General features: G+C 52.1%; 2 protein-coding genes across 6 annotated transcripts; one reads left to right on the forward strand and one right to left on the reverse strand.

The window, feature by feature from the left end:
- Positions 1-1361: 1361 nt before the first annotated feature.
- On the forward strand, positions 1362-5359 carry PSMG4 (proteasome assembly chaperone 4). Its single transcript, XM_049765091.1, has 3 exons — positions 1362-1527; positions 2651-2726; positions 5158-5359. The coding sequence occupies exons 1-3, from the start codon at positions 1366-1368 to the stop codon at positions 5277-5279; spliced, it is 360 nt and encodes a 119-aa protein (XP_049621048.1). The 5' UTR covers positions 1362-1365; the 3' UTR covers positions 5280-5359.
- A 1163-nt stretch (positions 5360-6522) lies between these two features.
- SLC22A23 (solute carrier family 22 member 23) lies at positions 6523-86319 on the reverse strand. Of its 5 annotated transcripts, none has more exons than XM_049764955.1 (11): positions 85694-86319; positions 56649-56752; positions 52477-52631; positions 19435-19603; positions 18091-18218; positions 16644-16746; positions 16065-16297; positions 14679-14711; positions 14555-14578; positions 13893-14016; positions 6523-8978 (listed from the first exon to the last, which is right to left on the reverse strand). In XM_049764955.1, the coding sequence occupies exons 1-11, from the start codon at positions 86291-86293 to the stop codon at positions 8621-8623; spliced, it is 2031 nt and encodes a 676-aa protein (XP_049620912.1). In that variant the 5' UTR covers positions 86294-86319; the 3' UTR covers positions 6523-8620. The 5 variants fall into 5 exon arrangements, with proteins under 5 accessions (XP_049620912.1, XP_049620911.1, XP_049620914.1 ...); XM_049764954.1 differs by having other exon boundaries at positions 18091-18221; XM_049764957.1 differs by lacking the exon at positions 14555-14578.
- Positions 86320-141531: the final 55212 nt, after the last annotated feature.

Raw genomic sequence — 141531 nt, forward strand, 5'->3', positions numbered from 1 at the left:
TTGAGAGAGTGTGGGGTGCTCAGTTGCAGGGTTCGAAGGGATCCCACACATGCAGAAAGAATACTCACCGTCCTAGAGGCCCTGCTCTCTCTCCTGGGCCCCAGAGACCTGGTGTTTTGTTTGTTTGTTTGTTTGTTTGTCAGCCTCCCGAAATCCAAATTCCTGGTTCCTGCTGTGGGGTGGCTGTCCCCTGCGCTCTGCTGCCTGTGTGGGGTGAGAGGGCAGCTGGCCTCAGCCAGGCTGGGGAGGCTCCTCTGGGGCGGCTGGCTCTTAGTGTCTGTGTGCCTGTCTCTGTCTCTGTCTGTTTCTGTCTCTCTTTATCTCGGTCTGTCTCTCTTTCCCTGTCACTGTCTCTCTGCCTCTCTCTGTCTCTCTCTCCCTGTCACTGTCTCTCTGTCTCTTTCTCCCTGTCGCTGTCTCTCTGCCTCTCTTTGTCTCTCTCTCCCTGTCACTGTCTCTCTGCCTCTCTCTGTCACTGTCTCTCTGTCTCTCTCTCCCTGTCACTGTCTCTCTGCCTCTCTCTGTCACTGTCTCTCTGTCTCTCTCTCCCTGTCACTGCCTCTCTGCCTCTCTCTGTCTCTCTGTCTCTCTCCCTGTCGCTGTCTCTCTGCCTCTCTCTGTCTCTCTCTCCCTGTCACTGTCTCTCTCTCTGTCTCTGTCTCTCTGTCTCTCTCTCCCTGTCACTGTCTCTCTCTCTGTCTCTGTCTCTCTGTCTCTCTCTCCGTCACTGTCTCTCTCTCTGTCTCTGTCTCTCTGTCTCTCTCTGTCTCTGTCTCTGTCTGTCTCTGTCTGTTTCTGTCTCTCTTTATCTCTGTCTGTCTCCCTGTCTCTCTCCCTGTCACTGTCTCTCTGCCTCTCTCTGTCTCTGTCTCTCTTTTTCTTTCGCTCTCTCTGCCACCTGGTGGCTGCCTGCAGAATCGTACCCTCTGGTTTCAGTGAACTCTGAAAACCACGCCCACTTAAACCACGCCCCATGCAGCCCCGCCCACCGGCCGTAGCTACACACTTCATTGACCCCGTCCAGTGTCATTCCTCCGGAAGCCCCGCCTACATCCGGGAGACGCTCCTCAAGCTCCCCTCGGCTCGGCCTTGCCCACACACTCCTTGGCTTCACCCGAGCTCTGAAAGACCCGCCCACTTTAAAGTTCCGCCCCCATACAGCCCCGCCCAGACCCTCTCTACACATTTCATTGGTCGGGTCCAGTGTTATTCCTCGGAAAACCCCGCCCACTTCCGGAGTCCTTACCACAAGCCCCGCCCCGGCTCTTCGCGAGCGTTCTCCCATTGATCCGTGCCGCTGCCACTCACCGTGCTTTTCCGCCCTTACAACCCGCCCGCGTCCACCCGTCCTGCGCGGGGCTCGGCATGGACGGCGAGGCGGCGCCCGTGTCGCTGCACAACTTCAGCGCGCGGCTGTGGGAGCGGCCGGTGCACTTCCACGTCATGCGGCTCACCGGCTCGCTCTTCCTCTGGGTGGGCGCCGCGCCGCAGCTGCGCAACCTCGCCGTGGCCGTGTGCAGCCGCTACGTGAGTCGGGGCGCGGGGGCCCGGGATCGGGGGGCGCAGGGGGACATGGGGGACATGGGGGGGCATTGCAGAACAGGGGGTCACTGGGGGAATGGGGGCCGTGGGGAGCCTTGGGGAACACAGCAAACACAGATCACACAGGGGAAATGGGGGGACACGGGACAGCAGAACACGAGGTTACACTGGGGGGACGGGGGGACATGGGGGACCATTGGACACTGTGAAACACGGGGTCACACAGGGGAATGGGGTGACATGGGGGACCATTGGGACACAGCGGAGCACAGGGTCACACTGGGTGGTAGGGGGAGACGGGGTAACATGGGAGTCCCTGGGGGACACAACGGAACACGGGGTCACACTGGAGGAATGGGGTGACATGAGGGGCCATGGGGGGACACAGGGCTCAAATATGGGGAGACAGGGAGAGGGAGACACAGAGGGATCCGAGGGGCCATGGGGGACACTGGGGTGTGGGCAAGCCCAGGCCCCAGGGTTTGAGTGTGTTTTAGGCGAGAGAAGTAGGTGGGGGCCTGGTATTGAGCTCAGTTTTCGGGGCGCCACTTCTAGGGCTGAGCTTGTGCTCTCGAGACCCCCATGGACGTTGGTATCCACAGACACTTCACTGGGTCATGGTGTCCACAATAAGCAGAAAGGCCAAATGGAGCTGGGTCCAGGGACCAGGCCTTTGGGGGGGCCCTCACCTGGGGGACACCTCGTCTCACGCTCGGCAGCAGGCCCATCCCGTGTGCAGAATCCCCTGACCTACAGGTTGTGATGCAAGATTGGGGAACTTCTCCTGGGCACTTGGCCAGCTTGGGGCCACCAGGATCGCTCGCAGTGCCCCCCTGGGACCTTGCAGGGCCTCTGCCTGCCTGCTCGGGCCCTTAGGCTGTGCCTCCCCAGTTGGTGAGGGGCTGGGCACTGCCCTTCCTTCGTGTTTCACTGCAGGTCTCTGCTGCCCCTGCTGCCCACCGTTGCCAGGCAGGGTAGAGCAACTGGGGCTACGCTGGGAGCCTCAGGGACCCCGAGGGCTTGTCCCCAGAGCTCTGATGAACCCCTAGTGTGGCCTCCTAGGGTCCTGAGGGAGGCCCCCCTCACGCCCTGCTCTGTCTGCTCTCAGGACTCCATCCCGGTGGCCACCTCACTCTTTGGAGACGCTTCTGACACAGCCTCGGCGAGCCTGGCACAGCGCTTAGGTATGTGCCCACACGTCCCAGATACCCAGAGGTGTGTCTGAGCAGCCGCCCCAACTTCAGACACGGCCTTGTCTTCTTAGTAGTGGGGTGCAGGGGGAGCACCCCATTTCAGGATATGTAGGGGTGTTCCATCCTTGCCTCACTGACTTTGGTCCCAGGTGCAGTGACAACCCAGCTCTGACAGTTCTCCTGTCAACTGGTCATGGGTCCTGCTGTGTCAGTCCGTAGGGGGAAGGACTGGGTGGGTTGAGGTGGGTGGGTTGAGGTAGAGGGTTCGAGGACAGGGTGGAGACTGCAAAGGCAGGGTTTTGGGAGCCTTCCTGGGCTTTTTTTCTTCTGCCTGAAAGCAGAGAAATTGGACTCCTAAGTGAACTGGCTGTGATTTTCAATTTATAGAAAAGTTTGTTTTAGGGGCCAGAGAGATAGCATGGAGGTTGGGCATTTGCCTAGCATAGCGGTGATCCCGTTTGCCTAGCAAGCAGCCGGACGGTGGTTTGAATCCCAACATCCCATAGGGTCCCCCGGGCACCATCAGGAGTGATTCCGGAGTACAGAGCCAGGAGTAAGCTCTGAGCACCGCTGAGGATGTTCCTGAAACCAAAAAATAAAAATCAAACAAAAACAAATTCCACTGGGTTTCCTTCCCCAGGAAAAGAAGCCTGGTGGCCCGTGGGACTCCCGATTTCCTGCCCATCCTTGGCCCTGGCTGTCTGTCTGGGGACTTGTGGCAGGGAAGTCATGTGGGAGACAGGTTCAGTATCCCCAAAACAGCCCTCAGGGGGGGCATGCAGGCTGAATCTGGGGTTCTGTGCGCATCTTTAGTGACACTGCATCTCCCAATCTGCCTCAGGCTTCACCGCAGGGCCAAGCTTGTTTGTGCCCTTCTCCCAACTCCTCACCAAGGGTTTGCTTTCGAGGGGCCATGACTGGGGGTACCACAGTGGACTCAGGGTCCCCTGGGTGCTGGGCACAGGGCACAGGTTCTGTCTGAGTTGTCTCCAGGCACCAGAGTCGATGTTTTCCTCTCCACAATTCATATCACTTTGTGGTGACCGGGAACAGATCCCTGTATCCCCAAAATGTGCTTACTAGCTTATCCAGGCCAAACCTCAGAGCTGGACAGAGGGCTCTGCCATGTGTGTGGAGGTGGCCTGAGCCCTGTTGGGAGTGGCCCAAAGCTGGGAGCACAGAGCTGGGAGTAGTCCCTGAGCATTGTCACATTGGCTGGGGCTGGGAGAGTGTCTGTGCTGGGCTCGGTGGCCTTGTGACCCCGCAGCCCTTGGTGTTGACCAGGCGCCCAAACCTCCGGTGATTGTAGCCCCAGCACCCACAGGGGCACCGCTCTGGGGCAGTCATTTCAACCACTATGGGGGGCTGTGGTCTCAGTGCACCCCAAGGTGGGGTCGCACGTGTCCTCACAGCTGTCAGAGGTCATAAGCCATGTGTCCCTCCGCTGTGGACTCCATCTGCAGCTTCTGCATGGCCCTGGAAGTGAGAGACGGGTGGGATCTCCCCGGAAGCCACCATCTAAGCAGGCTGGGATAGCCATAGCCCCCCATTTATGAGGGTGAGGGACTGTCCAGGATTGATGTGGGACATGTCCTTGGCCATCATCTGTGATGATGCTGGCGTCATAGCCATAGGTTGGGCGGACCAGGCCTGGCCTGGCCTCAGACAGAAGGGTGTGTGTGTGTGTGTGTGTGTGTGTGTGTGTGTGTGTGTGTGTGTGTGTGTGTGTGTGTGTGTGTGTGTGTGTGTGTGTGTGTGTGTGTGTGTGTGTGTGTGGTGTGTGTGGTGTGTGTGTGTGTGTGTGTATGTGTGTGTGTGTGTGTGTGTGTGATTTTGGGTCACACCTGGCAGCGCCCAGGAGTTCATCCTGGCTCTGTGCTCAGAAATCACTCCTGGCAGGCTCGGGGGACCATATGAGATACTAGGATTCGAACCACCGTCCATCCTGGGTTGGCTGCATGCAAGGCAAACGCCCTACCACTGTGCTATCTCCCTGGCCCTTCATATTTGATCAGTTTAGCTTTGGATTATTGAGCCATACCTGGCGGTGCTCAGGGCTGACTCCTGGGAACGTGTTCAGGGTTCACTTTGGGCGGTGTTTGGGGGACCATATGGGGTACCATGGGTCGGCCGTATGCCAGGCAAGTGCCTTCATGATTCCAACCCATGAAGCTTTCATATGTTGTTATTACTATTATTTGTTTTTTGGGGCTATATCAGGTGGTGCCCAGGGGGTACTCCTGGCAAGCTCAGGGGACCCTATGGGATGCCGGGGATCAAACCCGGGTCAACTGTGTGCAAGGTAAATGCTCTCCCTGCTGTGCTATGACTCTGGCCTCAGGCCCCCCCACCCCCCCCAGCTCCTTCATGCTGGTTGGGGACGGGGGCCCTGCCCAGCCCAGCCTAGCCTGTCTCCTTGCAGCCAGGAAGACCAGCAAGCAGGTGTTCGTCAGCTACAACCTCCCGAACACCGACAGCAACTTTGCCCTGCTCGTGGAGGGCAGGATCAAGGAGGAGATGGAGGCCTTCCCCGGAAAGTTCTAGCTCGGAGCCTCCCTGCCAGGCTTCAGAACAGGTGCCCGTCTGTGCCCGATGCTGCTAAATAAACGCTTTCCCTCTGGTCAGTCTGCTCATGTTCCTTGTGTGTGTTTTGTGTGTGTGTGTTTTCCTTGTCTGTGTTTTCTTTTGTGGGGGACCCACTCCTGGTAATGGGCTCTGCACTCAGGGGTCCCTTCTGCTGATGGAGCTCAGGGGACCATCTGGGATTACCGGGGTTTGAACCCAGGCGGTCAGTCACATGCCTGGCCTGCTGTCCCAAAGGCTCTAGCCACTTGCTTTTTTTTTTTTTTTTTTTTTGTAAATAAAACTTGTTTTTGGCATTTGGGCCACAGCCGGCAATGTTCTGGGGTTACTCCTGGCTCAGGGATCAGCCCTGGCAGTTTTGGGGGGCCCTATGGATGGGCTGCCATGGATTGAACCTGGGTGGGCCATATGCAAGGCAGATGTCCTCCCTGCTGTGCTATCACTCTGGCCTCACTTCTTTTTTTAATTTACTTATTAAGGTTTGTGGGCCACACCTGGTGGTGCTCAGAAATCACCTATTGGGTGCCAGGGATCGAACCTGGGTTGGCTGCATGCAAGGCAGATGCTCTGCTGCTGTGCTATCTCTTTGCCCTCCCCCCATTTTTGAATTTTGGGTCACACCTGGCAGCGCTCAGGGGTTCCTCCAGGCTCTTCTCAGAAATTGCTCCTGGCAGGCTTGGGGGACTATATAGAATGCCGGGATTCCAACCACTGCATGCAAGGCAAACTCCCTACCTCCATGCTATCTCCAGCCCCAAGCCACCCCCCCCCTTTTTTTAAGGGTTCCTCTTGCATTCCTTTACCTCTCCAGAAAGTGGACAGAAACCTCACCAAGAAACCCACTCACTGATGCAGAAATAAGGGCTCTGAGGACTCAAGGAGGCATGGGTCAGGTCAGCGCCTCCCGTACACCCTGGGCACTCCTTCCTGGTGGTCGTCCTGGTTTCATCCGCCCTGCTCTGGCCTCAGTGGTGGTAGTTGGGCCCATGCCACGCTTCAGGTGCCGTGGGTGGGGTGTGTGTGTCTGGGTCAGATTCCCGAGTGAGTCGGCAAGGAAGGTCCCTGAGTGGGAGTGTAGGGCTAGCGAGGGTCCCTCCCCGTCACAGGGGCGCTCAGGCCCAGCCTCTTGGACCTTCCTGGCCGCATCTCGCCCCCCACAACCCCTCCGGATGCTCGTGGCGGAATCAGGGACGCAGGCCATGGGTCAGCATGTCGAGTTTATTACTGCGGCCGATGGTGGTGAAATGCCCTTCGGCGGGTGCCGTCGATGAGGTAGGGAGGGCGTTCCGGAGGAGAAGCTGTGGGGGGGCAGCGCTTGGTTCTGTACATCTACATACAAACCCCCAGAGGCGACACGGGACGTCATGCAGACACGCCCCTTCCACCCACGACGACGCTTCAGAACTCGGTCTGGACTTGTGCTATGTATGAGGAGGCCCGGCCACATTACAGAGAGGTGGTTCCACAGAGAAGGGGCGGGAGGGGTGAGGGGTGGCGTGGCTGGGGGGCACATCGAGAGAGGACAGTGAGGAAAGGGGGCCTGATCAGGGGGAGGGCCCACACTCTGGCTTCGCAGCACCCCGTCTGCTCATTCGGCTCTGGGAAGCGACAGTGAGGGCTCGACTGCCTGGCCGAGCCTAAATTTTTCTCAGTTCTGAGGCAGACCCACTGCCCTGTCCTCCTCCAGCGGGCAAGTGGGCGAGCGGGCATACTTTTTTGAGGACAGAATGTCCAGAGCTTTCTCTGTTTGTTTGGGTGCTAATGCTTGGGGATCTTGGAGCAAGAGGAACCGTGCAGAACCAGAGCTCACACTGCCCGGCTCTTTGGGGGTCTCTGGGCCTGTCCTGGAAGGGCCCCGGAGCTCCCCGTGGGGTGGCAGGAAGAGCAAGGCCAGAGGTGTTGGCAGGCAACAAGGGGGGAGCAGAATAGGTGGGTTAGGGGGTTCAGGGATCCCCAGGCTCAGCCCATTGGGCAGCTATGCAGCCTGGGCGATGTTTCGCAGAGCACCGGTGCCCCCTTACTCGGCCGCCTTGTGTCAGGACGTGGGTTCCCGGTCACTGATGGCTGATATCAGCACAGGGCGGAGCAAGCTGGTCCTGTGGGGGACCCTGGCAGGGGACCCCAGACTCAGGAACAGGCCCCCCCACACTCATGGGCTCTCCCACACACACCCCCACCCACTCGCTGCCTGGCTGTGTCCCGGTGACTCTGTAGCGAGTGCTTAAAAAAACAAAAGGGCAAAAGGTATGTGTTTTGGCACGCGAAGGTGGGCTGCACGGTGGAAGCGCCTCTGGATGGACGGACGGCAGGATGGACAAACAGACAGACACAACACGGACAAGGGCCCAGAGAGTGGAGTCAGGGCTGCAGAAACGGGCAGAGCCCTCCCTTCCTGGCAGGCCCTGAGCACATGGCCGGGACAGTGTCTCCCCCTTTCCACGGTCCTCCCCGCGCTGTGCTCCTGGTGTCTGCTGGTCTGGGTGCTGTAGGGAGGACAGGGGGTGGGGGTGACGGTCAGCCCCTCTCCTGGCTCCCCCTTATTTCTGGGCGAGAACATATGTCATGACAGGGAGGGAGGGAAAAGGGGCCCAAGCCTGGGAAAGACCCCCAAACTGTGGGGTCTTGGCATGGCCCAGGGGTGCCCTCAGATAGAAGCAGCCTGAGCTGAAGGAAGAAGAGGAGGAGGAAGCGGGTGGGTGCACGGCAGGTGGGCGGGGTAGGAGGTAAGCTTTGGTGAGTTATTGCTTCTCTCCGTTTGTCGGTCAGTCTCACGCTTTCTAGGGGGGGCCCCACTTCCACGCCCCGCACACTGCCCCGCCTGGGGGGCCGCTCGCTGTCCAGTGAGTGAGACGCCGGCGAGTGGCCGCTGCAGCTGGTGATGTCTATGGTGTGTGCTCGAGGAGACGTGGGCTGCCCCACGGCGACCGGTGCCAAAGCCGGGCCCTGCTGCCCGGGATGCCCACCAAGGGCGAATGCAACCAGCCGGGCAGCGGTGGTGCCCATGGGGCGTCTGGTCCTCCTGCGTCCCCATCTCTCGGCCTTCGGGGTGCAGAGGGGCGACTCCTCTCAACAGTGAAGGGTGGCCAGAGTGACCACGGGCGTCTCCCTCTCCCTTCCAGGCCTGGTCCCGGCCTTCCCTGGCCCAAGAGGGCCCCCCTGGCTGGGCTGGGCTCGGCCAGTCGGGTGTAAAGTGCTTCTTGTCGAAATGACCCAAAATAAATAGAAACGTCCCATGGCAGGAAAAGAAAAGTCCCCGAAGGCCCGGGCTGCCCACCCGGCTGGCCCTTCCTCACCCTCCCTGCCTACAGGGACCGCGTGCCGTTGGCCGTGGCACCATCGGGCAGCCCGTCGGCGGTGGCGGCCGCGTCGTGCAGCCCCGAGTAGTCCTTGAGCTCGGCGTTGGTGAGCAGCAGAGGTTGCTCGCCCTTCCTGTGGGGCAGCAGCGGCTGGCGGGTGTAGTGCTCGCCGCCCGCCAGGTTCTCGGGCAGGGCCTGGCCTCGGCTCTCGGGCAGCAGTAGGATGCAGGTGATGCAGATGAGGGTGCAGCAGGCGAACAGCACGTGGTGCAGGAAGTAGCCCTTCTGGTTGTGCAGCTCAATGATGGGCGCCGTCAGCATCCCGAAGCCCGCGCTGGCCAGCACTAGGCCCAGGCCGCCGCACCTGTGCGAACGGGGGTAAGGAAGGGAGAGGGCACAAGGCGGGCAGGTGAGCAGCAGGGTCGGGGGTGGGGGTGCTGGATTTCCCCCCCAGAACTCCCCATGGCATCATATCACACCTCCCTGGCTCCTGGGCACCTCCTGCTTCAGAGGACCAGCGCCTGCAGTTCACCATCTCTCTCTTACTATCTCTCTCTTTCTGGTTTTGGGCCGCATCTGGTGGTGTTCAGGGGTTCCTCCTAGTTCTGCACTTAGGAATTGCTCCTGGCAGGTTTGGAGGACCATGTGGGATGTCGGGAATCGAACCCGGGTGAACCACATGCAAGGCAAACATCCTCCCCACTGTGCTATCACTCAGGCCCCATCTTTGTCTCTTTGTTTTCGTTTGTTTTGTTTTTTTGGGCCACATCTGGCAGTGCTCAGGGTTAATCTTGGCTCTGTGCTCAGAAATCGCTCCTGGCAAGCTTTGGAACTGTAAGGGGTGCCGGGAATCGAACCTGGGTCCGTCTCAGGTTGGCCGCATGAAATGCAAACGCCCTATTGCTGAGCAGTCACTCCAGCTCCTCTTTCTGTTTTGGGGAGGCCACAACTGGCAGTGCTCAGGGCTGATTCCTGGCTCTATACTCAGGGATTCTGCCTGGTAGGACTCAGTGGACCCAATGGACCCCTGGGCACCACCAGGAGTGATTCCTGAGCGCAGGACCTGGAGTGATCCCTTAGCACTACTGGGCGTGGGTGTCCCCAAAACAGAAACAAACCAGAGTGTCAGACTGGCACCCTGTGCATATGACCTTATTTCTGGGGTTTGCTCACACTGAGGGAGCTGGGATTTTTGGTCTTTGGCTGGAGCTGTCTCTGAGGCAAACAGATCTGTCCTCAGTCCTGACCCTTCCATTCAGGACAGCAAGCTAAAGACTCCGAACGGGAACGAAATGCCCTTCAGGAATTAAGAGCAAGGCCTGTATACCGCCGCCGGGGGAGAGCCAGGAAAGGGGGAACAGTCTGGGCTCCTGCCGGGACTTGGGGTAACAGAAGTGACGCTTCTCCCTGGCTCCAGCCACACACCCAACCCAGCTGCTAGCTGGTTAGCTGAAGGTGTTTTTCTTTCTCTCTGCAGAAAATAAGATGAACCTCATGCTTATGTGGTAATTTGGAAAAATAAAGAAGAAGAAAAATAGCAGCCAGAGCAGTAACACAGCGGGAAGTATGTTTGCCTAGTATGTGGCTGACCCGGTTCGATCCCTAGCATCCCATAGGGTCCCCTGAGTCTGCCAGGAGTGATTCCTGACTGCAGTGCTAGGAGTAACCCCTGAGTGCCACTGGATATGGTCCCCCTCCAAAAAACAGTCCCCAAATTAAAATATACCAGGGGCTGGAGGGGAGGGGCAGCAGTAGGGCATTTGCCTCGCATGCAGCTGACCTAGGATGGACTGTGGTTCGATCCTCCAATGTCCCATATGGTGCCCCAAGCCAGGAGCGATTTCTGAGCACATAGCCAGGAGTAAACCCCGAGTGTCAATGGGTGTGGCTCCAAAACAGACAAACAAGCAAAATAAACCAAAAAAGAAGCAGATGTTGGAATATGTAACTGCAGCTGCTGCCCAGACATAGACACTTGTGACACCAGTCATGCCACGCAACACCTAGGTGGGCACAGGGCTCATAGGATGGAGAGTCAGTACAGACCCCCAAGGAAGGGTGATCCCACCCCCAACACCGAGGGTCCCTGCAGCACGGGGGACCATGCTGCCAGGTGGGAAGACACGGCCCCTCTGGGTGTGGGTGGCACCAAGCAGCGACTCAAACCTGAGACATCAGAGGCCCGTCTTAGCACTGACCATCACCCCTCTGCCCTACTAGTAGAGAGTCAGGCCAGGGAAAGGATCACCCCTGACTTCTGGGGCCTGTTCTCTCTGGCATGATCATATGTGTGTCGTTCAGGGTATGTGCTCATCGGGGAAAGAGGGAGGGATTGGGCTTTGTGAGATTCGAGCTTGGTTCTTGTTTTCAGAGCTGGGCCTGGTGCTCCCCGGCTTCTCTGCCTGTGCCATTGTCTGGCTTGCCGGTAGAGGGCAGCACAAGGCCACCCATTCGAGTGTTTTAACACCCCGCAGGTGGACCCCACTAAGTCTTGTCTATTCTTTGGGTTGTTTTGTGTTGTGTGATTGTTGTAATAATGTTTTTGCCTGTCATCCCACCTGGAAGATCCAGGTCGGGGTGGTTAAGTAAATAAATAAATAGCTTGTTGGGGAGGCAAAAACATTATTACAACAATCACACAACAGTTTTGGTTTTGTTTTGTTTTGGGGCCTCACCTGGCGACGCTCTGGGGTTTCTAAAGTCCTACTGTTGTGCTATTGCTCTGGCCCCTCTTATTTTTTTTTTTAATCCACCACAAACCCGGTGGTGCTCAGCAGTTACCCCTGACTCCGTGCTCAGGATCACTCCTGGCAGTTTTGGGGGACCCTATGGGATGGGATGCCGGGATCTGTCCTCGTGTCTATGTGCAAGATAACACCCTTGCCACTGTGCTCCCTCTGACTCTGAGCAGGTCCCGTGCAGGGGGGATGGATGGGGAGTGCCGGGCATTGCTCAGTCTCTCCGGAGTCCCCTTCACTCTCGAGCACATGAGCGGCAGTGTGCTGTGACCCAAGAACCCCAGGGACCTCACTTGGCCTTGGTCATTATGTTTCGGTGATGTCTTGGAAGGAGACGTGTAGGTACAGTTTTTACAGAAAAAAAAAAAGCCTAGGGGCTGGAGCGATAGCGCAGTGGCAAGGCATTTGCCTTGCATGTGGCTGGCCCCGGATGGACCTCGGTTGGATCCCATATGGTCCCCCGAGCCAGGAGCGGTTTCTTAGTGCAGAACCAGGCGTGCCTGAGCATCACAGGGTGTGGCCCAAAACCCCCCAAAAATAAAATAAAATAAAGGGCCAGCAAGATAGCATGGAGGTAGAGTGTTTGCCTTACATTCAGAAGGATGGTGGTTCAAACCCCAGCATCCCATATGGTCCCCCAAGCCTGCCAGGAGTGATTTCTGAGTGTAGAGCCAGGAGGAACCCCTGAGCGCTGCTGGATGGGGCCCAAAAACCAAAACAAAAAAGAAAAGAAATAAAAAAGCCTGACCCACCCAGAGCTACTGGCTAATCTTCTCCCTCCCCTCTTCTCCCCTCCTCATGCCATGGGCCTCAGACCCTGGGAAATGCATAAATTACCCCAGCCTGGCCTACAGTCCTGGTGTCCCTGTGAGTTTGACTACCCCCACACAGTTGGTCTAAGTGTGGAGACCCCTCGTCCGGGCGCTGAGCCACGGGTGTCTTGGTTCACTCGGGAGATGTGAGCGAAGACTTGCTTGGACCCACTGTGGAAGGTGGGTGTGTGCGGGCTAGTTCGGCTCACAACCCTGGCATGTCTTGAGGGTGGGTGTGGGGACAGGAAGCGGGAGGGCCTGGGAGACCCAAGGCCCCTAAGCACTGCCTGGAGGTCCTGCAGAGTTCACACCTCAGTGCCAGCCACTCTCCATGCTACCTCGTTCTGCTGGGCCAAGTACCCACTGGAGAGAGCGAGCCTGGGCAGCACAGAGGGGCCAGAGCAAGAGCACAGTGAGGAGGGCATTGATCTCACACTCGGCCAACAGGGATTTGACGCCCGGCATCCCATAGGGTCTCTCAAGCGCTGCCAGGAATGATTCCTGAGCAAGAGTGAGGAGTAACCTCTGAGCATCGCTGGGTGTGGCCCCCCAAAACAAGAAAAAGGAGAGCAGGGCCAATCCCCAGAACCCCCTGAGCCCTTTGTGGGCACCAGTGGGGAACATTGCCCCAAAATGTATTTTGCAGCTGGCTCAGCCCAGCCTCAGTTCCCACATAGGGCCGGAACCCCACATTCTTGCCATTGATCTCTCTCCTCATAAATGTTCATATAGGGGCCTGAGGGATAGCATGGAGGCTGGGCATTTGCCTTGCATGCAGAAGGATGGTGGTTTGAATCCCATCATCCTATAGGGTTAGGGTTAGGGCAATTTCTGAGCGTAGAGCCAGGAGGAACCCCTGAGTGCTGCCGGGTGTGACCCCTCAAAAAAATGTTCATAGATGGGGCTGGAGAGATAGCACAGCAGTAAGGGCTTTTGCCTTGCACACAGCCGATCCAGGACGGAAGGTGGTTTGAATCCCAGCACCCTATGGTTCCCCCATGCCTGCCAGGGGCGATTTCTGAGCAGAGAGCTAGAAATAACCCCTGAGCGCCGCTGGGTGCGACCCGTCCAAAAAAAAAATGTTCATATACGCAACCCCCTGATCTGGAGTACCCCTCAGGTGCAGGCCTGCACGCTCAAAATCCGACTGAGGTGAGGTCATGCAAACGCGTGAGTGAGTCGGCATGTCTGATGAAACAAGCCCAGGAGCATTCCAGGACCCGACTTGCCTTCCCGGCCTCTCCAGCACCCCGGGGCCCGCACCCAGGAGTCTGTTAAGCTTCCCTGGCATCGGTGTTGATGTTAGGCCCGGTCCTCATCCTGGCGTGGGAAGGGAGGGGAGCAGCACCTCTACGCCAACGCTCACCCCATGTTCACCCATGTCCACGGCCCTTGTCTGCCAGGAAGGTGTGGGACACCCCAGGGAGAAATTTACACAGCTGGGACAGGAGCAACATGTGGGTTAGGACAGTGCCACGGCTGGGCATGGGGTTGCCCGACATGCCGGGGCACCCCAAAAGTGTTTCAGGATGCAACTCGGTTGGTCCTGGGACAGCGGCCGGTGTGGCTTTCCATCGTGGGGATGGACCAATCTGTCTCTCTCTGCCCATCAGGGCAGCTCTTCTCACACCCCCTGGATGCCAGGGTGCCAGATCTGGGTCCCCCACCCCTTGCCCCAAATTCCAGCACAGAGCCCCCCCTGGAGACACTCAGGAGGGTCCTACACACCTTATGACTGTGGGGGTGATCTCAGCGCAGAAGAAGACGCTCAGGCTGCCCACAGCATGGGACGCAAACATGCCCACAACGGAGAAGGCGACGGAGAACTTGTCTTTCACGCTGTCGCTCATTCCTGCAGGGCACACAGGGACGGTGAGGGGTGGTGGAAGCCAGGATTGGGAACGCGACCAAGCCCCCCAATCCTACCCCGGCCTCCATGCATGTGGGGTCAGAGCCCTTTCTGGGGGGGGCCTGTGTGTCTCCAGGACGGAGACTGTCGTGGGGCCACCTTTCAGCCACATGGGAATGACACAGGGTTTTGGAGAGAAAATGGGGTCCAGCTCGGACTCCCGGAGGCCCCAGAGTCTGACCTCACACCCAGCAGGGGCATCGGGGCAGGGAGCAACATGCAACTGTGGGGGCAAAGGGCTGCCAAGCTTTGTCAGAGGCCGTGGGCAGGGCAGGGCACGGCGGGGGTCAGCTGCGATCAGCGGCCTCAGGTACTGCCAGCAAGAACATGTGAACAGCCACCCCCCCATAAAACAACACAGTGGACGTGCGCGGTGCTTTGGGGAGCCGGGCAGCACTAGGCAGGAGGCTGGCATGCGGGTGGGCGGGCGGGCACACTGCCCAGCAGTGGGGAGGGGGCGAATATACTCTTAGTGTCCAACCTACGGCCAACTTCAGCTGCAACTCTTGGGGGGGAAGAGAGAGGGGAGGAAGGAGACCAGAGAGTCAGTGTCTGCTGACGCCTGTCGAGAGTGGGGTGCAGTGCGGGGCATGTGGGGAACTCACCTGAGTCGGGGTGCTGGCTGTACTTTCCGATCACTGCGGGGACGGCAGGATGGGGTGAAAATGGTGGCCCGGGGGAGGAGAGAGAGAGAGAGAGGGAGAGGAAAGAGAGCAGAGAGAGTGAGCAGATTCTGTACCATTTTATTTTGGGCCACAGCTGGCGATGCTCAAAAATTCCTCCCAGCTCTGAGCTCAGGAGTCAGTCCTGGCAGGCTCGTGGGATCCTATGGGATGTCGGGGATCGAACCCGAGTCAGCTGTGTACAAGGTAAGTGTCCTTTCTACTGTGCTATTGCTCTGGCCCCGAACCTGCATGCTTTTCAGTGTCTCCCTGCATGATATCCCTCATGCCCATTCTGGGAATGGGCCCTGCCCATGGAGTGAAGGGGACACAGAGGGAACCTGCAGCGAGTTCTTGGGTGTCTGAGTCGGTGGGGTTCAGGGTTGGTCCCCAGTGCTGACCCTTCTGGCTCCTGTCATTTGTATCAGGCTCTGGTGGCCCTCAGGGGCCCTGAGATCATGTGACTCTCCCCAGTGGCCTCTCGAACATCCCCTATTTATTAGTCACAACTGAGAGTGTGGCAGCCAGACCTGACGAAATGGACTTCCTAGTTCTGGATCCAAACAAGCAAAGAGAGCCCTTTCCCTCTGCTCTGGCTCCTAAGCAAACCCATGGGCACTCGAGCCTCTCAGCAGCTCTGATCTGGGTGTCCTCATCCCTGAAAGATTAGGGGGTACCTCTAGGCTTGTGTTCCCCCCCCCCAGTGGTCACATCTCCCACGAATGTTTGGTGCTCTTCAGGAGCTGTATAGGGCTTCCTCACACTGCCAGAACCTGCAGCCATCACACTTCCAGAGAAACTGTTTCAAAGAGGAGCATCCGAGGAAGAGCATCCTCCAAGGGCCACCATCAGGTAACTGGAGGGGCAGAAGAGGCCTTCGCCCTTCATGTGGCTCAGGGCTGCCCTGAGATTGAGTCCCTCAGGGGCTTGGAGGAGCACAACCTTGTATCCCCATCACGGACATTGCAGAGAAAGCCCGTCCTTCTCCCGATCCCCAAGTTACTGACGGATAGTAGAGCAGCCGCTCAGGTCACGAGCCAAAATTTCAAGGTCTTGGAGCCAGAGAGAAAGCATGGCGGTAGAGCATTTGGCTTGCATGCGGCCAACCAGGGAGGGACCCAGTTAGATTTCCAGCATCCCATATGGTCCCCTGAACCTGCCAGGAGTGATTTCTGAGTGTAGAGCCAGGAGTAACCTGAGCGCCACTGGGTGTGGCCCCCAAACCAGTCAATCAATAAAGCATAAAAAAATAATTCAAGGTCTCCCAGTCCCACCCCAGGATGCAATTTCTTCCCCCCTGTCCCGCTCCAGCCCTGACACCCCACTCACAGTTGAGGAGCCCGAGCTGCAGGAGTGAGGCGAGGGCTGTGAGGATCATGAAGAGCAGAAGCCCCCCGCGGCGGCCGAGCATTCGGACCACCAGACACATGGCCAGGCAGGAGGCCAGCGCGATGCTGGCCACGGTGTAGTAGTCGGCGTAGAAGTTCTTCAGCAGCGGCACCTTCACCTCGTGGCCCATCATGCTCCGGGCAAAGCAGTGGTGGATGCCGTAGCCCGTCAGCCTGTGGGGCGGAGGCCAGGGAGCTGGTGACACCCTCATGCAGCAGGGGGGAGCAATGACGCTCTCAGATGGGGAGCCCCGCCACCCACTTCAGAGTCAGGACCCGGGACCCAGAGAAGATGCCTGGGACTTGTTCCACAAGTAGGAACAGTGTAGTAGACCAATGGTTTTTGGGGGCCCCCTGAAGGGCCCTTTGGTTGCGGCCCATGGCTCTGAGCAGCCCCCGAAATGAGGAATTAAAGTCCCCCTCCCAGACTCTCGCAGAAAAAAGGCAGGGTCCGCTCAGGGGTGTGGGCTCCCTGTGCCCGGCCCCATCCTCACCCACCCACACGGGGTCCCAGACTCACGAGTTCACACACAGGACCACGATGTTCTTCCACAGGTTGCGGGTCCCCACCACCTTCACGATGCAGACCTTCTTGGGCCTCCGAGACAGCTCCTTCTCCAGCTCTGTGGGGAGCGGCCATGAGTTCAGGGGAAGGACAGAGCCTGGCCATGGCCCTCAGTGCCCGGGTGCAGGTTGGGCACAGGCAGAGTCTGGGGAAGGCCCCATATGGATCCAAGGTCTGGGCAGGCGACAAGGGGCTTGCAAAGAGCAGTGGGCACTGCATGTGTGTGTCTAGTGTGTGTGACCAATGTCTTATCAAAAATGCACAGTCCAGGGGTTGGAGAGAGCACAGCACACAGCGCTAGGGCGTTTGCCTTATACGTGACCGACCCAGGATGGAAGATGGTTCGAAGCCCGGCATCCCATCTGGTTCCCAAGCCTGACAGGAGCGATTTCTGACTACAGAGCCAGGAGGAACCCCTGAGGGCTGCTGGGTGTGGACCCCCCCCCCCAAAATGCACAATCCAGGGCTAGAGAGACATTACAGTGGAGAAGGGACTTGTCCTGCACGCGGCTGACCTGGGTTCAGACACTGTCATCCCATAGGGTCCCCAAGCAGGGTGGTAATCCTGAACATTGCCAGGTGTGACTCCAAACCAAACAAAAGCAGTGCATATTTGGGCCAGAACCATATACATTTATTTACCTCACACATGGCTGACCCAGGTTCATCCTCTGCACCCTGTATGTTCCGCAGAACCCCACCAGGATGGGAGTGATTACCAATCTAGGGGTAAAACCCTGAGCACAGCCAGTTGTGTGCGTGTGCGTGTGTGTGTGTGTGTGTGTGTGTGTGTGTGTGTGTGTCTGGGTCACAACCAGCAGTGCTCGGGGGTTATTCCTGGTTCTGTGCTCAGAAGTCACAGATGGCAGGCTTGGGGGACCATATGGGATGCCATGATTCAAACTGTGGTTCGTCCTGTGTTGGCCGCATGCAAGGCAAACATCCTACCATTGTGCTATTGCTCTGGCCCCTGCACAGTCAGTTGTGACCCAGAAAAGCTGCTTGTTCTCAGACTCACTCCAGGCCCACTGACTGAGACTCGAAAGGCCAGGAGGGACGGAAAGGGACCGGGAGGGACGAGATTCCCGAAGCCTCTCTGGTGGCTTAAGGGTTCTGGGGTGCCTCCCCTCCTGTGTGCCACGACGCCAACCATCTCCCCCAGCCTTCAGCCTTCTCTTTTCCTCCTCATTAGTGGCCCAACCTACAGACAGGCCACGGCAGAGACCGGCCAGCCCAGGGAGAGCAGGAGAGGCTGCCTCGTCCACACCTGGGCAGTGGCAGGCCCAGGGTCTTCGCCTGATTGTCAATATCTGTGAGCCAATGCCCCCCACCCCGTGCCAGCCCTGAGGGGAGGGGACTCTGATGGGGCTGCAACCCATCCCCCCCACCCCCCAATACTCACCAGGCATGATGCCTTTAATGTCACTCTCGGGGCTCATGCAGTTCTTCTGGGTGAAGTGTAGGACCAGCTTTTTGGCCGACTCAAACTGCTGGGTGGCCATGAGCCAGCGCAAGGACTCGGGGAAGATCCTGCTCGGGGCAGAGAGGGTTGTGACATAGAGGCCACAAGTCATTTCCAGGGGTGTTTCTCTCTCCTTTTTTTAAACTTTATTGATTGATTGATTGATTGATTGGTTTCTGGGTCACACCAGCAGCATATGGGGGTTACTCCTGGTTCTGCACTCAGAAATTGCCCCTGGCAGGCTGGGGGATAACATGGGATGCCGGGAATCAAACTGGGTCCTGGATTAGCTGCATGCAAGGCTAAAGCCCTACAGCTGTGCTATCTCTTCGGCCCCATAACTGACCTTTCTCAAAACGCCCCCGCATACAGCAAAATGCCTTCAACCATCCTAAAATCAACCAGGCACCCTCGGGCGTTAAGCTTCCTAGAGGGTCTCTCCAGGAAAGGACCCAGAACGGACCCGAGTGATGGTGGCCCAGAGGCAGGGTCCACAGTAGGGTCTGACCTCCCCTCTCTGTGGAGGAGACATTCCCGGCCTGACCATGGCACCCTCATATAGGGTCTGCCAGCTCTGGCCACTTCTGCCACACTGAGTGTTTATTTTTTTCTGGGGACACCCCTGAAGTCACTCAAGGGTCGTCCCTGGCAGAACCGGGGGCTCTGCGTTTGTGGGGCTGTCAAAGTGCTTTTGAAGGAGGAAGGTGAGGGCTGATCGGTGTATCTGGGCAGGATGTAAGAGAAATTGCTCGAAGGATGTGGGGGTCCCAGGTAGGACCCAAGGGCTACAAGGCCCCAAGTGCTGCAGGAGGAGCCCCGAGCACCACTGTGTCACTCAGAAACAAAAGGAAGGAGGGGCTGGAGCAATAGCACAAGTGGTAGGGCATTTGCCTTGCACATAGATGACCTAGGATGAATAGTGGTTCGATTCCTGGCATCCATATGGTCCCCTGAGCCTGCCAGGAGTGAATTCTGAGTGCAGAGCCAGGAGAAACCCCTGAGTGATAACGTGTGTAGCCCAAAAACAAAACGAACATTAAAAAAACAACAACAACAAGGAAATATGTAACTTTTGGGTTCTCTGGGGGTCCTCGGTGGTACTCTAAGAAGTACTAGGGGTACTCTAGGGATACCCTGGGGTATTCGGGATTACACTGAAGTACTATGGTATTCTGGGGATTACTTGAGAGCACACTCAGGGGATACTTAAGGCTTCTCTCGGGATTCTCTGGGGATCCTCTGGGGAGGGGGGGTACTGGGCCCGGGGTCCCCTAGGGTACTCACGACCAGTAGAGCAGCATGAGCAGGAATGGGCAGATGATGAGGGCCTGCAGGACCTGCCAGTCCCGGCACAGCGCGGCAAGCCCCGGCATGAGGAACTGGCCGGCCATGGCCACGAAGCTGGCCACCATAGTGACCATGAAGCGCTTTCCTGGTGGACACAGCTCAATCCCTGCAACATACAAGGGGGATGCATGTGGACTCCTGCCCCACAGGGGTCACGGTTGGGAGCTCAGGGACCCTTTGGGGTGCCCCCACCCACACACCCGAGCAGCGGTGGGCCCTACTCCCTGGTGGGTGATGGTGTTGGTCCCATCTGCGGGTCTCCCTGTGTGGTTTCAGTGCCCTCCTATGTGGCCTCGGTGGCCTCCAATCTCCCCTGTGTGGCCTCCCTCATCTTCTGCCACTACCAGCAGTGGTCCGTAAACTTGGGGTCCGGAACCCCTGGGAGCCACACCTGAGCCCGGGAGCCCAAATACTCTGTTCCCTGCACCAGGGCATGGCCCCGTGGGAGGCTCCGCTCTGTACCCCAAAACCTGCTGGGAGCCCGCTTTGCACCCCTGGTCTTAACGAAGGGGCCTGCGTTAGCCTGGCATGTGGATCTGAGGCCCGAGGTGACCAGAGGAAAGTGACTGTCAGTCTGGGGTCCTGAACTTCCTCCCACAAGATCCAGGTCCAACCATTCTCTCAGGGTGGCTGTGAAGATGTGCGTGTGTGTGTGTGTATGAGAGCCATTCAGAGAGACCCACATTTGTGTCTGAGACCTCAGCCCTTCCTCATAGCAGAAAACATCAGCCCTCAGTCCAGCAGACCGAACTGGGCCAGGCCCTGAGTTTCCCCTCTGCCATTGGTGGGGCCACATCAGGACTCGAGCCTACATTTTTTTGGTTCTAGCACCAGTCAGGTGATTGAGGTTTTTTTTTTTTTTTGTCTGTCAAAAAATGGTCTGTCCAGTGGCTCAGGCATGGCGGGCAGGTATGGGAGGCCAGAGTCAGGGGAGTCCTCCGTGGTGTCAGTGGTGAGTGGGGTGGCTGGCACAGGTGGGAAGAGCCTGAGCTGAGCCCAGGGCCCAGCCAGGCCACCCAGGGCTTTCCCTTCATGGGCCATGCAAGTTTGATTAGCAGCTAGAGCATTGCTGAAGTCGCAGGAAGCATGTTGAGGTGACCACATGGGTGCCTCCCACCCTCAGCCTGAGCCTCACTAGGCCAGCCAGAGGGAGGGCGGGAAAAGGGGGATCACAGTGCTGCCAAATTCCAAGCCTGCCATTTTTCTGGGCTCTGGGGACGACAAATCATCCAACAACAGGAAAACACAAACCAAAGTGGCACAGCCTCCGCCCTCTAGAGAAGGCAATTCCACCAGCAGACTGGGGCCAGCTCTGCTGGGGGACCCAGGCACAGAATAGGGGAGGGTCTTGGAGAGACACAGGCCCCATAGGACATGAACTCAGGGACACACACATGCCCTTCACCTTGGCCAGCAGAAGCTCAGTCCGGAGTTATGGGCCCTAGAGGACAAGGGTTTGGGACCTTCTCTTGTGAGAGTGATGGCCAGGGGGAGGGTCCCTCCATGCATGCAGGGGTGGGGAGAAAAGGAGCGCTGAAGGGGTGCTGGGGAATGGTCCCCGCAGATATGACACACTAGCCTATGGGGCAGGGTCTATGCCCAAAGCCTATCAAGTGGTGCGAGGTCGCTTTTGTGTTAGTTATGAAGGTTCAGCTACACACACACACACACACACACACACACACACACACACACACACACACACACACACACACACACACGGCAGTGCTCAGTAGTTCTTCCTGTGTGCAAGGCAAGTGCTTTACCTGCTGTGCTGCTATTGCTCCTGCCCTTGGTCAAGCTTTTTTTCTTTTTTTGGTTTTTGGGTCACACCCAGTGGCGCTCCAGGGTTGGTTACTCCTGGCTCTGTGCTCAGAAATCACTCCTGGCAGGCAACAGGGACCATATGGGATGCTGGGGATCGAACTCAGGTTTATCCTAGGTTGGCCGCATTCAAGGCAAACACCCTACCGCTGTGCTATAACTCCAGCCCTGGTCAAGCATTTCTTCGTTTTTTGTTTTGTTTTGGGGCCACACTCATTGACGCTCAGGGGTTACTCCTGGCTACGTGCTCAAAAATCACTCCTGGTTTGGGGAACTATATGGGATGCTGGGGGATCGAACTGTGGTCCATCCTAGGCTATCATTTGCAAGGCAGATGCCTTACCTCTACCGCCACCACTCTGGCCTCAGGTTAAGAATTTCTAAGTGATTTGGGACACTCAAGTGTGATTGCTGTCACCCAAAGCTGGTCAAGATCTTTGTGCTTCACTCTGGCCTCCTGGACAAAGCTGACAAACGACAGAGACCAGAGAGCAGAAGTAGAAGCATTTTCTGAGTCGGCCATCAGGACGTGGAGGAGGCGATGACACGCAAATGAACTATAATCTGGGGCCGGAGTGATTACACAGTAGAGAGCGAGTTTGCCTCGCACGTGACTGACCCGGGTTTGATCCCCAGCATCCTCCCAGCCTGCCACGAGTGATTTCTGAGCACAGAGCCAGGAATAAACCCTGAGTGCCACCGGTGTGGCCCCAAAACCAAAAACAAAAAGCTAACCGACAAAAACAAAGGAACTATAATCTCAGGCCTCGCCCTCCCCACCCTCAGTTTTAAGTGATGTGTTTTACAGAAAATAAAAACATTTCAGAGAGGGCCTGGTGAGGTGGCGCTAGAGGTAAGGTGTCTGCCTGGCAAGTGCTAGCCAAGGAAGGACCTCGGTTCGATCCTCTGGCGTCCCATATGGTCCCCCAAGCCAGGGGTGATTTCTGAGCGCTTAGCCAGGAGTAACCCCTGAGCATCAAACGGGTGTGCCTCCCCCCCCAATAAAAAAAACAAACAAAAAACAAAAAAACATTTCAGAGGTAGGCTTTCAAAGGAAAGTTAGTTGTCTCCAAGACCTGAGCCTATGTCAGTCCCTGCAGCCTCCAAGCCTGTATAGCCAATGAATCCTCCAGCCTAAGTGATTAATCGTATTTTGATGCATAGCTTGAGGAAGTGATTTGCCCAGGGAAGTTAAGACGGTAATCCAAGCTCAGTAACTCTGAAACCCGAGTTTGGTTCCTTGCAGGAGAAACTGCAGGCCAGTCATGAATATGTGTGAAAAAGTCTTTGCAGATGCTGTTGGGTGTCAAGTCTGAGGACCCACAGATGTCTAAACAGGTTCTACCTTTTTTTTTTTTTTGCGGGGGGAATAATTCAGTTCCTTTCAACAGTCACTGTGGAGTGATCTAACGGAGACAGTGAACTGAAAAAAGACAGGGATGACTTGACTTCTTTCAGGGGACCAAAAACTGTGTTTAAAATTCAAAACCAGGGCCAGAGCGATAGCACAGCAGTAGGGCACTTGCTTTGCACACGGCCAGCCCAGGATGGACCCAGGTTTGATCTCTAGTATCCCATATAGTCCCCCGAGACTGCTAAGAATGATTTCTGAGCACAGAGCTAGAAGTAATCCCTGAGTGGCCTTGGATATGGCCCAAAACCAAACAAACAAAAAATAAAAATAAAATTCAGAACCAACCACAGCCCCCAGGATAGGGCATGAGGCCACTTGGGGTCAGTCCTTATTCTCATCTCCCACCAGCAGGGCCCCCAACCTCTGCCCGACCCTCTGCATGTGGCTCTGGGACCCGGTGCCTAGATATACTGAGTCCAAGTGAACCACATTTGGGCCCGAGGGCAGAGTCAATCCCACTTTCCAGCACTGTGCATAGCAGCTACCAAATGAGAAGGGTCCTTGGTCTGGTTTTTTTTTTTTTACTATATATATATTTTTTTGGGGGGGGTGGGGAGAGGTGGGATGAGCCACACCTGGCAGTGCTCAGGGGACCCTATGGGATGCCCAGGACCAAACCTGGGCTGACGCAAGGAAATGCCGTCCCTACTATGCTGTCGCTCTAGCCCTTGGTTCCTGGGTCTAGAGTCTTCAGACCTGACCTCAGATTTTCTGTGTTGTTGTTTTAATAATAATAATAATAATAATAATAATAATAATAATAATAAAATTGGAGCTAGAGCGATTGCAGGGAGGGTGTTTACCTTGCATATGGCCCACCCAGGTTCACTCCATGGCATCCCATAGGATCCACTGCAGGCCCACGAGATATATGTGAAGGGCCTTCATTTTGGACTGTGGTCCTGAACCTCCTGATTTCAAACCCGAGTTAACCTTTAAGAAGAGGGCAAGGGCCCGGAGAGATAGCACAGCGGCGTTTGCCTTGCAAGCAGCTGATCCAGGACCAAAGGTGGTTGTATCGAATCCCGGTGTCCCATATGGTCCCCTGTGCCTGCCAGGAGCTATTTCTGAGCAGACAGCGAGGAGTAACCCCTGAGCACCGCCAGGTGTGGCCCAAAAACAAAAACAAAAAAAAAAAAAGAAGAGGGCAAGCATGGGGCCGGCCCTCCAAAAACACACAGGTCAGCCCCATTGCAATGCAGGCACTTCCTGGAAGGGCTCTCTCTTCCTCTCTGCCTCTCTTTTCTCTATCTCTGTCTCTCTGGCACTCTCTGTCTTCCTTTTCTCTATCTCTCTCTGGTCCTCTCTGTTTCTCTTTTCTCTATCTCTGTCTGTCTCTCTGATGCTCTTTGTCTCTCTTTTCTATATCTCTGTCTCTCTGGTGCTGTTTCTCTATCTCTTTTCTCTCTATCGCCCTCTCTCTGGTGCTCTCTATCTCTCTTCTCCCTATCTCCCTCTCTCTGGTGTTCTCTGTCTCTGTCTCTTTTTTCTCTATCTCTGTTTCTCTATGGCTCAATACAACAAGCCTGATTTACTCCTGGGCCATTCCTGAGCAAGACCAGCCTGTCTGAACCCAGTGTGTCCAGGAGGGCTTGTTCCAGTGTCTGCTGAGTGGTGAAACCCCTGGCAGCCAATCGCATGTTTGAGGGACCCGTGTTGGTCGAGAACCCCAGAGACGAAGGTGGAGAAACACAGTCAAGAACAAACCATGGTGCTGGAGAGGTGGCGCTAAAGGTAAGGTGTCTGCCTTGCAAGCGCTACCGTAGTACGGACCGAGGTTCGATTCCCTGGCGTCCCATATGGTCCCCCCCAAGCCAGGGGCGATTTCTGAGCGCATAGCCAGGAGTAACCCCTGAGCGTCAAACGGGTGTGGCCCAAAAACAAACAAACAAACAAAAAACCAAGAACAAACCATGGGCGAACACGCACCCCTCAGAGGAACCAGCTCTGACATGCAATAGGAAGAAAGGAGAAGAGGGCAGGATGAGGGCACAGGGCGAGGGAACTGGGGTTCACAGCCGGGCAGGCCGGGGCCCTGGGCCTGCCTAAGAGGAGCCTGGCCTTGAGGATGGTACTATTTCACTGGGCCCAATTCTGCCATCCCTGCAGCTCGGTCCAAATTACCCATCAAGAATCTGGACTTTTGTTTGGTTTGTTTTTGTCCACACCCAGCAGTGCTCCGTGCTCAGAGGTTATTCCAGGCTCTGGGCTCAGGGATCATGCCTGGCAGGCTATGGGATGTCAGGGATTGAACCTGGGCTGGCTGCATGCAAGGCAAACACCCTCTCTGCTGTGCTATCGCTCCAGTCTCTGGATTTTTAGACACATTTTTTGGGGTTTTTTTTGGGTCACACCCAGCAGCACTCAGGGGTTACTTCTGGCTCTGCACTCAGAAATCGCTCCTGGCAGGCATGGGGGACCATACGGGATGCTGGGATTTGAACCACCGTCCATCCTGGATCGGCAGCGTGCAAGGCGAACGCCCTACCGCTGTGCTAGCTCTCCAGCCTACCTTCTTAAGACACCTTTTAACAGATCTACCCACGTCTACACACATACACCTAAATACCCTCATGCCCAGCCCACAAGTATCTTCACACCCCATAGTACACCCCCATAATACACAGAATCACCCCTTCCCCACAGATATGAACATCCCCCCATTTTCCTGGGACATGCATAAGACACATAACCCCCCACAAACAGAAGGGTACAGGGGAGAAGTTTAGGGCACAGTATCCCCCTAAATCTGGTGTTACCCCATGTTCAAGTCCCCTTCTCACAGAGGAACCCACCAACCCGAATCCCCCACTGCCCCTGGGCCCCTCAGTGCTGCCATTGAGGGTCAGGACTGGCGCTAACCTCATTCCTTCCCAGCTGAGCCGGGCCACACACCTCATGGGGTGGGGTCTGTGCGGTGGGGTCTGCCCAGGAAGCGGAACTTCCCAACTGCCCAATGGTCCCCATGGGTCTCCCCCTTCATCCTTCGGGGAGCGCTGCTAGTAGGACAACGCCCCAGAGGCAGCTGAGTTCCCCCTTCAAACTGCCAAACTGGTCTTAAGCAGATGACAAGTGAAGCCTGTTTGCATGAGAAAAACCCAGCGCCAAAGAATGCAAATAGAATTTTTTTTTTTTTTATGAGAACTGAATCCTGCAGGGCGGCTGAGTTATTTCTCACCAGGGAGGGAACAAATGGCCTTTCTGGGGGGCGTGTGGTGGTGGTGGTGGGGGCAGGCGTGGGCCCCCTCTTCCCCTCACATTCCAGAGCGGTGAGCTAGAACCGGCCACGGGCATTTTAATTTTTAATGCTCTTCTCTCGAACTGAGGCTTTTAATTTGTGGTGGAAAGAGAGAGATATTTTTTCTTTCTTTTTCTTTGCAAAACCATCCCTCTTGCATTTAATAACACAGTCAGACACTGGCCCTGCATTTTTCTCTCTGAGAAGTGCCACCCGGCCTGGCTGATGGCTGATGGGGAGAAATGTCACTTAAAATTCAGGTTTGATGAAAAAAAATAGCCCCACCCCAACACTACTTTGAGTGATGCAGACAAAAACCTCCAAGAGGCTAAATCCCTTCATATAGAGTTACAGGAAGAGGAAACAGGGAGGCAGCACCCCCCACCCCCACCCCAGGGAAAGCCCAAGGGGTGTGGGGAGGACCCCAAGGGAGGTGAAGAAACTCTTCCAGTTGGGGCCTTTGTCTGGGGTAAATCGGTGTAATCCGAGTAAGATAGAATAGGCTGCGAATTTAGCCTGTTAGGGTTGGAGGACAGAGAAGGAAAAGCAGGGAGAAGGGGGAAAAAATGTTATTGGCTTATGCTGTGGGCCTAGGATGGGGCGGTGGGGGGCGGGTTGGGCAGGTGGCTGAGGCAGGCTCGATTCCAAACCCCAAACCTCGGGGTTTGTGTCTGTGACTGCCCATCAGGCCCTTCTGGCCCCACCCAGCAGCCCTAGAGCCCCAGAAGCATGCCAAGGTCCCTGTGGAATTCAGTGCCCAGTTTGTGTGCTGCCTGGCACGCACCAGGCCGTCCGTGTTCCTGCTTTCTGGGCCCAAAGGGCAGCTGAGGTAGCCGGACGCTTCCCAAGGGACTGCAGAACCCCTCCCTGATGTCTCTTCAGATGCCTGAGTCTGGCAGGGCAAGGGAAACATGCCCACAACTGTCCCGGCCCTGCTGGCTGGTGGCAGCCCCATCCGTGGGGCAGGCAAGCTGGGAGCAGGAAGGAGCAGTCAGCAGGGAGCACTCTCATTAGTGCCCTGCTGGGCTCAGAGGTGGACGCTGGCTGGGGATCCCGGTCCCCAAGGGGGCTGGAGTAGGGAGTCAGGGAGTGGGGTCAGGAGCAGGCCCAGATCTTGGGGTATCCTGGAGGAGAAGAGCCAAGCTCCCCTCTCATGCCATCCACCCAGGGAGGAGCTTCAATTGTTACTTCTGGCTCAGGAATGGCACTCAGGGGTTACTCCTAGCTCTGCTCTCAGAAATCACCCCTGGCAGGCTCAGGGGACCATATGGATGTCAGGATTCGAACCACCGTCCGTCCAGTCTCGGCTAAATGCAAGGCAAGCACCTCACCACTGTGCTATCTCTCCGACCCTGGATGAGCTTCAGTTTGAGACTCCCACCTCTGTATCAACCTGGAACCTTGAATCTTGGCCCTGTGCTGAGCCAAACCCGGATTGGGGGAGGCTGCAGGAGAATGACGGACAGGCCGGCCCAGCATGAGGTGACATCTGTCAGAGTGGCGCCCCCCCCCTTTCCCAAAGTCTTGGAGTCCCGGAACAGTGCGAGGCCCCAGCCTTAAACAACACGCACGGAAAACAAAGAACGGCTTCTCCTTCCGCAGGAATGAGGGATCATTGCCAAGGAAGATCGCTGCACAGCATGAATGCAGATGAGCGTGGGGGGCCCTTTGGAGTTCAAGACACGGGCGGGTCCAGAATATAGGGGTCCGAGGGGGAACACATCAGTCACGGATGCTTGATGATGAAAGAAGCCAGTGGGGGCTCCTGGCTTTGCCCAGAAAGGGGGTAAAGGTTTACATAAACATGAAGATGTTGATGGGGGTGGGGAAGGCATTCGCCTTGCATGTGACTGACCTGGGTTTGATCTCCAGCATCCCATAGGGTCCCCCGAGCCAGCCAGGAGCAATTTCATTTTTTTTTTTTTTTTAGTTTTTGGGTCACACCCTGCTGCGCTCAGGGGTTCCTCCTGAGCTCTAAGCTCAGAAATCGCTCCTGGCAGGCTGATGGGACTCTATGGGATGCCGGGATTCGAACCAATGACCTTCTGCATGCAAGGCAAACGCCTTACCTCCATGCTATCTCTCCAGCCCCAGGAGCAATTTCTGAGTGTGGGGCCAGTGTGGTCCCAAAGCCAAACAAAAACAAAAACAAAACAAGGGTGTGGAAAGCCAGTCCAGCAGGAGGCGCTGTCTTCCACACAGCCCTCAGGATCCCCGGAGCATCACCCGAAGTGCTCAGAGCTAGGAGTGAGTTGGGACAGAGCTGGGTGTGACCCCAAAATATGTTGAGAGCCAGAGTGATGCCCCAGAAGCCTGCTGCCTAGACGGTTACAAGTGTTCAGGTGTACAACCAGGGTCCTTCCTAGCTGTCCCTGTCCAAACCTCAGGATTCTAAGCCCAAGCTTAGAACTCTAAAGTCCCCACACCAGGCCAGTCACTGCTGAAAAGGAGCCCACACCCCAGTGTCTCCCCTCATGCTGATACCCCTTATCTTGGACTCACACTAGCAGAGTTTTGGGGAATTTTCAGGACTTTGGGGATGTGGGGGATGGGGCTCCAGATCATCACCCCACTGTAAAGTCAGTGTTTATTCACTTTTTTTTGTTTGTTTTTGGGCCACACCTGACATTGCTCAGGAGTTCCTTCTGGCTCTGCGCTCATGAATCATTTCTGGCAGGCACAGAGGACCCTATGGGATGCCGGGAATTAAACCCAGGTCGGCCCTGGGCAGGGCAAGTGTCCTACCTGCTGTGTTATCACCCTGGCCCCAGATCCTTGTTCGCTTTTACAAAAGCACACACACCCCCATGAGAGCCCAAGCAAGGCTCAGGGCCATAGGGAGGTGAATCCCCAAACATGAGGGATGGTTAGTCCCTCATTGGCACTGCCGTGGCCCAGGCAGGGCTGAGGAAGGGCCATGGAGACATGGCCCAGGCCAGAGCATTGAGTGACTCCAGCCGGTGCTAAAGGGAGGAAGGAGGCTCTGGGGAAGGCCAGACACCTGGAGAGGAGTCAAAGCTGGAGAAGAGACCTCGTCTTCACCTTTCCTTCAGCTGCACGTGGGCTGCGCTGCTGTGGGTCAGCAGGGGGATGGGGGAACCAGCGGACACCCTGTGCAAGCCCAACATCTCCTTCCACACCACAAGTAAACAGGCTGCACCCACAGGGACTGGCAGTGCTGGAGGTGGAAATCCTCGATGCCGTCAGCACTCTCAAGGGCCCCCCACTCTGGCCTATGGGCAGGAAGCTTTGGGGGCCCTGGGTACTCCCGCTGCTCTGGCTGAGGGTCAGGGGCAGCACAGGAAGTACTCGAATGCCTGAGCGCTGAATCTTCCTTTGGGCAGGAAGCAGGAAAGGGCTGAGGGCTCCGGCCATGTTTATAGAAAAGGCTACAGGATGCTGGCTCTGTCTGTCTCTGACTCTCTCTGTGTCTATCTCTGTCTTCGTTTTTGTCACTCTCTGTGACTGTCCCTGTCTGTCTGTCTCTCTTTGACTCTGTCTCTCTGATTGCCCCTATCTGCCTCTGACTCTGTCTATAATTCTATAATTCTGCCTTTCTTTCTTTTTTTGGGGGGCGGTCACACCCAGCAACGCTCAGGGGTTACTCCTGGCTCTATGCTCAGAAATCACTCCTGGCAGGCTCGGGGGACCATATAGGATGCCGGATTTGAACCACCAACCTTCTGCATGGAAGGCAAACGCATTACCTCCATGCTATCTCTCCGGCCCCACATCTGCCTTTCTGACTCTGCCTTTGTCTCTCTCTGACTGTCTCTAACTTTCTGTCTTTCTAACTGTCTCTGACTCCCTGTTTGTCTCTCTCTGACTTTCTTGTCTCCTTGTATCTCTATCTCTGCCTATCTGTCTGTCTCTGACTCTGTCTTTCTTTCTCTGCCTCTGTCTCTCTGACTATCTTTCTGGGTCTCTGACTCTGACTCTCTGTCTATGTCTCTGTCTCTCTCCTACATGGTGGGAGTGAATCCCACTGCTTTTCCTGGTCTCCCCTTCTCTTGAGGGTCTGTCTTACCCTAGCCGAAGGCCCTCCCCCCCCCCCCAGTCCCCAATCTGACCCACACCACCTCAGCCGGTCATGCTGGGAAGAAAAGTCAGAGGGACAGAAAAATCATCACTTCTGTTTCCTTCCCTGCTCGCTCAACACCAAAATAGATCATTTGAGGAAGGAGAAAAACTGTTTTTGATACAGAGCCCCACATGACGATGCTCAGGGGTTCCTCCTGGTCTGCACTCAGGAATCACTCCTGGAGGTACTCAGGGGACCCTAGGAGATGCTGAGGATTGAACCCTGGTCAGATACATGCAAGGCCAGCAATGCTGCCTGCTGTATGGTCACTCCAGAGTGGATCTGGTGGATGAGAAGAAGTCCTTGACCTTGGGATGACAGCAGACAGGACTGAGTGACATGCAGGGGTGAGCCCAGGCTTAGGGTCCTCATGGTGGGGGTTTTGGGGGTGCAGTCAGCCTGGATGAAGGAAACAGCTGTGTAGACTCTGGACCCGACTCCATCCCTCCTGCTTGTGGGCTCAGCCCTGCTCCTTGGCTCCAGCCTCTGTCCTAGAGTCCAGCCTGCTGGCCTGGCCTGGAATTTTACCCTCTGGGGGCACTCTGGACCCACCTGTCCTCCAGAACCCATATGAGCCCAGTGGTGGGACCCAGAGTCTTTTGAAATCAGGCCCCTGGCAGCCATACAGGGCCCTAGTGAGCTGCCAAGTCACTCAGAAGCATTTTGGGTCCCTTACGCGCCCTTGGCATGGGCCATAAACAAGAGGATCAGGGACTGGACCATGTCTAATGGGAATTGATGCTTCCAAGAGGACCCATTGGCATGTGGGGGCAGAAGGATTTCGAGGGCGGAGGCCCTTTGCCTGGGCGCACACGCCACTCCACCACGGCCCGTGCTGCTCAGTGGCCACCCAGCTGGCACATTCCAGGCTCCAGAAGTGTGGTGGCACTGAAATGCCACGGGAATATTTATCATTGTTTCTGCCAAACAAACCGGCCTCACCTTAAGCAAAGGGCAAAGGCACTGTAAAACCGAGCAAACACCCCTGCACCCGCCTCGCTGAGCTATGCCCAGGAGTTCTGTGGGCACAGGAGGTGGGGCACAGGAGCAGGGCAAGGTGGGTCCCACACCCAGGTCCACCCCCCATGCTGAGAACCATTGACACGCCCTGAGAATCAGAGTGAAACTGAACACAAGTCCCTGGAACACAGGACTGTGTCCTTAGTGGGGTTCCACACCCAACCACGGGGCGCTGGGCAGGGCTGTGAGGGGCGATGGTGGGCAGGCAGGTTTTGCAGCGGCCAGTCTGATGGAGGATACACCTGACCAGGAGATGGCATGTACCCTGGTGTGACAGTCTAATGGGGAGACACTTGACAATAAGATAAGACGAGGCATATTGGCAATGACAGTCAGATAGGGGAGGTATCTATGAGACAGACACATTGGCCTTGGTAGTCAAATGGGGGAGACATGAGACCAGGAGGCCACATAGGGTCTGCTGGAGTCCGATGGAGAAGACACCTGACTATGACACAAAGCAGGTTGGCTATGACAGTCTGATGGGGAAGAGAGTCCACACCATTGGGGCACACAAGCCCTCAGGCCTTTCTGTGCATATTGGGGGTAACTGGGAGCCCCTTCTGCAGCTACACAGACATGGCCCCAGCCCCCACCATCAAGACCCCCCAGTTTCCTGGAGGCTCTGTTGTAGCGGAAGCCTCCTGCCCCAAGTCCAGGGCACTGGAGAGACTCGGGTCTGGAAGCAAGCACCAGCGCAGGAAATAATCCGTACACAGATAAAACAGGTTCGGGAATTCCCACATGCAAGACTTCCGCTCCTCAGAAGCAGATAGCTCGGTTGTAGAAAGCCGGAAATGTCAGAGAGCTCTTCCCTGAAACTCGGGGTATTTATTACCAAGGGGTGGAGAACAGGTGATCCAAGGTACCCATCAAAGGCTGCTCCCTTCCAAAGGTGCTTCCGACCAATGAGTGACAAAGACACCCTGAATAGGGTGGAACCCGGCTAATCCAACACTCCCATGACAGCATCAGAGGGGGATGGACTCCCGGAGGCCTTCCAGATCCCCTCGTGGCCCCCAGAACTAAAGCACCACTCTGGCCCTTCCAGGCCGAGTTCTGGGGACAAAGCTAAAGGCTAGAACTGGGGTTGGGGGGGACCCTCACTCAGTGCACCGAAGGCAGGTCTCAGAAAGGCCCAGGTTCCAGGCAGTGGTCCTCAAACTATGGCCCGCGGGCCACATATTGTATTTGTATCTGTTTTGTTTCTTCATTGCAAAATAAGATCTATGCAGTGTGCATAAGAATTCGTTCATAAGTTTTTACTATAGTCAGACCCTCCCATGGTCTGAGGGACAGTGACCTGGCCCCCTGTTGAAAAAGTTTGAGGACCCCTGTTCCAGGGCAAGGACTCAGGGTGCATGAGACTTCACGGGCAGCCGGGCCATCACAGGGGCTGCAACACATGGCCCATGCACTGTGCCCTGTGCCAGGCTTGGCCCAGGAGACCTGGGAAGGCGCCTCTGGCCGGACCGCACCGCCTCACTCTCCCTTCTGGCCCTTCGGGATTAGCAGGCAGTTCACCCCACTTCCCCCGAGCTGGCAGGCAGGCCGGATCTGGGCCAAGTGCCAGGCTGGGTGCCCAAGGCCCTAACACATCCCTGGCCCAGCTTTCAAGCTTTCCTGGGCCCACACCCTGGGGACCTGTCCTGGGTACATGGCTGAGATCTTGGTACTCCGTCAGAAAGGGGCTCATGACACCCAGCTGGTGCTTCTGTCTTTCTGGGGTTCAGGTTCCCACCAACCACACAGGAACCCCAATGCTGCCTGAGCCATTTAGCCTGGCCCAGTCGATCCACTGGAACCGCAGCTCAGAGCCCTGGGCCAGCGAGGGATCCTGTCCCAGGGCCAGGCCACCAGCTGGAGGGGACCTGAGACCTGTGTCTCGGGGACATGCCAGCGGACACTCCAGCATGTAGCAGTGTGAGACAGGAGGGGAGGGGAAGACAAGGAGGGGTACTAGGAAGCTGTCATTGGGGTGACCATGGGAAGTGCCCATGCCTTATGGGGACACCAATTTCCACCATCAAGAGACAGCTGGGTGCATCTTTGAGAAGGAATGGCGGGTCCCCATACTCCAGACCTGCACCTTCACCCAGTGACTAAGGGGTTGCAGTGAGCCGTGTTCTCCCCGACTTCTCCTCCTTTTATTAAAAAACTTATTTAAACATTTATTTGTTTATTTACTTATTTGGTGTTTGGGCCTCACTGGGTGGCGCTCAGGGTTTACTCCTAGCTCTGCACTCAGAGATCGCTCCTGGCAGGCTTGGGGAATCATGTGGGATGCCGGGAATCGAACCCGGGTCCGTCCCGGGTTTGGCCATGTACAAGGCAAACGCCGTATCATTATGCTATTGCTCCAGCCCCCCACCTTTTCTCCTTCCTCCCCCCTGCTTCTCCCCTTCCCTCTCCCTCTATCTCCTCCTCCATTTCCCCTTCTCACTGTCTCTCCTCCTGACCAAGAAGGCAGAGACAGGCACCGAGCCCTCCACGGCATCTCCAGAGAGAGGATGAAGATGAAGATGAGTTGAGGGGAAGGTCGGCAGAAGGTCATGACCCCACAACTCCTCGGGCCTTCTGGGACAAAAGGTGCTTCTGATAAAGGGGGTTTACCCAACGTTGAGTCTGAGATGCTACATGCTCAGGACAGCTCCCTGCAGCCAAGAAGCAACTTCTATGTGGGTATAGTGATTTGGGGCACCATGGCGTGGGTCGGGGGAAGGAAGGGAACATCTGGGGACCAGCACCCCAGGCTGGCCCAGAACCACCCCAAGGCCTGGCCACCCCGTGCGGAAGCTCCTGGATGCCTTTGGAGCCGCCATAACTGCCTGTCAAATCACACACACCCAAGAAGAGACCCCCCCTTTTTTTCTGGGGGAGACTGCCAGTTGGCACCAAACCCCCAGAGGGGTCTCTGACCCAGAAAAGATCCCGAAGACACGGAAGCGCTGTCGGGAAGGAATTTTCATTTCTGTCACGTTGGCCACATTTCAGCAGAAAGTGGGTCAAAGCAATTAGAAAGCTAAAAAAATAAATAAATAAATAAATAAAATGAAATAAATCCAAGATAGGCAACTTGATCTGGAAGCTTTCAGGGAAAGAAAAACAAAGGATATTCCCTCCCCTCCCCCAACACAGCACAAGGGACCCCCAGAAAGGGGAGGGGGACAGAGAAGAGCCAGAAGGAGAAATTGCACGTGGGGCTAGCGCTCCCCCTGCACCCGGGTTCCAAGCCAGGAGTTGCTTCCTCAGCTGACACCAGCCCCTATTTTTATTCAACACCCGGCACAGAGCCACGTGCTGCGCCCCGAGTCCTGGGCACCCCTGGGACCGGGCAGCTGACGCGGAGGACCGTCTCCAAGTGGCTGGTTCCGACTCACGGGGCTGACGAGGATCCTGGGGTGTTTCCCAGACCCGCCGCTATTTTTAACTGCGGCCCACTTGTCCCCAAGCAGGAGGGGTGCTGGGCTGTGATTTTTTTTATATTTTAGTATTTTTTTTAAAAGAAAATACAATTTTGGGGGTCGGAGCGATAACACAACAGTATGGCGTTTGCCTTGCATGCAGCTGACCCAGGACAGACCCAGGTTCAATCCCTGGCATCCCATAGGGTCCCCCGAGCCTGCCAAGAGTGATTTCTGAGCGAAAAGCCAGGAGGAACCCCTGAGCGCTGCCGGGTGTGGCCCCAAACCAAAATATAATAAGAAAAAGAAAATACACTTTTCCTTTGTGATGTTCCCATGAATAATTTAGCTGAGCTGATAATTCTTGCTCTTGGCTTGGAACCGTTTCTCCTAACGGTGCCCAGACACATTCCTGGCCGAGACACAAATAGTCGCTGGGAATCTGTGGGTCCCACCAAGACCAGGTTCAGGCCTCAAATGACCAAAATCATCAAGACCACGAAGGCTTCACGGGTGGCTCCGAGGTCAAACCAACCACACTCAGCCTTGCCACCTCAGCCAAGCGCTCACAGTTCTGTTGAAATCTTGATGCAAATGTAGGATTCACTTCTTTTTCTTTCTTTTTTTTTTTTTTTTTTGGTTTTTTGGGCCACACCCAGCGGTGCTCAGGGGTTACTCCTGGCTGTCTGCTCAGAAATAGCTCCCGGCAGGCACGGGGGACCCTATGGGACACCGGGATTCGAACCAACCACCTTTGGTCCTGGATCAGCTGCTTGCAAGGCAAACACCGCTGTGCTATCTCTCTGGGCCCTCACTTCTTTTTCTTTGTTTTGTTTTGGAGCCACACCCTGCAGTGCTCAAGGATTACTCCTGGCTCTGTGCTCAGAAATGACTCCTGGCAGTGCTCAAAAGCACTATGGGATGCCAGAAATGGAACTCGGGTTGGCCTTGTGCAAGGCAAAAGAACTCCCTGCTTTGTTATTGCTCTGGCCCAATCGCTTGCGTTTTAACCTAAAGGCCAATGAAAGGCTTTGTGCCTATGGAGCGTGTTTCCAGAAACATCCTTTGGGAAGATGCAGGCTCAACGATGCTGGTGGCCGTGGCGCTGGAACCCGCCTGGTGCCCATCCCCAACCAGAGAACGGAGAACAGGGGTGGTCACAGGAGGAAGATGCTCTGCTGCCAGGACAAGGGACACCACAGGGTGTCACTGAGTGCATGGAACGGGAGGGTGGTAAAAAAGTAAGAGGGATCCGAGGAAGGACAAACATTGGACGAGGCTACTAATTGGCAGGATCTGGGGACTAAAGACTAAACAAGGCTCAGATGACAGAGAGAGACAGAGACAAAGAGAAAGAAGGACAGAGGGACAGACACAGAGAGACAGACAAAGAGACAGAGAGAGACAAAGAGACAGAGACAAAGTGACAGAGAAACGAAAACAAAGAGAGGCACAGAGACAGAGAGAGACAAAGTGACAGAGAAACAGAGACAAAGAGAGGCACAGAGACAGAGAGAGACAGAATCTCAGTGTCAGGCCGTGGGAGGGCAGGAGAGAAACTGGGGACACTGGTAGTAGAAATGGGCCCTGGAGGATTGAAAATTCAATCAGAAACAACTTTGTAATCATGTATTTCACAGTGATTCGATTAAAAATTTACTTAAAAAAAATGGGGCTGGAGCAATAGCGCAGCAGCAAGGGCATTTGCCTTATAACTGCAATCCAGGTTTGATCCCCAGCGTCCCATAGGGTCCCTCAAGCCTGCCAGGAGTGATTTCTGAGCGCAGAACCGGGAGGAACCCCTGAACACCACCCAGTGTGACCCAAGACACCAAAAAAAAAAAAAAAAGAGAAAATTGGAAGATTCCCAAACAAGTCCTGGAGGTACTGTGCATCTCAGAGAGGCCGAGCAGGTGCGAGGGGATCTAGCAAGGGCCCACACACAGGTGGGAGGTGTTCTGGGCTCTCAGGCTGCAGGAATCCGAGTTCATATAGGTGAGAAGGGTCCACCCTTGAGTTTGGGGGCGCTGCTGCTCCACGCCTCTAAGAGAAACTGTCTCTGGATTGAGAGCAGAGAGGGCAGAGCCGTGGGGAGTGGCTGGAGCTTCAGGCTCGCACAGGGGCACTGCATGGGGCTCCCGAGGGTCCCCCTTCCTGCAGAAGCCAAGGGTTCCGCCCCTGCTGGCTCCAGCTGCCCACGTGCCTGGCGGTGGTGACCAGCCCAAGGCCACATTGGGCAAGCGCTGAGCATCCTTGACCGGGCGGCCTGGCAAACAGGGAGGGTGGCAGAGCCTCAGTCCATGGCCTGTTCCAATGACTGGATCGATCCTGGAAAGCATCAGGGTCGATGACTAGGCCAGGCCAGGTGTCTGCGTAGGGTTTGGGGGTGTCCTGACACTGAGCCTGCACCCCGCCACGTCTTCCCATCGGCCCTGGGCATGGCGTTTCATTTATTCCTCCGAGAACCACCACACACCAGTCACTCCTGAGCACTGCCAAGTGTGGCCCCACACCAGAAGTAGCTGTGACTTTGGTCTCCAGAGAATGCGGGTCAAACGGGGTGACGGCCACTTGGCTGTCCTGTTGAATTTGCCTTTTGAGATGTTGGTATACTGGGAACAGACACAGCAAAACTAAATTCCCCAATGCCCTGTGGACTCCAACTCCATTGCTCGCCCGGATCCAGGAAGCCGCTTCCATACTTTATCTCTGAATCCCTCAAAGCATCCCTATTTCTTTGTGGGGGGGATGCAGTGAATTCGAGGGATAACAAGGAGCCCACAGATTAGATCAAACAATCGTGCCAGTAAGATGAACGCAGTGACTGGGACCTGGATGAGAAGCACAGTTGCTAATTGTACAACCAGCGAGGCTGGATCCCAGGCCCCCCACTTTTCTTGGCCCTTTCACGGCCTGGTGGACCCTTCATTTAACCCCTGCAGTGCTGCAGCCAAGGAGTGTCACCCAGGGCAAAGGGAACCCAGGTCCCTCTGAAGGGCTTTCCTGGTGCTCCTGAGAGGAGACCCTCTGCTCTCCCCTCCTGACATGCTTGCTGATGGGGTGTCTGATCCTCTCTCTGCCCTCAACACCCACAGGAGGGCCCTGTGATCCCTGGATCCTTCTTTCCTGGTTCCTAAGTCTCCAGTGACCGCACCGTCATTAGAATCATCTGTGCCAGAGCCAAATGGCACAATGACAAGAAAAGGGTTTTCTGGGGACCAGGTTTAATGGGGGGACAGGCAGAGTAGGAAAGCCAGGGCCCTCACAGACAACCTTTAGGCCTATGGGGTGGGGGAGAGACAGAGAAACTGGGAGAGGAGGAGAAAGGAAGAGAGAGATGGGAAGAAGAGCGAGAGAGAGAGACCCTTCTTGGGGCTTGGACAGTTTCCAGAGCTTACTTTCAACCCAACTCCCATCAATTTCCAACCAGTGGGACAGACTAGCCGCTGGCTCAGTTGCGAAGGACCCGGCTCAGGGCTACTGGACTAGGGCCCACAGTGCCCTTGGTCCTCTTTGGGACTCAGTTTCTCCCAGGAGGATGGTACCATGGCTGGGCAGGTGACATTGGGGGCAAATGGGCTTCCTTAGGGTCCTTCGTACCCGTCTCAGAGCCTGGCCACTGTGAAGACATTGATGGCAGGACTTGGGGTGTCCTGGAGCTGGTGGGCACAGCGGGGAGGAGTCCTCCCTTGGGGAAGTGGTCCTGGGAGCTCCGAAGATGGGGGAATGTACCAGGAGGAAAGTTCTAGTATAGATGCCCAGAACTCAGGGAGCAAGGAACCATCTGGAGGGGAGGTACAGAGTAGGAGACACCCCAATCGGGGTGCTGAGGCTTTCCAGCCCTGAAAGAAACCCAAAGAAAATGGGGGCATTTGTGAGCCCCAGAGAGAGTCAAGGTTAAGCCTCAGAGAAGAGTTATTCTTGGGGGCTGGGTCTGGAGTCTGCACCCCTCTCCTTGAGCTCAAGAAAACAAGACTGCACAACAAGCAGGGTGCTGGCTTTGCATGTAGCTGACCCAAGTCGGGTACCCACATCTTAGAGGGTCCCCCAAGACCTGCCAGGAGTGATTCATGAGCAATGCTGGGCGTAGTCCCCAAACAAACAAAAATCAAAGACTAGTTTCTTTTGTGGCAGCATGAGTTTGCTGGGGGCCGTAGAGTTGGCACAGAGGTAGGGCTTTTGCCTTGCAAGTGGCCGACCCAGGACAGACCTGGGTTCAATTCCCAGCATCCCATAAGGTCCTCTGAGCCTACCAGGAGTGATTTCTGAGCACAGAGCCAGGAGTAACCCCTGAGTGCTGCTGGATGTGGCCCTCCCAAAACAAAACAAAACAAACAAAACAAAACAAAACAAAACATGACTTTTGCTAAATGCTAGAGTGTCCTCGGCTTCTACAGGGCAGAGATGAGGCTGCTGGTAGCTTCCACCTAACACCACTGGGGCTGGGGGATGGTAGATGGTGGGGGTACCATCTCCTCACACACATCAGGACCCATAATCAGGCCAATGTTCTCATGCCTGAAATTAAATATCAGGCCTCCAAGAAAAATTGCAGTTTTGGGGTGCTTTCACAGGTGGGCCTGCAAAGCAGGCACACCACCCTGGAAAGAAAGACTGTTCATGCCCCATGCCTGCTGGATCATCGGATTCTTTTTTTTTTTTTTTTTTTCAGTTTTGGGCCATACCCAGCAGCGCTCAGAGGTCATTTCTGGCTCTTCACTCTGAAATCATTCCTAGCAGGCTTGGGGGACCATATGGGATGCTGGGATTCAAACTGAGGTCCATGTGGGATCAGCTGCATGCAAAGCAAATGCCCTATAGCTGTGCTATCTCTCCAGCCCCGGGTCAGGGGATTCTTTTGTGCAGAGCTCATCTGAGTTGTCCTAGGTTGCCTCAAACCCTTCTAAGCACAGATAAGAACATGATGGTGCTATAAATACTTCACATTATCAGGAGGACAGTAAGTTTAGGCACTTGTGTCAAGCACTGAACAGCAAGGGGAGGGCGAGATCTCTTTCAAGAGGCCAAAACGCCCACCTCACAGTCCTGCCCCAGCCCAAGTGTCATCCGAGCAGAGAAGGTTTTCCACCTCCTGTAACTTGTGCTTCTAGGAGTCAGCACGGAACTTTCCTGATACTGTGGCTAGCTGGACCGGACCCAAAGCACCATCCACTGCCATTGGCCTGTGGTTCCGTCCTGAGCAGCACACACACCCCACACCCACCCCAGGCACCTCTAAAGGGGTCCCTGAGCACAGAGCCAGGAATGATTCCAGAACACTGCCAGATGTGGTCGTCTCATTCCCATAATGCATGCATTCTCACAAAGTCACACACATACACACATGTATACAGAGTAGAGGCTCTTATCTGCCCAAACCCAGGCAGGGCAGAAGATGAAGGGATACGAGGCCTCACATGGTGGCTGCCTAGAAGCCTGGGTGCTCTGAACTTGGAGCTGCAAGGATGGACACACACACACACACACACACACACACACACACACACACACCCCAAAGTGCCTTGGGAAGAAGCTAGAGGAAGCTCAGATCCAGGCCTGCAGGAAAAGTCCCTATTTGCATATCAAATTGCTGCCTCTGGGTTTGCAGAGGGACAGGGAGAGACCAATTGGGACCCACGACCTACACTAAAGGTCCCTGTCTCCTGCTGACCTCTCGGGCTTTTCAATTCTGTCTGGGTTTTTGCTTTTTCTTTGCCATTCCCAATGCTGCTTGTTCTCAGCCAGGCAGGTCACAGGTATATGCAGGAGGAAGTTTGCACCCAACTACACTTAAAGCCACAGCCCTAGGTATGTTTGTGAGCTGGGACATGGGGCCTCTTTGATGGCTTCCAGACAGGCGCCAGGTGTGGGCCACCTTCAGTTACAGGGAGGGGCTCCCCCAACCCCTGAACCACCATGAGAGGGACAGAGCCAGACCCAGGGAAACTGCCCGTTGTCTCCCTGAATTCCTGATTCCTGCCTCCCCAAACCCTTGTTCTCCCCAGGCCCAGATGCACTCTGCTCCGGTGCCATCTCCATGCCCTCCACAGGTACACTGTAAGGATAATGGTTGTGACTCATGGGGACTGACCTGTCCTGGCAAGAAAAAGGAAGCCGGGGGCCCAATTTCATCTCTCATGGCATGTGAGTACCCACAGCCCAAGACTCTGCCAAGCCTGGCCCACAGCATGGGGAGGTGGCCATGAGCACAGCATGTTTTGGTCCCACAGAACAGGACCTCCCCCAGCACCCTCTTTGACCCTTAAGCACACACCCAGACTCTGTCCTCGAGTCCTGAGCATGGGGTGTTCTGTCCTCCATCCAGTAGGTAGTTTGGGGATCTGGGGCAGCAGGAACAGGCACTCAGAGGCTGAGTTTCCTGACTCCCCCAAAGTGGGCAGAGTTGTGTGCTAATAAGGCCCACTGATCTGTCTCCACAATATCTAGATACCTGGGAACAGGAAAGAGATTGCAAAATCTTCCTGGGAGGAGGGCATCGTGAGCTTTTGTGGGGGCCAGGGAGAGAGTTCAAAGGCCAGGGAACTGGAGCCAGAGTGACAGCGCAGCAGGGAGGGTGTTTACCTTGCACGTGGCTGACCTGGGTTCAATCCCCAGCATCCCATATGGTCTCCTGAGCACAGAGCCAAGAGTTACCGGAGTGCCACCAGGTGTGGCCCCAAAACAAAACAAACAAAAAAAAACTGAACAAAAGGCCAGGGAGTGACTCTACCTGGCACCCACCCCATGCTATACCTGCCCTATTCGAGAAGCCAGGTGTGTGTGGGGGGAGGGCGTTGGGTGGGACAGAAATGGAGGAGTCCACATGGAGAAGGGAGAGCAGAGAGGACTCCCTGAGGACTGGGAACTAGGGGGAAGCAGAAAGTGCTTTCCTGGGGAATTGTCTTTGATTGGGGCTAGTAAGAGGTCATGCAAGCCATGGGCCACCCCTGAACTGGGAGGATGTGTGGGGCACCAACCGACCCCACCCCGTGCCCTCGAGATGGTAGCTCTCCATTGCCACAGTCAGAGTAAAACCCCAAACACGCAGTCCAGGCTCCCTCTTTTTGCTTCTAGTCCTTCGGTAGCCTGGAAAGGCCCCAAGTTATGCGGATAGGAATCTTGGCTGCCTCCGCCTCCTTCCCACCTTGTGCTATCTATGATTCAGACTCAGATCAAACATGGTCCTAATTGCCTCGGTACTCAGGACGCACTGGGCTTCCTGATCCCCACATTACCCAGGATGCACTGGGTCCTTTGCACCCTCATCTTCACAGTAGCCAGGATGCACTACAGTACCTAGGCTCATCTGTCCCCAGCCAAGCATAGCTTCCAGAACCTTCTGGGCAGTCACATGATGCTCATGTCCTGACACTGGACCATGAGGGGACACTCGGGGCTCTTTTTGGACTGCTTGGATATTTGGCCCCATCCCCTATCTGGTCCCTCAGGGCCGTGTCTGCACATGTCTCACCCATCCCCGGGCAAGAGAGGGTGGCACCACTTCTGAACTTGCCTCCATGGACCAGTGGCTCAGGGGCTCTGGCTACTGTGGCTTCTCTACCCCCTCAGCCCCCCTGCCAGGCTCCAGGCTGGAGCTGGAGAAGGGGGTGACCAACTGCACAAACATTCACTTTTACTGGCCACAGGGGGAGGCAGAATGTCAGAAAGGGGGGGGGGCGGTCAGGCCAGAGAGCAGGGTTCAATGTGGCAACCCTTCCCCAGCTGAGAAACGGAACACAACAGGGCAGAGTGGGATCGGGTGCAGCCTTTCCCCATGTCTAGGGGACCCTCTGGGATGCTGAGGTGCACCCATCTTCCCCTGCAGCCCCTTTGAGGAAGGAAATTCCAGCCCCACAGTTCAAAGGAACTTGGGAAGGATCAGGAAGATGAAACCACTGGCCTCAGCCCTTGGCGTGAGTCACCCCATGGCAGGCAGGGAGCAACCTTGTGTCTCAGTGCCATTTGCATCCCTTGTCGCCCACCTTGAGCCCTGAGAAGGCGGTGCTGGGGTCCTCTCAGCTGGGGAAGAGAGCAATTGGGGGCCAACTGTCCCCAGCCCTGTGTGCCCCGTTGTAGAAGCCTTCCCCACTGCATTCATGCAAAGGCCACTGAATGACAAGCTTCCAGAGACTGCAAAGGGACTCTTTATGGTGCTTCATTATTCAAAATAAAGTCCCTTTCTTTCTATAAAGAGCAGGACCGGACACTCAGAGACTTGGGGACTCAGGTCCATGCAGGCAGCACATGAAAGGCCTCTGTGCTCCAGCTGCTTCCAGCCAGTGACCTCTGACTCACTGGGCAATCCCAACTCGTATCCTGGACCTTTGGCAGCTCACGTCCTGCACATGTGATGCTCACAGCAGCACTCGGGGGTCAGTCCATCCAGCCTGGCCTTCCAGGGACCCCGAGTGTCTCAGTTGCTGAAGTCAGCTTCTCCCTTCCCTGCCGCCTACAGGGTAAGCTCAGAGACTTTGCTCCGGGCCTGGAGGAGCCACTGACCTAGCTCAGCTCCGTATTCCTCGACCCTCTGGGCCCCTCGCTGAGGAGTTACCAGCCTGTCTGGGATCGGAAGGCCGGTGAAGGTCGCTGGGCCTGTCCTGGCACTCCATGTCCCCTTCCCACTTAGCTCTGCTTCCTCAGTGCTCCTTTTCCTACGTGGCGCTTGCTTTCATTCAGCTCTTCTCCTTCCTTCTCTGTGTAGGCCACAACCTCACTGTGCTTGTTTGACTTGGCTGGCCAAGCCTGCTCTCTATTGCCACAGTCAGAGTGAACCCCCAAACATGCAGCTCAAGTACCCACTCTTTTGCTTCTAGTTCTTAGGTAGCCTGGTAAGGCCCCAAGTTATGCAGATAGGAATCTTGGCTGCCTCCGCCTTCTGCCTTCTTCCCACCTTGTGCTATCTCTGATTCAGACTTAGATCAAATGAGGCCCTAATTGCCTCCGTACCCAGGATGCACTGGGCTCCCTGATCCCCAGAGTTCCCAGAAAGCACTGGGTCCTCTGCACCCTCATCTTCACGGTACCCAGGATGCACTGGGCTCCTTTGGTCTCTAATCACTTGGTCCCAAGGATGCACTGGGCTTCCTACTCCTTTTACCCCACAGTATCCAGATGAACTAGGTTCTCTGCACCTCATCCTCACGGTACCCAGGATGTACTGCGCTCCCTGTTCCCCCACTCCCACAGTACCCAGGATGCACTGGCTCCTTCGGTTTCTGATCACTTGGTCCCCAGGTTGCACTGAGCCCTTTGAGCTTTTGCACCCAAACGCAACAGCGGCACTCAAACCCTTCAGAACTCAGAGCTTTTGCATTCTCCACCTAACCAGGGCCTCTCCCCTCATTTCACTCTGTGTGTCCCAGTGGAAGACCTGCCAGTGCCCCCAACGTCTTTTCACCCTCCAGCCTTTCCCCCTGGCACCCAGCAAGGCCCGAAGATGTTTGCAGGGGAATGGGTGCAGGAGAAACCCAACTCCCCGCTCACTCCCAGGCCTGGCTGACCTGGCCCGCCCTGGCCCCTTGCCACTAACTGCCAAGTCGTGCAGCTCAGGGTAGTCCAAGTTATGGTTTCTCTCTGTTCTCGCCGCCAGGGTGATGTTTGCTCGTGACCCTGAGTCCTGGCCGCCTTGGAACTCAGTTACTTCCCACAGTTAGTGGGGGATGTTTGCAATAAGCTTGGTATATTACTCGCTCTCAAGGCGACTAAATTCATCTTTTTGATTCTGCTGTCAAAGTGAAAACACAGAACTAAGTCAGTCCAATATTGCTTTCTTAATTTTTTTCCTTTCCTGGAACTGACTTTAAGATAGCTTGGCTTCTGGCTCCGTGTCTCACTCTGTGTCTTTGCAGATGAGAGGAGAAAGCCCTAAAGGGACTAACAGGATCCCGGGCTGCCACGAGGCAGCAGGCAGAGTGAAACAGAAAGGAGGTGCAGGGAGGAGCAGGGATGGGAGGTTATAGGTACCCAAAAATCCTGTAGTGGGGAAGGCGCTTGCCTTGCACTCAGCAATCCGTACGGCCCCCTGAGCATGTCCAGAAGTGATCTCTGAGTTCAGGACCAGGAGTAAAGCTCTGAGCACTCCCAGCTATGCTCAGGATTTTTTTTTTTAAGAAGCCAAGTCAGGCTGCAAAGGCCTGGGAGGGTCGAATTGATGGAGGGTGGTTGGGGTCTGGACTTAGGGGCAGGTTAATTATTAAAAACCTGATAACTCCAGGCTCCCCTTGGCGCCTGATGGACACTCACAGCCTCTGGGGAGCTGGTTGTCAGCGTGGATGGAAGGACACACAGTTCAGAGGACAAGTCCCGTCCAGTCCTTCCCCCACTATCCTCTCCAGGTCCCGAGCAATAATGACCCTGCCACAGGCTGAGCCTAGGATGGAAGCCTGCAGGGGTGAAGCTGGAAGGACTGCAGGGGTGTCCTGTGTTTCTGTTCCTAGTCCTTGTCTCCAGGCTTCCCTCTCACACCCAGGGCTCTAAGTTGGGGCCCCGAAGTTCTGAGCCTGATTTTGTGGCTCATGGGACAGCCATGGAAAGACAGACAGACCAGTTTTGCAGGACCTGGTGTGGGATGGCCCCCACCCTGCCAATCGTATGGTTGTTGGGATTCAGTTTCCAGATCTTTCTCCTGCACTGTCTCTCTCCTTCAAGAACACACACAGTACCCACATGGTCCCCCATTGCCATCGACACCCCACAAACACAAGAATGCAGAACTGTCTGCTGTTTCTTATTTTATAGTTTTGTTTTGGGACTATATCCAGAGGTGCTCAGGGCTTACTCCTGGCTCTGTGCTCAGGAATTACTCCTGGCAGGTTCTGGGGACCCTATGGAATGCCAGAGATAAAGCCTCACAGGTCAGCCGCCTGTGAGGCGAATGCCCTTCCCGCTGTGCTATATATCCAGCCATGTGTCTGAAGTTTCCTCAGATGACCCGGACACTGGCCTGTCTCTGCCAATGTCCAAATCTCACAAGCACGCACCATCTGCTCCCCACTAGTCCGCGACCCTGAAGTTCCTGGCCTTGAAGTCTGCACGGGAGAGTGGGCAGAGGGGCCTGGCAGGGCCAGGGCTGGCATCTGTCTCTTTTAAGAAGGAGCTGGGAAGGCCGGAGTGATAGCCCAGTGGTAGGTTGTTTGCCTTGCACGTTGCAATGGGACCAATCCAGGTTTTATCATTGGCATCCCATAGGGTCCCCATTCCTGCCAGGACCAATTTCTGAGTGCAAAGCCAGGAGTAACCCCTGAGAACCACTGGATGTGGCCAAAAAAAAAAAAAAACAAACAAAAAATAAGAAGGAGCTGGGAATGGACAAGTGTGTGCTGATGTGGAAGGCCGGAGAGGGGCTGAGTCATGGCAGCTGCAGGGAAAGGTCCCACGCAGAGGTCAAGGAACCTTCGAGCACTTTCTGGTTCCCTCTAAGTGACAACCCTCTGGCCACAGGGATAACCTCTGACAGCAGCGTTCCCCCCACCCCGTCCCCTCTGTCCCCTCCCAGTCACGGCCAGCCTCTTCTCCTAAGACTTGGACAAGTCTGAGGGGGTGGACAGACGAGGCGCAGTGATGGGTGATGACAGGCTCTGCTGTGTTATTCCCCTATTTTCTCCCAGGCCTGCAGGGAGCAGAGCAGAGCAGAGAGGAAAATCCAGTTTTCTAGTCAGGCCAGTCTGACTCTGGATCGAACCAAAGTTCTTCTGAGGTTTCCTTCAAAACATCCCCAGGAGTAAGTCCAGGGCACCACTGGGAGTAGCCCCAGAACCAAAACTAAAACACACACACACATACACACCACACACACACACACACAGTGAAATAGGTGCCGAAGTGATAGCACAGTGGTAGGGCGTTTGCCTTGCACGCAGCTGACTCAGGACAGATCTAGGTTCGATCTCTGGCATTCCATATGGTGCCCCGAGCCAGGCATGATTTTTGAGCACAGAGCCAGGAGTAACCCTTGAGTGTCACTGGGTGTGGCCCAAAAACCAACAAACAGTAAAATAGGGGCCTAAGGAAGAGCTCAGGGGGTACCACATGGGCCTGGCATGTGTGAGGCCCTGAATTTTAGCCCGGCACCTGCTGACTCCCTCAGCACTACTGTGAAAACAAAATAACAAGCTCAATCATTTGCCAAGCACTGAGAGAGAGAGAGAGAGAGAGAGAGAGAGAGATAGAGAGAGAGAGACAGAGACAGAGACAGAGACAGAGAGAGACAGAGACAGAGAGAGACAGAGAGAGACAGAGAGAGACAGAGAGACAGAGAGACAGAGAGAGACAGAGAGAGAGACAGAGACAGAGAGAGACAGAGAGAGACAGAGAGAGAGAGAAAGGGAAGGAGGGAAGGAGGGAGGGAAAACCTGAGAGCTCAACACAATAAACAAAGGCTCTGCCCTACAGAGGGGGTCCTGGATCTATCTCTATAATCACAAGATCCCCAACACACCCCACTTCTTCAACCTCAGAGGTGTGAACCCTAAACAAAATCCAAGAAACCAAACGAGAAATCCATTGGGTGGTAGAGGAAATGATCACTCTGGAAAAGAACTGGGTGCTGAAAGGAGGTAGAGTGCTATTCATGGTGCCCCTTCAGGAATAATATTGCAAACCACAGTGTCCACATGGGGAAAAAAATAAAGGAGGAGGAAGAAAAGAAGGAGGAGGTGGAGAAATAGGAGGAGGAGAAGGAGGAGGAGGGGGAAGGGGAGAAGGAGGAAGTAGTCCTGCATAGCTACCGACATCCAGCTCCATCTTGCTGCTTCTCAATGCACAGCCCATCTGGTACTTGACAACCCCAGACCCAAAACTGGCCCCTGGAAACCTCAAGAACACATTCCAGGATGAGGGAGTAGGCTCGAAACAAGAAGAACCAGCTACAGGCCCCATGGAATGTTCTGGAGCCCCTGGACCCACCCAGATATAGCCAGACCAGACTTTACTGTGTCTTTTGCGCTTTGGAGTTATGAATTCTGCAGTCACATGTGAACTCTCGGATCATACTTGGGGACAGGTAAGAGCCTTCCTTTGTCCATTCCAGCTGTCTGGGTATCAGGAGACCCAAGTATGAAGCTTGGGAGTAATTTTGTTTGTTTGTTTTTGGGTCACACCCAGCAGCGCTCAGGGCTTACTCCTGGCTCTGTGCTTAGAAATCGTTCCTGGAAGGCTTGGGGACCATATGGGATGCCAAGGATTGAGCTGGGTCTGTCCTGGGTCGACCATGTGCAAGGCAAATGCCCTACCACTGTGCTATCTCTTTGGGGAGGAATTTTTTGGGGCAACATTCAGGCACAATGTCAACCCAACCTGCCCAAATCGTGCCAATTAACCCACAATCTTTGCCCTGTGAAGAACAAAAAAATATGGCCTCTGCCAGCCTGAAGCAGAGTTCACGGTTCCGGGTTCAGAGCTACAACACAGCGGGGAGGGCATTTACCTTGCATGTGGCCAATACAGGTTTGATCCCTGGCACCCCATGTGGTCCCCCGGAGCCTGCCAGGAGCGATTCCTGAGCCCAGAGCCCAGAGGAACCTCTGAGCATCACCAGGTATGGCCCCAAAAGAAACAAACAAAAAGTTCATGGTTCTATATTGAGGCGGGGGTAGGTTTCTACTTGAGAGAGGAAGACAGATGGCATGAGGAGAGAAACTAAAAATAAAAGCCACTTTGGATATATTAAAAAAAAAATCTCCTTTGCCACAGAATTAGAGACCACCAGGGCTGGATCAGCCCCAAAGACACAATTTCTTGGACATTTTTCCTTCTTAGGTGACACCAAGCAGTGCTTAGGGGGCCATGTAGATCAAACCCCAGTCTCACGTGCTCTTTGCCCCACGAGGCCCTTGTTCAGGGACCTCTTGAGAAGATAATACTGCCCTCCCATGGGGTGCCCACACCCTACCTGTTTATTTTGTTTTGGTTTTGGGGCCTCACCTGGTAATGCTCAGGGTTACTCTCGGCTCTGTGCTCAGAAATCGCTCCTGGCTCGGGGGACCATATGGGACACCAGGGGTCAAACCCAGGTCTGTCCTGGCTCGGTTGCGTGTAAAGCAAATGCCCTACCGCTGCGCCATTGTTCTGGCCCCTCCCATGTTCTACCTGGAAGCCACACTCAGCACCCACCAATCAGGACTCCTTAGCCCCCAAAAGGGTCTAATTCTGGGACCTGGGTCAGAGTTTACTTCCATAAGGAAAAGCAGGTTCTGGTTATTTTGGGCCTCTGGTTCCCTGAGGGTCTCTGCCTGCCTATTGCTGCCCAGAATAGATAAAGTCAGGCATGAGTGGTGACTTCCATGTGGCACCATGGCCCACCTCACAGGGGCAGCCCCACCCAAACGTGGGAACTGCCCTCACTGTGCTGCCCAAGGCTCTCGACCTCTATGGAAGGAGCCCTGGGCAGAGGCCAGTCACCTCAAGTTTATGTCCTAATTTTTTGTTTTGTTTGGTTTTTGGGTCACACCCAGAAGCACTCAGGGGTTCCTCCAGGCTCTGGGCTCAGAAATCACTACTGGCAGGCTCAGAGGACCATATGGGATGGCGGGAATCAAACCTGGATGGTCCCGTCAGCAGTGTGCAAGGTAAATGTCCTACCATTGTATTATCCTTCTGGCTCCATATGTCCATCCCAATTATTCATTACACCTCTTTGTGGGGACTGATAGAGACCAAGGTTTAAAGGGGAGAGGACTGAAATGGAACAAGCTATAGACCAATCCCTCAGGGGCCCCAATCCCTCAGGGGACCTAATCCCTCAGGGGGCCTTAATCTCTTTTGTTTTTGAGCCACACCTGGCAGCATTCAGGGCAGGAGTTACTACTGGCTCTGCACTCAGAAATCGTTCCTGGCAGGCTTGGGGGACCATATGGGATGCTGAAGATCCAACCAGAGTCCATTCCTGGTCAGCTGCATGCAAGGCAAAAGCCCTACCGCTGTGCTATCTCTCCTGCCCCAGAAGCCCCAATCTTTCCGGGGTCCCAGTCCTCAGCAGCCTACACCGCCTGTGCCCAGGCCGGGAGAAGCAGAGAAATGCCCAAGTCAGCAGTTGGCGGCACAACAAAAACCAGCCCAGCAGGGCCGAGGTGGCCAGGCAGCCCGGCCTGCAGAAACTCGCTCAGACTCAGGGAGGCAGCGGACTCTGCTGAGAGAGCCTGATCTTGCCCCCGCAGGGCAGCTGCCAAGTCACAGGGCCCCTGGGGTGGGAGCGGCAGCCGCATTAAAAATGCATCTTCCAATAATCAATGTGAGCCCCGCTTCAGGCCTGTGCCCGCCCATCCATCCATCACCAGCTTACAGCGAAGCAAAGAAACAAAATTCTGCATCACTTGGACGGCTCGGGCGGGTGGAGATGCCAGCAGACTCCTCTGTGGGACTGCAGACGAATGGAAGGACAGACGGACCAGATGGATGGGGCTTTTCTCTCTCTTCATCCTGATTTAGCCCTGCCCTCCCAGGACTGACCCAGGATGGAGCATCTTCCTGCTCCAATACCCACCCTTCCCACCCCAACCACATCTCCCTGGCACAAGGTTCGTTCTCTCTCTCTCTCTCTCTCTCTCTCTCTCTCTCTCTCTCTCTCTCTCTCTGTCTCTGTCTCTCTCTCTGTCTCTCTCTCTCTGTCTCTCTCTCTGTCTCTCTCTCTCTCCTCTCTCTCTGTCTCTCTCTCTCCTCTCTCTCTCTCTTGTTTGTTTGCTTTTTGTGTTTGGGTCACACCTGGCAGCGCTCAGGAGTTCCTCCTCGCTCTGCACTCAGAAATCACTCCTGGCAGGTACGGCGGACCATATGGGATGCCAGGTATCAAACTGGTCTTTCCCAGGTCAACCGCATGCAAGGCAAATGCACTACCACTGTGCTATCTCTCTAGCTCCTCTCTCCTTTTTGTTTATTTTTCCATAGGGGTCCCATCTGGTAGTGTTTGAGCGTGTGTTTTTAATTTTTCTTTTTTGGATTTTGGGCCACACACAGCGGTGCTCAGGGGTTACTTCTGCTTTTGCGCTCAGAAATTGCTCTTAGCAGACTTAGGGGACCATGTGTGATGCTGGGATTTGAACCACTGTCTGTCCTAGGTTGGCTATATGAAGGCAAATGCCCTATTGTTGTGCTATCTCTGTGGCCCTGTCCTGACGTCTGATGCACCATCGCGAGCCCAGAAAGCACAAAAATGTCTGTTTGTAAAAACATCTACGCTAGGAAGTCATGCAGGAAGCAATGGGGAATGAGCTCTTGGGGCTTCACAGAAAGCCAGGGAAGAAAGCCACAGAAGAAATTGAGGTGGGAAAGACGACAGAACCAGAGGGAGCAACCAGGGCCTGAGGTGCAGCTTGTTAGGCATCCATTCACCCCAGCTGTGGAGCAGCTAATGGAGAGGAGAATTCCACCAGAGGCTTAAGGATGGGATGCCCCAAATCAACCTAGCCCACTGTTTGCTTCTGCAAATAAAGTTTTATTGGCACCCAGATTCACATTCCTATCATTGAAGGCTATGCTGTCAACACAGACCTGATACACTTTCTGTGCGGCCCCAGGACAAAGCCTGCAGGTCTTGGGGTTCCACTGTTCCACACGCTTCCCCCAAAAGCTCAGCACCCTCATGGCAGGGTCCTCAGAACAAGAGACACTTTCCACAGAAAAGGCCCATCCCGAGGGTGAAAAACTCACTTTTCAGTCAATGCAGCCCTCAGCAAGAGGCCCCCGACCGACATGGACCAGGAAAACATTCCTACATGAGGTTGGACCTTCCATGGCACCCGCACCGTGCCAGGCTTCATTCCAGGGGCCAGAAGTGCCAGTCACAACTTCAGCCCTGCCCTCCTCCCTCCGCAGTGCAGGCTGCCTGGCACATGGACACTCAGTGGCCTCGCAACACCCACTCCCCACCTTTGCAACAAGGCCCATACGGGTCCTAACTCAGTTGGGCACAGGGCTGGAAGGAGGATTTGCTACCTATCCACTGAGGTCCCGGGGCTGAGTGCCTGGACTGAATTGCCAATGGACAGAGCTGTGCCCCTGACGACCCCCTCCACCCCCCTTGGAGCAGAACTGCACAGGGCACTCACGGGGGGGGGGGGGAGGGGGGGGCCCTCACGGCTGCAGCAGTTCAGGGCAGGAGGCTCGGCTGGCAGTGTTGGGACTGGACTAAAAATTCTACCACCCTGTCCTGGCCTGCTGACCTGAGTTCAGGGGTCCTAGGGGCCCTAGAGGGCTTCGGCAACAGGTTGGTGAGTTCTGAGAGGCCACAATTCTACAGGGGGAGGACTTGGAGCTGGACAGGACTCCTCCTGCCTCCTCCCCCTTGGCTCCTCTTCCCTGCCTACAACCTGCCAGGAGCTAGTCCATTCTCTGCGCAAGAGACACAAACTTTGGGCGAATTTTTTTCAGCACAAACGAAGGAGGTCCAGCCATAGTCCAGGCGAAGAAAAGGCCACAGCACTCACTCTCCGGCCACCTCCACCACCACTCATGGGGACATCAGCAAATGGCAACAACCCTGTTCTGAGGTTTCTTTCTACCCCTGGTATTAAGAGCACCCAGGACAGAACAGAAACAGGGACAGAAAGCCAGGGAGGGCCTTGGGGGACATTTCCCCGAACCCTCAAGAGAGAAAACACTAGTGAAACATCTTTCCTGCTTCGTCCAGTGCTTAGGATGCAGCTTCTTGCGCCCATAGCCTTTTGGGACCTACAGAACCTTCTGGAATCCTTTCAGCAGGCCCCACAGTGACATGCAAGTGGCAGCAAATGCAACATACTGGAGCTTGGGGTATACATAGACCAGCAGCAAGGAATATTGTGGGGGGAGAGCAAGGCTGCAACCACCCTGACACCACGTCTGTTCGTCTGACCATCTGTCCTGAGTCACACAGTCAGGACTCCATCCCACCTCGGGCCACAGACCAAGGAGCCCCATGATACGAGAAATATTCGGTCCCCGCCAGTGCAGAGACCACAGAAGCTGAGGGTCCCCCAACTCCTCTACCACCTCCCCCCCAACCCTGCCCACGCCCACCCCTACTTACGCAGCGCGTAGAGTGTGAGGATGATACCGGCCAGGCAGAAGCCCTCGAAGAAGCGCAGGGTGCTGAACATGGTGATGTTCACGGAGAGCGCCACCGTCAGCCCGAAGAGCAGGATGAAGATGATGGAGAGGAGGAGGACAGGCCGCCGGCCCACCCTGCACGCAGGAGAGAGAGAAAGGCATCGACTGTGAGTGGGTGGAGAGTCCCCAGATGACACATGCAGCCCCATTTCCCGAGAATGGACAGATAGACGGATGGACCAAGAGGCCCAGGTCCTCCCCCAGATCACTGCTGAGGTCCTTGGAGGTGAGGCAGAAAACCAAGGAGGACACTCGGATGCAACCCTGATAGCTCCAATGTGAACGTGTTCAGAAATCTCTTTATTTATTTATTTTTTGTTTGTTCATTTGGGGGTCACACCTGGTGATGCTCAGGGGTTACTCCTGGCTCCGCACTCAGAAATCACTCCTGGCTTGGGAGACCATACTGGATGCCGAGGATCAAACCTGCATCTGTCCTGGGTCAGTCACACTCAAGGCAAACACCCTATCACTGTGCTATCACTCTGACCTCTAAGAGCCCAATTTTTATTTATTTATTTATTTATTGGCCACACCCGTTTGATGCTCAGGGGTTACTCCTGGCTAAGTGCTCAGAAATTGCCCCTGGCTTGGGGGGAGCATATGGGACGCCGGGGGATCGAACCACGGTCCTTCCTTGGCTAGCGCTTGCAAGGCAGACACCTTACCTCTAGCGCCACCTCACCGGCCTCTTATTTGTTTATTTATTTATTTATTTATTTGGCCACACCCAGTGACACTCAGGGGTTACTCCTGGCTATCTGCTCAGAAATTGTTCCTGGCAGGCAGGGGAACCATATGGGATGCAGGGATTCGAACCACCATTGGCCCTGGGTGGGCCGCTTGCAAGGCAAATGCCCTCTCACTGTGCTCTCTCCGGCCCTGTAAGAGCTCAACTTTTTATCTTTTGTTTCGTTTTGTTTTTTGGCCACACCTGGTGATGCTCGGGGGTTACTCCTGGCTCTGTGCTCAGAAATCGCTCCTGGCGTGGGGAACCATATAGGATGCAGGGGATCAAACCCAGGTTCTTCCTGGGCAGCCTCGTGCAAGGCAAGCACCCCATTGCTGTGCTACTGCTCTGGCCTCTTTTGCAAAATCTTGTCCCTCTGCATGGCTCCCTAGACCCAGCCTTGCTGGCCCTCCCCAGCTCTATCCTGCAGGAAAGTCGCTTTAAGGGGCTCACAGACACACCTTGGGATGGGGAGACGGACTAGGGGTGAAGCTCCACAGGCAGTGAGTCCTTATGGAGTGCAGGGAGGGGAGACGCTGACCCCCAGAGCTGATGTGTAGCTTTTCCCCCACATCCCCACATCACTGCCTTGGCAAGGAGCTGTGGGAACCAAGCAAAAACACCAGCTGGGGGGCCCGGAGAGATAGCACAGCAGCGTTTGCCTTGCAAGCAGCCGATCCAGGACCAAAGGTGGTTGATTCGAATCCCGGTGTCCCATAGGGTCCCCCGTGCCTGCCAGGAGCTATTTCTGAGCAGACAGCCAGGAGTAACCCCTGAAGCACTGCCGGGTGTGACCCAAAAATTCAAAACAAAACAAAAAACAAAACAAAACAAAAAAACACCAGCTAGGAGACCAGAGTGATAGCACAGCAGTAGGGCATTTGCCTTGCATGCAGCCGACCTGGGACAGACCTGGGTTCAATTCCTGATATCCCATATGGTCCCCTGCTATATGGGGGGGGGGGGGAACCTGCTAGGAGCGATTTTTGAGAGCAGAGCCAGAGGAATCCCTGAGGGCTGCCGGGTGTGGCCCTAAAACAGAAACAACAACAACAACAAAAGCAAAAAACACCAGGTGGGATGAGAGAAATGGGAGCGCTGGGGATCTGGGGGAGCTGCAGGGCATGAAGCCCTTAGAACCCCCAGACAAGCAGCTACTGAAAAGCAAAAGGCAGGGCCAGAACCATAGCACAACAGGGAGGATGCTTCCCTTGCTTGTGACTGACCCGGGTTCAATCCCGGCATCCCATAAGGTTCGTCCGTGCCAGGAATAATTTCTGAGCACAGAGCTAGGAGTAACTCTTGAGTGTTGCTGACTGTGGCCCCAAACACAAACAAAACAACAACTAAAAATAAAAAGGTTCAAAAAGTTTGGGCCGGGGGCTGGTGAGATGGCGCTAGAGGTAAGGTGTCTGCCTTGCAAGCGCTAGCCAAGGAAGGACCTCGGTTCGATCCCACGGTGTCCCATATGGTCCCCCCAAGCCAAAGGCAATTTCTGAGCTCTTAGCCAGGAGTAACCCTTGAGCATCAAACGGGTGTGGCCCAAAAAAAACAAAAAAGAAAGAAAAAAAAGTTTGGGCCGGAGAGATAGCATGGAGGTAAGGCATTTGCCTTTCATGCAGAAGGACGGTGGTTCGAGTCCCGGTGTCCCATATGGTCCCCTGAGCCTGCCAGGAGTGATTTCTGAGTGTGGAGTCAGGAGTAACCCCTGAGCTCTGCTGGGTGTGACCCAAAAACCAAAAAAAAAAAAAAAAAAAAAAAGTTCAAAAAGCAAAAGACCCTGGAAGGATGAACAAGAGACATCAAGAACGGTTTGGCGGCCGAAGCTTGCTTGCACGTTTTGTTGTTTTATTAGGCTTTAGGGGTCCCCAGGACTGGGCAACTTGGGGCTCCAAGGCTAGGAACTGAGCCCTGGGGCATGGTGGCAAACTGGTCCTCCAGCCCAAACTCAATCTGAGAATCTCAGAAAGAAACTTAAAGAAAGGACCCAACCCCGAAACTCTGAGCGGCCCATGGGGCCCCTGCAGGGTCTCCCTGTCCAAACTCACCGAGACCCGAGGTCAGCCCTGGTCAGAGCTACAATTCTGCTCTTGGGCAGTGCCCCCTGGACCCCTGCTAGGCTTTGCCCACTTGGGGGCCTTCCAGAAGGAGGGAGGGAGGGAGGGAGGGGGAGAGAGAGAGAGAGAGAGAGAGAGAGAGAGAGAGAAAATGTGTGTGTGTGTGTGTATGTGTGTGTGTGTGTGTGTGTGTGTGTGTGTGTGTGTGTGTGTGTTGTGTGCCAGGCGAGGCTGTGAGGCTGCCCCTGGCCAAAATATGCTGATCCTGCTATACCGTGTGGTAAGACAGAGCCTGGCCCCCAACTGGCTGTTCGGGCCCAGAACCCAGAAATCTGTGTTTCCCTCTAGGGCCAAAGGGCAGAGCCATCTAGGCTACAGCCCAGGATGCGGCCTCACCGAAAGGCTTGGCTTTAGAGCTGGAAGAGGCCCCTGGCATCCAGGCCTTCAGGAAGTTCTAGAGCTTTCCTAGAACCATCAGAACCTGCCAGCACCTGGGTTTTAGATGCAGGCCAAGTCCTTAAGTTTGTTCTCTCAGCCCTAGTGAATCCCGATGGAATTTCACAGGAGAGAGAGAGAGAGAGAGAGAGAGAGAGAGAGAGAGAGAGAGAGAGAGAGAGAGAGAGAGAGAGAGAGAGAGAGAGAGAGAGAGAGAGAGAGAGAGAGAGACACCTTTTGAGGAGACTTGGATTTGTTTATGCTGGCATGTACCACCAGTGGCTCACACACACACACACACACACACACACACACACACACACACACACACGGTAGACAGAGCATTTGTAAGCACTGCCCTGGAGAGCCTAACACTCCACTACCACCCCCCACCCCCCACCCCAGTGGCTGTATTCGCCCGGCTGGGTGCCAGCAGGCCAGGCAGCTCACCAAGCAGAGATTCAACTCTCATTGGGGCAAAGGTGGCAGGCTCAGTGCCCGAAACACAAATGATAAATCTCAGTGTCTCTATGGGTCACTGAACCCACGTGAGGACTCTCCTGCTAGAGCCAGCCTGCCCCTGGGGGCATTTCTCTGCACCCCACTTCTGGATGCATTTTGAGGTTCCCCTGTTCCTGAGTCCACCCCCTTGGCCCCTGAGGTGATGCCCCCTGGTGGGAGGGGGGGTCAGGCCACACTTTTCGACCACATTTTATAAGCCTAGTTGGCTATGTCATTGCAATGGATTCAAATTCTGTCTGTCTGTCTCACCTTGTGGGTATGTGGTTGAGGGGATACCGGCGTGTCTAGGGGCCCCCAAGCTGACTCAATTCCTTTGGAATTCTCAGGTGCTGGGCCCGCCGTACTTACCAGTCGGCGATGCAGCCAGTGATCAGGTAACCAAAGATCAGTCCGACCAGGAGCGAGAACTTGGCGATGTGGACCTTCCAGGCATTGTCACACACCAGGTCCCACTGGAAAGAGGCGAAGAGGGGAGATGTGAGACGTGCGACAGAGGGTGATTGAAGGTGTCCCTAGGCACCGAGGCACAATTACTGCAGAATGGCCACTAGGGACCAGAATTTGCCCATAAAGCCGGTGCCCCTGGGGGCTCCGTCGGAAGCAGAAGCCTCACCTGGGTGGCTCTGATGCAAACACTGTCTTAAGTCCCCATGCATGAGAACAGCCTTCCACGTTGATGGCCTTTCTTTCTTACCTTCCTTCTCCCTTCCTTTCTTCCTTCCTCCCCCCTTCCCTCCCTCCTTCTTTTTCTGGAGTTTCAAGTGTAAACATTTCTCACTTTTAGGGGTGGCATGTTACCACCACACACTCCCAGCCAAAGTGCCTGGGTCCATTTGCCACCACTCACAGTACCCTGCACCCCACCCACTCCCAAGAGGGACAGGCTGGGGGTGCGAGAGGATCCTTCACCACTGTGGGACAGATCGAAGAATAACTCAGCCTCAGAGAACAACAAAGAGGACAAAAAGAATGGAGATGTGAATAAATTTGAAAAATACCAGGGGGCCGGGCGGTGGCGCTGGAGGTAAGGTGCCTGCCTTGCCTGCGCTAGCCTAGGACGGACCTCGGTTCAATCCCCCGGCGTCCCATATGGTCCCCCAAGAAGCCAGGAACAACTTCTGAGCGCATAGCCAGGAGTAACCCCTGAGCGTCACAGGGTGTGGCCCAAAACCCCCCCCCCCCAAAAAAAAAAAAGAAAAATACCATCACTGGTCCAGAGTGATAGCACAGCGTGGAGTGCATTTGCCTTGTACGAGGCTGATCTCGGTTCTTTCCCCAGCATCCCATGTGGTCTCCAGAGCCCGCCAGGAGTGATTTCTGAGCACAGAGCTAGGAGTGCCTCCCCTTCTCCCCAAAAAAGAATCAGGGACCAGAGTGATAGCACAGAAGGTGCTTGCTTAACTTGCAGGTGGCCAAGCCAGGTTCAACCCCCCAGCACCTCATAAAGTACCACCAGGACAAATTCCTGAGTGCAGAGCCAGGAGTAACCACTGAGCATCACTGGGTGTTACCCCATAACAAAATAAAATAGAACTACCCCTGGGACAGGCACTTCCACCCCTGTGTATAGACCCCAGGAAGACTTAGCCAGTCTCTAGTGAGACATACCCCCATCCACAGTCACCAAGAGCTGGTCAGGTCTGTGTGCCCAAGGCCAGTGGATTGGGGAAAGGTGGACTCTACCCATAGACAGAGACAACGTGGAAATGTGGATGGAATGGTGTGTGTGAGTGTGTGTGTGTGTGTGTGTGTGTGTGTGTGTGTGTGTGTGTGTGTGTGTGTGACACAAAGCCAACTACCCTACAGACACCGGCACTGCCACTTGTGTTTAGAAAACCCCATTCCAGCATGAGACACTGATGGGCCACACAACAGATGTGTTGAATCAGCAAGTAAAAGAAAATGCCCCAAGGAAAAATGCCTGGCCTCTGTGGAATGACGGTGCAAAAGGCCCCGATGGTGAAAGGCTACTGTTTGAGGATGCAAATGGGCTGAGCATAAGTAGTGAAGGAGTAAAAGGTGTAAAAGGAACGGAGTTAAAAGGACTCCTGGAGGCGAGCCTGGAAAAATTATGGCAGCAGGGGCTGGAGTGATGGCACAGCGGGAGGGCATTTGCCTTGCACGAGGTCAACCCTGAACAGGCCTGGGTTTCATCCCCGGCATCCCATATGATCTTCTGAGCCTGCCCGAAGCGATTTATTTTTATTTTATTTATTTATTTATTTTGTTTTTGGGTCACACCCGGCAGCACTCTGGGGTTACTCCTGGCTCTGCGCTCAGAAATTACTCCTGGCAGGCAGGGGGACCATATGGGACGCCAGGATACGAACCACCATCCGTCTTTGATTGTCTGCGTGCAAGACAAATACCCTACCACTGTGCTATCTTTTCAGCCCCCCAGGAGTGATTTCTGAGCACAGAGCCAGGAGCGACGCCGGGTGTGGCCCCCAAACAAAACAAAAAACAAACAAAAAATATGGCAGCAGCCTTGGGGTTGCATTTCCAGAAGAGGAAACATCTTGGGATGCATACACCTTTCCAGGTACCAAGCTGGCAGGCTGGCTGGTTCCTGGTTCCTCATCCTGAGGCCCTCGGGCTGGCCGCTTCCCCCATCCAAGACAGTGTCCAAGACAAAAGCTTCCCGACAAAGCCGTCCCTCACCCTGGCTGCTGGCTCCGTGGCCCGGAAACCCCAAGTCCCTGTCCCCACTGCCCCAGGAAAGTTCACTGGAGGTCAGGCATACATAGCCTTGGCCAGGAGACAAGAATGAGTCTGGGCCCAGCCCCCAGTTCCCAGGTGGGAACGTGGGGAGTGCTGTGGGGGCTGAAGCTTGGGTCCTCCCAGACTTCCACCTCTGGCGCTGGGGGGCTGCCCCACCCCCAGGTGGCGGACAGAGCAGGTGCGACAGGTCCAGGGCCAGGAACAGGCAGCCCAGCCGTGCTGAGTCAACCAGAAGCGACGCCAGAACAAGCAGGCACCCGAGATAAGGCGCCCGGTCGGGGCTGTGTCTACACTGATATCGGGTGAGTCCACAGGCCGGTCCCACCAGCGGCACATTCCGGGGAGGGGGCAGGGCTGGTGTGTCCACATGGCTGGGCCCCCTTGTTTGGCTTCTGGCATTCAGACATCTGCCTGCATGCGTACTCACGGGCACACACACACGCGCGCACACACACACACACACACACACACGTGCGCAGAGAAACTGGAGTAATGTGATCAGCTGGTCTTGACACGTGAGGATATGCCCAAGAATGTCCAAGGCCTGAGAACTGGGGACTGAGATGAGGGACACTAAGGGGCAGGATACCCCCTCAGCAACTCTATTGCAAACCACAGTGTCAAAAGGGGGAGGAAAGAAGAGGGGCCAGAGCCATAGCACAGCGAGGAGCATGTTTGCCTTGCACGTGGCCAACCCTGGTTCAATCCCTGGCATCCCATAGGGTCCCCTGAGCCTGTCAGGAGTAATTTCTTTTTTTTGAAAAATTAATTGGAGCCAGAGCGGTGGCACAGCAATAGGGCGTTTGCCTTGCACGTAGTTAACCCCACGACAGACAGACTGCTTTTTGAACTGCCGGCATCCCATATGGCCCCCCCCCCACAGCCAGGAGCAATTTCTGAGTGCATAGTCAGGAGTAACCGATTTTGGGTTACACCCAGTGACGCTCAGGGGTTCCTCCTGGCTTTAAGCTGAGAAATCGCTCATGGCAGGCTCAGAGGACCACATGGGATGCTGGGGATTGAACCCAGATCTGTCCCGGGTCAGCAGTGTGCAAGGCAAATGCCCCACTGCTGATCTATCTCTCAGGAGTAATTTCTGAGCACTGCTGGGTGTGGCTCATAGACCAAAAACTTTGGTTTTTGGAAGAGAGGGAGAAAAACGTTCGTCCCAGAAGCAGGCAGGGGAGAGAGCAGAGGAGAGGTCGAGAGGGAAACCGGGGACATTGGTGGTGGGAAATATGCCTGGTGAAGGGTGTTGGACTTCGCATGACTGGAAATCATGAAAGCTCTGTCACTGTGAACAGAGACCTTCTGAGGCAGGAGGTGGCCGTGAGCACTGCCACAAGGACAAGAGAAGGCGATTAAAGACAAAACCTGGGGGCCGGAGAGATAGCACAGTGGTAGGGCATTTGCCTTGTACGCAGCTGATCTAGGACAGATGGTAGTTCGATTCTCGCTATCCAATATGGTCCCCGAGCCTGCCAGGAGTGATTTTTTTGAGTGCAGAGACAGGAGTAGCCCCTGAGTGCCACCAGGTGTGACCCAAAAACAAAAAACCAAACAAATAAAGATAAAACCTGAGTGGGCCACACAGACCAAGGCTGCCCACTCCCACTGGGCTTCCCCTCTCAGCCAGCTTCTCTCTCTCCCTCACCTCTTCTTTTCATCTCGCCTCGGAAATGCAACTCTAGAACATTCTGACTATCCATCCTCCCTGCCCCCTGTGCCTGGGATCCATTTGGGGGTACCTGCTTGCAGGGGCCACAGTACGGCAGGTACATGTCCCTCTGCCGTGGGCAGGAGCGTACCCCATACCACAAGGCCCGCCAGTGAATGCTCCAGAAGAAGAAAGGAGGGAAGCACCAGAGGGTCCGAGTGCTCAGCAGCTGGAGTGCAGGCGAGAGGTAAATGGGCACTGGGCTGAGGGGAGGTGATGGGCAAGAGACCCCGGGACACCCCCTCTGCATCACCGGACTCCCGAGACATCTGTGGGCAGACTCAGCCTCCTCTGATAGTCCCACGCCCCTCGTCCCAAGCCTCCCCTTCTTGACCTGCGGAGTTTTCCTGCTCTGTAAGGAAGAAGGTTCTGTTCTGGCTGAGCCTTTGCTGGAGAGGCCTTTGCATGCAGAAGGTTCCCTGAATCAGCCTGCAGAGTCCCAGACACAGGCTTGCCCGAAGCCCCTTAACACAGCAGATTTAAGCAGAAACAAGAAGCATCTCAACTCCCCACCCTGTCTGCGATTTCTGAGCACAGAGCCAGGAGTAAACACTGAGTGCCACCTGGTGTGGCCCCCCCAAAAAAAGAGTGACCCCCACTAAGCAGAGAGCAAGGAGTCAGCTCCAGGCAATAAAGAGAGATAGTTAAAGAGATGGTGAATGAGAGAGAGAGAGAGAGAGAGAGAGAGAGAGAGAGAGAGAGAGAGAGAGAGAGAGAGAGAGAGAACAGACTTGCAAGAGAGAAAATGAGTTAGTCCTTCCAGGCATGTTTCCTTGAAAAATTTAAAACATTTATTTATTTATTTAGGATTTTGGGCCACACCCGGTGGCACTCAGGGGTTACTCCTGTCTCTGTGCTCAGAAATTGCTCCTGGCAGGTTCTGGGAACCATGTGGGATGCCGGGAATTGAACCAGGAGGGTCCGTCCCGGGTTGGCCACATGCAAGGCAAAAGCCCTACCACTGTGCTATATCACTCCGGGCCCCATTTCTTTGAATTTTTGTTTGTTTTTTTGGGGCCATACCCAGTGGCGCTCAGGGGTTACTCCTGACTCTGTTCTCAGGAATCCCTCCTAGCAGGCTCTGGGGACCCTACAGAATGCCGGGGATCGAACCCAGATCAGCTGCGTTCAAGCAAACGCCCTCCCTGCTGTGCTATCACTCCTGCCTCTTTTGGGTTTTTGAGCTACAGAGACACTTTGGGGGTCCTGGCACTTGCCTTACACGTGGCTGCAGTGAGTTCTAACCCCAGCATTGCATATGGTCCCCCCGAGCACCTCTGGGAGTGACCCCTGAGCATAAAACCAGATGGAAGCTCTGAGCACTGCCAACTATGGCCCACCTTAACCCCTTAACCCATACCCCTGCTCCCAAAAGGCAGAGTGTTTGGGCAATCTCGTGAGCTCTTTTTTTTTTTGGTTTTTGGTTTTTGGGTCACACCCAGCAGTGCTCAGGGGTTACTCCTGGTTCTATGCTCAGAAATCACTCCTGACAAGCTTGGGGGACCATATGGGAAGCCGGGATTCTAACCATTGTCCTTCTGCAAGCAAAGCAAATGCCTTACCTCCATGCTATCTCTCTGGCCCCCGTGAGCTCTTTTTCTATCTACTTGGAGGATATGCCAAAAGACAAATAAAATGGACACGGTCTTTGAAGGAACCACCCAACGGCTTGTCTGGTAGCAAACACTCACCCAGGAAATCCATAAAATTTCTTAAGGAGATGGAGATGTGGGAGGGGAGGAAAACAATTACCGTCTGATCCAGAGAAACAGAAATCCGGAACCCCAATCTATTTGAGGGCAAATAGATTCTCTAGCTGTGAGGCGGGAAAGGAGTCCCTATGGATGAAAATACGGGAGAGGGCAGGAGAAATTGCACAGCAGTAGGGCGTTTGCCTTGCACGAGGCTGACCCAGGATGAACCTGGGTTTGATTTCCAGCATCCCATATGGTCCTCTGAACCTGCCAGGAGCAATTTCTTTTTTTTTTTTTATTATTATTATTTTTTTGTTTTGTTTTTGAGTCACACCTGGCAGTACTCAGGGTTTACTCCTAGCTCTATGCTCAGAAATTGCTCCTGGCAGGCTCGGGGACCATATGGAATGCTGGGATTCGAACCACCGACCTTCTGCATGCAAGGCAAACGCTCCACCTCCATGCTATCTCTCCGGCCCAACCAGGAGCAATTTCTGAGTGTAGAGCCAGGAGGAACCCCTGAATGACGATGCTGGGGGTGATGAGGAGAGGAGAGGAGAGGAGGAGAAGAAAGAGGAGGGGAGGGGAGGAGAGGCGAAGAGAGGAGAAAACAAGCTACCCTAAGGAAATACAGATTTCTCACCAGATCATAAATGTTGTTACTTATTACCCCTTTTAACTATTACCAAAAACTTCCAAAATGCCATAGATAAATGGTAAAGATCCCCCTGTGTGGGATACAGTGGAGGAGGGTGCACTGTGCCCCCCCAAATTAACTGCTTTGGCATCAAACTGACATTTACCCTGCAGGCAGATGAGACCAGGCAGAAACAAGGCTCCCAGATGTCCTGTCTCTGCACAGCTTTGGGACGCCAAACTGCCCAAAAGTCCCCTCTTTGGGGAAATTTGAGGGACTTCCAGAGAGGGAGGGGCTAGAGGAGGATCCCCCTAAGCTCCTTGTGCACTGCCAGGAGCTAAGCATCTACCTAAACATTCTCAGGTAACCCCCAAAAAGACAGCAAGAAGAAACCTGCCCCGTTCAGCCCACTCACTGCCTGTGCTCGTGGGGCTCTTTCTTACAAGTCTTGGCCCCCGCACCCTGTCACACTCCCTGGTGGGTGGAAGGAAAGGGTTCCCCAAACTCCCCCACTCACAATGCGGTCGACTTGGAAGTGATTTTTGGTCCCTGAGGTTTTTATTAATCTTTTTTTTTTGCTGCCTGTGTCCCATGGTCCCTTACCTCTACTCTGGTATGTGACCCCTACAACATTTCTAGAAGGATCCTGAGGTCCCTGTCACAACACCCTAAGTGGTATGCACCCTTCTTTTTAGGGGGGTAGGGCAATACTCAGATCTTACTCCTAGATCTGCACTCAGGAATTACTGCTGGCGACCATACGAGACGCCGGATCGAACCAGAGTGAGCTCCGTGCAATGCAAGTGGCCCCCTGCTCTGGCCCCTGGTTTATGCCTTTCTTTTCTTTTCTCTTCCTTCCTTTCTTCTTCCCTCCCTCTTCCTTCTTCCCTCCCTCTTCCTTCCTTCTTCCTTTTCCATCCTTCCTTCTCTCCCTTCTTTTTTTGGTTTTTGGTCCATACTAGGTGATGCTCAGGGGTTATTCCCGGCTCTGTGTTCAGAAATCATTCTTGGTTTGGGGGACCATATGGGACATGGGGGGAGGGTGTCAAACTGCGGTCCATCCTATGCTAGCACATGCAAGGTAGATGCTTTACTGCTTGCGCCGCCACTCTGGCTCCCATTCCTTTTTTTTTTTTTTTTTTGAGTCTCACCCAGTGGTGCTCAGGTGTCACTCCTACCTCTGCACTTAAGAATTGCTTCTGCCAGGCTCAGGGGACCCTACAGAGATTCCAGAGACCAAAACCAGGTCAGCCATGTGTGAGGCAAAGGCCCTCCCTGCTGTGCCCTCCTCAGTTCCAAGTGTGCCCCGTTCATTGCCAGTCACATCTCAGGACTTGAGGAACAGGGAGGCCTACTCTATGTAGAATGTGTGTGTGTTGTCTGCTGGGAGATCCGCCTGGGAAAGCGCCAGATAGACAAGAGCTTCTGCCAAAGGGAGAGGAGCCCCAGAAAGAGACAAGAGAGACGCCATGTTTGCAGCGGGGGCTGGGGAGAGAGGAATTGGGGGGAGTAGGGAGAGAACTAGGGTGGCAATACACAAACTCTGCACGCTTGAGGATGTCTGGTTCCATCCCATAGCTCAGGTCCCCCTGTGCCTCTGAGTATGGTCCCCCCCAAAACAGAAAGATTTCAAGTGATGGACTTGTCTTTTACAGGTTAAGCCACCTGTAGTCCTTGGCACCATGCAGAGTCCCTTGAGACCCGCCAGGAGTGAGTGTTGAGCACAAAACCAGGTGAGCACAGAGCCAGGAGTCAACCCTGAGCACACAGGGTGTGACTCAAAACAAACAAACAAAAACAAAAAAAATCATTCTATTGGGCTGAATTGTGGTTCAGGTGGAAGAAGACAGGATTTAATGTATGACCCCATTGGGGCTGATCCCTGAAACTACACGAACCCCCAACCCAGCTGAGACTTTAGAAACCCGCCTAACATGCATTTTAAGAGGGGTCGTACCTAGCAGTATTGGGGGGCTGGCGGTAGCAAGGCTGCCCAGCTAACACTCAACCACAAAGTGGGGGTCACTACACCCCCAATTATGCAACCATCTTACCACCAATCTAAAAGAATCTCAAACTTGGGCCAGAGTGGTAGCACAGCAGTAGGGCATTTGCCTTGCTCGCAGCTGGCAAGCTGCCCCCCACCCCAGCTTGGAGGGACCCGGTTCGATTCCCGACATCCCATATGGTCCCCCAGCCTGCCAGGAGTGATTTCTGAGTGCAGAGTCAGGAGTAACCCCTGAGTGCTGCTGGGTATGGCCCAAAACCCAATCAATCAATCAATCAATCAAGTTTTTAAAAAATAAAAAATTATAAAAATAATCTCAAACCTAAATAAAGGAAGCTGGTTTGGAAATGTGCCTGGAGCCAATGGAGTCTTTAGAAATGGAAGCTGACTGGAATTAACGCTCATCATGCACAATAAAAGGCTGATGGATTGATTAATGAGTGAGTGAGTGAGTGAGTGAAAATTTCCCCCCAGCTTCACAGAGCTGGTCCCCACTTGAGCTCCTGCCTGCAGAAAATGCCCAGAATTTCCCAATCTGTTTGCAAACCGCCTGTTCAGACCTGGGAACAGAACCGCAGAGCTGCCAGCTGGGACCAAGTTCCCATCTCCGCTCTCTGCCCTGCGCTCCCAGGGGTGTCCTGCTGTGGCCCCTCGAGACCCCTTCAGCGGTGTGAGGGGCCCCCGTTTCACACGACGGCTCCGTCCCGGGGACCTCCGTAGCCTCCCGTGAACCTCGCTCACACGGCATGCAACGGCTAGCCTCTCCCCGAAGAAACACGCACACATGTGCGAGCACACGCAGATGTGTACAGGCATGCAGACATGCCCAGCACCCCGGAGATTCATCACAAATAGACTCAAGAAACACCCCCACACCCCAAGTCAGCTGCCCAGGGCCCCCCCAGAACACCCCCTGCGCAGTCCTGGAGGTGCTGGTGCTCTGCCCCAGGCTGACTGACAGAGCTTAGCTTTTCCCTAAAAGATTCGATTGAAATTCAAGACGAAGCCCCTCTTGTGAAAACCCCAAATTACTCTCAGCCTCTTTTTTTTTTTTTTTTTTTTATTTGTTTTTGGGCCACACCCAGCACTTACTCAGAGCTTACTTCTGGCTCTGCTCTCAGGAATGGTTCCTGGCAGGCTTCAGGGGTGGGGGGGACTCTATGGGATGCCGGGGATTGAACCCGGGTCTGTTCTGGGATTTGCCACGTGCAAGGCGAATGCCCTACCACTATGCTATCATACTGGCCCAATAATTTTTATTTTATTTTATTTTATTTTATTTATTTTTTTGGTTTTTGGGTCGTACCCAGTGGCAGTGCCATTCAGGGGTTCCTCCATGCTCTGAACTCAGGAATCGCTCCTGGCAGGCTTGGGGAACCCTATGGGATGTCGGGGATCCATGGCCCATCTTTTTGGGTCCTCCCAGAATTTGGAAAAATTTTCCATTTCCCATGACTTGGTACTTGAAAAGCCCCTCAATGTCCTGTACCCCGAATGCCAGTGAGAAAGACAATGGGGGAGTGGGGGGCAGAGTCCTCCTGGGAGCTGCTCCAGCTGGACGAGGCCGGAACCCCCCAGTCCCAGGCTGGAAGGAACTGCCTGTGCCCGGCAGGGCTGAGCTGGGCTTCTCACCCTTCACCTTGACCGGCTTCTGCCACAGCAGGTGCTAATCCCGCCGCCCTTCTCGCTCAGGCCTCATCCTCTGCCAGGCTCTCCCTTTGCCCGGCTGCCACGCCGGAAGTCAGGGTGACTCGGTGGGGACAGCAGGAGATCACCGTGTCCCCATTACCTTCTCTTAATGGGGGGCCAGGACACGGTAGTGTCAATCTGGGAGGCGCCTTCTCCTGGGGCCTTGCCCGCCTCAGTGGCATTCCTTGGAGTGGGTGCAGTGCCCAGGAGGTGGCAGCTAAGATTCTGGGCGAGCTCCTGCCTCCCTCCCAGCCCAGCCTACGCAGGTCTTGGCCTCCCCAAATTCTGCAATACACATACTATTCAGGGGAGTCTTGGAGACCCACCCCCCGTTGAGAAATGAGGAGTGTCATGGGACAAAGACCTGAGAGAAAGAGAGACAGAGAGAGAGAGAGAGAGCAGGCCTGAATGTTGAGGAAGTGACATACCCTGAACCCCAGAAATCAACACTTGAGAAATTCCACAGTTGTTTACGGCTCCTGGGGCATCTCCCCGAGAGAGAGCACAGGGTCCAAACACGGACATGGTTTTGGTTTTGGTTTCTGGGCCAAACCCAGCAGTGTATCTGGGGCTATCCCCCAGTTCAGGGTTCAGGGGTTGCTTTTAATATGCCAGGAATGGGGTGTGGGTCCCTCACGGCCCAGGAACCATGAACGCTGGAAAAGAGCCAGGCACGGGGGTGGGGGGGCTGTAATAGTGTGGGAAGGTTTGGGGTGTCGCCTCTCCCTCAGAAGACAGAAGACTGTTCGCCCCAGGGACACTGGCTGCAGAACCCCTGCAAAGGTCCGTCCTGCCTCCCTGCTTTTGCCCCAGCAGGCTCCGGCTGTGGTCCCTGGACTAGGGGGCTCCTTTTCCAGCCCCCTGGGTCGCCAGCTCTCCCTGCTTCCCCTCCCCCTGCCCTGGTCCAGCCATGCCAAGGTGCTGCCTGGCACTCAGAACCTCGCTGCCTTGCCTGCCAGCTCTTCCCAGTCCAGCTGCCTCACCTCTGCCGCCTTCCCAACCCTCCCTCCTCTCAGGCCCAGACCCATCTTGGCTGCTTTGTTGCTTTGTTTGTTTGTTTATTCCTTTGGGGCACAACCACAGACATGGCAGGAGCTGGAGAGACAGCATGGAGGTAAGGAATTTACCTCGCATGCAGAAGGACAGAACCCCCTTTTAGAAAAGCTGTCAGGAGGACCAGAGAGATAGCATGGAAGTAGGGCCTTTGCTTCACATGCAGAAGGTCAGTGGTTCGAATCCCGGTGTCCCATAGGGTCCCCCGAGCCTGCCAGGAGTGACTTCTGAGCCTAGAGCCAGGAGGAACCCCTGAGCGTTGCTGGGGTTCCAAAAACAAAAAATATAAAATAAAATAAAATGATATATTGCAGCTTCTCCAATAAAGTGGGCCCCAGGGGTTGCTCCTTCCCAGACTGGGCCCAGTGCTCCTTCTCTGTAACCCCCAAGAGTGGCATCCGTGAGCCCGAGCAATACCCAGACTAGGATCACAAAATGGTGCCATGGCCTCACTCACTCACTCAGGAGTAGCTTGCAAAGACCATCCTGTGCGAATAAAGTTTTATTTTTACTTTTGCCCTTTATTTATTTATTTATTTATTTATTTATTTATTTATTTTTGGTTCTGGGGCCACACCCCGTGACGCTCAGGGGTTACTCCTGGCTCTGCACTCAGAAATCACTCCTGGCTTGGGGGACTATATGGGACACCGGGGGATCGAACCTCGGTCCTTCTGAGGTTAGCGCATGCAAGGCAAACGCCCCATCTTACAGTGTTTCTCTCTCTCTCTCTCTCTCTCTCTCTCTCTCTCTCTCTCTCTCTCTCTCTCTTTTATTTTTGGGTCACACCCGGCAGCACTCATGGTGTTTCTCCTGGCTCTAGGCTCAGAAATCGCTCCTGGCAGTCTCGGGGGACCCTATGGGACACCGGGATTCGAACCACTGACCTTCTGCATGTGAAGCAAAGGCCCTACCTCCATGCTATCTCTCTGGTCCTCCTGACAGCTTTTCTAAAAGGGGGTTCTGCTTACCTGAGCCCAGGTTACTAAGCGGCGATGGCTGAACTCTGAGCGCCTGGTGACTGCTAATTCTCACTGCGCCCCAAAATGTCTCAGACCTCCCCACACTGGAGGCTTTTCTCCAGACGATCCTGACGTGATTATTAGTCAGATTTTACACGGGGCATCATAGTGTCTAAACGGTGCTACCAAACTTCTCACAGCGGTTAGTGATTGTCCCCCGGGAAGGGATCATTCCTGTTTTACTAGGCGAGCCAACGGGACAGTGGGTACATGAGGAAGAACATTTCTGGGAAACAGGAGTGATTTTTCTCTCACTGCAACAAATCGGTTTTATCGATAAAACAAGTGGTGTTCGGAGGAGGAGGAAAGGAGGAGACAGAGGAGGAGGAAGGAACGTGACCTTTGCGAAGGACTAACCCAAATCCCGGCTGGCTGGGGCACTCCACCAGCTGTCTGGACACCATGGGGGCTGGGGGGGCAACAGAGCCAATGTGCCCCTCACAGATGGGGAAACTGAGACCGGGACTGATGCAAGCTCAAATAGCTTTTCTGCATAAGCTCAGAAACATCCAAGGCATGGGCTGGAGCAATAGCACAGCGGTAGGGCGTTGTCTTGCATGAAGCCAACCAGAAGAACCCTGGTTCGATTCCCGAAATACCATATGGTCTCCCAACCCCACCAAGAGCGATTTCTGAGTGCAGAGACAAGAGGAAACCCTGAGCGCCACCGGGTGTGACCCAAAAACCAAAAAAAAAAAAAGAAAAAAAAGCAAGAAAGAAAAGAAAAAAGAAACACCCAAGGCAAACTCCACCCAGCACCTCAAAGAAATACCTCCCTTGGCAGTGGGTTGACCCCAAGAGTCCCAGGATGTCCATTGAATGGGTACGGGTTCGAGCTTCTGTTGTGACAGGGGTTCCCCATGGTTCCTCCCCTGCATGCGCGCGCGCGCACACACGCACACACACACACACACACACACACACACACACACACACACACACACACACACACACACACACACACACACACACACACACACACACACACACACCAAAGCCTCTGCATGTAGGCGGTGCAGCTCTGGAAGTGCTGCCGCTTTGGGGAGCTGAGAGGCGATGTGGAAGGGGCGCACGAGTGGCCAATGCCCAGTTCCTGCACGTCCCGGCCTGAGGATGTGGGCATGGAGGACGACAGAAGGTCAGCCAGGGCAGCCCTGTGTCTGGGCAGGCTGCTTGGGAGAGAGCCCTGCATCCCGCCCTACCCCCCACCCCCCCTACCCCCGCTCACCCCAGTGCCAGGAAGCACCTCATTTCCTGCAGGTGCAGAAACCTGGCCAGTCTCCCCTCCAGGCAAGTGGGCCTCTGACCCCTGACCTCAGGGTCCTTCTTCCTGTCACCTGCACCATGGGGTCTATCCCCCCCAATGATGAAAATGATGAAAAACAATGAACTCAAGCTCCGTTTTGTTTGTGTTTGGGGGGCTGTGCCTACACCCAGCGGTGCTCAGGACTTATCCTGGTTCTACACTCAGGGGTCATTCCTGGTGGTGCTCAGTTGACCCTATGCGATGCCAGGCATCGAACCCGGGTCAGCCATGTGCAAGGCCAACACGCGTCCTGCTGTGCTCTTGCTCTGCCCATGCCTTCCCCCCAAACTGAACCTCTGAGCCTCAAATCACTCAAGTGCCTGTCAAGAATCTGTTTCTCTCTGTCTCTCTGTCTCTGTCTCTGTCTCTGTCTCTCTCTCTCTCTCATTCTTTTATAACAGGTGAATCAGAGTCATGGAGAAGCAAAACCAGTTTTTCTCCTGTTTCGACACCAGCCTCCCTATCCTGAAAGAGGGTGAATTGGTCTCTGAGAAAGAACAAGGCCGTGTTTTGAGTGTTGGGTTATTTTGTTTGTGTGTCTTATTTTTCTTTGTGTGTGTGTGTGTGTGTGTGTGTGTGTGTGTGTGTGTGTGTGTGTGTGTGTGTGTGTGTGACTTAGTTCGGACCCAGACTGGAAATCATGACAACTGGGGACCACTGAATCACGTTTTCCACAGAGACCGCCAAATCCAGAGGGGGGAGACACGCACAGCTACGAACTCCCAGGAGTGTCCTGTCTCATCCCCCCTCTCCTCAACAAGCCACGTTGGGGCCGCCCACAGCAGCGGGCACTGAGTTGTCTGAGCTTGTACCGGCTGGCCTGGTTGGGTTTTGACATCTACATCAGCGCCACCCCCAAGGAAGGGCGTGAAAAGCCAGAGAAGCCTCCCTTTGGGGGAGTCCAAGAGCCACGGGGTGGGATGCGGGCAGCTGGGCAGCTGGTCTGTATGCAGCCCCAAAGTTTCCAGTCTGTCCCTCTGGCTACTGTGGGAACCCGGGTGGCATCACCTGGCATCTCACCTTTACAGGCACCATTGGGACATTGGCTGAGTCAAGGGTTCGAAACCTGTCATTGAGGACCCTTCGGAGCCCCAAATGACAGAGACAAGGTGTCGGGGAAGGGGTGGCTGGTCCCAAAGATTTCCCAAGGAATGGAGTGACTTCCTGAGGGGATTCAGGGTGCCCTGGAGTGAGAAAAACAGTAAAAAAGAACCTGTAAAAAGGAGAATGAGAAGGCCTGAGTGATAGCACAGAGGGAAAGACATTTGCCTTGCAAGCAGCAGACCTGGGTTCTATCCCTGGCATCCCATATGTGTCCCTAAGCACCATCAAGAGTCATTCCCGGGCCCGGAGAGATAACACAGCGGCGTTTGCCTTGCAAGCAGCTGATCCAGGACCTAAGGTGGTTGGTTCGAATCCCGGTGTCCCACATGGTCCCCCGTGCCTGCCAGGAGCTATTTCTGAGCAGACATCCAGGAGTAACCCCTGAGCACCGCTGGGTGTGGCCCAAAAACCAAAAAAAAAAAAAAAAAAAAAAGAGTCATTCCCATGGGACCAGAGTGATAGCACAGTGGTAGGGTGTTTGCCTTGCACAAGGTCGACCCAGGACGAACCCGTGTTCGATCCCTGGCATCCCGTAGGGTCCCCTGAGCCTGCTAGGAGCGATTTCTGAATGCAGAACCAGGAGTAAGCCCCCAAACCAAAATAAATAAATAAATATTTAAATAAAAAGAGTCATTCCCAAACCCAGACTCAGGAGGAACCCCTGAGCATCACCGGGTATGGCTCAAAACCAATTAACAACAGAGAACCCCAAACCAAACCAACAAGAAGGAGATGTAGGTGAGGGAGGGAGGGAGGCTGCAGTCTCCCCTCTGTTCCTTGCTAAGGGGCATTTTTCCCAGGGGTTCCTGTACTAGAGAAAGTGGGATCTGGAGGTGGGATGTGCCCCAAACCTGCACAGGGCTGTTCTGTGAATTGGGGAGGCGGGACACAGATGGGCCCAGCCTGACCTAGGAGCACCTTGGAGTTTCTCCCCCAGGCCTTCACCCTTGGCTTTGGCCTCTGTTGTGCCCTGACACCATTCACTCATTCATTTTTTCAACACCCAGATTTCTCTGCCCCCACCCCAGAAAGGATGGAGGGGCTGGGGCTTCACTGCTGATGGCTCCCAGCTGAAGCTGAAGCTCTAGGAGCTGTCTTAGGAAAGCTGGTGTATCAGGGCGCTGCCCTCGGGGCACAGTAGGGGGACAGACCACCACACCCTGCGCCCCAGGCAGGACGGAGGCACGCAGGGGTGCTGGCTCTCCCAGCTGTCCCCTCAAAGAAGATTCATTCCAGCGTCCTTGGGCCTGCTGGTGGCTGTCCCAGGAGGCCCCAGGACCCACCAGGGCAGAGTCCACAGCCCGGGGAAGATCTGATTGTCAGCAAGCAGGAGGGGGAGGGGAGCACAGGCGAAGTCATCCCCAGGGCTCCATCGGAGGCATCCCGTGACTGCCCTGCTGGGGGACAGTCTCGGTCCCTACACCCCTAGGCTGACCGGAATCACCCAGATCGGACTGGTGGCTCCCGAACTGAACACTGGGCTGCAAACGGGGCCCCGAACAGGGCCCCACATAAGGGGTGCGGGGGCTCGCAACTCTGGAATTGGGACCCTTGAGAACTGGCTGGGGAGCCCCAGAAGGGAACATTAAAAATGGTCCATTTTAGGGGCGGGCCGGCAAAAAAAAAAAAAGGTCCATTTTGGGGGGCCAGAGTGCTAGCACAATGGTAGGGCGTTTGCCTGGCATGCAGCTGACCTGGGATGAACCCGGGTTCAATTCCTGGCATCCCATATGGTCCACTAAGACTGCCAGGAGCTATTTCTGGGCACAGAGCCAGGAGTAACCCCTGAGTGCCTCCAAGTATGGCCCAAAAAGCAAAAGCAAAAAAAAAAAAAAAAAAAATAGGTCTATTGGGGCTAGATCAATAGTACAGAGGGGAGGGCTTTTGCCTTGCACACCTCCGACCCCGGTTTGATCTCTGGCATCCCTGAACCTGCCAGGAGAAGCACTTGCCTTGTCTTGCATGTGGTCGACCAGCATTCCAGATGGACCCTTGCACTGCTGGGAGGGATCCCTGAGCACAGAGCCAGGAGTAACCACTGAGCACTGCTGGGTATGGTCCCAAAATCAAAAAATAAAAAAAGGTTCTTTTCCTGCAGACTTCACCTACAGGACCTGAGTGTAGGGTCATTGTTGCCTAAATCCAGGTCTCTGACTTCTATTTTTTTGGGGGGAAGGTCACATCCAGTTGTGCTCAGGGCTCACTCCTGGCTCTGCCCTCAGGGATCCCTCCCAGCAGTGCAAGGGTCCATCTGGAATGCTGGTCGACCACATGCAAGACAAGGCAAGTGCTTCCTCCCCCAGGACCCCGACTTCCATCCCAGGCAGGTAAAAGGCATAGATCAGGAAGACCCCCCCCCCAAGTAACACTGCCCCCTGGGCCAGGTCCCCAAGGGCTGCTCTTGCAGCTACGCCAGGAGAGAGAGATTGAGAGAGAGTGACAGACAGACAGAGACAGAGAGAGAACGCCTCATGAGACCCACTCTCCCACACAGCAAAGAGGAAGTGAAAGGGGAAAGAGGGGAACAGCACCCCTAAGTCAGCAGCTGGGCTTGGAAGGGCTCCAGATGCCTGTGGTTAAGCCGCCAGCAGCTCGGGGCCGTCAGTTTGGTCCCTGAGGCTGCCCACGTGCACGGGTGGTGAGCAGGGGCTGATGACCCTAGAAGACTGGGTTGTCCAACAGCTGAGCATGCGTAAGCATCATGGCAGGGGCCCTGTGGAACAGATAAACCAGGACCCACAGCCCAGCCAGGGGTGTTGCAGCAAGAGGGAGAAAAGGGAGGGACTCGTTTTTTTGTTTTTGTTTTTTTGGGGGGCCACACCCACTGGTGCTCAGGGGTTACTCCTGGCTCTATGCTCAGAAATCATTCCTTGAAGACTCGGGGACCCTATGGGATGCCGAGGATCAAACCTGGGTCTGTCCTGGGTCAGTCAATGCAAGGCAAATGCCTTACCACTGTGCTATCACTCCACTGTGCTATCAGTCCAGGCGGGATTCTTTTGGGGCTTTTTTTTGGAGGGAGTGAACTCTGAGGAGAAACAGCTCTGGTGGAGCTCTGAGGAGAAACAGGCACCCACGTTCAGACAGTTCCAAGCAAGCTCACCAGTCCCCACAGTGAGCTGGGACAGGCCTCCCATCCTGGCTCAGCCCAGTGCCCGTCTCTGCCCACAGGAGGGAGAGACCCATCCACGCTTGGGCACACACGGCCCTGCCCGCCAGTTCTTGCCCCACTTCCCGAAAGGTCGAGAGGGAAGAGCTGAGTCTGTCCTTCTGCAAGTCGGCCAGGACTTCCCATTGCCTCTCTGGGCCTGTCCATTGGTCTGTCTGTCTGCTCCAACCCCCTCCCCAGAGTGTGGCTGAGGCCATGGCCCTACTATGCGCAGGGTCTCAGCAGAGATAACCCGTCTTCTGCACTGCAGCGAGCCAATGAGGGAGCAGATTGGATTGTCGAGGGGTTCAGAGGGTTACAGGGACCAAGTGGGAGTCTCAAGTGGGCCAGTTGGGATCCCCAAAAAACAGCCTCAGGAAGGAGGCTCAAGGGTCTTGGAGGACCGGTCCAGAGTTGGCCACCGCCCCTATACTCTGGGGGTACAGGTACAGGGGTTGGGGAGACTGGATTGAAGAGTGTCAGAAGAGAACAGCGACTACTTCAGGACTTTGGGGTCCTTCACGGATGTGGCCATGAACACACAGATGCCAACCAAGTCTGTACCAACAGTCCTTCCATCATTCTGGGCCTTTATTTCTTTTTTGTTTGTTTTCTAAACTTTACTATTTATTTATTGATTGGTTGGTTGGTTTGGGGGCCACACCCTGTGGCGATTAGGGGCTACTACTACTTTCTGTGCTCAGAAATCACTCCTGGCAGGCTCAGGGGACCATATGGGATACTGGGATTCGAACCACCATCCATCCTGAATCAGATGTGCAAGGCAAAATCCCTACCACGGTGCTATCTCTCTGACCCTTTGTGGCATGGCCTTAAAGTGTGGGCAACCCCTGCAGAAATCCCCACTCTGATGCCCAACTCCCCCAGACAGCACAAGAGGGGAGGAGCGGAGGCCAGGAGGGACCAATCAGAGTGGGTGCCGGGAGCTGCAAAGCCGGCTCCAGGGGTCCCGTCCAGCCCAGGGCGGAGGGGACACAGCAGCTTTTTCAAGGCTTGAGGTTCTGAACAAATGTGACTGGGGTGGGGGCGGGGAGGTGCACAAGGGCCTTATTGTGGCCTCGAGTGCCACTGCCTGCCTGTCTCCGGGCTGCCTGGAAACAGGGCGGGAGGCGGCCAACATCGCCCTGGAACGACGCCCCCAGACCCGGGGTCCATGCCAGCATCTGTGGCAGAGCTGCTGAGGAGGCTCTTCCCGGGCACACATGGGGGGAATGGAGGAGATGCCAGAATGCCACAGGGACCCATCCTGCCCATGCCACGGTCCTGCTAACTCCCAGCCCTGCCAGGCTTACGCCTTCTTTAGAGGGGTGCTCTAGGGGACTTCCCTGTGGCCCCGCAGCCCCGGGTGGGGGATGAAGTCCTGGCCCCAGAACTCAGAACAGGTATTTCTTTAGGGTCTGGGATAGACCAGTTCGGTGTGGGGGGGGGTCCCCAGGGTGGACTCTTGTCACTCACGTCCCTGCTCTGAGGGACCCACCTCACATGGAGCAGGAGGTCCCAGGAGGGCGTGATGGAGGGGTACAGGGTGTACATATGGGGGTCTCTTTCTCTTGAGGGAAGAAGCCTGTGACCCCCTGAGCCCCACTCCAGACACCTCCATGTCCTCCCATCTCCTTCCAGGGGGAGCAGAGGGTCATGTGTCCACACCTCAAATGCAGTTGTTTGTTTGTTTTTTTTTTAAATTGTTTTGGGGGGCTGGAGAGATAGCATGGAGGTAAGGCTATGCCTTGCATGCAGAAGGACGGCAGTTCAAATCCCTGCATTCCCAGAGGGTCCCCTGAGCCTGCCAGGAGCGATTTCTGAGTGTAGAGCCAGGAGGAACCCCTGAGTGCTGCTGGATGTGACCCAAAAACCAAAAAAAAAAAAATTGTTTTTGACTTTTGGGCCACACCCAGTGGCACTCAGGGGTTACTCCTGCCTCTGTGCTCTGAAGTCGCTCCTGGTAGGCTCGGGGGACCCTATGGGATGCTGGGGATCAAACCAGGGTCAGCTGCATGCAAGGCAAATGCCCTACTCACGGTGCTATTGTTCTGGTCCCCAAATGCAGCTTTTCATCAAGCCCGGGAGATCATAAATGAGGGTGCCGAGTGCATACATCCCCAGGAAGGCGGGGCCCGGCAGGGGATCAGCCCTCTGAGGAAATCATGACCCAGCACCCTGCCAGCACCCTTCCCCTGCCTGACTCAGCTATGTGCATGAATGCGGAAACTCACCCTCACTTCTGGGGCTATCTGCCTGGGGAGCCTCTGACAACCAACTAAAACTGGGCTGGCTCAGAGTGAGGGACAGTGACACCCAGACTCACCCCACCCAAAGGAAAAGGACATGCTCCAATTTGACTACAGAACCTCCCTGAAACATCCCAATATCCATGAAGGAGAGAAACAGAAAAGATAGTGTTGACCGGGGCAGACAGAGAGAGGGGTGGGTTGGACCCTGCCTGAGACTGGAAGGTGGGGTACAAGATCCCCTGACCACACTGATCTTCTGCTCCTGACAACGGGGATCAAACTCGGGACCTCACACACTCAACCATGTCTCACCCCATGGCCTGGGGCCCCTTCAGTTCTACAGCAGATTTCAAGGAGATCATAGTGCCCATGTGCTGGGCTGGGCATGGCTGCACATAGCTGCCCAGGATCAGCCAAACGATGCCCACGGAAGGGGCAGGACCCATCTTAAGGCCACGATGGGAGCTGAGTTGTTCAAACCCAGCCAGGGGCCGCAGCCTGGTGAGTGAGTCTGGGGGCCCATGTGGCTGCTCTCAGGGGTTCACCTGTGAGGTCTATGTGCAGTGCCTGCCTAGCTCTGTCCTGCCTGCACCCCCAGGCAGGGCAGAGGAAGCCCAAGTCAGACTCCAGGAAGTTGCCCCGGTCTGGGTGGGTAGAGGCATGACAGACCCAGGAAGTGTGGCCCCTTCCTGAGACAGGGACAGAGGCTCTCGAGAAGAGTGCCAGCTGCTTCTGAGTCATGTCCAGACGCATCACTGACCACCAGTCTCACACACACCCCAATGCCATCAAGAATCCCCCCAAACTCATCACTGACCACTACCCACACTCCTCAACCCAACACTAACCAACACCCCTCACACTGTAAACCCAAGACTAGCCATCACACGCACCCCAAACCCAACACTAGCCATGGCACAAACTACACATCTAACACTGAAACATCACACCCCCTCAAAGTTAACACTAAACAACACCCACACCCCAAATCCAATACTAGTCCTACATACTCCAGACCCAACACACTCAACCATGTCTCATCCCATGGCCTGGGGCCCCTTCAGTTCTACAGCAGGTTTCGAGGAGATCATAGTGTCCATGTGCTGGGCTGGGCATGGCTGCACATAGCTGCCCAGGATCAGCCAGCTGATGCCCACGGAAGGGGCAGGGTCCAACCCACCCCTCTCTCTGAAGAGCCAATGCTTTACACTCCCAAATCCAATACTAACCATCACACAAACTACACACCCAACACTGAGACATCACACCCCCCAAATTTAACACTAAGCACTCCAAACCCAACACTAAGCCCCATACACTCCAGACCCAATAACTAACCAATGCCCCACATCCCCAATCCAACACTAACCAACACCTCACACACCCCCAAACCCAAGACTAACCATCACACACTCTCCCCACACCCAACACTAAATCACCACACCTCCCAAACCCAGTACTAACCAATGCCCCCAACCCCAAGCCCATCACTAACCAATGAACTATACCCCCAAACCCAACATCACACACATACCCCCATATTAACATAACCCCTCCCACACCTCAAACCCATCACTAACCAGCACCCGACACTCTCTAAACCCAGCATCAACCAACACCTCACACCCCAAACCCAACACAAATGTCCCACATACCCAATACTAATCAACCCCCCAAATCCATCACTATCCAATACTAATATTCTTTAAACCAGCTCTAACCAACGCCTCCACATACCCCAAACCTATGACTCCATCCCAAACCCAACAAGAACCCTTACACATCTCAAACCCATCATTAAGCAACACCCACATCCCAAATCCAACACTATTAAAATCTTACACACTCCAAAGCCACAGGGAACCCCCCAAAAACCCTACACCCAAGACTGACCATCACACACCCCTCAAACCCAACACTAACCAACATCCCAGAGCCCCCAAGTTTATAACTAACCACCTACTCTCCAAACCCATCACTAATAGCCTCCTCTCTGCTCTCTGACCCCCCATGTGAGGCCCCCACAGCCACCTGGGCTGTATCCCAGGAAATCCCTTTTCTCCCCTGAGCTGAGTGAGCTGGAGCAGATGAGGCACAGCAGGGAGTTTTGTCGGGGAGTGTGCCCCACCCCCCACCCCCCACCCCGCCCCCAGAACCAGTGCTGTTGCAGAAACAGCTGATTTTGGGGAAAGCCACTTATCTCCAGGCCACTTGCTTGGAGCCGGCGGGGGGTCAAAGGGCATCGCTGAGCAAACACTCGGGCTGAGGAGGAACAAACAAACCCGCCAAGTAGACTCTGGACTCCGGGAAGGGGCAGCTCTGGGCATGGCCTTGCCCCCTTCCCCCTCCTGCTTTCTCTGAACCCCACTTCTCTTGACCCCCAAACTTCCCCCCTGCGGCTGCTCATCTCAGTGGTCTGCCTAGGTTTTCTTCTAGGGATGCAAGAGTAAGGGGGAACCTGGACAGAGTCAGGTTGGCCCCCAACCTCGCCTCAGGCCCTCTCACTGGGAACCAGGGGCTGTGACTAGGCCCTGAGCCATTTTCAGACAAGCCTCAGGAGGGGCTATCCACCATGCTAACAGGTGACACTCTGGTGGCCTGTCATGTGTGTCTGGCCCCTGTCACACAGGTCTGTCCCTTCGCCTGGCTTTGCCCTACCTCCCTGATGAGGTCCCCACACTCCCAGTATCTGAGGATGTTAAGTTGCAGAGTGAAAAGGCTTTTTGCAGAGGCCTCGGAGGTGGCCTCAGACCCTTGGTTTCGGGGAGCTGACATGAAGGACAAAGAGAAAATACAGCAGTTGGGGAGGGGTCACCTTCTACCACCTGCATCTGGGGCACCTTGGTCCAGAATCCTAAGAGAGAGCAGAACTGAACTAACTGGTGGGAAGGTCTAATGGGGTCCAGACCCCCCCATCCACACCAGGTCAAGGCGTCACTCGTAGGCCAGTGACAGGGCCAGGAAGGGTCCAGGCCTCCCCCAGCACCCCTCAGGCCTCCCCCCACAACCCTCTCCCAGCACCCCAGCCGAGCTATGTGGAGTGACACATGGGCTGAAGGTGGCACGGGCCACTCTGGCCCCAGTCTCAGACCCAACATGACTTCACCGTCTAGCTGGCGCCTTCCCTGGGCTCGAGGGTGAAATTCGTGAAGATTTGCAAGGAATGCTCATGACAACAGGAGGGAAGAGGCGGAAGTCTGTGCCAGGAAGCAGCACAGAGTCGCCCGAGGAAGCGGAAGGAGTGACCAAAGGTAGGACCATGGTTCCCTGCCACTGTCACAGACTATGCCACGGCCACAGTCAACTCCAGGGATGCTGTTTTGGAGATGTTGCTCTAGCCACTCACTGCCTGTTGCTCGCTTTTGGGGCATTTTTTCCTGAAAGCTCCATAGAAGCAAAACTGATACTGGGACCATGGTATTAATGGGGTACTGAGAACATAGAAATCATGGCCCTTGGGGGACCCCTTCCGCCCCCCATGGGACATGAAGTGCCCAGGAGACCCTTCCCACAGAGCCAGGCACCATCATTGGCTGGACCAAAAGTTTCTGCAGAACTGATGACTGTAATCAGAGTCAAAGCCAAGCAACCAAGTGGGAGGACGGTTGAATTAGAAAATATTTGATTGGGGAGGGGGGTGCCCAGAGTGACAGCACAGAGAGGTCCTTGCCTTGCACGTGGCTGACCCAGGTTCGATCCCCAGCATCCCATAGGGTTCCCCGAACCTGCCAGAAGTAATTTCTTAGCACAAAACCAGGAGTAACCCCTGAGTGCTGCCAGATGTGCACACCCTCCCCCGCAGACAAAACAAAATAAAATACATAAAAAAGAGAAAATATTTGACGGGTTTGTCTACACTATCAACAAGCACTTAAATATCAGTCAGAAAGAAAATGAAATCCACACCTGTCCTCCCATAAACAATCTGTCTCTCTTATTTCACTGTCTCTCTCTCTTATTTCACTGTCTCTTTCTCTCTCTCTCATACACTGAGAGACAAAGGATAGGAGAGTCCAAAGGCAAGGAACCCCAAATGCATCAGAGAGACCCTGAGCACCCTGCAGACAGGAAGGAGTGAGGAGGACCAGGCCAGCTGAGTGCATCCCATGGACCAAACCTGGAACCATTTCAAAGTGGATATGGTGTGTATGAGAAAAGTGGAGGACCCCAGGCTTCCCACCGAGGGAGACATGCCTCACTCAGGCACTCCCAACCACCACAATACCCTGCTCTCTCACCCCCAAATGCAGTTCCATGCATCCTCTTCTCGCCCTGGGAATCATGACAGGCCTTGTGTCTGCAGCTAATGAGAGTTTGTGTTCCTGAATCCATGGAAGGCCAGATAGTGGGGTCCCGAGCTATCCAGATGCCTCCCAGCCCTATTTTTGGGGGGTGCGTAGTGTGGGGGCAGTGGCTACATATACATATCATCATGGAAACAGTCCTAGAATATTCCTTTTTATTCGTATTTTTTTTTTTTTTTTTTGGTTTTTGGGCCACGTATGATGACGCTCAGGGGTTATTCCTGGCTCTGTGCTCAGAAGTCGCTCCTGCTAGGCTCAAGGGACCATATTCAAACCGGGATTCAAACCACTGTCCGTCCTGGGTCTGCTGCATGAAAGGCAAACCCCTACTGCTGTGCTATCACTACAGCCCACCTAGAATATTCTTTAAAGGAGCCACTGTCAGAGCTGGGCAGATCCATTCTCCAAACATCCCTGCATTCTAGTCCCTGTCCGCTTCTGAGATGGGGTTGCATACGCCAAACCATGTCAACAAGATGTCCCCACCTTGAGCTCCTGACCACAACACCAGCAATGCCAGGAATGGAGACTCCTCCCAACTCTCTGAGGTCACACCAGCCTGAGAAATGACAGGTGACGCCCAGAAGTGAGCCCCAGAAAAAAAATGCACCTATTCCTGCCTGGGATAGTCACAGAACTGGGGTACCTGCAGGGGATGAGAGCCAGAAACTTGCAAGGAACGTGGGGTGAGCTGGAGGCGGAAGAAGCCTCCCAAGGCCAGAGCCAGCCAGCCAGACACGCCTAGAGTCTCATGAATGGACAAAGAAGGGAGCGTCCCTGACCCGGATTATTCCGGGGGAGCTGGGGGCATCCCCAGATTGCACCACTGGGAAAGCTGAGTTTCTGGGGCCGGGTCTTTGCAACCCGTTGCCAGTCTCCAAAGTGCTCCAGAGTCCCTCCACCCCACCCCAGAGCCGTCTTGCCCAGCTCTCCAGGAATCTTCTGGCTCTCGGCTTCCCTAGCAGACCAGCGGTGACAGTATCTTTCAGCAGGGTCAGGGGGAGTGGCAGGGCCGCCCAGGGAAGCCCAGATGGTGTCAGGCCAGTTCCTGCCCATGCTGAATCTGGCTCTGCTCTGCCTCAGACCTGTCTGCAAGGAGATTCCTTGTCACTGGAGAATCGAGTTTGGAAATGTGGCGAAACTGCCCCGAAGGAATGAGGTGGCTTTGCTCTCTGGCTACTGTTGGGCACCGTGATGTCTGTCTGGGCACAGACCCCACAATGCCAAGGCCCAAGGCAATAACTGATACAATTCCTCTAGACCCCCCAAATAACAAAGATCCCAACGGGAGAAGCCGCAGGGGATGTCCCATGCCATGAAGGCAGGCCCTTGGGGTCTCCCCAAGTGGGCACATGGCCCCTGGGAAATAGAAACATGCCATGTGTGTCTGGGCACCACAGCTACCTCCTGGGGGCAGAGCTAGAGGTCATCCCAGAATGGGCACCCACAGCTTTTCTGTTGCCCAGAAGCTTTTTTGGGGGATCACCCAACAAAGACAGAACCAGCTTGGGGTTTTGGAGCCCCCTAAACAAAGACCATGGAGTCCTCAGCAATCTATCTAGGCCTGCTGAAAGGAGATAGAACAGGAAGGGGCAGAGACCACCCAGAGTGTTGGGCACTGATCCCCAGAATACATGTAGACCATGGGGTCCAGATCCCACGGGGAGGGGCTGAGGTCAGCCCCAGATTCTGGACTCGGGGGTCCCACACACATTCAGGCCTATGCTCAACCATGGAGCCAGCCCTCACCCCACAGCGCTGAAGAAGCTCTTTCAGCTCTGATAACACCTCAGGGGTCTAGCATGGAGGCCGCACAAGACTCCCACTCGGGGTGCATCACTTCACCCCCACACAACACCCAGATTCCGTGTTTGTGATGAATGCTGACAGGGCACAGATGGGGTGTGTGTTCATGGGTCATGCCACGCTCACCGTTGGGTGTTCTATGGTATCGTCAGGTTTAAACACGTCAACTAGGGCCTGGAGCGATAGCACAGTTGTAAGGCGTTTGTCTAATTCGTGGCCTACCTGAGATGGACCTGGGTTTGATCCCCAGCATCCCAGGTAGTCCCCCGAGCCTGTCAGAAGTGATTTCTGAGCGCAGAGCCAGGAGTGACTCCTGAGTGCCACTGGGTATGGCCCCCAAACCAAAATAAATAAGTAAATAATAAAAGAAAAAACAAACAAACATGTCAACTAAAACGAAAACCACAGAAAAACATGGCAAGAGTGGGGAGGGTGCCTGCTCTGTTGGTGCCTGACCTAGGTTCGATCCCCGGCACCCCACAGGGTCCCCCTAAGGACCACCAGGAAGTGACTCACTGAGCACTGCCAGATGTGACCCCCAAACCCAACCAAAAACCATGTTCAGGTAACATAGGACATACTTTAAACTAGGACCTCACACACTCTGTTATCTTAATAGAATATACTAAACACCCCGTAGGTTTTTCCATTTTGGCTCCCTGGAGGGGAAAAAGGAGGAGGACAAAATTGGATGAACTTGTACACAGGTGCAAACACACACACACACACACACACACACACACACACACACACACGTAAACAACACACAGCCACGTGCAGACATGCATTCACATATACTCATGATGATACACACTGTATCTGAGGGGGCCTTGCACATAGAAGAGAGGAGAAACCAAAGCAGTTCCTGAATTTTCTCCCCGTGGGGAGACAGAAGGGGGGACAGCTCCCACCTTCCCCCAAGGGGTCTCGGACCCAGAGCCACAGACCCAGAGAGCAGCCGAGGGGCAAACCCTGGGTTCAGCCAGTGTCGGCTGTACTTCAAACCTTGCCTGGGAGGGACGTGAAGACGGTGCAAGGACAGGCCTTTATTTAGACCTTGTTTGGGTGTGAAAATCGATACCAACTTTCCAGCCTTTATCTCGCAAGAAAACGTGTCTTGGGCCACCGTCCCGAAGACGGCTGCAGGCACCTCCCAGCCAGGCCCTGCACCCCTGCCAGAGGAGCCCCCCCCCCATACACACACCAGCCAGCCATGCACCCCAATCTCTGCCCCTGACCTCTGCTGGGTTGGGGGAAGGGTCCGGATCCCCAAGTTGCCTGCACATCCCAGTCTAAGGACCTCCTGGAATTCTGAGTCTTTTCCAGGGATCAGGTGTTGGGGGGTGGGAGACAACTGTTCTTAGGACAGGAGGAGAGGCCCCCCCCCAGCTCAACCTCCCCAGCCTTTCTGACCCAGGACCAGTTCCCTCTGGGTCCCAAGAAGCTGACAGTGCCGCCTCTCACAGGCACAAAGACTGAAGGAAAAAAAAAAGCCATGGTCACCAGGCTCAGTCTTGCTATTTCCCCAGCTGCCGGCGGACAAAAACAATTTCTGCAGCCCGGCTTGTGCCCTGGTCTCTCTGGGCACCTGCGAGGAGGAGGATGAAGTGTCTGTGTGTCTGTGTATGTGTGTGTGTGTGTGTATATGTGTTTGTGTGTGTGTCTGTGTGTGTAGGTGCAGGGACCCCACCCCCCAGTCCTGCTCCCCCAGGGACCCCGGGTTTCCTGCCAGGTTGGAGGAGGTTGAGACAATGGTGTGATGATGTAACAATTTCATCTTGCTACGAACCCTTGAGCACGACTGTTTACTAACACACATGGGGTGGGGGGGCCTGACTGACAGACAGTTCCATCTCATGTAAACAAAGACGTGGTGAAAACACTCTGCCCTGGAGGGGTGGGGAGATTATGGGGTAGAGGTCTGGTCTATATTTACTTTGAAATGCAATGAGGCCTTTAAAATGCATTGGGGGGGGGGCCCACAAACAGACCCAAAGGATGGGCAGATTGGCCTTCGGTGATGGGGATATAATGTCCTGATTCTCAGAGGAACCCCAAAAGGGCAGATGTGAGGGTCTCGCAGCCTTTCCTACAGTGTTAGTTCACCCAAGGACATCCCTCCAATCGCCACAACCCTCCTCCCTCCAGGTAACAGCAGTTCGCTCCATTATAGGGTCCCAGAAGGGCCTCGGTGGATGACCAGAAAGAGCGGACGGAATCCTTAAGCCGGTGACGGTCCCCCCTCACACAGAAAGCCAGTCCTTCCTAGATGCCAATGCTCATAAAAACATTTGGGGATGGCGTGGGGGAGAAGCTGAGGAGGCTGCCTCAGGCCCTTCTCAGCAAAGGGAGAGGGGAAGGGAATTTTCCAAAGCTCTAGCTCTGTGTCCCCAACTTCGCTTCCTCAGCCGGTTTTCCTGTTTCCAAAGCGAGCGTGGGATGGCCAAAGGCAGCCAGGCCAGCAAAGGGCCATCTGGGCCCAGGACACACACCGCACCACGGGGGAGGCTTCCTCACTAGCCATAGAGGGCATCGTGGACCATCCAGGATGAGGGACACCCCCTCCCTGGGCCCGTGGGTGACAGACAAGTCAGAGGCCAAACCCTGCAGGCTGCTCATTTGGGCTAAAATGAGGGGGGCAGTTTCCAGGATTGCAGGAGGTGGGGGAGACGGCTTTGATGGTGGTGGTGGGCTGCCCTTTGCACCTGAGCACTGGAGCAGGAGTCGGGGTGCAAGCCAGAGGCCACAGCTGTCCTCTGCACCCCGGGAGCGTGCTACCTTCCTCCGTGTGCCCAAGTCTCTGTATCTCTGCGTGTCTCCCTCCCCACGACCACCAGTGTGCGCACAGGGGCCGAGGCGGCTGGCCGTCACCCTTGGGTGGGTCCTGGGGGACGTGGGGCGGCGTGGGTGGGGAGGTGGGGGACAGCCTTACCTTGCTGACCACGTTCTGGACGAGGCCCGAGCGGATGCGGTATTCCCACGCGTGACACTCACAGCTGGACGCGTTCTCCCCCTGGTCCGGCGGGGACTCCAGGGGCGGCGTGTCCGGCCCGGCCAAGCCGCTGCCATTGCCCCGGCGATCCGTGGGCCCCCAGGAGGCCGTGGAGAAGGGGGTCGTGGCCGGGTAGGTCCAGTTGGCCAAGTCGCCCGCGCCCCAGCGTCCAGGCACCGTGACCCCCGAGGCGGGCTCCGAGTCCTGGCCGGCCCCGCGGCACCAGTAGTCGGGCTGATCCAGCAAGAAGGAGTCGGAGAACTGGCTGAAGCCGATGAAGAGCGCGGGCACCCAGGTGAGGACCACCAGGGTCTTCTGGTAGCCGCCGCCCAGGCCCCCCAGGAAGGGCAGCACCGACCCGTCGTAGTCCAGCAGCAGCAGGCTCGGCGCGCCGGGGTGCGGGTCCCCGGAGAGCCCCGAGGACGCAGTGGCCGCCGCGGCAGGCGCGTCCCTGGCCGGGAGGGCCCCGTTCTCCTCGCCCGTGGCCGGCTGCCTCCCGGGCCCGCTGCCCGCAGCCTCGCGCCGCCTGTCCACGGCCATGGCCCGGGCGCAGCAGGGTCGGGGGGACCCTCAGCCTCGGCGCGTCCCCATGGCACCGCCTCGCGCCGCGCGCCCGGCTTGGGCACGGCCGGCCCCGCCGCTCATGGGCACCGCAGGACGGGGACGGGGACGTGGACGCGAGGCCTGGCCCGAGGCTCCGCCGCAGAGCGAGACGGCGAGCTGGAGAGAGAAACAGAGACAGAGAGAGACAGAGAGAGCGAGCTGGGCGACGCCCGAATGCTGCGCGCTGCGCCCTGCGCCCTGCGCTTCTCCAAGAGCGGCGCGCGCTCTCCGGCTCCCGGCTCCCGGTTCCCGGCTCCGGCTGGCCTGGCTGGGCAGGGCTAGGGCTCTGCTCGCTCCGTAGCCACCGGCCTCCTCCTCCTCCTCCTCCTCCTTCTCCCCGGCCCGGCCCGCCCCTTCTCCTCCTCCCCACCGAGGTGGAGGTAACGCGGCACCTGCTGCGCCCAGCTCCGGCGCGCGAGCGCCCTCGGCGGCCACCGTGGAGCCACGCAGCGAGCCACGGAGTCACGGGACCGCGCGGGATCTGGGCCACCCACAGAACCTACGACGTCCTGGTCCTGGAGCCACCTAGCCATGGGCCCACGGCACCGAGGGGAGGGGAAGGGGAAGGGGAAGGCACACTGGACAGACACCAGGAATCGAGGAGGGCCGCAGGAAGGAGGAGAGAGAGGAGACTTGGGGGTGCGGGTTGGCAGGGCGCAGGGACCCTGTTCATCTATTAGGTGGCTGTGGGCATCGTGGGCTGCAGAGGTGCCCGAGGCTGGCACCCCGGATAGACTAGGTGGCTAGCTCTCTGCAGTAACCTTGCGGCGCCTTTTTCCTGCTGCGGTGCCCACTGGTTTTTGTTTTTATTTGGGGGGGGTCCTGCGTGTTCCAGTCCCCACGCAGCCGAGAGCAGCGCCCCCTAATGTGCCCCCGTGTTTTATTTTCTCCCCAGCCCACCCCCCATGAATGCTGTGTGGACGCGGGTTCCACAAGGGCAGGTGGCCAAGTGGTCCCCTGCGCCCTCGCCGCTCTCCAAGGGGCGAGCGCAGCCGCCCATGCCAAAGCCAGTGCCAACGCCAACGCCCCTCGCGGGCTCCAGCAGCCAACCTGGCCGAGCCAGCGCCGTGCCAGGAACACGCCAGCCCTGCGGCAGGCGGCTGGTGAGGCTCCTCCGCACCCCGCCAAGGGCGCGTCCCCCTGCGCCAGGGACATCTCCAGGGCTCGAAGTTGGGGACTCCGAGCGCCGGGCCAGGCTCTTTGCAAGCCTCCCCCGCTTGCCTTCTCTGGAGGACTCCCTTCTGCGGGCCAAGTCCTACCCGGGTCTCTGGTCACATAGGCAGCCGCTATAATTTTAATTCATTTATTTTGGGGTGGTGGTGGTGGTGTGTATTTTAATCCGCAGTTCTTCTAGTATGGGGCCACCTGAGCTTAGGGGCTTTCGGTGGTTGGCACCACAATGCTGCACAGGGCGGCGACCCTGGGCAGGCTCTGCAGGGCTGGGGAGCTGCAGATTAGATAACTGTGGGGAGAGGAAGGCCGGAAGGGGCTCCCCCAGGCCACAGTGGGCGCAGAACCCACACTCATCCGCAGCCACCACTCTGCCTCTTGCACCCACAGCGAGGATACGGCACCTGAGCCTCTCAAAAATCACAAAATTAAGTTGGTTCCTTGTTCCTTCCTGCGTCCATATTTGAGTGGGGGGATAAAGCCCAGGGTCCTTTCTATGCTGGGACCCCAAGAAGGGTTCCCCTACTGTGTCCTGAGCACTCTCCCCACTAGTTATGAAAACAAGCCTTTCCTATCTGATACCCTTTTGACCTGCAGGAACTCGCTTATCCACCTGGTGAGCTGCATGTGCTTCTGGGTTCAAATCAGACCCAGAGTGGACACGGGCTGGTGGTTACATGATCTCCTTAAAGAACGCAGAGTTTTTCACTGCACACACATGTGAGTCTGAGAACACTCCAGAGGGGGTTCATCTGGAATTAGGGGACAGGTGACCCCGGATTAGAATAAGCCCACACACAAGGCTGCAGACTTTGAACTCACCCAGGGTTTGCTGGTCTCTGCCTATTACAGGGAATGTTTCTGAGCTTCCCCAGAAGGATTTTTCTAGATGCTGCCTTTAGGTCTGGGAACGAAAGTCAAATTACCAAGCTGGTCCCCGAAAGGTGATTTACCTCGAGTTAATTAATCTCCCTCACCTGTGTGTATGGAGGGGAGAAAATGCCTCAGAAAAAAACGGAGCCCTCTAAACTTCAAGCTAAAAGGAATCCATGGAACAGTTCTGCGATTAGTCAGCCCCATCTTTCATTCAGACCTGGGAATAAAGTTGTTTGGTCTGAGGTTCCTCTAAATCTCTCTGAAAATCAATATGGAACCCCCAGCCCCCACTGTAAATAGAGCCCAGAAGATGAAAATGTAGCTAGCTTTATTTGTTTTTTAGGCCACACCCAGCATTGCTCAGGGCTTACTCCTGGCTCTGCACTCAAAAATAATTCCTGGTGAGGCTCAGGGAACCATAGAGGATGCCTGGGACCGAACCTGAGTTGTCTGCGTATAAGGCAAGCGTCCTCCCCACCATCCTATCTCTCAGCACCCTGAAAAAAGCAGCTGATTTGAAATAGAATGGAGCCTCAGCTGAAGCACAGGGCTAGTGAAATCATGGCAGAAACTTGAATTAAAGGAGTAAAGGGGGGTTGGAGTGATAGCACAGTGGGGAAGGTGTTTGCCTTGCATGTAGCTGATCTGAGTTCAATACCTGGCATCTTATATGATCCCTGTAGTCTGCCAGGAGCAATTTCTGAGCGCAGAGCCAAGAGTAACCATTTATCGCCTCTGGGTGTGGCCCTAAAACAAAACAAAATAAAAGAGTAAAAGAAGGAATTTCACCTGCCAATGAGATGAGTAATTGGTGCAGGGCAATGCTCAGGGGCCCTCTGATTGCCTGTTGGCCTATTTTTCTCTTTCAGTCATCTTTAACCACTCACCAGGGTCTCAACTTTGTCTCGGTGGCCCCAAGCAACGCCGGGACATGTGGTTCACTCAATACATATTTGTCGAAGAGATGATTTTATCAAGTTGTGGACAACTGATGCTATCTGCCTTCGATTCCCACAGCTCTGGCTACGCTCGCTCCTGAGTCTGAAGGCCGCCTCCCCAGTCCAAATCTCTCACACACGCTGCTCAGACCAGCCCACTCGAGGGCTCCCAGGAACAGGCAATTATTTTTCCCTCCTTGCGAGTTTTTGTGGTCAGCGGGATCAGCTCCCACTGGGAAGTTCTTGCGGGCAAGCTCGTGGTGTGTAAGCCTGAGGCCGCTCACAGACCACACAGTGTTTTCAGAAAAATCATCGTGAACTTGAGAAATCGAGTGATGGATCATTACAAAAGGATCCACGCCAGATGTCTTAGCCCTTGGGCCCTTCCCTCTGCAGTGGCCTGCTGCTTTGTAAGGCGTGTTTGCTTTGCTTTGTGTATCTTAAAGAGGAGCCATTTGCTCCCAAAGTGTCTAGAACTTGCATATGTGTGTGAGTGTGTATACATATATATATATATATATATATATATATATTTGTTTTTGTTTTTTGAGGTCACACCAGCGGCACTCAGGGGTTACCCCTGGCTCTGCACTCAGATATAGCTCCTGGAAGGCTCGGGGGACCATATGGGAATGCCTCGAATCAAAACCGATGTTCGTCTGGGGTTGGCCTTGTGCAAGACAAACGCCCTACTGCTGTGCTATTGCTCTCTCTCTCTCTCTCTCTCTCTCTCTCTCTCTCTCTCTCTCTCTCTCTCTCTCTCTCTCTCTCTCTCTCTCTCTCTCATTACTTACTAAGGTCAGCGTCTGAGGATTGGCTGGGCCTGGTTGATGCTAGCTGCACCTTCGATGACAGTTTCACAGATTCCGGAGATTTTTCTTTCCTACCACATTTCCTGGGATACCAGTGGGTTGACACTACTAGGAAATACTGAGGTGTTCAGGATTTATAGATCCGAGACAAATTTGGTGGCTTGAGAGTTTGATAAAGGTAAATCTCAGAGCTGGGCCATTTTTCTCAGAGGGTGTAGGAGGTGGCACTGGGCTGTTGTAGTTCACATGGAATGGGGGTATCTGCCCCCTCTTACTTCTGAGAACGCCACAAAGGGATCAGTCTGGACCAGCCTACCTGGGAAGTGTCAAGGACCAGTAATTTTTTTTTTTTTTTTTTTTTGGTTTTTGGATCACACCTGGCTGTGCTCAGGGGTTCCTCCTGGCTCTGCACTCAGAAATCGCTCCTGGCAGGCTTGGGGGACCAGATGGGATTCTGGGATTTGAACCACAGTTTGTCCTGGATAGGCTGTGTAGTATAAGGCAAACGCCTCACTGCTATGCTATCTCTCCAGGCCCAGAACCACTATTCTCTTTTGGAGCTTGGTGGAGGAGGCGAAAAGATGGTGGGTGAGGGTAAAGACTGCTGGTTTTCTGGTGGCGGGATGGGGGTGTCTGACTTCAAATTGATTGGGACTCACTTCTCTCTCTTTAAAAAATAGCAGAATCATTCCCTCTTCCCTTGAAAGCACATTGGATAATCTACCAATCTATACTTGATAAATAATTAAAAAGGTAAAGAAATAAAAGCTGCAACAACAACAACGAAACACCGCAACTATTTATCACTGATTTGTGTGTGTATGGTGCTGGGGGGGGGGGTTGAAATCAGGTCTCACACATTCAAGTCATGCGTTGCACTGTGAGGCCCATCCCTTGCCACGGAATAATTTTATTACTTTTAGAAAAACAGGAGAAAAAATATTATTTTAGCTCCCCCAGTTGACAGAAATCTCATTGAAAATCCTCCATAATATGTCAGTTGGAAGCAAAGGGTGCCATGCTTAATTAACTGAAAGGTAAAATATTACAGCAAATGGTTTTCATCTTCGTTTTACCTGCATGCTCGTGTTTTTATTTAGGCCCGAAATAGAGACACATCAGAATTTAGAATATCATCTTTTTCTTCTTTCCCCATTGGAATCAGCATTTGCAAAGTAGGTTCTCTTGAAAATTTGAAGGAGGGGAAAAAGTGAAAGGAAATTACCCCCAATTTCTAGTGTGTACTAGAGCATTATTTAGACCATCCTTTGACTTTTAGAATGTTAACTCTGCCTCTCTAACAAGGAGTGTGACATTTACAGAAACGCTCATGAATGAAATGAAAAAGCTGCTTTTGTTCAGTGTGGCAGAAATAATAAAAATGTCACTTGACTTTTTTTTTTAATCCTAAGTAAAACTGTAGGTAGAATCTGGAGAGACTTAACTCCGGTATTAGCGACATTCCTGGTTCCTGACCAAAAGTCCTGAGGACCCTCAGGAAGGGATGGGTCTGGGATCCTTGAAGAACAGGAATTCAACCAACTCCTCCAACTAAACTTTTTTTGTTTTTTTTTTGTTTGTTTGTTTTGGGGCCACACTCAGCATTGCTCAGGGGTTACTCCTGGCTGTCTGCTCAGAAATAGCTCTTGGCAGGCACGGGGGACCATATGGGACACCGAGATTCGAACCAACCACCTTAGGTCCTGGATCGGCTGCTTGCAAGGCAAACACCACTGTGCTATATCTCCAGGCCCCCAACTCAACTTTTTTTTTTAAAAAATCTTTATTGATTGATTAATTGATTGATTGGTTGTTGGGCCACACCAATCAATGCCCTGGATCGCTCCTTGCAGGCTGGAATTCAAACCACAGTCTGTCCTGGATCAGGCCACATGCACAGCAAACGCCCTACCACTATGCTGTCTCTCCAGCCCCCACCAACTCAACTTTGCATCTCTGCATCTCAGAGTGATTCAATAAGAATTAGAAAAACAGGGCTGGAGAGATAGCATGGACATAGGGCGTTTGCCTTGCATGCCGAAGGACGGTGGTTTGAATCCAGGCATCCCATATGGTTCCCCAAGCCTGCCAGGAGCAATTTCTGAGCATAGACCCAGGAGGAACCCCTGAGCGCTGCCGGGTGTGCCCTCACCCTCTTAAAAAAGAATTAGAAAAATAGGGGCTGGAGCATGGCACAAGTGGTAGGGTATTTGAACTAGGATGGACTATGATTCAATCCCCTGGCGTCCTTATGGTCCCCCAAGACAGGAGTTATTTCTGAGCACAGAGCCAGGAGTAACCCCTGAGTGCTGCTAGGTGTGACCCCAAAACAAAAAAAGAACTAGAAAAACAAAAGGCCAAGTGAAATTACTGCCAAGAGAAGCCATCTGAGCAAGAAGCTATTCAACTGTGTGATTGATAGGTCCCAATTACTTCTAAAGGCTCAACCCAAATTTAATCTTGAACTCTTTTATCAAGTTAAGAAAATGATTAGGATAGCAAATGGATCTAGAATTGGGTGTTGTCTTTTTTTTTGCCAAAAAAAATTCACAGATATCACTTTTGCCTTGTTTTAAGTATCCTCTCTCCCTCCCTCCCTCCTTCTCTCTCTCTCTCTCTCTCTCTCTCTCTCACTCTCTCTCTTTCTCTCTCTCTCTCTCTCTCTCTCTCACTCTCTCTCTTTCTCTCTCTCTCTCTCTCTCACACACACACACACACACAGTCAGGACTTACAGGTGATCAGTGAATGTCTTATTTCAGCTTGGACAAAGTCTCTGGTTTAACAAAATCCATCCCCAAATCTGCAAATGGGCCTCCAGTTTCATGGCTGGTCTTTTGCATGCACTTCGGGCCCCTTTGAGACTCTGGGAAGGGAATTTCTGTGAGGGAGGACCAGAGAGTTTCTATGAGGACTAGGGCATCTCTGGGGCCAGGGAATGAATCCCTGTGAGGACCACAGTCGAGCAACCTGGTCCTTCCTACACAGGGTGAAGTCAGGCTCTTTAATGGCCCCTTTTCCCTTTCATTCTCAGGGGATGAAGAAAAAGCCACAACCTTGTGGCCTGAGGTTCCCTTTGCCCAAATGAGTTCTAAAAATGGGCTACCCTCAAAGGGGAGAGACTCCAAGAAGGTGGGTCTGAAATCCTCCATTGGGGAGTGAGGTCACGGGCCCGATTTCTGGTGAGACTGAATGAGAAAGGCTCTCTCTCTCTCTCTCTCTCTCTCTCTCTCTCTCTCTCTCTCTCTCTCTCTCTGTATGTTTGTGTATGAGTCCCTGTCTCTCCAAGACTCTCTCTCTTCCTCTCTCTTTCACCCCTGTCTCTGTCTCTCTCTGTCCTCAAACCCCCCACCACCAGGCCATGTGAGGAAATGAACATGGTGGTTAGGATAGGACCATGAAATAGAGCTGGTGGACGCCTGGAACTTCATCTGACTGCTTTGTGAATTATTCCGCCATCACCCTGCAGCCTTCAGACCGACCTCCTGGTCATAGGGGCTGCAGGAGCCTGGCCTCGCTGAGAAAGGCCTCACCAAACCCCACACCAACACTAAGTAGGACTCATTAATTTATATTAAAACAACAACTGACGCCCAAACCCTGGACTGATTTGAACCCTGGACCCAAGAAGAAGACTGCAATGAGGGTGAGTGACTTGACCCTCTGGTGGATTGTCACCATGACAGCCTCCTCGAGCTGGACTGAAAGTATTGTGCCTTTCAGTGGAACATTAGTGAACATGGCTCCTGTTTTGAATGACTTCATGTTGCTCTGGTCCATCTACTTGCATTTCTCACTCTGGACTATACATGCCAAGCTACCTAGAAATTCTCCTGCCACGTGCCACAGAGGGAGTCTTCCCAGTGGTGACAAGTTTTCTATCTAAAGGCCTTCCAGGGCTGATAAGTACATAGCCCCACAGTATCCTCTCTCCCAATGTAAGATATTTATTTATATTTTTTATTTAGGGTTTTTGGGTCACACCCAGGGGAGCTCAGGGTTACTCCTGACTTTGTGCTCAGAAATAGTTCCTGGCAGGCTCAGGGACCATATGGGATGCTGGAACTCGAATCACCGTCCATCCTGAATCGGCCATGTGCAAGACAAACAACCTACCACTGTGCTATCTCTCTGGCCCCCTTAATTTCTGCATCATTTCCCCAGGCCCAGGCATGAGGCCATGGCAACAGGAAACTCGGGCCAGGCGAAACAGGAACTGTCTGTTTTCTCTGCAGTTTCTTCCTCAATGGCGTGAGTGTTGTTCATTTTGTGTTGTCTGATTTTAATTCTAAATATTTTTCTTTGAAAAGGCATGTAGTACTCCTTTCAGGATTCGTTGTAAACTCTCTTCAGATGTTTTTCCCTCTATGCCATTTCTGTCTCTCGAAGTCTATTTCTGATCGCATAAACAGCGAGCCGCTGGCAACGCAGAGTTGGGGGCAGAGGAGGAAAATTTTAATCACTGAAAGAGCAAAATTTGGAGGGAAGGATGGGCTACACCCAGCAGTACTCAGGGGTTACTCCTGGCTCTGCACTTAGAAATTATTCCTGGCAGGCTGAGAGGACCCTACAAGATGCCAGGGATCAAACCTGGATCAGCCGCATGCAAGACAAATGCCCTTCTCACCGTGTAATTGCTCCAGCCTCCAAAAAAAGGGAAATTTTACAAGCAGTAAGGTGTCTGCCTTGCCCACACTAGCCTAGGACGGACTACGGTTCGATCCCCTGGTGTCCCATAGGGTCCTCCAAGCCAGGAGTGATTTCTTTTCTTTTCTTTTCTTTCTTTCTTTCTTTTTCTTTCTTTCTTTCTTTCTTTCTTCTTCTTTCTTTCTTCTTTCTTTCTTTCTTTCTTTCTTTTCTTTCTTTCTTTCTTTCTTTCTTTCTCTCTCTCTCTTTCTTTCCTTCCTTCCTTCCTTCCTTCCTTCTTTCTTTCTTTCTTTCTTTCTTTCTTTTTCTTTCTTTCTTTCCTTCCTTCCTTCCTTCCTTCCTTCCTTCTTTCTTTCTTTCTTTCTTTCTTTTTCTTTCTTCCTTCCTTCCTTCCTTCTTTCCTTCCTTCCTTTCTTCTTTCTTTTTCTTTTTTTCTGTCTTTATTTCTTTCTTTCTTTCTTTCTTTCTTTCTTTCTTTCTTTCTCTCTCTTTCCTTCCTTCCTTCCTTCCTTCCTCCTTCCTTCCTTCCTTCCTTCCTTCCTTCCTTCCTTCCTTCCTTCCTCCTTCCTTCCTTCCTCCCTCCTCCCTCCCTCCCTCCCTCCCTCCCTTCCTTCCTTCCCTTCTTCTTCTTCTTCTTCTTCTTCTTCTTCTTCTTCTTCTTCTTCTTCTTCTTCTTCTTCTTCTTCTTCTTCTTCTTCTTCTTTTTTGGTTTTTGGGTTACACCCAGCAGCGCTCAGGAGTTCCTCCTGACTGTATGCTCAGAAATCACTCCTGGCAGGCTCAGGGGACCATATGGGATGCTGGGATTTGAACTGCTGTCCTTCTGCGCCGTCCTTCTGTGCTATCTCTCTGGCCCCCCAGGAGTGATTTCTGAGTCCATAGCCAGAAATAACTCCTGAGCGTCACTGGGTGTGCCCCCCCCAAAAAAACCCAAAAAGTAAATTTTAATAAGAGATTATTAGAGTACCTGCTTTTAGAAAAACACACCAAAATGTCACACATGCACGCAAGCACACACACACACACACACACACACCCATGGCGTATCATCAGGATTTCAGACCCACAACCTTCTATTTTATTTATCTATTAAAATGTTTTGTTTTGGTTTTGTAGGAAAGGAAGGAAGGAAGGAAGGAAGGAAGGAAGGAAGGAAGGAAGGAAGGAAGGAAGGAAGGAAGGAAGGAAGGAAGGAAGGAAGGAAGGAAGGAAGGAAGGAGAGAGGAAGGAAGGAAGACTTTAGAATGTTCCAGACTTGGGTAAGTCCAGAGAATATGTTGTATTAAGAAATAAAATACGGGGGCCGGAGAGATAGCACAGAGGTGTTTGCCTAGCAAGCAGCCGACCCAGGACTTAAGATGGTTGGCTCGAATCCCAGTGTCCCATATGGTCCCCCGTGCCTGCCAGGAGCGATTTCTGAGCTTAGAGCCTGGAGTAACCCCTGAGCACCGCCGGGTGTGGCCCAAAAACCAATAAATAAATAAATAAAATAAAATGTGGGGTGCAGAGAGATAGCACAGCAGTAGGTGTTTGCCTTGCAAGTGGCTGACTCAGGACTGACAGTAGTTCGAATCCCGGCATCCCATATGGTCCCCCGTGCCTGCCAGGAGTGATTTCTGAGCACAGAGCTAAGGGTAACCCCTGAGCGCTGCCACTGGGTGTGGTTCCCCCTCAAAATAAAATAAAATAAAATTCTGTTGGGGCTGGTGAGTGCCGAAATCTCCCTCAGCCTGGGTGTAAGACTTTGAAGCAACAGACATACACACATACAGACACACACAGACGCACATAAGCATATGCAAACACACAGACACAAATGTATACACAGACATATATGCACACACACACTCTTGCACAAGGCTCTTCTTTTTTTTTCTTGCCACCTTTTTGGTCACACTGAGTATTCCAGCATTGTGTCACACCCTCTCTGTTCCTTCGAGCTGAGCTGGCCAGAAGCACTGGGGTTCCCTGGAATTCAGTCATCACTGGGATTTTCTGGGCTGGACAGGGAACAGCCAGGGGGCTCCAAGACCCCTGTGTTCCTTCTTTTTTTGTTTTGTTTTGTTTTGTTTTTGTTTTGGGGCCACACCTGGTGATAGTCAGGGGTTCCTCCTGGCTTTGCACTCAGAAATCGCTCCTGGCTTGGGGGACCATATGGGATGCCGGGGAATTGAACCCAGTTCCATCGTGGGTCAGCTGTATGCAAGGCAAATGCCCTACCACTGCACTATCACTTGGGCCCCTCCTTCTTTTGGCGATGCTGTCACTCCTACACCGTCTGTCCTTCAGCCACGGTTTGGGCGTCTGAGCATCGCTGATCCCCAGCAGGTCCTAGAAAAATGTCGCCTTACACTGACGGAACTTTATAAGAAAAAAACATCTAATCTCATAAAAAAAAAAATGGGGAGAAGAAATGAACGGACACTTTGTAAAAGAAGAAATACTAATGGCCAAAAGGCACATGAAAAAATGCTCCACATCACTAATCATCAGGTAGATGCAAATCAAAACAACGATGAGATACTATCTCACACCACAGATATTAGCACACATCACAAAGAACAAGAACAATCGGTGCCAGCGGGAATGTGGAGAGAAAGGAACTCTCATTCACTGCTGGTGGGAATGCCGCCTAGTCCAGCCCTTATGGAAAACATTATGGAGATTCCTCAAGAAAACTGGAAATTGAGCTCCCATTTGATCCAGCAATACCACTCCTAAGGATATACCCCAGGAACACAAATACAATACAAAAAACCCTTCCTCACACCTATATTTATTGCAGCACTATTCACAATAGCCAGACTCTGGAAACAACCAAGATGCCCTTCAACAGACGAATGGCTAAAGAAACTGTGGTACATATACACAATGGAATATTATGCAGCCAGCAGGAGAGATGAAGTCCTGAAATTTTCCTATACATGGATGTACATGGAATCTACTATGCTGAGTGAAATAAGCCAGAGAGAGAGAGAGACATAGATGCAGAATGCTTTTACTCATCTATGGGTTTTAAGAAAAATAAAAGACATTTTTGCAGTAATTCTCAGAGACAAAGAGAGGAGGGCTGGAAGGTGCAGCTCACGACATGAAGTTCACCACAAAGAGTGATGAATGCAGTTAGAGAAATAACTACTCTGAGAACTATCAGAACAATGCGAATGAATGAGGGAAGTAGAAAGCCTGTCTAGAGCACAGGTGGGGTGGGGTGGGGAGGAGGGAGATCTGGGACATTGGTGATGGGAATGTTGCACCGGTGAAGGGAGTTGTTCTTTACACGACTGAAACCCAACTACAATCATATTTGTAATCACGGTGTTTAAATAAGGATAATAATAATAATAATAATAATAATAATATAAAAAAGATATGCCACCTTAACCAGCCATGGGACCGGAGGAGGATTCGATGTCTCACTGCTCCTGCTCAGGATGAGGACCTGCCCTGAGCCTGCAATGAACTGGAGCACGTCTAAAATAACGTCGAATTCCAGGCAGCCAGCAGCATCCTCCCTGCGAGGAGCCACTAACGAGCATTCAGGTGGACGGAAATAGAACCGGTGGTGCCAGCCACTGGGCCTTGGTTATGAGCGAGCGAGCAAGTGAGCAATGGGAAGAAGAGGGCTGCCAGCTCAGTTCTGGCCTGGCTGGGCCTGCCTGCTCTTCACTCCAGCCCCTTCACCCATCTGCTGAGCACCCTAGTAGGAGCACCAGCAGCTGGGATGACACAGAGATGTGTGGGGGGCACATCTGGCCCTCAGGGAGTTTTGCTGTGGCTGGGACAGAGCAGGCGGGCAGGGACGTGACTGTTGAGGACAGACGGGGCGAGCAGGCAGGGACCAAGACCAAGCTCACAGTGCTCCAGGAGGAAGACAGGAACTAGTTGAAGGGGTGCAGGGGTGTGTGTGTCGGGGCTACACTGTACATCTTCCTCAGGCTTGTTGTCAGCCGTGACAAGCCGTGCCTTCCAGTCTGTGTGCCAGGAGCTTTGGCAGGAAAGGAAAATGTCTCCTTGGGGACATGTGTGTGGATGTGTGTCTGCATGTTTCTGTATGCACACGTCTGCATGTTCTTGTCTGTCTTCGAGTCAGGGGCAAAACAAGTCCGCAGGGGCTGAAGAGATAGTATGGAGATAGGGTGTTTGCCTTACATGCAGGAGGACGGTGGTTCGAATCCTGGCATCCCATATGGTCCCCTGAGCCTGACAGGGGTGATTTTTGAGCGTAGAGCCAGGAGGAACGGCTGAGCACAGTCGGGTGTGAACCAAACTCCCCGCCAAAAAGAAAAAAAAAAAAAGTCTGCAAAAGTCTGGGAGGAGAATGTCTTTTGCAGTTGAGGTTCAATCTTGGTGTGTTTTATTGTTTTGTTTTGTTTTTAGTTTTAGGGCTGCCACACTCAGAAATCACTCCTGGCATGGGGACCATCTGAGAAGCGGGGTTGAAACCACGTGCTGGGTTAGCCGTGTGCAAGGCAAACACCCTACTGCTGTACTATCTCTCCGGCCTTGAGGTTCAATCTTGTCAACAGTTGTGCCACTAAGTTGTGACATGAAAGTGTGCCCAGCATCTTACTTTAACCAGCCTGGGACCTTGCTTTGAAATGACATGGGTGGCCCAGAGACAATCTTCATCGGCAGGGCTGGACATACTCAGAGTCCCCAGGATTTTGTTTTTTGTATTTTGTGTGTGTGTGTGTGTGTGTGTGTGTGTGTGTGTGTGTGTGTGTGTGTGTGTGTGTGTGTGTGAATGTGTGTGTTTGATCCATGCCTGCCAGCTCAGAAGTGAGGCAGCTCTGTGCTCAGGAGTGACCCCTGGCTGTGCCCGTGGGACCGTAGCTGGTGTCGGGCACATGCAAGACAAGTGCCTTCCTGCCCGTCCCATTTCTCTGCGCCTAGTCCCAAGTTTTAAAGTTGCTGGTGTCCTGCGACCAATTTGTGAAGCAAAAAACACAGGACCAGTCAGATTCTGCGCTGGGAAGTTGGTTTCTAAATGTGTCACATGTTTTGAACAAAACGCTCCGTGGAGACTAAGCAGGAACCGGCAGGCAGAGGAGCTGAGGGACCTCGGTGACTCACAGACAAATAAATTACCCCCTTGGTTCAGGCTCATTCAGTGCCCGCGCCGCTTAAAACACAATCAAACGGGCAAACAAGTGTGCGGAGTTCCTTAGAGTTTAATTGGTTTAATGTATTAATCACTGTGCTGCAAACCAGGACAGTTAAAGGAGCAAATTGAATTGTGGAAAGAGAATCCAAGGGGGAGGGTTTACTTAATGGGGAAATGCCCCCCCAACGCATACACATACAGCCCCGAATTCTGGGGAAAGTGAGAGCCCAGAGCTACCCTGTGGAATGGTGGGGTGTGCGTTCCACATTCCCCAGAGAGGCAGAGGGATCCCCGTGGCCCAAGTCTGAGTAGGACAAGAGACGCAGGTCCGGCAGCAACTCAGACACAGGAACTAATCCACACACGGTTGGGAAGAAGCAGCAGGTCACACCGCAAGCTCTGCACCCACAAGCCAGTTGCTCCACTCCATGGAACCACAAACCAAGATGGCAGCCGCCCCTCCAGGCCTCCAAAGCAGCCTAATTGGGAAAAACAAGCCCACCCCCAAGAGGTGGGGAAAAAAAAAAACCAGATGAGGAAGCGATGGGAAAACATCTTTTTAACAGGAAAACCAAAGGGACCAGTTGAGAGACGTCTCATTAGAAGGCAACATGAGGACCGATCCAAACACCTCTACCAAACTACTCCACTCTGCGGCCAGCAGCTGGGCCTATTTTTGCACCAGGCATCCCGGTGGGGAAGGAGCTGGGAGAGGCTGGGGACCAGGATGGGATGCAGTGGCTAGGCTTTCTGTCCTTCCACCATCTCCTGAACTTATGGAGCCATTATGGCTGTGGCTGGTGTCAGTGAAGAGATCCTCAAGATGCAGCCTGGGTGGGACCATGGGGCCCACAGAGTCCACAGAAATGTGCCACACTGCTAAATTCTTGAGCGGAAATAGACCATCATGGTGTATGCTCATGGATGTGCCTAGGAGATCAAGTCGAGAGAGTCAGACAGACAGACAGAAGAGAGAGAGAAGAAAGAAAGGAAGGAAGGAAGGAAGGAAGGAAGGAAGGAAGGAAGGAAGGAAGGAAGGAAGGAAGGAAGGAAGGAAGGAAGGAAGGAAGGAAGGAAGGAAGGAAGGAAGGAGAGGAGAGAGAAGGAAAAGGAAGGAGGAAGGAAGGAAGGAGAGAAGGAGAGAGAGAAAGGAAGGAAGGAAGGAGAGGAGAGAGAGAAGAAAAAGGGAGGGAGGAAGGAAGGAAGGAAGGAGAGAAGGAGAGAGAGAAAGGAAGGAAGGAGGAAGGAAGGAGAGGAGGAGAGAGAGAAGAAAAAGGGAGAGAATGGAGAAAGAAGGGAAAGATGGAGAATGAGAGAGAAGGGAGAGAGGGAGAGAAGAGAAAGGAAGTGAGGGAAGAGAGAAGAGAAGGGGAGAGAAAGGGGAGGAAGAGAGGAAAGAGGAAGAGGAAAGAGAGAGGAAGTTGTTTCTTTTTCTTGGTTTTTGAGTCATACCCCGAAGCGTTCAGGGGTTACTCCTGGCTCTACACTCAGAAATCGCTCCTGGCAGGCTCGGGGAGACTATATGGGATGCTGGGATTGGAACCACCGTCCTTCTGCATGCAAAGCAAATGCCTTATCTCCATTCTGTTTCTCTGGCCCAAAGAAGCTATTTCTAAGTCTGGAGTGGAATCAAAACACATACATACATACATACATACATACATACATACAGACAGACAGACAGACAGACAGACACACACACACACACACACACACACACACACACACACGTTTTTTTTCACAGCAAATGCTGATCTTCCTTCCTTCTCTTTGCTACCTCAGCACCCTCAGGAAGGGAAGTTGAAAGGTCTTGAACCTGAGAACAGGGGCTGAGGGGCGCCCTCACTGTCCCTGGTCCGTGTCCCATGATTGTCAGTGGGTGCCAGGAACTCTGGGCCCCCGTCTTCTCATCCCTGCAAAGGGCAGGGTCACACAAGGTCGTGCCTGTGAGCTGAGAGCACTCAGGGAAGGATCGGGGCTCAGTGAGACCTCCAACTCCCTGGGATCCTCAAAGTTCTGCGGAATTCTCCATGTGTCCCAAGGGAAAAAGCACAAAGCCCAGAGAGCAGAGTCCACCTGATTTTATTGGGCAGCTTTGGTGTTTGTTTGTTTGGGGCCATACCCGGTTGTGCTCAGAGCTGACCTGGTTCGTACTTAGGGGTCCCTCCTGGCAGTGCTTGAGGGGCCCCATGCCGTGCGAAGAAATCAAGCCCAGCTAGGCCCCATGCCAGGCCAGTGCCCCCTGGCTGGGCTAGCCCTTCACCACTCTGCTTTCAAGCTTCACAGGATATTCCCTTTCCAGTGCTCCTTGAGAAGGAGCCAATAAAGTGCTGGGGCCTTTGGTGCACAGCTCAGTGACGAGAGACCTGCATTTTGGAACAGAAACATGCAGGGGACAGACACAGTGAAGAGGAACAGGCATGCAGGCCTGACAGGCCCACAAAACACTCTAGAGAGGAGAGGAAAGTCCCTTCAAGGGCAGGCGCAGTTTCAGCTCCTTTGGGCCTCACAAGCACTGTCAAAAAAGTCAGCAGGGCCCTCCGGAGTCACCAGCACCCTGTTATTGTCCAAGAGGAGAAAAGAGACATTCCCTGGCCCTTTGGTGCTTGCTTGGGACTTTGCAGAGGAAGTGAGGAAGTGGCTGGTCAGAGGGAGGAGATCAGGGCAAAGGGAGCCCCAGGTTGAAGCCTCTGAGTGGAGGGAGCACAGGCTGCAAGGGTCCCCACTGTACCAGTGTTCTTGGGGTTCTGTAAGTGAGGACTAGAGAAAGACGGAGTTGAGAACGGTCGACTCTGGTCGTCACAGTCAAATTCCTCGGATCCTGTGGAGGTAAAACGAGAACCAAGAAATGCAGCAAAGGAGAAGGGTCATCCCCAGAGACACGCACAGGAACGAGTGAAATCGGGGTGTTTGCCCCTGAGCAGTGAAGTGAGGGCGAAGACCTTGCTACCCACTGAGCCCAGGTGGGAAAGACAAAGAAGGTGGCCCCCAAGTCCCAAAGGGAGAAGAGAGGACGTTGCTTCTCAGACAAAAAGTCCAGGGCAGGACTAAATCCTTTTGTTTGTTTGTTTGTTTTGTCTTTTCTGGTTTTTTGTTTGTTTGTTTGGTTGGTTGGTTTTTGGTATTTGGGCCACATTCAGCAGTACTCAGGGGTTACTGCTGGCTCTACACTCAGAAGTTGCTCCTAGTAGACCATATGGAATACTGGGTATTGAACCCTGGTTCGTTCCAGGTCAGCTATGTGCAAGGCAAACATTTTACCACTGTGCTAAAAGTGATGGCTGTTTTAGCCCCATAGGTGGACGGAGCAGTGGCATGGTACCTGTTTTGGGTCATGTGCTTGGATTTGAGTTCTGTTTGCTTCCAACTTTATGAGGCTCCCCTTAAGTGCTCTGGAAGAAGAAAGGCAGGTGCAGTGACCTTGGGCTCCAGGATCTTGAGAAAGAGAAAAGTGTCTGCTCTGAAGCATAGGATTGAATGGTAGTGCTGGAAACTGAAGTGAGGATGGATGGGTGGATGGGTGAATGGGTGGATGGGTGAATAGATGAATGAGTGGGAAAGTGACTCTTGGCCACACCACCCATCTCAAAGACTCTGAGGAGGAGGACCCCGAAAAAGGAGAACAGAGTGTGGGGACAGCAGAGACGGCAGGGTCTCAACCAACCTCCATGGACCAGTCTCTACCCAACTCCAAGCACAGATGAAAAGAAGACAAAATAGTCTCACACATCTGTGGGATCTAAGAAAAGTAAAAATAAATTATTGTCATCATACCCAGAGACCATAGAGATGAGGGCTAAAAGGACTTGGTCATGATATGAAGTTTACCACAAAGAGTGGTGAGTGCAGTTAGAGAAATAACTACACTGACTACATTAGCAACTATCAGAACAAGGGTAGTGAGTGAGAGAAGTAGAACACCTGTCTAGAAGACAGGTAGGGGGTAGAGGAGGAGGGAGATGGGGGGCATTGGAGGTGGGAAGGTTGCACTGGTGAATGTGTTCTTTTTATAACTGAAACCCAGCTCCAGACATGTTTGTAATCATGGTGCTTAAATAAATATATTAATAAAAATATTTTAAAAAATAGACTTCAACATTACTGACTGTACTTCATAAGTTCAACCACTGAGAGAGAAATCTGACCCAATAAGTGGAAAAAGAAAGAAAAATTTATATGATTCAGTTGCCCACCTTGTGAGCAGGTGAAAACCATAATGATCAGTGCATGACAATTCACTCTTCTCATAGAATTTGTGATTATACACAGGCCAGCCACACAGGAACCTGAGAATCAACTAAAACAAAAAAGCACAGATGAGAAATGAGGGCCCACCCCCAGTGGGGAGACAGGAAGCAGGTGGGGGTGGTGCTGGGCGGGGACCTTAGTGGACTCCCCTGTAGTTCGACTGAGTTGTATGGTGCCTGATGGGGTCACTTCTGTTTTGAACATCTGGGAGATAGACTGGGCTATTGAGAGGAAGAAAGGAAGGAAGGAAGGAAGGAGGATGGAGGAAGTTAGAGGAGGAAAGTTGGACAGGACAAGGGACAGTGGGGAAAGGAAGGAAGTGACGGGGGGGGGGGGGGGGAATCAGCAGGGGAGGAGCAGGGACAGGGGACCCAAGGCTGCCTAAAGAATGAGGACAATATATTTGAGGGAATTTTGTTACATTAAAATGTTGGGGCCAGAGAGATAGCATGGAGGTAAGGCATTTGCCCTTCATGCAGAAGGACGGTGGTTCGAATCCCGGCACCCCCCCCCATATGGTCCCCTGTGCCTGCCAGGAGAAATTTCTGAGCACAGAGCCAGGAGTAACCCCTGTGCGCCTCTAGGTATGACCCAAAAAGCAATAAATAAATAAATAAATAAATAAATAAATAAATAAATAAATAAATAAATAACATTTTTTTAATGGGCAAGTGCCACCTTGAGACCTTGAGAATAGTTTGTTGGCTTGTTTAAAAGGCTGTATGGCCAAGACCCCGTCAAATAGCAAGGGAAAAAAACATAACATTCATAGAAAAGAGACGAAAGTGACTGTCCCTCGCTCAGGCAGACAGATGCCAACATGGCCCAACATGATGCTACCAATGATCGTGGCCCAGAGCTGCGTAGTGAGACAATGTCCTGCAGAATTGAACCCAGCTTCCAAGGAACTATTCTGTCCCCGGAACCATCCATCATACCCAACACAGCAGGCAAAGAGGATCCTGTCTTCAAGCCACTGTTCCAGATGACAGAGATGAATGTAGGACCAGAGCTCTGAGGTCTGGGTAACCCTAGAAGGGACAAGTAGATCCCCACAGGGAGCTTTTGTTTGTGCTGGACAGACGGATGGGACATCCAACTCTGCAGATGGATGGATCCGTTGTATCTGGGCTGGGATCCCCGGATAACAGCATCTGTTCGACCCCTGTACTGGGCTCCGGGAAGCGCTTGTAGCCCTGATGTGACAAATGATGGGACATCCGGGGGGGAAAGCACTTCTGCTACTGGCTTCCAAGCTGTGGAGAAAAATAATGTTCTGCCCAAGTCTGCTGCCAGGAGGAGGTGAGGAGGACAGAGTGGCGAGACACTGAGGGTTGGCAGCAACTGTGCTTTCTCAGAGCTCTCCTGAAAATATTTGCAACGCGAAAATGAATCCAAAGGACACCGTTAAAAGAAAAAGGAATGTGGAGTGTGCGGTGGCAATGGATGCTAAAATGCATGAATTCCTGCACCGTTTGCTTCTGCCTGTCACAGGGTCCCAGGCAGTGTCTTGTCAAAGAAGGTGTTTTCATTCTCAAGCGAGAAGCGAGAGGTATAATGCCCCCTCACCAAAGCTCCATCACTCATTTGGGGTCTTCAATTTGCAAGTTGGTGGTACAAGCTTGAGGATTTGCCCACATTTGGGCTCTACTGGGATCTTGGTCTAAATGAATGTGGAAGGGAAAAAAGACCGGGAAAGAATAAAAGCGTGAAAATACCAGGAGTTCTGATGAACCCACTGGATTCCCTCTCTTTCTTTTTTAATTTCTTCCTTTCTTTTTCTTTCTTTTATTTACTTTCTCTCTTTTCTTCTTTCTTCCTCTCTTTTTCTATTGCTTTCATTTCTTTCTTTCTTTCTCTATTTTTCTTTCATTTCTTTTTTTTTTTCTTTTTTTTGGGTTTTTTTTTTTTTTTTTGGTTTTTGGTTTTTGGGTCACACCCAGCAGGTCACACTCAGGGGTTACTCCTGGCTCCTTGCTCAGAAATCGCTCCTAAGGGGGCCGGGCGGTGGCGCTAGAGGTAAGGTGCCTGTCTTGCCTGCGCTAGCCAAGGACCAGGAGCGACTTCTGAGCACACAGCCAGGAGTAACCCCTGATACCAACACAGTTTCTTCTCACCTCCTGGCAGTGTCTACCAAGGTGGCCCAAGTCCCAGTAAAGATTCACGTGGCCCGAGCCCGTGTGTGCCGATGTGCCATTGGAGCACACACATATGTGTCACGTGTCATTGTGTATGTGACTATGGGCCTAGTCATACTGCTAGGTGCTTGGTGGTTTCTTTGTCCTCATTCTCAGCAGGTATGACTGGGCAGTGGCCCAGTTGGGCAGCCGCGGGGTCAGCCACCCTAAATCCCATAGTGTCTCTGCAGTCGGGGTGCCTCCATAGACCTTACCCCCAGCCCATGACCAGGCCTTTTGGGATCTCCCAGGGTGGCCAGACTCAAGGACAGACCCACATGGCAAATCAAGATCAGGGGACGGTGTCAGCGTTTGGTGTCTAGGGGAACACTAGGCCATGCCAGGTACTGGGGGCACTCGCTCACACTGGGGGAGCTAGCAAGGGAGCATGTAGGACCCAGAGAAGCTGACGGAGACAGGAGAGGCCCCAGTACCCTCATCCCAATTTCCGTTGACCAGCAAGGCCACAGCCCCCCTTGGGGGCCAGGAGTGATTCCTGAGCACAGAGCCAGGAATAAACGCTGAGAGCCACCGGGTGTGACCCCAAAACAAACAAACAAACAAAAAAGATTTGTTTTCTTTTTCCCATTGTGAAACCCACCTGGAAAAGCCTGGGGGACTGTATGATACCTAGGATGGAAGTTGGGGCCCACCAGCCAAGTCCTGGGTGGGATTTTACATGCAGAGACACCAGGGTTTCCTCAGCCCTCAGGTTGAAAGTGCAGCGAGTGGAGCCAAAGATGCTCAAGGGACCACATGGTGGTGGGAATGGAGCTGGGTCTGGCGGGCTCAGTTGTGCCACTCCTAGTCCGCCTCTCTCAGGGCTGCCTCCTCCTCCTTCTCCTCTTCCTCCTCCTTCTTCTTATTCCTTCTTCCTCCTCCTCTCCTCCTCCTCTTCTTCTTCCTCCTCCTCCTCTTCTTCTACTCCTCTCCCCTCCTCCTCCTCTTCTTCTTCCTCTTCTTCCTCTTCCTCCTTCTCTTCCTTCTCTCCCTCCTCCTCTCCCTCTTCCTCCTCTTCTTTTTCTCCTTCTCTTCCTCCTCTCTTCTTCTCCTCCTCCTCTTCTTATCCTTCTCCTTCTCTTCCTCCTCCTCCTCCTCCTCTTCTTCTTCTCCTCATCCTCCTCCTCCTCTCCTCCCCTTCCTTTTCCTCTTCCTCCTCCTCTCCTCCCCTTCCTTTTCCTCTTCCTCCTCCTCCTCCTCCCGTCCTCCTTCCCATTTCCTCCTTCTTCCTTGAGCAAAAGTTTGGGCTGAGGGCAGGAATGGGGGTTGGCAGGGGACATCATCTGGCAGGTCTGTGACCCAGCAGGACTTTGGGGGAATAAAGGAAAGAAGCTGGAACAGCAAAAGGGGTCCCAGGGCTGCCCACCCAGCTGGGGGCCTGGCAGTTCCAGACCCGCACTGTGGGGGTTCAGAGCACCAGGGCGCCCCTTCAGCTCTGCCTCAGCCACATGCCTGCTGCCCGGAGCCCCAGAGCAGGTTCTCTCTTGGCTACCTCTGGAGAGGGGAGAGCCCAGTGCTGAACTAGGCCCCTTGTACTTGGGGGGGGGGAGTGGGGCACCCATGTGGTCATGGGGGCTGCCTCGGGGCAAATATGGCCTCTTGCTTATTTATTCTGTTTGAGGGTGATGGCCTTTCTCTCTGAAGTTGCTGCCTGCTGGCGTGTTTGTTGTTTTGCTTTGGCCTGTGGCGACCTTTCCTCCAGTTTGGAGAGTTGGCAAGGCAGGAAAAAATAATCCCGTGAGCAGAGATAAACAGATGGGACTATATTAAGCTGAAAAGCTTCTGCATCTCAAAGGAAATAGCGCCCAGAATACAAAGGCCACCCACTGAGTGGGAGAAATTATTCACCCAATACACATCAGATAAAGGGCTAATATCCAAAATTTACAAGGTACTGACAGAACTATACAAGAAAAAAACAACTAACCCCATCAAAAAATGGGGAGAAGAAATGAACAGACACTTTGAAAAAGAAGAAAGGCAAATGGCCAAAAGGCACATGAAAAGATGTTCAACATCACTAATCGTCAGGGAGATGCAAATCAAAACTACTATGAGGTACCACCTCACGCCACTGAGATTGGCACACATCACAAGAAAGGAAAACAAGCAGTGCTGGCGGGGATGTGGAGAGAAAGGAACTCTTTTTCACTGCTGGTGGGAATGCCGTCTAGTACAACCTTTATGGAAAGCGATATGGAGATTCCTTCACAAACTGGAAATTGAGCTTCCATACGATCCAGCTATACCACTCCTAGGAATATACCCAAGAAACACAAAAATACAATACAAAAAACCCTTCCTTACTCCTATATTCATTGCAGCGCTATTTACAATAGCCAGACTCTGGAAACAACCAAGATGCCCTTCAACAGATGAGTGGCTGAAGAAACTGTGGTACATATACACAATGGAATACTATGCAGCCATCAGGAGAGATGAAGTCATGAAATTTTCCAATACATGGATGTACATGGAATCTATTATGCTGAGTGAAGTAAGTCAGAGGGAGAGAGAAAGACGCAGAATGGTTTCACTCATCTATGGGCTTTAAGAAAAATGAAGGACATTTTTAACAATATCTCAGAGACAAGAGAGATGAGGGCTGGTAGGTGCAGCTCAGGACATGCAGCTCATCACATAGAGTGATGAGTGCAGTTGCAGAGATGACTACACTGAAAACTATCATAAAATGTGAATGAATGAGGGAAGTAGAAAGCCTGTCTCGAGTACAGGTGTAGGGGGGTGGGGAGGAGGGAGATCTGGGAAATTGGTGGTGGGAATGTTACACCGGTGAAGGGGGGGTGCTCTTTACATGACTGTAATCATACAACTATAATCATGTTTGTAATCACGGTGTTTAAATAAAGATAAAAAATAAAAAATAAAAAAAAAAAAAAAAAAAAAAAAAGAGGGGGAAATAAAGAAATAAAAAAAAAAAAAAAAAAAAAAAAAAAAAAAAAACATATGTTGGACATAGCCTAGTTATGTTGAGTATTTTTGCAAGTAAAATATTAAAGTCCACAAATCTTAAAAAAAAAAAAAAAAAAAAAAAAAAAAAAAAAATAATCCCGTGAGAGCCAGTGACTATGTTGGACTTGGGGGGAAGAGGGGAGGAGACATGAAACTTGATCTATGTCCCTTCCTTTTTTGTTTTGTTTTATTAATTTTGTTTTGGGGCTACACCCGGTGGTGTCGCTCAGAGATTACTTCTGGCTCTGCGCTTAGGAAAATCACCTGGCAGGCTCCGGGGACACTATGGGATGCCACAGATCAAATCTGAGTTGGCCACGTGCAAGGCAAACGCCCTCCCTGCGCTGCTCTTGCTCTAGCCACACACACACACACACACACACACACACACACACACACACACACACACACATGTCCTTAGTCAGACCATGGTTCTGTTCTTACCCTCCCAGGAGAGAAAGCGATAGGGAGTTTTGGCACCTAAGACATGTCTTGAGTTCTCTGGGGACAAGGGTCTGGCTCTCCAGATGGAACTGCAAGCCCTGCGCTCTGCAGGATTGGGCCCAAGCCTGGTACCAGGAGCCCGGCCAGGAGTTGATCCGAGTCCTAGCCCAGCACTGCTGCCGACAGAATGCGTGTGCCCAGTCTTCGTGCCCGCCAGAGGGGTGGCAGGAGCCCAGCTCGAGGAAACGGTTAGTTTTGCTCTTTGTGGTCTTCGGATGCTTCTGCAAATGCCCGTGTGGACCCTCAGAAGGTGGAGGGAGCAGACAGGTGCTTGGGTACCCTGGAACCCCATTGCGCCGGCCTTCAGCTGGGAGCACAGTGCTGTAAACGGGCTCCTTTGAGCATGCAGCTCAGCTCTGGGAATGGCTGTGTGACCTAACGTCTCTGAGCTTCTTAGAATGCAGAGAACGGCCACAGGTAGAGACAGAACAGAGTCGTTTCCTCAGAGCACACGACCCTTATCCGAAAAGAGACGGTGACAGGTGTTTCTGGGACACTTTGATGCAGGCAAAACATTTATCTCTGAATGGGGATTTGTCTTCTAACCCAGCTCCAACTCGCTTCTGTTCTGGAGGAGGAGGAAGATTAAGAATCAGGTCAAAACGGTTCCTGCTGAACCCAGAGTGATAGCACAGCAGGGTGGGGGCGTTTGTCTTGCATGCAGCAGACCCAGGTTCGATCCCCGGCATCTCACAGGTTCCCCCGAGCCACCAGGTGAGATTCTTGATCACAGAGCCAGGAGTAACCCCTGAGCGACAACCAGTGTCAGCGGCTGGGGTAGCACAAAGGGGGGCACCAGGAAAGGGCCCAGATGTACCTTGTACCTTGAGTCAGTGGACGTGGGGTACATATTGTTTCCAAGGCTTTGGGGGACCCCAGGGAGGCAGAGAGGAACTCCTGAGCTGATTCAAGGCAGGAGCACATGGCCAGTTTCCTCGTCACCCACTGTGCAGTCTTTCCTGGGAGAAGGGGCCCACATCGGTGGACAGAGCAAGCTGACAGGAAAGTTCACTCTTGGTCTGAGTTCCACCCCTATCTCCCCCACCTACCTCCACACCCCTGAGAACTGGTCACCCCCAAAATTACATTTTCATACCTCAATATAATGATTATTGAAAATAAGAAGCTCACAGTATATTTGACACTCTGAAATCACATGAGGCCAGCCTGTTTCATTCTTCTGGAAGCTTCTAGAATCATGTGAGGTCACCCTGCTTCATTCTTCTGGAAGCTTCTAGAATTGCACGAGACCACCCTGCTTCATTTCTCTGGAATCTTCTGGAATGACACGAGACTAACCTGCTTTTCCATCCACACTCAGGCCAGGACTCAAGAGCAAGGGCACCAAGGAGGGAATGAGGCTCTCACACACCGGCTCTTACCCCCTCCTGGCTGGGACCCAGGCAGGAGACCCCAGCAAAAGGGACTTGGATCACTTTTGTCACTGCTGACCCTCGTCACCTGCCTCTTGGTGACCTGCCGGAACAACAGGTGGGGTGTTCTCTCCCAGAGAGCTGGACAAGGTTAAGAATTGCTCCTTGGTGAGACTTTGCTCCTGGTGGCGTGAAGAGAGGAAAGGGTTGGGCTCAGGAATTTCAGAGAGAGAGAGAGAGAGAGAGAGAGAGAGAGAGAGACAGAGAGAGACAGAGAGAGATGATGGAGAGACAGGAGAGGGAGAAACAGAGAGAAAAGGGGAGGAGAGACAGAGAGGGAGAGACAGAGAAAGAGAGATAGAGGGAGAGAGAGAAAGGAGAGAAAGGGAGGGAGAGAAGCAGAGAGAAAAGAAAGAAAGAAAGAAAGAAAGAAAGAAAGAAAGAAAGAAAGAAAGAAAGAAAGAAAGAAAGAAAGAAAGAAAGAAAGAAAGAAAGAAAGAAAGAAAGAAAGAAAGAAAGAAAGAAAGAAAGAAAGAGAGAGAGAAAGAGAGAAAGAAAGAAAGAGAGAAAGAAAGAAAGGGAGAAAGAAAGAGATAAAGAGAAAGAAAGGAAGGAAGGAAGGAGGGAGGGAGAGAGAGAGAAAGAGAGAAAGAAAGAAAGAAAGAAAGAAAGAAGGAAGGAAGGAAGGAAGGAAGGAAGGAAGGAAGGAAGGAAGAAAGAAAGAAAGAAAGAAAGAAAGAAAGAAAGAAAGAAAGAAAGAAAGAAAGAAAGAAAGAAAGAAAGAAAGAAAGAAAGAAAGAAAGAAAGAAGAAAGAAGAAAGAAAGAAAGAAAGAAAGAAAGAAAGAAAGAAAGAAAGGAGAGAGGGAGGGAGAGAGAGAACAAGCACAGAGAGTTGAGCTCCTGCTTTGCATGCCGGAGGACTGATTGAATCTCCAGCACTACAAGGTCCTCAGAACCCCAACAAGAATGACCCCCTAGCACCAAGCAGGAGTAGCCCCCAAGCACCGCTTGGTGTGTCCTCCAAATAAAGGAGACAAATTATATTTTTATATTGGCTCTCGTTCTGTTTTACAGCTTCCCGAGCTTCCATTCAGGCTTCATCTATCTCCCTCTCTCCCCAAATAAATAAGAGAAGGGACATGTGCTTTGTTCCGTATTGCTGTGTTAGCGATCATTCATTAACATGCTCTTAATTTAGGAAATGAAATATTAGCCCACTAGCAAATCAGATGTGGACGACTAATTCTGTAGCTAATGGAGAATTGCCAGAAAGATGAGGCTGCGTAACATTTTTTTAAAATAAATTTTTAATGGAATCACCCTGAGAGCCACCGTTACATCATTGTTCAAGATTGAGTTTCAGACACACAATGTCCAACACTCGTCCCTTCACCCGGACACTTTTCCTGCTGCCAGTGACCCCAGTTTCCCTCCTGCCCTCCTCCCTCTACCTGCCTCTATGGCAGACATTTTTCTTTTCTCTCTCTGAGTCTCTCTGTCTCTATCTTTGTATGTCTGTCTGACTCTCTCTCTCTTTCTCTCTGTCTCTCTGTCTCTGTCTCTGTCTCTGTCTCTCTGTCTCCCTCTTAGACCCCATGGTTTGCGATACTGTTACTGAAGGGTTATCCTGCATATCACTTTCCCTCCTTTCATCACCCAGTTCTTGTCCAGAGGGATCATTTCCAACCTGTATAACATTTTAATGACAAGAAGTACAATGGCAGCTGCAGGTGAAGAGAGGGTGAGACAGGGAGGAGTCCTTAGAAGATGGGGGGATAGGGGGTGTCAAGAAGTGCAGTGCAGGTAAGCAGGCTGTGCTTTGAAGCCCCCCCCCCCAAACATTCAAGCACACCCGGTGGTGCTCAGGGATTACTCCTGGCTGTCTGCTCAGAAATAGCTCCTGGCAGGCACGGGGGACCATATGGGACACCGGGATTGGAACCAACCACCTTTGGTCCTGGATCGGCTGCTTGCAAGGCAAACGCCGCTGTGCTATCTCTCCGGGCCCCCCCCCCCAAACATTCTTAATAACCCCAAATACGAGTTCCAGCACTTACTCTCTGCAGGGGTGAGGGGTCCAGGATGTGGGGGAGAGGTAAAGGTTTTGGTGGGCCAAAACAAAGTTTTTAGAGTTTGTCTCCAGACTTCTGCCCGGGGCCCCTCCCAATCTTTCTTTTGTGTCTTTTTTTGTTGTTGGTGGTTTGTTTTTGGTTTGGGGGTCATATCTGGAATGCTCAGATTTCTCCTGACTCTGCGCTCAGAGATCTCTCCTGGTGGTGCTCGGGCGACTCTATGTGGGTTCAGGGAGTGAACTGGATTGGCTGTGTGTAAGGCAAACCCTCCCTGCTTTGCTATCACTCTGGCCCTCTCCACAGTCTTGTCCCCAGTTCATTGGAATGTTGCATGTAACCTGAATGTACTACTTCCTGGGTCCTTCTGGTTTCGTTGACAATAATGGAGAAGTGTTATTTGATAAACAAGGCGTGGAGTCTTCCTAGATTGTCCCATTTTTTCCCATCTTGACTTCCCCTAGATCTCAGGCCTCCAGGCTTGCTCAGGGCCCAGACAATCAATCAGTAGTCCCCAGGCCTTTTCTCCTAGATGTGTGTCCTTCTCAGCCACAGTCCTCTCTTCACCCATCTGTCTGTCTATCTGTCAACTTTGAACTTACATCATGAGGTCTTGTGAGTAGCCATGAGCTTGGAAGACAGAACATGCTCGTTTTCCTCCTCTGGGCCCATGGAGGAGCTCTGGCAGGCCAATGCCTTTTCCAGGTGACATTTTCTAGATGTTTCCATGGGCCCCTTAGGCTGAGAGGCAATTATCTCAAAGATCCTACATCTCCTTCACAATGGCACTTTCCATGTCATCTAGGCAACTAGAAAGCAGTGAACCTCTTCACCAGAAACACACCCAGACTAGACCCCAACTGCTGGTAGACGAAGGTCCACAACTATGTGCTGTGTCCAGAGATAGGCGTGGTGTGAAATAAAAATATCCATGAGTGATGAAACAGCCCCAGGCACTGTGTTTCTAACGCCTTAGGTGGACGGGTTCTCTTCTCTTCTCTCTCTCTCTCTCTCTCTTTCTCTCTCTCTCTCTCTCCTCTCTCTCTCCTCTCTCTCTCTCCTCTCTCTCTCTCTCTCTCTCTCTCTTAGCAGAGAAATAATACCAAGCCAGTGAGTTAAAGTTAAAGTCTCTCTCTCTCTCTCTCTCCTCTCTCTCTCTCTCTCCTCTCTCTCTCTCTTCTCTCTCTCTCTCCTCTCTCTCTCCTCTCTCTCTCTCTCTCTCTCTCTCTCTCTCTCTCTCTCTCTTAGCAGAGAAATAATACCAAGCCAGTGAGTTAAAGTTAAAGTCTCTCTCTCTCTCTCTCTCTCCTCTCTCTCTCTCTCTCCTCTCTCTCTCTCTTCTCTCTCTCTCTCCTCTCTCTCTCCTCTCTCTCTCTCTCTCTCTCTCTCTCTCTCTCCTCTCTCTCTCTCTCTCTCTCTCTCTCTCTCTCTCTCTCTCTCTCTCTCTCTCTCTCTCTCTCTCTCTCTCTCCTCTCTCTCTCTCTCTCTCTCTCTCTCTCTCTCTCTCCAAACTAACCCCCAATACCAGCAGGGGGAAGCAACTATCCAGTGGGCTTTTACAACTCAAAGGAAGCGGAAGTTGGGGGACTGAAGCCTCATCCCTCCTTTCTTCCTAGGTAACTTGACCTTACCTGCAAGACCCCGCCCATTCCTGGGAGGGGACTTGGAAAAGGTAGATAAGGCCTTTGACCCAGGGGATTAGGGTCTCGCCTTTTGGTCTTTGGCCAGCATGGAGGTCTAAGGGAAGATGGCTGAAAGGAGTTAAGATGCAGGGCTAGCTAAGAATAGCAAATGCTTAAAAGGTTATGATATAGGCGACACATGTGGTGGATAGGGCATGAATAAAGCTGATGCTTCCTGATGCCTGTCTCTGGATGAGTGATTCCGCCGTTCACCTAAACCTGGGACCCGCCAGCTGGATGGGGGTTGCGGAGCCACGTGGCCTGGGATGGCAGAGAAAAATGCACCTCCATCCCTCTCCATCCAGATCCATCGTTAATTATTTAATGCAACAGGGGACACCTTTGGGCTTTTACCTAGATTCACCGTACAGCTAAGAGGTGAACTGGTCCGCATAGCTATGAATCTGAATGGTGTAGCTGCCACCACCAGACCACAGCATGGAATGAAGCAGCAGCAGAGTCTCATCCATGGTCCACCATTAACCAAAGCACCTCAGTGTCAGACACAATTTTCTGCTTCCTGCTGAGGATCGGTGTGGTGACCTCTGGGGGCGCAAAGTGCTTTGAGTCTACCATGGTTGAGAAATATTTGTTGAAGGAATGCTTAACCCATTGGTCAAGAGTTATCTAGAAGCCATGAATAAATATGGCGGAGAGGAGGATAGACGGGCAGCCTTCGGTACCAGTATAAGACTGTACATGCAAGCACATTATCCATTCCACCTCCCTTGTCCTTCTTCCCAAAATTCTCTTCCTGGGTTTCTAAACTGATTCCGAATCTCATTTATAAGCCTAAATCTGGTGGTTGATCTTACTGGCTCATTGCTAGGTGATTTGTTTATGTGGGGACCCTATTTGGTGATGCTCAGGGTTTTCTGCTACTTCTGTACTCACAGATTAAGGATCACTCCTGGCAGCACTCAGAGGACCCTGAGTAGTGCTGGGAATGGAATTTGGGTTGACTGCATGCATGGCAATTGTCCTGCCCAAATGGACAATCTCTCCTGCTATACCTTGGTGTTACCCTATCCCTAATCTGAGGGTCCAGGGTTCAGGTCCCTGTTTGGGTGCCAGATTGTTGCATTAAGCCCTTTGGATGGGCTTGGATGGAGGTGAATGGTGATGGAGGCCTTTCTCCTTCAGCTCAGGACCATGTGTATCCACCTCCTGTTGAGCCGGTGGTTCTGAGGTGATGGCAGTGAGTAGAAAACTCACATGCAGGCAGGCTTTGGGAAATATCAGTATTATTTGCCCTGGCCAACATGTGTGGCCTATAATAGCCATTTACACTGGATTCCTATTCAGCCCTGCATTGTATCTTGTCCCTCAGAGATCTCCTCCTGCTTCCTCCTCCATCCTGCATCCATGCAAATTCTCCTTTAGCCCCCAAGGTCAAACCTTTTGTAACCTCCCCAAGACCCCTCCCAGAAATGGGAGGGTCTTTCTTGTAGGTAAGCTTACACAAAGAATAGAGGTAGGGTAACACCTTGGCTCTTTCAATCAATAGTTATCATGAGAAGAGAAGCTCTATCACAGGGGTGGTGAACACGCGGCTCTCGAGCCACGTGCAGCTCCTGGCCAAAATGAATGCAGCTCTTGACCTCTTATCATTATTTCGTATACTGTGGCTCTTTGCCAAGTTTGGATTTTGTTCTGCTGCTTCTGAGGAGGGACCTCTGAGGAGAGATCTCTGAGTGTGTAGTCCCACCCCACAGGCTGCGTCCTCTAGTCTCCCATCCCTCAGAAACAACTGCATGGGCCAGCGAGCCGGGGGGACCAGTGTGTCACATGCTGTGTCACAACTTGCCTTTAGTTCTGAGTGTGGAGGACGAAGCACATCCTCACCATCACTGCAGGATTTTGACCCTCACTCAAAACGGCAAAATGCAATATGTGTTTAATAGATTATTGTTAAAATTAGATGCTTTTGTGTGTTTGTTTTGGCAGGTCACGGCGTGGTGTGGCTCTCTGACTCTCACAGTTTAAAATTTTGGTTCTTTGTGTCGAACTTGTTTGCCACCCCTGCTCTATCAGATCAGGATTTATGACTCTTAGCCTAGGTCTGTTCTTCAGAGGGAAAGCAAATAGCAGGTAGATGAGAGACATCAGCATACCCCAAAACCTTTTCCAAGGAGTAAATGTGTGAGACCTAATTTTCAAAAAGTGATATACTTTTAACTCCCGGCCATCACATGTCAAGTTTTATTAAACTACAGGATTCAGTGCCATTTGCTCTTGAAGCAAGATTTATCATTTTTTTGGTGGACTCTGAGGAGGGTTGAGTTGGCAGCTAAGAGACTGGCTGAGCCTCACGCAAATAACTTGGGGCTTCAGGCAAATAACTTTCTTCCTTTCATCTTGGGTCCCCATGCACCAAAAACATGGAAACAAACATAAATAAGTGAATAGATAGAATTCTCTCATAATGCCATGCAGAGCATGTTATAATCCACATTAAATGGAAGCCACCACAATTATTTTTACTCCAGCTGTATTTTTCCTACAAATTAGGAAAAGCATTGAGAACAATAAGGGAGTGTTTTCTACCAAGGCCACCCGACATTATATTTTGTGGTTTTCTGGTCTTGGAGATTAAGAACTCATTGAGAACAAAGGAGTAGGGGAGGAGTTTGGAAATTTTCTTCAAGAAATGCTTAGTCAATGCCGATTGAATTTCATTTTAGCATCATTCTTGAATTTCCTGGGGCACCTTCAGCTTCATGAGAATAAATCGAGGCAAGACACGGCTGTAAACCTATTTTAAATGAAGTAGGATATAAACATCTTTTTTCTTTTAAAAAAGGGTATGATGATACTACTATCTTTCCCTTCTCAGAAGGATGTGTTGACTCTCCAGCAGTTAGGGAGAGATTTTGCAGTGGGGAGTGTGGTAGTTATGGAGAAAATCCCCAGAGGACCCATTTCAAATCTCCCTTAGGCTTTCAGTTGTCTACTTAGGTCTTACTTCATTAAGATAAACAAAAACAACAAAGATCAGAGATGCACTTAGAAGCATTTATTGTGTCTATTAGGAAATACGAGTGGCTGTGGCTCATGTTCCGGAGTCTTTGTTCCACAGCTGCAGTTGAGGTGGGCTACAGGCCATTCCCCTGGCCCCCATCCTCAATGGTCACCCCTTCATCGCCCAACCAGATTGAGCTGAATTCTGGCCTTGAGGAAACATGGAGGAATGAGCCAGCCATCCTCAGAGCAGGACTTAGGGTAGCCAGACTCTGGACTCCTTTCAGAGTGAGGCCCCCATGTCTAATATAGACCCCCTGAGTCACAGCCTTGTACCTGTCCCTCCTTGGCTTAGTGTTGACCAAGAGTCAACAAGAGTCTGTAGGACCAAGAGTCTACTCACAGCTGACTTCCTGATGGTGATAATTCTGAGAAATGTGTCTTAGATGAATGTCATGGAGTTTCATTCTATAAGCCTAAAAATCTACTTCCACACACCTAAGTCCTATGGCTGGACATCATTAAGACCAGCATCTTAGAGGGTACCCATTGTTAAGTGAAATATCATTAAGGAATGCATGATTATATAAGAATAGGAGGGTTGTGTGTTGGTTGGAGACTAGTTTCTGAGAGACATGGCTCCTGCTTTGCTCACATATATTTCTCATTTGTGGAACATGACTTCCATGTTGCCCTGTGGTGACCTGGAAACTGGCTGCCATTTTGTCCTGTGGAGATACAGAAATTGGCTACCATGTTGTCCTGCTCTGAGGAGATCTGGAAGCTGACTGCCACGTTGCTCTAAGAAGACCCAGAAAATGGCTGCCATGTTGCTCTGAGGAGACTTGGAGGGTGGCTGTCATGTTGTCCTGTGAAGACCCAGAAGCTGGTTGCCATATTGCCCTGTCCTGAGGAGACCCGAAAGGTGGCTGCCATTTTGTTCTGAGGAGACCCGGAGGGTGGCTGCCATGATGTCCTGTGAAGACCCGGAAGCTGGCTTCCATATTGCCCTGCCCTGAGGAGATCCAGAATTTGGCTGTCATATTGTCCTGTGGAAACCAGAAGCTGGCTGCCATGTTGTCCTAAGGAGACTCCCATTAATAAAATACAGGAAATAAATGAGGAAGTCAAGTCTCTGACCAAGGAAGGGAAGGGCTCTTGGAACAGATTCTCCTGTTCCAGGGAAACCTTCAGATGACAGAATCTTGGCCGGTGAACCTTGAAGTTGGCAACCACCTGGGAATCACCAGCAGTTTCCTGACTCGTGGTGACTCTGCTTACTTGTTGTTCCAAGCTTCTGGATTTGGGGCCACAGTTAAATAACACAACGGCATAGTCTAGTTGGAAAGACGTACTGTGACTGAAGCAGGAGGGCAGATGGGGGCCCTGGCAGTGAGTTTTGGGAAAGCCATGAAACCAAAGTGTGATCTGAAGAAGTTGCTCTGTCAGCAGCACAAAGTGGCCCAAACATTGAGGGTTGAACCCCCATTGTAGACATAATAATTGAGGCTGATAAGACTGGAACTGGTACCAGCAGAGAACCCAGAGAAGGCTGGACCTGAGGAGAGGAGAATATTCAGCAGATATAAAAGGCTGTGAGAAGATCATGAAAGAAGACCACTAAAAGTTCAAATATCTTCCTTGATAACACCCTGATTAATTTTGTTTGTTTGTTTGTTGGGTCACACCCGGCAGTGTTCAGGGGTTACTCCTGGCTCTATGCTCAGAAATTGCTCCTGGCAAGCTCAGGGGACTATATGGGATGCTGGGATTCGAACCACCATCCTTTTGCATGCAAGGAAAGCGCCCTACCTCCATGCTATCTCTCTGGCCCCTGATTCTTTTCTTTCATTTTATTTATTTTGTATTTAAATAAAAGTCATTATATAGTTGACACAATTGATCATAATACATTGTTTCAGGAAGAACAAAGGCAAAGTTATTAAAAATAGAAAGAAAAACCAAAGAGATGAAAGAGAAAGGAAATAAGAAAAAGTTCAGTAGCAAGTATAAATTTGAAAATTACTGAATCAGGGCTGGAGAGATAGCACAGAGGTAAGGCATTTGTCTTAGATGCTGAAGGATGGTGGTTCGAATCCCGGCATCCCATATGGTCCCCTGAGCCTGCCAGGAGCGATTTCTGAGCATAGAGCCAGGAGTAACCCCTGAGTGCTGCTAGATGTGACCCAACCTCCCAAAAAAGTTATTGAATCACCAATGAACTCATTAAAGCCCTAGCTAAAGGCCCAGATTAATTTTTAAGTACCAAAAATTCTGAGCCAAATCAACTTGGCCAAGATCCACATACTATCCTGCCCAAAAAGCCATTCAAGGGGCCGGAGAGATAGCACAGCAGGAGGGCTTTTGCCTTGCATGCAGCTGATCCAAGACACATGGTGATTCAATTCCCGGCATCCCATAGGGTCCCCCGAGCCTGCAGGAATGATTTCTGAACTCAGAGCCAGGAGTAACCCCTGAACGCTGCCATGTGTGACCCAAAATACAAAACAAAACAAAACAAAAAATGTCATTAGAGTTCTCTCCCCTCTAGAGAAGCCTGTGCTCATTTTTTCTTTCTCTTTCTCTCTCTTTCCTCTCTCTCTCTCTCCTCTCTCTCTCTCCCTAACCTTTTCTTTCTCCCCAACCCTTTATTTCTCTCACTACCATCATAATACATAATGAATCTTATAAACAGCAGAAAACAGAGCTGAATTTAAATGGAAGAATAAAAAGTCAAAATTCAATACATCTGGATCGAAGTGATATTGTAGCAACCCAGATTCTATTCCTGGCATCTTACATGGTCCCTCCAAGCACCGCCAGGAATGATTCCTGAGTGCAGAGCCAGGAGTATAACCACAGAGTATCTCTGGAGATGTGGCTCCAAAATAAAAAAAAAAAAATTAGTAAATCTAGGAAGTTTTTTTCATAGCACCATACATCTATATAAAGTGAGTCATGATTTTAACAATGATAACTTTTCAAATTCCATGAATGATGTAGTGAGCATCTAAGTGACCTCTGTTTAAGAAGTCACTTCCCGGGGCCAGAGAGAGCATGCCTTGCATGTAGAAGAATGGTGGTTCGAATCCTGGCATCCTGAGCCTGCCAGGAGCGATTTCTGAGTGTAGAGCCAAGAGTAACCCCTGAGCGCTGCCTGGTGTGACGAAAAAAATCTAAAAAAAAAAAAAAAAAAAAGAAAGAAAAAGAAGTCACTTCCCCACCTCTGAACTAAACAGTCCAACTGGGAGCAAACTTCTCCAGTGTCTCCTCAAAAGAACACATTTTGTGCTCTTCAGAGACCTGAGTCATGAGCATTTTGGTCCCCAGAGGGCCTCAACCCACAGAGCAGGAAAAGATTCATTCTCGGGGCATGGACCATGCGTGCAACAAAGAGGGTCTGACTGTTGGCAAGAGGGTCCTGAGATGCCCGAGTCTCTCTTGACTCCTTAAGGCTTAGAGAGTTTGCAGAGATCTCTCTCAGCAATTTAGAGACATCGTCAAGAGCAATTTCTCAATCACCAAGGACAGTCTTGTCAAAGGGTTGACAGTGTTTTTCCGAGGTGTGAATGCCTGTGCATACAGAGAGCTCCTTTGTCCACAGACCGTGTGAGGTCATGGGTGTAGGAGGAGAGAGAGCCTCCTCCTCCAGAGAGCGGCAGACACATCCCTTTTTATTTCCCAATATGTTTTTTTATTTTCACCTTTTTAATGTGGGCATCCCGATCTGTGAGACTGTTACCGCATACAGTATTTTTAGGCAAACAATGTTCCAACCCCACACCCACTGCCAGGGTGTCTGTGACAAAGTATCTAGGTGTAAATGATGGAACAAGGAAGGCTTCTTTCATAAATGGTGCTGGGAAATTTGCATAGACATGCAAAAATAAATAAATACAAGAAAAGGAAAATCATACAAAAAGAGAGAGAAAATAAGAAAAGGAAAATAAACCAGATCCCGACCTCACACCCTACACAAAGGTTAATTCAAAATGGATGAAAAAACTCAGTATGAGACCCAAATCCATAAATCCCATCGAGGAAACTACACACAAAACACTTTCTAATGTTGAGCAGGGAGGCATCTTCAATGACTCAATGCTTTTGGCTAATCACCCACAGAAGCAACAACAATCAAATGGAACTACATCAAATTAAGATGCTTTCATGCTGCCAAAAGAAAAAAAAAAGATGACTAGAATAAAATGATATCCTATAGACAGGGAAAAAAATATTTGCTCATCATACATCTGACAAGATACACCCAAGATATATTAAGCACTTGCAAAAGTTAACAACAAAAATGAACAATCTCATCCAAACAAATGAAAAGTTTTAAGAAAGGGAGAAGAGCTGAACAGAAACTGCTCCCAAGAAGACATACAGTGGGCCAATAGACGGTCCATTACAATTATTCTTCATAAAAAAAATAGAATAAAAGTATAATGATTCTTCATCACTTATCACCAGAGAAAAACAAATCAAAACGACAATGAACTAATACCTTACACTGGTGGGAACTGTCCCACATGGGAAAGGCAGAAACAAGCAGTGTTGGTGGGATTGGGGGGAGAAAGGAAGGAGCCCCACCCCCAGGGGTGGGAATGGAGCCTGGTTCAAATTCTGTGGGAAGTGGTATGAGATATGTCCTAAAAAAATCAGGCTTATCAGGGTAGAGGGCTTTGTTTTGCACACAGCCTGCCAACTCAGGTTCACTTTCTGGCATCCTTTAGGGTCCCCTGAGCCCAGCCAGGGGTGATCCCGGAATGCAGAGCCAGGAGTGACCCCTGAGCACCACCAGTGTGGCCCAACCCCACCCCTCAAATAAAAACAAATGGTAGCATGCACTTGGCCAACACCAAGTGAGCACCTACTATGTGCAGATAGAGAGAGAAGGAATGTGGGACTCACAAGAGAAGAAAATGACCAGAGCCAGCATGGCCCCGACCAACAGAGCCAGGAAAAGCTCAAGACAACAGCAGATGTCCAACATCTGTAACAGCAGACTCAGCCAGGCCCGGTTCTGGGGTCACTAGGGCAGACCCCTGTTCTAGGGTCTCCTTTGTGCCAACACCTCATCTTCTCTGAAGGCCACTGTGCACAGGAGCCTCGAAGTTCAGGCCAGCCAGGTCACAGGCTTGGTTCCGGGTAGGGCCACACCAGGCTCTCGGGTTCCCTATGACCACGCCAGGCTGATGGCTGGGCTTGCTTCGACCCCAACAGCTGAGATCTGGGGCTCACCTGTGCTGGCACAGCCAACGCCCTGGCATTACTGGCAGCTGCTCCTCTGGGTGGGAAATCAACTCTGAGTGTAGTTCCTGGCACTCGGCCAGGCAGGAAGCGGCCACAGGTGTGGGGAGCCCAGCACCCACACTCTGTATGGGGCAATGCTGGGTCAAGCGACTGTACAGACGTCTTAGGGGACAATTTCACTGCCTCACTGCTGTCCCTTCCCTCTGGGTTCTACCCACCCACCCATGCCCCCTCTGGCGAGTTCTGGTGAGTTCAAATGGTTGTGGTCACTGGACACTATTCATTCCTTTGCTTGTTTTATTTATTTTTGGCTTTGGGCCACACCCAGTGGCGCCCAGGGGTTACTCCTGGCTCTGTGCTCAGAAATCGCTCCTGGCAGGCTCGGGGGACCACATGGGATGCCTGGGATCAAACCTGCATCTGTCCTAGGTCAGCAGCATGAAAGGCAAATGCCCTACTGCTGTGCTATCGCTCCGGTCCCTTTTTTATATTTTTTAAATTACCTTATTTAAACTTTGGGGTTATAGGTTGTTCATAATACAGTTGGGTTTTTCTTTTTTCTTTTTCGTTTTTCAAAATTACAACAATTGCAAAGTCGTTCCTGATTGAGTTTCAGTCTACTAGGGCACATTTCCTGCCAGCAATGTCCCCAGTTTTCCTCCTGCCCTCCCCGTTGCCTGCCTCTTGTGCAAACATTTTTTCTTCTGTCTCCCTCTCTCCCTCTCTTTCTCTTTCCCCTGACCCCCACTCAGATGCATTGCCCCATTGCACACAGAAACCATAATTTCTTTCCTTGTACTTTTTATTTTCTTTTTTGGATTCTGCGCCTCACCTGGCAGCACTCAGGCCTTACTTCTGGTTCTGTGCTTAGGGACTGGTCCCTGCCCGTGTTTGGGGTGGGATGACTTCTATGGGGTGCTGGGGATCATGGTTGGGTCAGACCAGTGCAAGGCGAATGCCTTACCCTGCAGTATGGCTCCTGCCTGGAAATCTTCCTTCTTTAAGGGAAAGAACAAAAAAGGCACAGGAAGCAACTGCTGCACCTCACCTCCACATCTGCCCAGCACCCGGTGAAGGATGGTAGTAGCTGCTTTCTACACTGAGAAGCTGGAAGCTGGGGTCTACACAGGATTGACCTGTTTTATTTTATTTTATTTTTTGGGTTTTGGGCCACACCCGGTGACGCTCAGGGGTTACTCCTGGCTATTCGCTCAGAAATCGGCCCTGACTTGGGGACGCCGGGGATTGAACCAAGGTCCGTCCTAGGCTAGCTCGGGCAAGGCTCCGTGCCACCGCTCCAGCCTGTTTTAACCGACAGACTAGGGTGCCCATAACACCACACAGTCCCCAGATGAGGGGGTGATGGGGTACCAGCTTCCGTTTTGTCTTTTAGAAGATTGGTTGGAGGTGCCCCCACCTCCCAGTGAAGATTCTCATGTGGTCCTCGGACAAGCACCCAAGGAAGGAAGCTGGCGAGCTCCTGGGTCCTGCAGGAATGGGGGTTAAGACACAGCAATGTCTGGGTCAGTCCGATGTCCCAGCTGGAGTCTAAATGCACCCACAAACATGAAACCCCCAGACACACACCCCAAACCATAAGGCCAAGGCACAAAATCAGGGGCGGGGGGTCACAAAGCCCTGGTCAATGGGATTAAGCCAAGTTTTTTTTTTGTTTGTTTTTGTTTGTTTGTTTTTGGTTTTTTTTTCGTTTTTGGTTTTGGTTTTTGGGCCACACCCGGCGGTGCTCAGGGGTTACTCCTGGCTGTCTGCTCAGAAATAACTCCTGGCAGGCACGGGGGACCATATGGGACACCGGGATTCGAACCAACCACCTTAGGTCCTGGATCGGCTGCTTGCAAGGCAAACGCCGCTGTGCTATCTCTCCAGGCCCTTGGATTAAGCCAAGTTTACAGCCTTGAGCTCCCAGGGAATGTGCCCTTTGAGGGTTCATCGGGCCAACAGACTAGTTCCTCAGGGACAAAGCCCACCCCATAGTCCCCTTGTCTGATCTGCTCATCTTTGGGGCAGGAGCCCCACTTTTCTGAGGGGCCTGTGCTCCAACTTGATATTAGGCAGCGGAAGCGGGGAGGGTGACAGCCAGACTGGTGATCGAACTGATCGTTTTACTTGGGAGGGCCACAGCCAGCAGTGCTCAGGAGTCACTCCTGGTCACGCCCAAGTGGGGCGTGAGGATCCAAACCCAGAAATTAGCCTCTCTGGCCCTAAGTAGTCACTTGAAATCTCATCGGCCTAAAAGGTCTCCAGTAACCCAGGCAGTGGGACGGGTAGGTGGGTGGGATAAAGGGGAGTTCTCCCACCCCCTGCCCAAGCCAGACAACACTCTCACCTGTGCCTGGACAGATGGCAGGACACAGGCGGCTTCCCACCTGCCAGGGGCCCTGACTAGAGACCCAGGAAACTGAGGGCTCAGGAACCCTCAGGGGATGGCCCTAGGGAGGTCCAGGACAGTCTCAGAGCAGCGGGCCCAGCCTTGGACACAGTCTGGGTCTGTGCTGCAAATTTCAGACAAGGACCCGAACACGGGCCCATGCAAAGGTGCACTGGGACATGCAATGATGCTTCATCAGTGACCAGTGTTTAAAAGGAGAGACAAACGGATAAGGACAGAGACAGAGAGAGATGTCTGTCCCAGAGGCAGACTGGAGGGAGGGCAGGAGGGGAACTGGGGACATTCACTGGTGGCGGGAAACGTGCCCTGGTGAAGGGTGTTGGACAATGACTGAAACTCAGTCATGAACAACTTTGCCACGTGTATCTCAAGTGATTAAAGAATTTATTTAAAAAAAGAACCTGAATTGTGCTATTTCCCCAGCCAGATATTACGTTTTAAAATAACGCCATACCTGGCGCTTCATGTGTGCTGAAGATAAAACTGATTGTTAATATTAATAAGAGCAATGCTATTGTTATTAATCATTTCCTACAGGGGCCCTCAGAGACCAGGCGTTGAGGAAATGATTCCTTTATGCCCCTCAGACATCCCCGCCTTTTACAACGGGACTCAGCTGTTGTAAAGGAAGCTTGAAACAGCCATCAGGCAAGGACAGGAAAGTGGGCTAGACGTGGCCCTCAAAAACACTGGGGTCGTACAGGCATCCATGACAATTCTGGGAGTTTCCTGACTGCCCTGATTACCCACCCCCTTCATTCACAATTGTGGGAAAATGCCAGATGTCATGTACTTCCTAAAGCAAATCAATCTACTGTACCTTTCTATTGTTTAAAATACTATATATAGCTTGTAAGCTCATGGTTCAGGGCTGGCAGATTCTGGCTTATGCTGGATTCTGACAGCCCCTGCATGCTTGTAAGAAAAATAAACCCTCTGCTATTGCATGAGAGATTGTGGTCTTGGTGTCTTTGAACGGCGCATCGTTCTCCTGAACTTAACATTTGGAGGCCCCAGCGAGATATTCACGCCTGTTCAGGGACATCAACGCTTCACCTCGGGGTTTTGAGAAAACCGGCGCCTAGGAGGTAAAATGTGCACTTGGTGTGGGCAGTGTGACTGCCGTACGAGCCCGTGAGGGTTCTCGGTGGCGGCTGACAGACGTGTCTAGGGGGCCGCAGGTCACAGATCTGAGGGACGCCTCAGTGAGGTTTGGGGATCCCGAGGACGCTCGGGAGCCCTTCTGTATGTATGACCCTTAGTGGGGTATACATTGGTAAACTGCCCAAGTATCGGGACCTAGGTCAGATTCTGTTTGTCTGTCTGTCTGTTACCGTTTTGTGTGAGTTGTTTCTCCTTGTCTTGTGTGACTTGGTTTTATTGAGGAGCCCTAGGGAGAAGTGGCCAGAGGGGCCCTTCTCATCAGGGAGGAGGTCGGGCGAGGCCTCCTCAGCAAGGAACAAAAATCTTGGCTCCAAACGTAGGAGACTCCACGGAGCTCCAAGGATCAGTGCAAGTCCCGGCCGGGCTTTCCAAAGTGGGTGTGAGCCCTTCGCAGATCCTTCAGGTTGGTTTGATTTCATTTTGATCTCATTTTTAGTTTTGGTTTATTTTTTGGCTTTCCACTTCTCTGGTTCATTTTCTCCTGTCTCTCTCTTCAAAACTGGAAGTTACTCAGTGAGGGAAAAATCCCTCCCAGTCCTGGAGAGGTGTGGAGTTCATTGGGCATGGCCCAGAGAGCAAAAGAAATTTGTAAATTTTAACGTGAGAGTGAAGACCGGTCAGTGTGAGTGGTGAAGTGCTTGGCAAAATGTGTGGGGAATTTGTGTGATAATTGATTTCTTGATTGTTATTATCTATTGCCTTTTCTCAGTCAACCATGAAGCAGGCTCAGACTGCTCAGTCCAAGGTCTCTTGCTGGAAAACTTCCCAGAGGTGCAAAAATTGGTGTTAAGTGGCAATTTCTATACTTCCTTGTTATTTTCTGTTTCGTTGTGTTTTTGTATTTCAAGGCAGGCTCTGTTAGGGACAGGGCAAGGTGGTGGTCGCAAACTCTGCCTCTTTGCTGGCCAGCAGGACTTAAATTTGTCCTGGAGGGGCTGGACTTTGTAACTAAACACCTCAGCCAAAAGGTAAAAATCAGAAAAATCTTGGAAGCTGCCGTCTTGTTGCTTCTGGCTGGGAAGCTAAGAAATTAGTCAGTTAAAAAAAAAATTCTTTACTGGAGCTTATCCAAGAAAGGAAAACTTACCAAACTCCCTTCCCCCCCCTGGTTTACATATCGAAGAAGAAATTGGGAGTGGCTGGGATGAAACTAAGTTCTAATACAGACTGGAAAATGCCACCTGCCATAAGAAATTTCACCAACTCTAAGAAATTATCAATCAGTTCAGAAACAGGTTCCAACAGCATTGTAATGTGGGAATAATACAAATTTTTGTATTTCTATGTCTGTTAAAAATAATATTAATTTTAAAAGGCCAAAACTGTGTGAAAAATGTTGTGGTTAGCATTTTGATAATATTGTTAATCTTGTAAACGCTTAATATTGTTAAAATGCCTAAATCTAAATAACAATATAAAATTTAATGTAGTTTTAAGGTCTTAATGTAAAAATGCCTAGATTGTCTTTACTAAGTGTAACAAAAAAAATTTGGTCCTGTCAGATAAAAGTAATTCTAGCAATTTGTTTTCTAATTGGGAAAAATAAAAAAAATAAAAGTTTTAGGTATTTGTATAAAGTGCAAACCTTTTAAAATTAAAGTAAAATTAGTCATATTTAATATCTCTAAGGTTTTTATAACTTAAGTTATACTGTAGTGCTTGGATGGTTACAATACCTACCTCTCATTTGCTAAAATTGCATCTTGTAAAGCTTAAGTAACTTGGTAACTGGAATTTAAAATATAATATGTTCTGAACACTGTCATAAATTTGGCATTTTAATCAATAAACAGGGTATATTTGTAGTAAACTCATTTGAACCTATGATAAGTTATAAAGTAGTAAAAAATTGTAAAATAAATTTTTAGAAACTGCAAAATGCTATGTTTGAAATAGTTAAAAAACAAAAAACCATTTTGAATAATGTACTAAGTTGTTCAGAAAAGTAAAGTAATTAAAATTGAATAAAAAAAAATCAAACTTTAAAAACTATAACTCCTCTAAATTGTAAATTTAAAATACTTTTAAAAAAATTTATGTTTTGCTTTGGTCTAAAGCATAGCTAATATATTTTTAAACACCTTTAAACTGAACTTCAATATTTTAAATTTTTGATTATTTTTTTAAAAAAGGTCTAAAGTCTGCCAGAAAATTTTGTAAAATATAAATTGCTAAATTGCTGGTGTCTAATATGTTTTCTGCTTTAAGCTAAGTCCAGAAAAATAAGCAAACTTCTACTCTCTGTATGTAAATTTATTTACTGCCAAGAATATTAATAAGTGTATCACAAGGAACTTTGTAAATCTTATTGTAAAAGCCTCCAGACAATAATCAGGTTTAAAATTTTCTGTGCAAAATTAAGTAACATTTGCTTTTTCTCTCGTCCTAGCACCTTTTAATATCATTTTTATGTCATGGCATCAGTTTGCTTTGCATGAAATACAAACAGGTAAATTTCCTCTCTGCATGAGGAGTAATCCCCGTGCAAACAAGAAATCTTAAAATTAATAAGGGGACCCCAAAGCCCTCTTTTGGGGAAATAATCAGGCTTAAGGTGGTGTAACAAGCAGGCACCGTTAGGCATCTGGCTAACAAAACCAGGAAAACATCAAGATGAATGGCCTGAAAAAGGAAATGGCAGATTTCTGAACCTGCACTAACTGGCCACGACCACTCTCACCCTCACCCTCAGTCTCAAGAAAGAACTTGAGGTCAGAGTCTCTTCCAACCCTGAAGAGGAGTGGAACAGGCTACTTCTAGGAAAATCCTGCAGTGGGTAAGAAGACAACAGCCATCCGAGAACCAACTCGTTCTTACATCAGCCTAGCCTAAGTAACTGTAACGTGACAAATCTGCTGTGTCCCCACCCTATCCTCAAAAATTCTGTAAGTATTGGAAGTGCCCCAAATGGAGATTTCTCCAGTAATATTGTGTTTATGCAAAGAAAGGAGCCAAAATTTTTTCAAATATCTAGTAAGGTGCAAGGTTAAGGTGGAGAGAAAAATAATTTTTATAATTAAAGTAAAGTAACCTAGGTGTAAAAGCATTTTTTATTAATTGTACTCAAACAGATCATAAATTACAAATGTAAGCATTAGTCTAACTAAAAATAATTCAGAGCTGTTTGTTAATAATGCTATAATGCTTTAATTTCTGTTGTTTAACTTGTGTTATCATTAATTGTTACACACTAGGTGTAAAAAACCTTAGATACAGAACAAGTAAGAAACCCCCCGGAAAACCTCTTCATAAGTCTTTTTCAGATACTTCTCAGAAGCCCGCAGCTTGAATGGTCAGTGGCCTGAACAGACTACAAAGGACCCCCCCTGCATATCCATCTGACTCAACTTCCTGGACCGGGGCAAAATGAAGATCACCTACTGTACCAGATGACAGCATGGGACTGTAAAACCACCGGTCAGGCATACTGGAAGCTCCCTTCCAGTTGGAACTGAATCGTAATAACCAGATTAGTAGTAAATCACACTTTTTAAAAAGCAGCTGGGGAAGGGGTCAGGCAAGAGAAATGCCTTGCATTGCCCTTGAAGTTTTTAATTTGACCTTCCATTATTGTGTGCTAATTAACTGCGCTCTTAAGGGGGGCCAATCAAATCAGTAATCACCCACCCCCCTTCAAGAAAGGCTAAAACAAAAATTCCGGGTTCAAAACAATTGGTTTCAGTCCTGGTTCAAGTAGTCCCCCTGGCTAACAACTCTAATGTCTGCCATTACAGGCCCGCTTGTGCTCCTGCTGCTATTACTGACTATAGAACCTAATGATTACTAGGCAGCAATATAAGGCACTTAATCAAACAACCCAGATCTCTAGGATTAGAGATCAAACAAAAGAAAAGGGGGGAATGTAAAGGAAGCTTGAAACAGCCATCAGGCAAGGACAGGAAAGTGGGCTAGACGTGGCCCTCAAAAACACTGGGGTCGTACAGGCATCCATGACAATTCTGGGAGTTTCCTGACTGCCCTGATTACCCACCCCCTTCATTCACAATTGTGGGAAAATGCCAGATGTCATGTACTTCCTAAAGCAAATCAATCTACTGTACCTTTCTATTGTTTAAAATACTATATATAGCTTGTAAGCTCATGGTTCAGGGCTGGCAGATTCTGGCTTATGCTGGATTCTGACAGCCCCTGCATGCTTGTAAGAAAAATAAACCCTCTGCTATTGCATGAGAGATTGTGGTCTTGGTGTCTTTGAACGGCGCATCGTTCTCCTGAACTTAACACTGTAAACTCCAGGGCTGCAAGTATTCCCAGCTGCATGACCTTAGGCAAGTGTGGGCCCTCTTTGTGCCTCAGTTTCCCTGCATTGCACACAGGATTCATAGGAACGCTCCTGGTGGGCTCCCTAAGGTGGGGGAGGGATCTTCGAGTTCACAGGTACCACTGCCTTGCAAGCACAAAGTAAGCTGGAAGAGCCCCCAGGAATCTATCTCCTCTCTCCTCTGCCCAAAGTTAACTCTGCACCCTTCCTGTAGACTAACTCACCTTCTAGATATGCTCCAGCCCCAGAAAACCAGCCTTTCTGCCCACTGTGGAGATGGAAGGACAAAGCCCCCCACACCACTGGCTTTGCAGACAGAGGGACACACAGATGGTGTGTCTTCAGGACATTCTGTTTCTAAGATCCCTCCCAACTCAAGCTCACTTTGAAAAGCACAGGGGTGGGGTGGGGGTCAGCAAAGCACGTTCCAGTCTTTAAACAAAACAGCAGCCCCTCACCCGCACCCCCCAGATCCCAGCGGGCTGCCCACTGCCCTCTGGGCCCAGAATGAGCATCAGGGCTCTGATGTCTGGAGCCAAGGATGTTTAGGGATCAAGGACTGGGCAGGGCAGCAAAGGGGAGCCAGTTTCTCCTTCCGGAGAAAACAGCTGGAGCTCTGGAAGAACAAAGGAGGACAGAAAACCAGGAAAATAAAAGCCCTAAGAGACCCCAAGCCGGGAGGGAGGATCCTCCGGGGTGGTCCTGAGGCCCTGACTTTAGCCATTCCTCCCTGGGGGGAAGCTCCAGCCTTCTCGGGGAAGACTTGGGTTTGAGTGAAAGGTTCAGGCCTGTCCCTCTGGGGTTGTTTTGTTTTTGTTTTTTTCTCTTTAACTAACAGAAAGAAGCAGATGGATGGGGCGGGCGGGGTGGCTGAATCTCTTCCAAAGGCTGAGTTGTGAAGGGGGAGGGGGAAAGGAGGGAAGGGCAAGGCCTCCCCACAGAAACACCCCCCCCCCTTCTGATCCCCAGTGGCGTAGGCTAAGCATTTGCTCATAAATGCTGAGGTCCTCGGAAATAAAGGTCGTGTTGTGTCTGTGGGTGCTTGGTGCTCCAGGGCAGGCCTGGTTCAAGGATGATAGACAAGTGGGAGACTGGTGGGTGGGTGGATGGTTGGATTGGCAGGTGAATGGATGGATGGATGAATCAATGGATGGGTAGAATGGATGGGTGGGAGTAGATGGATTGATGAATGAGTGGATGGCTGGATGAATAAACAAATGGATGGTGGGTGGATGGCTGGATTGGTAGATGGATAGCTATATGGGTGTGGGTGGATGGATAGGTATGGATGGATAGACCAATGGGTGGGTGGGTGGGTGGGTGAATGGGTAGGTGGGTGGGTGGGTGAATGGGTAGGTGGGTGGGTGGTTGGATAGATGAGTGGATGGATGGATAAACAGTTGGGTGGGTGGGTGGGTGGATAGACAGATGAGTGGGTAGGTAGATGGATGGATGGACAGGTGAGTGGGTAGATGGATAGAGGGATAAATGGAGGTGGGTGAGTGGATAAATGGCAGGGAAGAGGATTAGATGAACAGTGGATGGACAGATGGGTTTGTAAATGGAGCAAGAGCAGATGGATGAATGGTGGCTGGATAGTGGATGAAGGGGAATGGATAGATGATCCATCTCTAAGAATTTGCCATGAGGTAAAGTATAAGCGATCAAGACTGGAGTGATAGCACAGCAGGAAGGGCATTGACCTTGCATGCAGCCGACCCGGGTTCAATCCTGGGCTTCCCATACGGTTCCCTGAGCCTGTCAGGAGTGAGTTCTGAGCGCTGCTGGGTGTGGCCTCTCAGAAAAACAAGCAAGCCGAAAGAATAAACAACCACAGACAACTTGTTCTGAATAGTCAGTAGCACACTAACTAGTCCTTCCTTTTATCCTCCCTCATGAGTAGCTTTTAAAATTCAGCAAGGGGGGGGGGGGAGGCGAAGAGATAGCACAGCAGCAGGGTGTTTGCCTTGATCGCACCCTAGCCAGGATAGAAGGTGGTTCGAATCCTAGCATCCTATATGGTCCCCTGTGCCTGCCAGGAGCGATTTCTGAGCTCAGAGCCAGGAGGAACCCCTGAGAGCTTCCAGATATGACCCAAAAATACACACACACACACACACACACACACACACACACACTGCAGCAGGGGAACAGACAAGGTCCCAGGACAACCAGCTTGATCACAGAATAGAGATGGGGCAACTGGGCTGGAGGGTAGAGGAGGGCCCCTGGAACTGTAGTGGAGTCTGTCCTTTGGCACTGGTGTGGCGGGTGTGGCAAGGGAACACTGTCCCCCAACACATATAAAATTTACAGCCTTGTAAACCATTATTACCTCCACGAATGAATTAAAATTGAAATGAAACTTAGTCATTTACATTCTCAAAACAGATGCACTCACATGACTTTTACTAGCATAGAATGGAGGAACCTAGTGTGTCCTTTACCTTGGGTCCAGCTAGGACTGGAACCATGTCCAGTGGGGTGACCAGGAACCAGAAAAGAGGCCTGCGAGGAACCTCAGCCAATAGAACATTCTATTAATTCTCGAAGGCAACTTTGATCTTTATGAATTAATCCATGATTTCCTTATGACTTCAGTAAATGTGTGTCTTAGATCCATTCTTATTTGCTAATTATAATAGCAATTTCAACAATCAGCCCAAGTGAGTTCTAATCCATTTTTTTTCCTTCTTTGTCTTACCCAAAGAATCTTTTTTTTTGTTTGTTTTTTGGGTCACACCCGGCAGCGCTCAGGGGGACCATATGGGATGCCGGGATTCGAACCACCATCCTTCTGCATGCAAGGCAAATGCCCTACCTTCATGCTATCTCTCTGGCCCCCAAGAATCCAAGAATCTTAATCTGTTTGGGAATGAGGATCTGACTGAAGAACAATTTCCTAATATCTCTCCCAGTTACAGGTGTTCATTGAAAAAAAAAACTTAATCCTTCATTTCTTGGAGCCTCTGTATTTGAGAACCTTGGGACTTACGCTGGCCAGGACGATGTTCTCACTGAAACCCTGAGACTATAGAACATCGGTTTGAAAAGAAGCAACTGTAGGGTTCCAGAGTAGAAGGACAAGACCACTCAACTGAAATAAAATTTAATATTTTAATCCATCTGCCAACAAGACCCCCACACTGGTAGTCAGGGTCACCCCCCCCTCCTAGGGGATGAGCCCCTTTCAAAATCAAAAGGAAGATTATATAAGGAAAGGATAGAGGGAGGTTCCAGCTTTCTGGTAATCTTTAGTATGATTGGCTCTTGTCTAGGGGTACCTTCCTAATGCTCCCTTGTCCTTCCAGGATAGGCTACTTGGTATGACCAGGTAGCTGGGGTGGGGTCTATGGAAATAGGCTTGTGAAGACCTAACGTGTGTCTTACACCATGTGGCTCTTACAAAATGGCATCTCTTCCCACATAGAACCTGAGAAGAAGCTTGCCGTGTGACCTTTACAAAATGGCATCCCTCCTTGTTCAGAATTCAGGTCCCAACAGCAACAAAGGAGAAGAAACAAAGCAGGGAAATCAAATGTATACCCAATGCATGGGCTGGTGCCACTCATGAAGTTAAAACAGGCTGGAGAGGATGTAACTCAACCCCCTGGGTGAAGGCTGGCTCTGCCCATCTTCATGACTCTCTTTTCTAGACTTACAGATGATACTGGTCCATTCTCTTTACACTCCCGGCCCATTCAGGGTCCAGCATAGCACAAACCATAAATAGACCGAGTCAGCTAACTGTCAGAAAACCAACTATTCCTCCAAAGAGTGAATTTCACCATCACAGAAGGCAAAGGCATGATATTACTTGCCTGCCTTCTCCCATTGAGATGATGACGCCAAGTAGATGCCAGTTGGGGAAAGTCCTGAGTTAAGTTTGTTTGCGACACAACCATAGCATTTGGGAATTTAACTGTTAGTACCAGCCCTTGGCAGCTTTGAAACTTTAACAAGTTTCTCTTGTTAAAAGGGGACCAAGAAAGCCAAGAGCCTGAGGAGGCCTGAGGTTCGGGACAGCCCAGGGCTCAAGGAGGAAGCCCAGGGTCAGGAAAGCCCAGGGTCCAAGAAAAGCCCATTGCCTCAATAAGGACCCCGAAATATACCTTCAGAGAATGCAAAAGTAAAGCGGGGTTTATTCCAGAGCTCTGGGGTTCCGGGGACAGCCATACAGACTGAAACTGGAAGTTCCAGGTAATCTAGGAAGGTGTCTTTTATAGGTTTAAGGAATCTCCCTAATTCAGGTTTAAACCCAATGTCCAATCAGAGGGCAAGATCGGCCTTTTTCAAAGAAAAAGGCAAGACCCTTAGGAGGGGCGAGCAGAAGTCCATTCTTTTGCCCAAATATGTCAAGTTCCACTTAGGAGGGGCATTGATTGATAGTTACCAGGGTAACAGGCCCTTGACATCTCCAGGTAAATTCATTCTTTAAGTTTCTCTTAAGAGGGGCATTGGCTCAAGCAGGATTAAGGTGGAATAGAGATAGGCTTAACAGGCATCTATGTCTGATCAAGGTGGGGGTAGAGAAAGGTATAATAGGCATCTATATTTTAACACCCATTTTCACAAATTCTCCCCTAACACTTCCTGGCTTGTTTCCCCATCTCTGACCATGTCTTGTAAGTATGGTTCAGGTTGGGCATACTTGGTGCCTGACTAGCCCCAGAAAAGCATTCTGTGGCCCCTGTGGATCAGGACCTAAAATTAAGTGACACCCACAGAACAGAATAGCACCCCTACACAGATGCAGGGGTCCTGGGACAAACCAAGTCCTTGGGTGTAGAAGAATCTAGGTAAAAACATAAACAAAAGTGTTTTCCCCTAACTCCCTCCCCCTACTCCAGTCTCTTCCATTGAGATGTAAAAACCCACTGGATAATTGCTTTTGTATTTGAATTGACCTTTCCCCAAGTGGGATAGGAAGTTGTTTGGTTTTGGGCTAGAGAGAGAAAGCACTTGGCATAGGCCTAGGCAGCACAGGGCAGTGAGAGCACATTGCAGATAGAAAAAGCACATGAGGGGGCCAAAGGGATAGCATGGAGGTAGGGCGTTTCTCTTGCACGCAGAAGGACGTTGGTTCGAATCCCAGCATCCCATAGGGTCCCCCGAGCCTGCCAAGAGCGATTTCTGAGCGTAGAGCCAGGAATAACTCCTGAGTGTTGCTGAGTGTGACCCCAAAACTAAAAAACAAAACAAAACAAAACAAAACAAAAACCAAAAACCCAGAAAAGTAAAAGAAAGTCAAAGCACATGAAAGGCCATGAAGATTAAAGTGAGTTGACTCCAATGAATATATTTTCTGACTGCTGTGTATTATTTCTCCACAGTTACCCTGTTACCTAACAGGTTAGATACATGGTGCCTGGGGCAGCTTCACCCAACTTGTGGATTCTTTGATATGTTTTTATTTTATTTTGGGTTTGGAGTCACACCCAACAGTGGTGAGGGGTTACTCCTGGCTCAGAAATCGCTCCTGGCAGGCACGGGAAACATATGGGATGCTGGGATTTGAACCGCATCTGTCCTGAATCGGCTGCGTGCAAGGCAAATGCCCTACTACTGTACTATATCTCTCCAGCTCTCTATATTTTCATTTCACTTGGAGAATCTAGGATTTGAGGAGCTTCCACATGGGGTTGAGGTGGATGATGGTGAAGACAGGGGCACCAGAAACAAGTCACTTTCTACATCATGTCTCCTAATGTTCAAATGTTTATAAGTTTGATAGTCTAAATTTTTTTTTTTTTTTGCTTCTGCTTTTGATATTACAGCTAGGAAACCATGACTAAATCCAATAGTAGCCCTGATTTTTTTTTTTTTTGGGTTTTTGGGCCACATCTGGCATTGCTCAGGGGTTACTCCTGGCTGTCTGCTCAGAAATAGTTCCTGGCAGGCACGGGGGACCCTATGGGACACCGGGATTCGAACCAACCACCTTTGGTCCTGGATCGGCTGTTTGCAAGGCAAATGCCACTGAGCTATCTCTCCGGGTCCCAGCCCTGATTTCCTATCAAAGTTTTATAGTTTTTGTTTGAAATGTTAAGTTGTTGATGGGTCTGGTGGGGGTATTTTTTGAAAGGGTGAAATAATGGTTCTTTCCACAATATTTCTCCAGGGCCAGAGAGATAGCATGAAGATAGGACATTTGCCTTGCATCCCATATGGTCCCCGAACTTGCCAGGAGTGATTTCTGAGCATAGTAGAGCCAGGAGTAACCCTAGAGCACTGCCAGATGTGACCTAAAAACAAAAAACCAAAAAAAAAAAAAAAAACCCATAATATTTTTCCTTCCCACAATTCTGTCCAGTTATCTCTGTCCCACTTGTAAAAGATACTGTTGTTTCTCCCATAAACTGTTTTGGGCATCCTGGTCAAAACCTATTAGCCACACACCCGAGAATAAGTCTCTGTGGTAGAGTGACAGCTCTGTAGCACGGGGCTTCGAGTTTGATCCTTCGTGCCAGCCCCTGCCACCAGTGTGATCTTTGTGAGTCCTAGGTGACACACAGTGTGAGTGGACACCATAAAGAAGTGTGTGTGTGCTGTTGCCAGCAAGCAACACAACCAAAGTGTTCAGGGCACTGCAATCCAGCTGTGGACTCCTCAGCCAGTACTACCTCTAGAGCATACCCCGTGTCATCTCTGGTTGTGACAACCATAACAAAAAGGGAAGGAAAATTTTAATGAATGTATGAAACTTTATCGAAACACCTTGATCTTGTAATAATGCCCAGAGACCATAAAAATGAGGGCTGGAAGGACTGCTCGAGATATGAAGTTCACCACCAAGAGTGGGGAGTGCAGTTAGAGAAACAACTATTATGACAATGTTATGGTAAGAGAAGTAGAATGCCTGTCTTGAAGATAGGCAGGGGGTGTAGGAGGAGGGGAAGGTTGCCCTGCTGAAGGAGGGTGTTCTTTCATATAAATGAAACCCAACTACAAACATGTTTGTAATCATGGTGCTTAAATATATTATTTAAAGAAATAAAATAAACACCTTGATCTACAAAAATTGTTCACATTAATGTAATTTTGGGTATCTATATTGCAACACCAAACCATCGTCAGTGTGACCTGCCCTCCACCAATGACCCCAGTTTCCCCCCCCCCCAGGCCCCCTCCCACATTCTCCCAAGCCTGCTTCCTTAGCAGGCACAGAATAATGTACTTGATATCGCCTGTTACAACATAGGGTATGACTTGGAGTCACTATCTGAGGGTTTACTGAGCAGTTAGCTGCTAGTCGGAGCTTCCTGTGCTATTGTTTTTGCTCCGTGAGCTAAGTGGGCCTCTCTGCTACTGTCCCATCTAATTTTCTGTGCTCCTGCAGGGCTGTTAGTACTGTGAATTAGGAGGTGTCAGAGGGCCACATGTGTGGGCAGATGTTCCAGGACACTTGGAACTCTGTTTCACCATCTTGGTGTCACCTTGAGGTTAGTCGTGGACCATTTATTTATAGGCTGAAGATGGTGGCTATGGGGTGAAGGTTTTGATGGTGATTACTGGGCCTTTAGGTCCCTACCCTCCTCGGGAGGGAGAAAATTTTTGAACAAAATGTAAGATTGACTAGCCATTTAAGTTTCCCCTTTGACCAGTATCCCTCTTCCATTTAGTCCTGTGGTATGCTCTGAAATTGGACTGTGGAAGTCCTCTCACTTTTCCTCCGATGTGTATTTCTATTACTAGTTTCTTTTTTTGGTAGGAGGGGTAGGGATAGTTCCATATCGAATTATAATCCTCAGTAAATGAAGACATACATAATTCTGGTAGGATGTCTAAATAATAATAATAAATAATATGTCTAAATAAATCAGCCTTCATTGAGCAAAGGAGGAGGGTCAAACGAAGACCGGGGAGAGGGTCATCATTGATTTCTTTTTCCCCCCCCCCTCCCCTATCGTCGATTTCTCTTGTCTTTCAGTCTCCATCAAGCCGATGCTAGAATCCAGTCCTCTGAGTCCGAGCCCAGAGATTCCTTGAGGTGTGTTGTCCTTTTTTTCTATCCACAGGGCACCTTGGTTTTTAAGGGAAATGATTTCAAACGCATGCAAATATGCAGAAAAATTGATCCGCTCTGCTGAAAAGTGCCAGAAGACATTTTTAGAGTGTACGTGTCTATTATTTCTCAAGAGAAGAGTTAAACCTTTCAGACACTGAAAATTTAACAAGCAGAGAGTCAAGATTATAACTGTGCAGAATTGTAGGAAATCTTCTATGTTATTTATACCTGCTTGAAAGACAAGTCAGCAAGCGGGACTACAGTTTGGACTTCACTACATGCCATTATTAGTAATTAAAGGGCATTGACCTGGCTAGCTGAAAGGAATTAAGAGGGTTGTGGAGCTGGAGAGAGACCTCAAAGATGAGAGATTCGGGCAGCTCCACGCCTTGGTTCTATCTAGAACATTCCCCAGACAGCAGTTTCACTGGAGCAGGAGGGTCAAGTCTGAGGTTGCTCAAGAGGAAATCGTATGTGAATTTATGTCAGGTACAGAGAGAGGCCACCCACTGGGCCCTTAGCTTGTGAATGGGTGAAGCTGATTTGACCAGACCTGCAGCAGGAAACTGATCCATGACAAGCATGAAGTACTCTAATCCCTGGTTGGCCGTGCCTGAGAAAACAGAACCACAACCAAGACGCCTATGAAGAGCCCACGGTGGGTGGAAAGGAAAGACCAATTAACAGAACGCTTCATCTGAGCCCTGAGTAGCAGAGAGGTCCCCACTGAAAACAGAACTTGGGGCATGGACTGAAACAGATTCCCAATGGGACAAAGTGACGAAGGGACTTGAAATTAGAAGGAAAAGAAAAGGGACTCGGAGAAGGACGGTCAGGGGAGTCAGTACTTTTATTTATTCCCTCCGGTGATTGGACCACACCCGGAGGTGTTCAGGGGTCCCTCCTGGCTCTGTGCTCAGAAATCTCTCCTGGCAGGCTCAGGGGACCCTCTGGGATGCCTGGGGGTCCAACCTAGATCGCTCGTGTGAAAGGCAAATGCCCTATATTGTTCCAGCCTCAAGTGTTGAGTCTTTTTCTGTTCCTCCCACTGCCGTTGTGTTAAAGGAGTCCAGCAATTTCAGTCACATTTACACACCGTCACTGGGTGTCACTGGGCCAGCCTGACTGCAATATATTTCATGCCCCAGAAGGAGGGATCGCATTCCACAATGCTCCTTCACATGCCGGTGTTAGTGCTCCCCAAGGGCATTGACGCCTGAGCAAAACTGGCCCATTTTGTCAGCTCTGATGCTCTCCAGTGTGACATGTTACTTGCCGTGCTGCAGACACTGCCTGTGGCATGAAACAGGTTTTTCACTCTGGGCTTCAGACTCCCAAGGGACAGAGCTTAGGGGACCACAGGGGTAGAACTTGCTGCCTCATGCTTCCAAGGGAAGTGGCTTTCCCACAGAGCCATACCCAGGGCCTCAATCCCAACAATTTTTCAAAGTGATGTGTAAGGACCAGAGAGATAGCACTTGGACGACCTGAGTTCGATCCTCGGCATCTTATATGGTCCCATGAGCCTGCCAGGAGAGCAGAGCCAGGAGTAACCCCCTGAGCACTGCTGGATCTGGCTCAAAGCCAAACACAAACAAAAGTTGTGTGTATACACACTGGATACAGCATTTAAATAAATACTAGGTGACTAGCAGGAAGAAAAACCATTTCCCTTTCACTTGTCCTCATTCAACTTACAACCTTTAGCTCCATTCTACCTGTTAGGGTCAGAAATCGGAGGAGGAGAGCACACAAATTAAAGTTTAAACTTTGTTCCGCCTGCCAACAGCTCCTGACAGGCTAGGGTTCTCTCCCACGAGGGATAAAAGAACCCTGCCCAAAGTCACAAATGGGATTATATAGGATAGGGATAGAGGGAGATTCTAGCTTTCTGATGATCCTTAAAATGATTGGCTGTCGTCTAGGGGTATCTTCCCATTGCTGACTTTTGTCCCTTCCAGATAGGTTACCTGTTATGGCCAGGTAGCTTGGGGCAGTGCAAATGAAAATGGGTTGTGAAGCCTCAGCATGTGGTGGACACCATGTGGTCCTTACAAAATGGTGTCTCTCCCTGCTCAGAACCTAAGAAGTAGTCTGCCATGTGGTTTTTACAAAATGGCATCCCTCCTTGTCCAGACTTCAGGTCCCAACACTACTTCTGGCACCATGTGGCACCATGTGACGCAAGTATGGGGTGCCCTGCTGGGTGTGGCCCAAACCCTTCCCCCCAAAAAATAGAAATTTGTATCTATAGTGAAGGAAGCCCGTAAACAAACTAGTATATGGGTAATAGTTTGTACAATAAGCTTTTTTTGTGTATAAAGCACATTTTTTATAAAAATGTTTATGGACTATATTTATAGAAATTATTGATGGGCTCTGTCGTAAATAAATTCTGGGCTTCAGATAGAATAGATAGCCATAGCATGGGAAGGAGAGCCTTTGCCTTGCACGTGGCAGACTGGGTTTGATCCCCAGCATCTCACATGGTCCTCGGAGCCTGTTAGGAATGATTTCTGAGT

The sequence above is a fragment of the Suncus etruscus genome, chromosome 18 (genome assembly GCF_024139225.1).
Source record: "Suncus etruscus isolate mSunEtr1 chromosome 18, mSunEtr1.pri.cur, whole genome shotgun sequence".
NCBI lineage: Eukaryota > Metazoa > Chordata > Mammalia > Eulipotyphla > Soricidae > Suncus > Suncus etruscus.

Excerpts from the sequence above, each read along its gene's own strand:
- SLC22A23 (XM_049764954.1), bottom strand. The coding sequence starts at position 86,293 with ATGGCCGTGGACAGGCGGCGCGAGGCTGCGGGCAGCGGGCCCGGGAGG. Across the intron at positions 56,753-85,693 it reads TCCAGAACGTGGTCAGCAAG|TGGGACCTGGTGTGTGACAA; the intron begins GTAAGGCTGTCC and ends GCCTCTTTCCAG. Across the intron at positions 14,017-14,554 it reads GCAGCTGAAGTTGGCCGTAG|GAATGAGCGACAGCGTGAAA; the intron begins GTTGGACACTAA and ends TGTGCCCTGCAG.
- PSMG4 (XM_049765091.1), top strand. The coding sequence starts at position 1,366 with ATGGACGGCGAGGCGGCGCCCGTGTCGCTGCACAACTTCAGCGCGCGG. Across the intron at positions 1,528-2,650 it reads TGGCCGTGTGCAGCCGCTAC|GACTCCATCCCGGTGGCCAC; the intron begins GTGAGTCGGGGC and ends GTCTGCTCTCAG. Across the intron at positions 2,727-5,157 it reads GAGCCTGGCACAGCGCTTAG|CCAGGAAGACCAGCAAGCAG; the intron begins GTATGTGCCCAC and ends GTCTCCTTGCAG.